This window comes from Peromyscus californicus, unplaced genomic scaffold (genome assembly GCF_007827085.1).
Source record: "Peromyscus californicus insignis strain IS unplaced genomic scaffold, ASM782708v3 Scaffold_8__1_contigs__length_139910024, whole genome shotgun sequence".
NCBI classification, from domain to species: Eukaryota; Metazoa; Chordata; class Mammalia; order Rodentia; family Cricetidae; genus Peromyscus; species Peromyscus californicus.
Window position 1 is genome coordinate 67,602,501 of NW_026294606.1, and position 127,297 is coordinate 67,729,797.

At 39.5% G+C, this 127,297-nt stretch overlaps 2 protein-coding genes, 1 non-coding gene and 1 pseudogene across 3 annotated transcripts; 3 read left to right on the top strand and 1 right to left on the bottom strand.

The window, feature by feature from the left end:
* Nucleotides 1-3,363: 3,363 nt before the first annotated feature.
* On the bottom strand, nt 3,364-26,487 carry Hacd1 (3-hydroxyacyl-CoA dehydratase 1). The gene is given in 8 exon segments (XM_052726829.1): nt 3,364-3,538; nt 6,153-6,331; nt 11,073-11,194; nt 15,348-15,436; nt 15,513-15,531; nt 15,714-15,831; nt 26,224-26,409; nt 26,411-26,487. Coding segments are annotated over 8 exon segments (858 nt in total). The 5' UTR covers nt 26,473-26,487; the 3' UTR covers nt 3,364-3,455.
* On the top strand, nt 15,838-25,761 carry LOC128102910 (small nuclear ribonucleoprotein Sm D2-like; annotated as a pseudogene).
* A 19,782-nt stretch (nt 26,488-46,269) lies between the features above and the next one.
* On the top strand, nt 46,270-111,014 carry Stam (signal transducing adaptor molecule). Its single transcript, XM_052727684.1, has 14 exons — nt 46,270-46,464; nt 63,350-63,434; nt 80,228-80,303; nt 80,389-80,484; nt 82,507-82,653; nt 87,430-87,520; nt 87,850-88,042; nt 89,429-89,523; nt 92,248-92,336; nt 96,650-96,737; nt 97,157-97,211; nt 97,980-98,133; nt 101,873-102,048; nt 107,990-111,014. The coding sequence occupies exons 1-14, from the start codon at nt 46,425-46,427 to the stop codon at nt 108,267-108,269; spliced, it is 1,665 nt and encodes a 554-aa protein (XP_052583644.1). The 5' UTR covers nt 46,270-46,424; the 3' UTR covers nt 108,270-111,014.
* On the top strand, nt 73,512-73,675 carry LOC128104867 (U1 spliceosomal RNA). Its single transcript, XR_008216159.1, has one exon. It is a non-coding gene; the product is annotated as a U1 spliceosomal RNA (small nuclear RNA).
* Nucleotides 111,015-127,297: the final 16,283 nt, after the last annotated feature.

Consider the following 127,297-nt stretch of genomic DNA (forward strand, 5'->3'; position numbering starts at 1 on the left):
ATTTGGGGGTGGCGTATGTATGCTACTGTAGATATATGGAGGTCAGGGTCAGTTCTCATTCTTCACCTGTTGAGCTAGGGTCTATCTTGTTTCTACCATGCTGTGTACTCCAGGCTCACAGCCTGAGAGCTGGCAGGTGGATGTCCTGTCCATGCTTCCCATCTAGCCACAGGGAATGCTGGGGTGACAGATGCACACTGCTCCATCAGGACTTTTTATATGGGTTCCAGGGATCCAACTCAGATGTTCAGGCTTTCGCCGTTAGCATGTGAACCCAGTGACCCTCTCTGCTGCGTCTTGTTTTGGTTTTGTTTTATCAATTGTATGTGAAATCCAGACCTGTAAGTGTGTGTCAGAAAAATATCTCAACAATCCAGGTACTAGCTTAAAAATACTTAAACTGCTGCTTTTTGCAGTTACCCTTCCCTCCCATGGTCTCCTAATGGTTTATCTTCTCAGTCTTAGAACTGCTTTTGTTTGTTCTAAAGTAGCTCAAATATAAAATGGTGGATAGACACACAGAACAAAAACCTTGGCACATCATCATATTAGCAACATACTGTATTTTGCTAAAGTATATACAATATTCCAAAAATGTGACCTAATAATGGTACCAAAGTGTTTTTGTGCAGGACAAGGAAAGACAAGAAAGGGCTAGTTGACACCCACAGTACTGAGCAAGTAACAGGCTCAAAATAATAGTTGGTTATTATTATTAACAATATATGATTAAGAATCTGGAGCCAGGCAGTAGTGGTGCACACCTTTAATCCCAGCACTTGGGAGGCAGAGGCAGACAGATCTCTGTGAGTTCAAGGTCAGCCTGCTCTACAGATGAAGTTCCAGGACAGCCAAGGACACAGAGAGAAACCCTGTCTTGAAAAACAAAACTCTGAGTTCTGTCCCTGGAACCCATATATCAGATCTACAAACCGTTTCTGGAAGGTTGCTGAAACCATGTGGTAGCAGCATGACAAACAGATGTACAGAAATCTCGACATGCAAAAACACTTGAGGAAGTGAATGGGTCTCAGGCAACAAAGGCTTTCAGTGAAGACATGTTCATATTTATTTTGCTATTTTTCTAAGTTGCAACTATCAGGGCTCTTTACTGATACTAAATCAGCATTAATACAATGGAAATCTTTCAATTTGCATATTATATAATTAATTAAGTGATCAAGCTTACATAAAGTACTGTCATAATTTTAGTGACTGTCACCAAATGTTATCAAATGTCGCTGGTATCAAAAGTTCTCGGTATATATTTTTCAAATGCTTATGGAATTCAAATTCCATTTGATTCAAGCCCTGGTTCACAGGTTAGGGTGGCTTCATGAGAAATTCAGAGATGCAGTCACAGCACAGTGAATTTCAAATAGATTTTTTTTCTCCTAAAATCAAGCCACCATTTAACACTTAATATACCAATTGTCAGTTTAAAATTGCTTGATTTTAGGGGATACTATATAAATCTAAGCTTACACATTTTAAGTGTATTATAATGTAAGTCACCGAATAGTTTAAGAATTCATTTTTATTAAAGTTGATTATCATTCCTATTTCAGGATAGTCTATAACTGGAAGTGGGGAAGCATTGCAGCTTCTTGGAGAGACTGAAGATTGAACGAATGTATGCTTTAGAAATATATGTTTGAAGGTATTATCATAAGACAGGCATTTAATGAATGTGAATGTCTCACACTATGTCACCCAAGGTGGGGAAGTTCCCAGAACATTCTTCATCATAAAAGTTCAAGATGAGCCGGGCGGTGGTGGCGCACGCCTTTAATCCCAGCACTCGGGAGGCAGAGCCAGGTGGATCTCTGTGAGTTCGAGGCCAGCCTGGACTACCAAGAGAGTTCCAGGAAAGGCGCAAAGCTACACAGAGAAACCCTGTCTCGAAAAACTGAAAAAGAAAAAAAAGAAAAAAAAAAAAAAAAGTTCAAGATGAAAACTGACCAAGCAGTGTCAGGGCAGAATGACGAGGAGCATTTGAGACTTGGTGACTTAATACACAGTGCTCACTCAAACGTTCAGCAGCTAAGGAAACATAAAATGCAATGTAACAAAAATAGCACCCTTGAAAAAAATTAAGTCATTGATAACAAATCTGCAAAACTGTTCTAAACTCCAAACCACTGTAGGAAGACTTGGTATAGGAGCCGGTTCCACACAAACAAGCCAATCTGAATAGAGTGCATTAGATGTTGACCACAAATACACACAAGACAGAACACTAAGAGCGACAATTGTATCTACGTAGCTTCGGTAGACAAAAGGTTCCTTTTCTTATCACATCTACATTAGCTCTAAAGTCAACCAGTAAATTAGTATACTTTACCATAGGAGGGAAACCTTTAAAGACCCTATTTAATGAAAGCAGAAATGAAGCATGCTCTGTACGTCTTTCTATTAAACATGGGGGTCAGGGGCTTTATCATGAGACTTTTGCTCCTCAGTGTAATTCAGAATAAAATGAATGTTTCAGATGACAGCTAGAAATCCTTAGTTATAAAGTACCACACAGGATTATCACACCATGGTTTTATATGGTAATTCTATGGGTCAGAGCAGCTTTCTCAACCAAAAATTGGAAACAATATGATCAGACATGTCCATTAAACAGTAGGCAAAGTAAATAGCTGCAGTTTTTCTAATCTCTTAAAGTCCTTATGATTGAGAAAGCTTTCCTTGAGTGACTAATGCAAATAAAAGTTAGTTTGCTCAGTAAATAATGTCAACAATCTAGAAAAGTCTTCACAGACTATTTTCTGGAGCCGAGGATGCCACTAGGTGCATAGAGCACTCACCTGGCATGCACAAGAGCCTCGGCTGTGTCTCCAGCAAGCCCAGTGCTCCCCCAAAGAAAAGAAAATGGTTCCCAACTGTGGCATTTACTGGGATATTTTTATGTTTCTACTTTACATTGAAAGCTTACCATAGAAAATTATGTGCACACTTCTAGATATTGCTATTAATCTTAAATGTTGCCCTACAATTTGAAACAATGGATCAGGGGGTTCTAATACATTATTAATCACTTGTTACAATTTTGTGTTGGCCTTCATTTACAAGTAAAACATAAATGTCACTGGTAAGTATCATGTTAAATAAAACCAATTTCTACCTATTGATTTTAAAAGCCTTGAGCATATGTTGTAAAATATATTAGTAAAGGTCACAAAAAGTTCCTTTTCTCAGGTAATATATCCAGTTGTTTTCTTTATGATTCACCCTCCCCGCTCACCCACCAGTTTCAAATATTTGCCATTGTTGTTGTCAAAAACAGATGCAGCACAATAGGAAGACAAAGACTGGAAAACATGTTTTTCCTTATATTTCAAGAAACAATACGATCCATGGTATTCATGAAGTTCTTTATTCTTGTTATTAAAAGTTGGACTCAAGTAATCCAGTTTTTCTGAAAAAAGCACCTTGTCTGTAGGGATCGTTCAATCATCCTTTTCTACAATCACCTCGCCATGAAGCACCTTTCTTCTTTGACGTAACATATGAAAATAGAGCTGAGGAAACACTTCATTGGAGAAAGAAAACAAAGACAGATGAGCTATTGCTTTAGACTATGCTGGAAACCTGTAAAATGTGAGATTTCAGCACTTTATACAGGACTACTACACACACAACCCACCCCAGGGCTTATGGAGCTCAGGCTAAGGGCAAAAGTGGAGGTCACACGCTATGTAACACCTAAACTGCTGGAGGTCTTTCTGTCCTAGCAAGTTCACATACCGTGCTAAATATATTTTCCATAAAGACCTAGATTACAATGTTTACTTTCAGTAATCAGTAACAATGGACTATATCAGAAGCAAGGACAGCGGGCCTCACACTCTGCTGTTCTCTGTTAACTGTATCTGGCTCTGTGAGTGCCTACACGCACATGCATGGGATGTCCCCAAATATATCCAACCTTCATCCATACCCACTATGAAAGGCCCCATGCTCTCAGGACAACACACATTAGTGACACGGTTAACCCTTGGTTTAGGGAAGAGAGTGGACCTGGGCTGTGGTCCCAGATGTGGTGTCCAGGAAGAGTCATAACAGGGTCCTGATCAGACACTCCCCACAGCGGGACTAAGGGCTTCGGTCATGCACACACACAAATATGTGCATGAATCATACCAGCTGGGTGCATGATTATCTGTGCAGCAAATTTGGAGAAAAGTTTGAGCCAGTTTGAATCGAGACTTTTTTTGTTTATTTGCTTTCTTCAAGACAGGGTTTCCCTGTGTAGCCTAGGCTGTCCTGGAACTTACTCTGGAGACCAAGATGGTCTCAAACTCACAGAGATCTGCCTGCCTCTGCCTCCTGAGTACTGGGATTAAAGGCGTGCGCCACCACACCCCACGGAATCAAGACTTTCAATCACAGCATAAAGGCTGGGGGCTGGACAAATATACACCAGCTATCAGCTCCAAATGTAAAATATCCCAGAATAACCAAGCCAAGGAAACTGACCACAGAAACTTTCAATATCTTCTTCAGGCAACTTTGGGCAAAAATATTTATTTATTTATTTATTTATTTATTTATTTATTTATTTATCTATTTTTTTTTTCAAAAAAAAATTAATTTAGGTCAAATACTACAAGAATATGGAATGGGTTTGATTTTTATTTATGAACTTCCCAGCTTAATAAATGCAGTCATAGTATATCTAGTGGTCTAAACACTCAGGTCATGTATATTCAAAGCAAACTGAGCAATTACGATGAATTCTCCTATAAAACCCTGAGAAGTTTAATAGAAGGCACTACATCCTGGGTACTTTTAAAACTGTTCACTGAAATTCTCCCATCTGGAATACCCTCATTGGTGAGTGAGAAACACACATCCTCAGTACTAAAATAAATACTCCAATGTTACTCTTAATTATCAAAGTAAAATCAGTTGATATCTCTAGCAATATCAGTAAGGATGGGGAAACACAGGCCTCTGACAGACTGATCTTGAGCAAGAGGGACCTCAGTGACCATAGGCACAATGAGCTAGGAAGTTACTACCACCAGAGGTCAGACTTACGTCTCCCAGGACACCTGAAAAGCAGGCGTTCAGAAGTTATAGGTTTGAAGCTTCAAATCACTTTCTCTTAAGATCTTGGTTTCTATGGCATAACTGCAGAGGTCACAAGAGAGGTGACCCCAAGCCTACGTGACTGCTGACTCTGCTTGCGGCACACTGTCCCCACCTAGACTCCTATAAAGCAAGGGGTGTGACAGTGACTGTCCCTCTTCCTGAGCTCACCAACACTGGCTAGATGGTAAATCAGGTAGATGGAAAAGACAAGGAGAAGGCATCCTCTGAACTCTTAGTCTATTTTGGTTTCAGAAAAGCTCTGAAGTTGGAGCTCTCATGGATTGGCCAAATCTCATGCATATCTCCATGAACTAAAAGGCCTTACAGCCTGTCCTTATAGCGTTCAGACTGTAAATTTCTCACTTCTCCTACTTCCCACTGGCATCCACCTCTGCTTTTATTGAGAGGATGAATGAATCTTGCATTCCTCTTTTATTTGCTGCTGGTGACTAAAAATAAAAATTGACTTAAAAATGTATCACTATTAGTACCTAAAAGAAGACAATGCAGTCTCATCCACCCATTGAAGCTGTTGAAAAATGGTGAGAAATTAGTGGAGAGGCTGAAATATTCAAAACAGTTTTTAAAATGCAACTTTATTCCTACCAAGGACATGAAACAACACAAACAAAACCAAAAAAGCACTTGTCATAAATCTCCAGGTATGCCAAATGGAGAGAAGTGATCTCAAGTTTTCTTGATAGAATGCTTACGATTCATACGCAGAAATCAAAACGCTTGTCAACAGTTCTATTGATGCATGTGTTTGGAATGATTTCATTTTTCTGTTAACTATACCAGGCATATTTAAATGCTTCTGAGAAAGCAATCATTTGAATATTAATTGACTTACCTTTTCACATAATCATTAAAAAGAAAAGAAAAGAAAATCTGACTCACTCCCCTTGAGTTATTCTAAAGACAGACATGTAAATACATTTATGAGCAATTATTCCCATTTTCCCTTGCTTTTTAAATCAGTTTAGCATGGTATTCTAAACACTTGCATATCATACGTTAAATCAAAGTACTAATGAGCCTATACTTACACGGTATATATGAGGCCATGGTTATGAGCAGAAAATAGTAGTAGTCAAAAGAGACATTGTATTTGTTAGGAAGCCTTACTGAAAACATTCCTGACTTCTTCACATAAGGCAAGGCAGCATATATTGTAAGAAGTTCCCCAGCAACTCCAACAGGATATAAGATGATAAAAAAATTATATCTGGAGAAAGAAAAGACAGATGATTGTTTTTCTAGACCAGTTCTTGTATTTTACAGCACATCTCTTCCACTACTATTGTATTTAAACTTAGAAATCTCTCTGCATGCATTTACAGTATCTCACACAGGCTGATTTAGTCATAGGCTTGTTAACTATCACCCTTTTTCTAATAGTAAATTCCCATTCCAAACGACAACATAAGAATAAAATAAGAAATCAGTTTACTCTATATCGTATTAAAATATTTTTATGGTTTATTTTAAAGTACATGTGCATATTTTGTTTGTTTGTTTTGAGACATGGGAGTGTTGTGTTGGCCAGGTTGGTCTCGAACTCCCCCTGTCCTCAAGTGACCCTCCTGCTTCAACCTCCAAGTAATTGACATTACAGATGGGGCCACCATATCTAACTACACAGCTCTTTTTGTTTCAGTTAAGTGTTTAAAAAAATGCTTCTTTGGGGTATATAGCCATAACTGCTCCTATTTTCCCTATTGATGTTCAATGTTGAGCCTGAAAGTGAATGCTAAGCCTAAAAAGGACCCGTTAGGACCTAGTTTGATAGTTTAAGTGACAAAAGCAGATATTTTAGGTTATTTGGAAAACTGTGATTACTGGTTAAACATAGTTACCACTGAAGGAAACTGACAACATGACTTTAATCACTAGGAATTAGTACAACCACCTTCACAACAAGCAAATTTTTTACAAAAAAATCATCTGTATTTTCTTTACTCTCCCAGTTGGCATGAAAATCCATCTATAAAGAAGAGTCATAGAAATCAGATGATTGAATGCTTGCCAAGCATGCATGAGGCTCTGAGTTTGATCCCCAGCATTGCATAAATCAGACATGATAAAGGACACTTTGGAAAGAGAGACAGGAGGAGCAGAAGTTCAGAGTCAGCTTCCACTACACACTGAGTTCAAGGCTAGCTTAGGCTGCACAACACCCTGGGGGGGGGGGGTGTCAGGAGGGGTGTGAGGGTGTGTTGGGAAACAGACAGAGAGACAGAGAAAGAGAAGGAGATAAAGATGATAGATAGATAGATAGATAGATAGATAGATAGATAGATAGATAGATGATAGTGGATAAATAGATGGTAGATAGATAGATAGATAGATAGATAGATAGATAGATAGATAGATAGATAGATAGATAGATAGATAGATGATAGTGGATAAATAGATGTAGATGGATAGATAGATAGATAGATAGATAGATAGATAGATGCATAGATGCATAGATAGATAATAGATGATAGGTAGATAGATAGATGCATGATAGAAGATAGATAGATAGATAGATAGATAGATAGATAGATAGAGATAGACAGAGAGATAAACATATAGATGCATGCATAGATAGATAATAGATAGATTCATGTATAAATAGTAGATAGATAGACAGATCACCTGATTCCTGTGTACTACAGACATATGAAGAGATGTGGGTAGAACTACAGACTAAAGAAGGGAAAATTGCCCTTTGCTGTTCCTAATTATTCTGCCCTTACGAGAGATGCCCCCATGCTCGTCTCAGTCCTATATAATTTTTGTTTATTATTTAAATCAATATTTTCCCACTTCATCTTTTAAAATCCAAAAACCAAACATTTGTAATCCCTTTTAAAACAAAGTATCTAATCTAATTTATTTTCTTAACCTCATGAAGCTCTCCAGTGATTTTTTTTTAATAGTATTTTTCACTCCCAGGCTGGTAAGATGGTTCAGTGGGTAAAGGTACTTGTTGCAAAGCCTGATATGATGACCTGAGTTCAATCCCCAGGAACCACATAGTGGAAGGAGAAAGCTAACTCATTGCAAGTTGTCCTGTGACCTTCACAGGAGCATCTGGAATGTTCAAGCACACACACAAGCACACACACACACACACACACACACACCAATCAACAAAATGTAATTACTTTTTTTAATAAATTATCACTCTTTTTTGTTTGGTTGGTTTTGTTTTGTTTTTTTGGTTTTTAAGACAGGGTTTCTCTGTGTGTCCCTGGCTGTCCTGAAACTCTGCTCTGTAGACCAAGCTGACCTCAAATTCAGAGATCTGCCTGCCTCTGCCTCCCAAATGCTGGGATTAAAGGTGTGCATCACTACTGCCTGGTCATCACTCATATTAAATAAATAAAATTTAAAAAATAGTTGAAACCCTTAAGGTCAATGAATATTCATGGTATGGGAATAAATTGTGGAATTTATTTTACCTTCCTTGCACTAACTATGGGAAGACTTGCTACACCAAAGATTCCCAATTGTTACCTAAAATTTCTTAGAGGAAATGTACTTCTGAAATTAAAATGGAAATCAGCATGAAATCATAACGCAACATAAAATTATCCAGGAACACTTTCAACTCATATAGAATCAAGGTAGTCAATCATGATAGTAGGTCAAACTACAAATAGGAAGCTATTTCTAAAGTGAAGTTTTATTTGAGAATAATAGCTTCCACATTTGAACTTAAATAAGAATATTATTTTAGGTTGTTTAATGAATGTGTAAAATATATTTAGATAGTTGTAATTTTCAAGAGTGTTTAGACATGAAACATAATTATTGATGATTATGACCGGGCATGGGGGCACACACTATTAATCCCAGCAATTCAGGAGACAAAGGCAGGCAAATTTCTGTAAATTCAAGGCTAGCCTGGTCTACATAGTAAATTCTAAGCCAGCCAGGGTGACACAGTGACACTGTCTTAAAAAAAATCATTGATGATTATAACTAAATTTTATATACATAAATTTATATTATATAATAATATATAATTATATATATATATATATATGGGACTATTGGTATACACTGCCATGCTCAGCTACTAAACCCTTAGTACTAATGAAATGATGGATGATTCCAACACAAGTTGAAACATGAAATAGCAGAGTTCTGTACTTTTCTAGAAATTTATAACATGCAAATGCATCCCTAACAAGAGACTCAAGACACTAAATGCTAATAGGCCTGACCTATGCAAACCTTCTTCAACCAAACTTTGTAAGTACAGTTCATGAACAGAGACAATGTGCTGAGTTAGTACATTTAGAAGAACCAGAGGTTCTGAAGACTATCATGGAAAGTGATACTGACATGCATTCTAAGATTAGGCCAACTGCATGCAAAGCTCCAAACCCCTTCAAAGGTCTAAGCCTTAAATGTGAATATATCTTCATGTAGAACAAGAATAAAATGAACCTAACACATAACAGTACAACCTTCTTAAGACAAACGATGAATAAAGATAGAATTTTAGAGCATTTTATTGTATGTAAAATGTGAAGCCACAAATGTCTCCACAAAAGGAGCCAGAAGAATATTTTAAAAGTCTAAGTGTCTCAAAAATACAATCAACAGTGACACCCCTGTGTAATGGGATTATGAATAATTTTTAAAGTCGTATTTCCTTCTTTTGTATTTACTTCTATATTCTATTAATGCATTATAGGAATTATCCCTGAAGGTATAGTCTTTATTTATATATTCTAATTTATTGTCATTAAACATGGATAACACAGGGGTTTTATTTATTTTTTATGTGCATTGGTGTTTTGCCTGCATGTTGTGTCTGTGTAAGGGTTGTCAGATCTTGGAGTTACAACAGGTGTCAGTTGCCATGTGGGTGCTGGGAATTGAACCCAGGTCCTCTGGAAGAGGAGTCAATGCTCTTAACCACTGAGCCATCTCTTCAGCCCTAATACATGAATTTTAAAAAGGAATTCTCTGAGAGAATGTTAGGCTTTTAATATATGGAGATCTAGAGCAAGGATGAGGGCAGCTAGCTATTGCGAATGTATTAACACAAACGTCAGAGCTTGTTTTGTCATTAAGACAGGTAGTGCTGGCAGGCTTGGGGCTCATTAGCTGGACCAGGATGGCTTTGAACTCACAGAAACCCACCTGCCTCCATTTCCCAAGTGCTAGGATGAAAGGCATGTGCCACCACCTGGGCTTAAATATCAGCTTTTTAAAAATAGAAATAAGAGATATGTATGATATTGTCTCCAACATCTTGTGGCATTATTTATAATATCAGAATGTTGGGAAGGATCTGAAGCCTATCAGTAGAGATGTTCCACTGTTCAGTCACCGTGGACCACTGTGTGGCAGTACCCGAGTACTAGAGATGAAATGCTAGACTGACACTCACTCATGCTGATTTGAAAATGCACAAATGAAGGGCTGCTCCAGCAGTTAAGAGTGCTTCCTGCTCTTGAAGAGGACCAAAGTTTGGTTTCCAGCACCCACATCAGGGGACTCTCAAATAACTGTAACTACAGCTCCAGGGGAATCTGGTGCCTCTGGCCTCTAAGGGCACCTACACTCACACACAGATACACATGTATGTATATAATTAAAAATAATTAAAAAAATCAATCTTCACATAATAATACCTTACAGCAATCAGAGTAAACTTTAATACAGTTCCCAAAATGGATATGACACTTTCCAAAACAATAAAATAAATGACCAACTGAGATTACCTAAGGATATGATTTGTTGGTGGGTGTTTTTACATAAAATCTATTTGGTATTATTATTTGCCTATGATCATTCAAATTCAGCTTTTAGAACACAAGTTAGAACACTGCTAGTGACTCAAACGGCCGCATTCTGGCATCATGGATCTGTGACACAAACGGTAATTCTCCAGTGTTAGCTCAGCACACGAAGTCAGCATGCACAGGGCAGTGAGGAACTGAAAGGCAAGACATTGCCACCTGGCCCATTTAATGAAGTGCGGCAAGTGGTCGAGAAGACTGAATGTGTAGAAGGAATAGCGAGTGATCTCGGTCACAGTCCAGGAGACCAGAAAAAGCACCACGCTCTCTTCATTCTGGATCTGCAGATCAGAGAAAGCCACAGCGCTGTTGAACCTTGGGCTTTCTGTTCAGTGAGATAAGCATTTTCTTTCTATTATTTGTTGCCTTTTATTATAATGGAATGCAGGAAACAATGCAGTCACTCATTCTGTAATTGGTTATAAATGTAAACCTTAACTGTGTCCTGTAGTTGGAGTGGCTGACTACTTACTGATATTTTCCCCCTTCGTTCCTCAGCACAGCCAGTAAGTGTAACATCCCAGGACATCATTGCCTTGAAAGCTGAATGGGAACAATCGACCCTTCCAACTTCCTATTAGTCATTAAATCATACAAACTCTACTGTGATACCGTGGCGGTTTGAAGGAGAATGGCCCCCATAGGCTCATATATTTAAAGACTGGACCTCGGCTGGTGGAAACGTTTAGGAAGGAGTACAAGGTATGCCCTTGTTAGAGTAGGTGTGGCCTTGTTATAAGAGGTGTGTCATAAGGTGTGTTATAAGAGGTGGGGTGTGGGCTTTGGAGTTTCAAAAGCCCATGTCAGGCCTAATGTCTCTGTCTCTGTCTCCATCTCTGTCTCCCCCTCTCTCTCTGCCTGCTGCCTACAAATCAGGATGTAAAGCTCCCAGCTACTGCTCCGGCACCATGCCTGTCTGCCTCCTGCCATGATGATAATGGACTAACCCTCTGAAACTGTGGGCAAGCCCCCGATTAAATGTTCTCTTTTATAAGAGCTGCTTTGGTCATGCTGTCTCTTGACAGCAATGACACAGTGACTACAACACACACCAGTTCTCTAATCTGGCCATTCATCTTCATCCCTAATATTCTTATTTCAATTCGGGCCTTATAATGTCTCAGCTGGACCATTACAACCATCTCCTAAGTGGCTTTTCCTTCCTTTATTCTCCTCTCAGATGAAAGTTTTCTTAAAAATAAAACAAAGCAAATAGTAATGTTGCAGAATATTGTTTTAAAATGTGTTACATTTGTTTATTCTGTGGAACATTTGTTTAATGATGCAAAGATGTGTTGCATTCTTTTGTGTTGCATTTGTTTAACTCTGTGAAGCTGTGTTACTTTGCCTGTCTTTTTGAAACACCTGATGTTCTAATAAAGAGTTGAATGGCCAGTAGCAACGCAGAAGAAAAGATAGGTGGGGCTGGCAGGCAGAGAGAATAAATAGGAGGAGAAATCTGGGAAGAGAGACTGAGAAGTAAGAAAAGGAGGCGAGGAGGACTCAAGGGGCCAGGCACCCAGCTACACAACCAGCAATGGAGTAAGAAAGAAAGAAAGGTATACAGAAATAGAGAAAGATAAAAGCCCAGAGGCAAAAATTAGACAGGATAATTTAAGAAAAGCTGGCAAGAAATAAGCCAAGCTAAGGTGGGCATTTCTAAGTAATAATAAATCTTCATGTGTATCTATTTGGGAGATGGGTGGCAGGGCCCCAGGAGAGTAAAGAGTAAAAAAACAACTACATAATAATGGTAATAATTAAATAAGTCATATGATGTGAAACTTCACATTGATCTCTCATTGCTTAACAGGCTAAAAAAGTAAATTCTAACACCAGAACACTACATAAAGGTCCTTACAACCTGATCTGCAGTTACTTAGCCCTCTCACTTTCTCACTGTGATGCTGATGCTACATATTTCATATTATTTCCACACTGTGCCTTGGAATGTCTCTGTCTTTACACAATTAGAACTATTGTTTCCTATACAGAACCCTTTCTGATCTCTTAAGACCCAGCTGGAAGATCACAGTCCCTGCAAATTTTCCTGTTAAGGTTTAAATTTGAAATGTCCCCCACAGGCTCATGTGTTGAACATACCCGGTGTTGACACTACTTGGAGAAGCAATGGAAACGTAGCCGGTGGAACCTAGCTGTAGAACACAGGTCTCTGGGGCTAGATCTCTTAAAGTGACACCTGATCCCTGGTCCCTTATTCTCTCTGCCTCCTGCCTACTATGAGCTGAGTAACTTGTACCATGATCCTGCTGCCAGGCTGCTCTCCCTCCTCATGGCCCATAATCAATGGAGCCCAGGACTACGTGCTGAAACCTCTAAAACCATGACCTAAAATGAATCTCTTCACTGTTAAGTTGCTCATGTCAAACATAACTGTCACAGTGATTCAGGCCAACACACGTCCCAAACCTCTCTCATGCCTGCTCAGCTACTGGATCACCTTCCCATTCTGACATTACTTTTTAGATTTAACACTGATCAATCTGAACTGAAATTTTCCCCACTCTTTCACATCAGTCAGTGCTCAGCTTACATATACCTTGTCTATGGAAGCCTTCAATCACTTCCTAGAAGAGACTAAACTCTAGGTATATAATGTAATGCATACTGTGCTCTGTTCTCAAAACACTTAAACCAAATGCCATGGAGTCAGCATTTGTATAACTCCTTATTTAGCTTTTATCCATCACAGGCTCCAGAGAGTAAGAACCATGTTGGCATCATTGACAGCCACATCCTCAGCACAGCGTCAGGCACAGAGTGTCTGCATAGCTGGTACCTCCTGTATGACCAATGTGTCCCAACATCCAGCACAGTGACAGCGGTAGTTGTCTTATTCATTTTTGGAAATCCTGATGTATAGAATTTGTTCAATAAATGTTGGTTCAAGTAATTAAGGAGTGGTTGATAAATGTCAATGGGAAGCTACTGTTGGATAAAAATCAAATAGTAAAATCAAGGGATAGATCCTCTGGGGTGTGAAAGGACCTGGAGAGTCTTTTCCTCTTTAGTAACTCCCCGTTTCTAACTTCTCTTTAATAAGTCCCTTCTAGGTAGTATTGGCTACCCGACTCTGTCTTTCTTTTCCCTCCTTCCTCCGTTTCTCTGAAGTTCTGGCTCAATTATTATATTCATCCACTGCCTGGAATCATCTTCCTGCTGTTCTGTCAGTGTGGGAGTCCTGTTTTTAAACTAGTAAGCAACTTTAGTGAAACCTTGGGCTGTGTGTGAGGTGTGCACTCGGCACTCTGTGCTGCAGCCCTGGTTAGGGACAGGTGGCCCAAGTCAGTTGAATGAAAGATCCCAGTCGTGAGGGCCAAAGTGCAGAGAAGTGAGAGGACACAAGGTCAGCGATCTGTCCCCACACAGACAGGAGGCCAGTGAGGCTCAGAGGAAACGGAGAGGAGGTTCGGTGTCAGTCCCAGAGCACAGAGGAGACAAGAAGGGGATCTGCAGGATGGAAAGAGGGCCAGAGATCTGTCCTCAAGTGGACAGGAGATACAGAGGCTGTTAAAAAGGTCAGAAGGGTTGAGCTGAGAAATGTTTCTGACATGGGTTTAAAAGGCCCAACATCCTCAGAGAGACTTGCATAGTGTTTGTTTTGTCTACATGGTTGAAAGCACTAATTAGATTCAGTAGTTAGGTCTGTCTCCTGTCAAGCCTCCATAAATAATGTGTCTTTTTTTTTTTCCTCCAAGTTCCTCAACTTTAACTTTCAAATTTTATTTTAATTGGCAAATTAAACTGCACATATTTATGGTACATAACATGCTGTTCTGAAATATGTATGCATTACAGAATGGCAAAATGAAGCTCATTAACTTGCACTTTACCTTGGCATATTTCTTATTTATTTGGGTAAACACTTAAAATCTACTCTCAACAATTCTCAAGTAGGCATTGTTGTCATCTGTAGTCACCACGTACAATAGCTCACTTCAACTTACTCTTCCTGTCTGAGATTTTGTATCTTTGGATTTAAAAATTACAACTTTTAATTCAGGTCTTTTGTTTGTTCAGGTGTATGGAACTACATTGACTTTTGCCTATTCCTATAACGCCTTGTGCTAAACAAGGAAAAGCAAATGAGTGATTTACAATGACAATTCCAAAGATTTAAAAAAAAAAAAAAAAGACTTGGTTAAGAAGAACCGTCATAGAAGAGAAAAAACAATCTGGTTGGATGGAGATAAGGATTCACCTGACCATCCAGAAAACACAGGAGGAAGAGACAGAGCAGAAGCTGACAAACCGCCCATCTTTCTCAGTGGAGAATGATATTTAAGGCCCTCCTCTTTTTTGCCCAATCATTCTTCCCCGCCCCACCAAAACATGGCAGTATTCATACTTTAGGTCTCTAAGAATGAAAAGCTCCCCTGCGACTCAAGGAGACAACATGTCTGCATCACTTACGGGTTTTATACTGTGAGTGATGAGCCATACCATGAAGATTCTTGAACTCACTTGGACCCCTGTCACAAGCACAGAAGTGGGTACAATTCCTGGAAGAGAAATCAAGTTAGTGACTGCCTCAAAGGCAGCTTAAAACAATAACATAAAATTAAGGCAAAAACTCACCAATCAGACAGTGGACTACCTGTAGGGAAATTGAGAAATCAGAAGTCAATAATAGGAATATCAAATACCCACCAGCAGGAGTAGTCCACAAGTCCACAGGTGTTACATAATTAGCAAATTAGGATTCACATTGTTCAACTGAAGTGTTTGCAAACAGACACCATAGCAGACTAACAACATATTTTAAAAAAAAAAACTTACCTCAAGCAAAGCAAATGTTTGGAAAAATTTAAGTGTCTTCTGAATGCTTTTATATAAACCTCTGTGTGTTCCTTTTTCCATATAAAATCGTACCATAGCAATAGCTAGAACCAACCACCTAGAGAAAATAAAAGCATTTTACAAAGTTCTATCAAAACTAATATTACTGATAATGTGTATGCTATTATAGCAGCATTATTTTCTATTAGCAATAGCTAAAAGATGAAAGCAACCAGGGTATCGATCACTGACTGAACAGATACTTTATGTGGTCTATCAATATTTTGCTTATCTTTCAAAGTCATTCTTCTATAACACTAAGTCAATCTACAATGACATCTAAATTCAAGTCCACCCTTTTTTTTCACTCATTTTGATTCCTGAAATATAACAGTATTAATATTTTAGATTCCTATCCATGAGAAGCTTTCCTTTAGGCCCAGACTATTATCTGGTCTTTAAAAAGAAGGGACTTCAATACATGCTATGCCATAGATGGACCCTGAAGATATTGTACCGAGGGAAATAGATCAATTACAAAAGGGCAAATACTGTACTTCATTTACACAAGGCACCAGTTATCAGTCATAGGCATGGAAAGAGTGGTGGTTGCCGGGAGCTGGGAGAAAAGGGTGAATGGGAGTTAGTGTTTAATGGGCACAGAGTTTTGTTTTGTGGGATGAAGTTAGGGATATGAATGGTGATGACAGCCACACAAACTGTGAATGTCCTTAATGCCACAGGACTATATACGTTACAAAGGTTAAGATGGTCCATATCATGTGTGTTTACCCCAGTTTTAAAAACTCACTAAACCTCTTGAAAAGAAATGCCAAAAACCGTACAATATTATTTGTGTTTTATCATTCTTAGTTCATTATGTTAAAAAAAAAAAAGCAGCCTCCAGGGGAAAGATAACAAATGGCATTCTATAGAATTCACAAGGTGCCAACTACTAACAAAACAATGGCGAGGATATTTTTGTTTTCAGCAACTAAACTGACAGACTAATGAAAATAGCTGCAGTACTAGAAATGACATTATCAAAGCATTTCATAAATGTAGGATGCTGTGGTCCCAGTTTCTTCCTATTTCGGTGATAAAACGTTTGGATCAAAAGCAACTTGGGGAAGAAAGGGTTTGATTCAACTTATACTCCCAGGTCACGGTACATCATGGAGGGAAATCTGGGCAGGAACTGAACCAAAAACCATGGAGGAATGGCTTACTGGCTTGCTTCCTTGGTTATGCTCAGCTATATATTTTTTTTCTTCATAGAGCCCAGACCCACTTGCCTAAGGATAGTACGACCCACAGTGGGCTAGGCCCTCCCACTTCAATCATCAAGCAAGACAATGCCCCACAGACATGCCAATCTGATCTAGGCAACTCTTCAGTAGACTTTCTCTCTGCCCAGGTGGCAAGTTGACAATAAGTAAACCAACCAACACAAGTCTCAGAATAAATACCTGTCAAAAGCTGTTTTCATATAAAAATACAGTACATAATTTACATAGGCGCACATAGAAATCTTTAATCAGAATCATTTATTAATTTCCACTGAACAAAACAATGGCTATGATATAGAAGAGATACATACAGACCAGGTATGAGCCTGCTTTCAAGGAACTACTGTTGCTGGAAACAGGATCTTACTATGTAGGTCTGGCTGGCCTAGAATGCACGGTGTAGACTAAGCTGGCCTCAAACTCACAGAGATATGCCTACCTCTGTCTTCCACATGCAAGGATTAAGGATACATGCCACCACACCCAGCCAAAAGTCGATGTTTTTAAAAGAGACAAGAACATATATTGACCCCTGTCAGCTTAAAGATGTATGTTAAATATGCACTCTCCTCTATGAACTAACACTTAAAAACTCCACTTGTGGACAACAGCTTTCTAGAACACACCATCTCACTCTTCCTGCAGTTTTTGGTGAGAACTAACTTCTTCCTGGTTTCCCTCTCCACTCCTAAAGTATGCTGAAGTTTAAGAAAGTTGCCTTACCAGTAGCTTTTAAAAGCCTGGAACACTCCATCCACGGACATGGGTAGCTATCCTAGGCTTTAAGATAGGGAGGTATCAAAGTATACAGTCAACCAGATTTCTGCACTGTATGATTATCATAGCTTAATATGGTTTTTTTTTTATTTACTTAAATGGGTTAAATGGGTTCCTGCAGAGACGAATACAGACCTGACAGAACCAAAGGACAGAACATGCTGGACCACTCTCCCCCTCCCCTTGCTCAGCATAGGACGCACTGAACAAAATGACATAAAGCCAAGCAAATGTCTAAAACCATCAGACTTTTGAGATGCAGAAATATTAACGATTACAGCAAAGAGAGTGAGTGGATCTTCAGATCTATGTTTCAGACGTGGCCACACAACCAATGTTTAGTCCTTGCAGGAAGCTTCTGGAGGATTATTCTCTTTTCCTGCTGAGGAAGCAGACACAGAGGTACTCACAGCCGAGCCAGCTGAGACCTAAAGCTCGCACTAAGCCCAGCCTGCTCCTAAGCCACTGCGATGTCACAGATCGGGTTCAGTCACTATGATCACAGAATTATCTATGTTTATCTCATTGTAAAAGTCATAGGAAGAGACTATGCTCAAGTATTTTGATAGTATTATTTCAAAAAGTTTGCAGGCCACTCTCAGAGTGAAGACATTAATTTACTAAGCCTACCGCTGAGGACATACCTCAGTGGTCGATTAGATTGCCTACCTCATATGTATGCAACCCTAAACTCGATCCTTGGCACTTAAAAAAAAAGAGAGAGAGATACTGAACTTGGAATAAGATAATGGGCAAGACTGGAATGGATCCTCCGAAGTCCCCAAACCTCTGTCCTACCACATCACGGTTTTATTTGACTCAGCTCATGATCCTGCTTTTTATAAGGGCTATTTCTGGAATCAGCACTGAGTTAAGCCTAAAGCGCTGGTTTGACTGTGTTTCCGTGTTTTAGGTACCTTCCCAGCCCAAACTGTAAATTCACCTCAGTTCTATGTCCCCATGGTTCTAATAAAACCAAAAGTTAGTGAAGACATATTCATCCACACTTCCACACACCTGTCCTTTAGAGGTAGAGACAATTTAGATACCTATAAAATTTGAGAGACAGTTACTAAGTTTAAAAAGTCATCAAAGCATTAAGTGTGCATTTTAAACAGCACTTAGGTGGTATTTCAAGTTTGATTCTGTCCCATAGGTGGCAGCATTGTACCACCTACAGGCTACACAGTACAAAACAAACGATCGCACTGGGGTTGGAAAGGACCACCGCCGGCATTAATTCCTACTCCATCTGGTTTTCAGTAAACAAGGCCAAGAACTTCTATAAATTAATCAGAGCTCATTTCCCAAGCATGCCTTCCCAAAGACTATCCAAAGTTTCTCTAAAGGCCCTACATTTAGCCAACTTTGGGTGTCAGTTTAGCAATTAAAGAAAAGAAAAAAAATCAATAAGCAACTGGAATTTCTCTCACTAGAAATTAGTTTGGGGGTGATCTGTTTCTGTTTTGTTTTTAAATGTGCCAGGGATATTGATTCCATGAACTCAAACAGATCCAATCAGTCCTTGACAAACCAGATGGAATGGTGTACACCTGTAATGCTAGCATTCCAGAGACAGAGGGAAGAGGATAGCCTCAAGTTCGAGGCCAGCCTGGGCTACATAGCAAGTTCCAGGCTAGCCAGGGCTACATAGTGAGGTTGTCTCAAACAAACAAACAAAACCATCAGATTCTCTTTGGGCAAAAACAAACAAACAAAAACTGTTTCAACGAATTTTTTGCTTGTTTGATTTCACTCATTCATTAATTCATCTCTCAACAAGTATTATTAAGACAGGTAGGTGCTAAGCTAAGTGCTGGGAACTAAAGATAAGCAGGACATGATTTCTTTTGACCTGGGCACTAAATTAGCAAGTAAAGATAAAAGACGGTGCTGTAACAAGAAACATAGGCCAGAACCTACAAAATGAAAGAGCCTTTTTATGTCAATCTGCCTACAATGTCCTTAAAAAAAGCTTATCTCTTTTTTCTAGCTATCTTCTAGCATTTCCTTTTCTTCTAGATTTCTTAGACACGACACCTGTTCTTTGAAACACTTGGTTATTTACATTCATATCTCCTTTGGAAAACTTCCCTTAAAAGTTTTCATGTGAATATGGCGGAGGCGGGAGTGATCTGTGAGCGAAACCTCCACCATGAGTCTCCTCAATAAACCCAAGAGTGAGAGGACCCCAGAGGAGCTGCAGAAGCGGGAGGAGGAGCAATTCAACACAGGTCCCCTCCCGGTTCTCACGAAGTCAGTCAAGAACAACACACAAGGGCTCATATAACTGTCGCAACAACAAGAAGCTCCTGGGTTGGGTGAAGGCCTTTGACAGGCACTGCAACGTGGTGCTGAAGAACATGAAGGAGATGTGGACAGAGGTCCCCAAGAGTGGCAAGAGTAAGAAGAAGTCCAAGCCTGTCAACAAGGACCACTACATCTCCAAGATGTTCCTGCGCGGGGATTTGGTCATTGTGGTGCTGCGGAACCCGCTCATCGCCAGCAAGTAGAGTAGAAGCCTCTTCCCTCTATGAGAGCCTGCTCCCTGCCCTGCTGAGCCCTGCCCAATGGGATGAAAGTTAAAAAAAAAAAATCATGTAAGCAACTTAAACTTACACAAAGTTACAGAGAATGATAAAATGATGTCACCAAGTGCCTACTGACTAGCCTCAAGGATGACCATGCTGTGGTCAATCTTGTTCCATCCAAGCCTCTACTCCTTATTCTACCCTGATTAATTTGAATTAGATGCACAATACTCTCTAATGTGGCCCACAATGTTTTCTTGCATGTCTCTGAAATCATTTTCTTTAAAAGCAAAACTAGAATCCCAGTACCCAACCTAAAAATAATAGCTTCTGGCTGTCACAAAACATAGAGGGGCTAGCAAGATGGCTAAAAAGGTACCCACCACTAAACCTGGTGACCTGAATTTGATCCCTGTGGTGGAAGAAGAGAACTGACTCCTGAACTTTGTCCACTGACCACATGAGCATAGCAAGCTTGCACACACACACACACACACACACACACACACACACACACACACACACAAACACAGCATTAAATGCTATTTTAATTAAAAAGAAAACACTGAGCTAAGGTATACATTTCCTTAATTGTCTCTCTCTCTTTTTTTTTTTTGGTTTTTCGAGACAGGGTTTCTCTGTGTAGCTTTGCGCCTTTCCTGGAACTCACTTGGTAGCCCAGGCTGGCCTCGAACTCACAGAGATCCGCCTGCCTCTGCCTCCCGAGTGCTGGGATTAAAGGCGTGCACCACCAATGCCCGGCTGTCTCATTTCTTTAAATCATGGTTGAAACAGAATTCATATACTCTAATTATCTGGTGTGTCTCTTGTTATTTTTGAATCTACAAGCCTCCTTCTTCCCTCCTCCTTCCCTTCAGCACTCCCTTTCAAGCTGTCTGCTGAACATTGGGTGGCTGGGCCTGCCGAGTGTCCCACTGTCTAGATCTTGCTAATTGGATACCTTACGTCATTTACTATGTTCTGCCTCCTACATTCCTGTGAATTGGCAGTTAGTTCCAGGGGCTCCATCAGACTCTGGCAAGGGTACTTAAGTTGTCTGGCATATTTCTAAAGGAGCAAACAATTTCTAGCTGTTCTTTCTTGGTGATGTTAGTAGCTATCGATCCTCACGGCCTAGATCCCCCATTTCAACCATTGTTGAAAATGACACCCTAATTTGAAACTTCTCCTTTGTACCTCCTTTAAGTTAACAGGCCTGCAGGAGGGATGGCCTCCTCTCACACAGCTGTGCTTTCATATACAATCCATTAACACCTCTTGATTGCATTTCCTAGACTAAATTAATACTTCCTTTTACAGCCAACACATGCTTTCACCAACTGCAACTAAGCACTCTTGTGGATAGAGTTAAAACTGGAAGGTTCATAGATTATGACCACCTGCTGGTTGAGAGCCACTGTTAGAAGATGAAAGACAAGCTGCAACCAGAAGAAGATATTTGCAAATCTCATACCTGGCAAAGGACTATTTAAAGAGTTCTTAAAAGTTAATATTAGGAAACCAAACAACTCATCAAAGGAAAAGAATTGGCAAAAGATGTAAACAGACATTAAACCCAAGAAGACATACAAGCTTGCCAGTGAGTAAGCCATGAAAACATATCCAGTATCACTGGTCATGAAAATGAAAATAAATTCACAACAAGGATATACAATAGACTTACAGGGTGTGGTGGCTAAATTTAGGTGACACAGGCTAGAATCATCTGAGAAATCGGAACCTCAATTGAGAAAATGCTCCCATAAGATCAGGCTGCAGGCAAGCCTATAGGGCATTTTCTTAAGTAGTAATTGATGAGAGAGGGCCCAGCCCATTGTGGGTGGTGCTATCCGTGAGCTGTGGTCCTGGATTCTAAAAGACAGCAGGCTGAGCAAGGCATGAGAAGCAAGCCAGTAAGCAGCACCCCTCAAAATGGCCTCTGCATCAGCTCCTGCCTTCAGATTCCTGCCCTGTTTGAGTCCCTGTCCTGACTTCCTTCACTGATGAACACTGATGTGGAAGTGTAAGCCAAATAAACCCTTTCCTCCCCAACTTGCTTTTGATCATGGTGTTTCATCACAGCAATAGCAACCTTGACTAAGACACTGAGTGTCAAAAAGGAAGATCATTGGCTATATCAATGGTTGGCAATGACATGCAGCAAGTCTCATTTATGACCAATGGTAAGGAAAATGGCATAACCAAATTGGGAAAAGAGCTCAATGGCTTGAGACATCAAACATGTGACTACTCTGTGATAGAGCCACTGCACTTATAGATATTTATGCAAGAAAAATGAAAGCATAAATCCACACAGAGACCTGTACATGAGTGTTCACAGCTTTATTTATAATAGCCTCAAACTGGAAATACCCACCAACAAGTAAATGGATAAACCAATTGTGATATATCCAGCCACTGAATCTACCATCCTTAGCAATCAAATGTTATCTAAAAGATATGGCTATAACTTAACATTTTGGAAAATGAAATTGGATTTACTGTTCTATCAAAGCACATTCAGTATAACAGTGAAAAAAAACTCAAATAGTTTCTCTTGAAATTTCAAATTAACCACTAGGGATTGGAATTAGTATTTTAAAGAGTCCAGTGTCCATCAAACACTTCTGCTAAGAACTTCAGATTCATACCTCTACCCCTTGTCATAATCTATCAAAGGAGCTGTGTTGTTACAGTTTTACAGATGGGAAAACTAAGGGTCAGAGGTCAAATAGCGTATCCAACTTTACTCCCCTACAGAGAAGTAAAACAGAACCTTTAATGAATCATTTAGTGTTTACAAAATGAAAACCACACATCAGCAAGGCACCTGAGGTCTTGCAATGGATAGGCCAAGCCACCTGTCTGTATTTCAGGTCCGTTGTTGTTGTTGAACCTATGTCTCCCAACCTCACATCTTTATCCTCACACATGCTGTATCCTCACCCATGTCTGGTAAGTCCTATTCACCCTTCAAAGACCCATTCAAATGCTTTCATCTCCTTCACAATGGTTTTTCTCAGTCTCCCCCACACACACACCCCGTCCTCAGACACCTGTTACGTATGTACTTATCCTAGTCTATCTTTATTGCAGTGGTCATCTATATATAAATGCTCAGGCTATGCTTCTTCAAGGATGAGCCTAGAATATTTGTCTCATATTCCCCACTTGACCTAAGACAATGCACTAGCACCTATAGGTTCAAAAGTGTTTGTTGAAAAGCAAGGCACAGATGCTCATGACTCTAGTCAAGAACCTATTATGAGTGAGCCATAATATACCATAAAAATCCTTCCATCCAAGGATTCAAGGGCATTCAAAGGTGCCCCCAACTCTGGATTTACCTAAAGCTACTAACTCCACAGAGACAGGGTAGGGGGACTTCAATGTCACTGGGGACTGACTTAATCTGTGATTGTACATTACTTCAGTACAGTCCTGTGTAACAATGAAAAGTATAACTACAAAAATCAGAATGACTGAATTAAATACTAAGTGAAAATCGGAGCTTATACAGTAGATATTCATCACCAATGCTTTACAACATACTCATTGATTCACTCAATAGATATGCATTACTTCTTGGAGACTGCAGTGAAAAATTAGTAAAAATACATGGTATTGCCAAATGGCAGTCAGTGGGATGGAGGAAAACCAAGCAGTCAAGGTGTGCTAGGACGTCCATGAAGATGCCCCAGTAAAGTACCCCTGAGGACAGAGGTCTGAGCATAAACTTCAAAGAAATCAGGCACTCAAACCAGAGTAAGGAAAAAATGGAAGATTATCTATAGGAGGCTTATAGAATTACATGGATTACTCTGCCTTGATGAAAAAAAGACTGGACCCTCTCCGTGCGAGCAGACAGACAGACACCTTTAGGATAACCCTGGCTTGCTGGAAAGAGCAGAACAGGAGCGAAGGGTGAGAATGCAAAGCACAGGTCATTTTAGCTTGTCTCCAGTGAGGCCAGGGGAACCTAGTTCAAACAAGCTGACTCAGTCACCAGAACAAGGATGACACTAACACCCTGAAAGAGTGAACAACCTATGCAAAGACGGAAGGAGCTGTAAAATGCACACTGAAAAATAGGGAGTTGGGGATTTCAAATGCAGGAAAACTGGAAAGATAAACGAGGGAGTATGTTGAGAATGGTCTTCAATGACCATAGCCCTGGGTTCCCTAACAGGATAGGATCACTGTGGCCATTTAAAACTGTTCATTCAAGATTTTAAACTGGGATTGTGAGGTGAGTTTTCACTTTTGAAATGGTAACATGGCCTTAAAAATGGAGACTGGACTGGACAGAGAAGGGACACCAATCAACTGACATAGGGTGGGTATTTCAAAAACATTTACTAACTGGATGAGACTATCTCAGAGGAGAAGTGAGTCTCTCAGCCCCTGCTGCATTTTAAGGCAACAGAGCATGGCGGGCAATGAACTGTCTCCCAGTTGTTTTGAGCCTGTTAGTTTTCTGAACTTTCAAATGTTATGAAATCGAGGCCAGCAAGAAGATGAAGTTGCACAGCTCTGGAGTCAGTCTCAGTGGAAACCCATGCCTGACACTTTCTGGTTGTGATCTCTGGACAGTGACTTAAGGTCTCCCCATGCCTCACTATAAAATATTGTTCTGTACCCCTCACAGGATTGCAGAAGACCAAAAAGGAGGTGACATACCCAAAAGAAACAGCACAGTCCCTGGCACACAGTAACCACCAATAAATACATATTTATGACCTACATTTGCTGCTCAGTATCATAAATATACATGATCAACAGGAACATTTGTTATCTACACTTGACCAAGAGGTCAATTCAATCACACTTTTTTCTATGAAGCTCAGAGACAGTTTAAAATACTAAACGTTTCCTCACATTCATGTAAGTTAAAACTTCGGAGGATATTTAAAAAGTAACTCTTTCTAAAGACAAGATAGCAAAGGGCATTTCCATAATGGTTTGAGTCACCGGTAGACACAAAACTCATTTGACATTTCTTTGAAGACTGATCTTGTAAAAACCCTAACTTCCACGTCACACTAAGCCTGAATTTTTTTAAAAATGGACAGGATTCTGGGAAGGATAAGGCCATAACGATGCTGGACACCTGTCCTGTCCCAATCAGGTTAAGTGTTCCAAGTCCCAAGTAAGCATTTCTAAGTGCCTTGCTTTAAAAGAAACGGTAGGTGAAGACACTGCCCCACGATTGCAGCACCAGGAACCACACGCCCGGGGTCCAGTGTGCACTGCCCGCGGACAACTCCCGGCTGGGGTGAACAGACGCCGGCGTTTCTTCAACAGCAGCGGGAGGCGACAGGGGCGGCCGGGGCCAAAGTCGCCTCCCTCGTGGGTCGGCCCCGCATTCCTGCCCGGGTCTATACTTAACCTCCGGCCCGCGCCCCGCGCCGCCGCGCCACGCCGTGCACCGTATTAGGCAATGCCCAGCGAGCGGCGGCCGGCCGCCCCGCCCCGCCCCGCTCCATTCAACCCTTCTGCACCCCTCCCCCACAGCTCCGCGCGCGCGCCCCCGCCGCGCCGCGACCCCCGGGGGCCCAGCACGCGCGTTCTCGCTCTACGCGCCCCGGACGCGCGCCCAGAGTGCTGGGACCGTCCGCTACCGAGCACCTGCGCTCCCGCTCCATGTGCGCCCGCTGCGCCGCGACCCCCCAACCGCCCAACACGCGCGCTCTGGCTCGCTTAAGCCCCCCGCCGCGCGCCTCCGCCTCGACCCCTTCAGTGTTCCCCCCCCCGCGCGCTCCCGTTCCACCCCCCCCATGCGCGCGTCCTCCCCGCGGCTCGACCCTCCCAGCAGCCCCGGGAGCGCGCGCTGCCCCGCGTCCCCGAGCCCGGAACGCGGAGAGATGGCACAACTGCGCGCGGCGCGTTGGCAGGACCTTCGCGCGCACGTACCCGGCGGTCATGGCGATATTGTAGAAGGTGAGCCAGGCGGTGGCCAGGAAGCCTAGACGTCTCCGCTTGCCCGGGGCTTCCTTCTCGTCGCCGGCCTCGGAGGCACCGTTGGTGCCGTCCTCCTCACTGGACGCCATGGTGACCGCGCACGCTGGCCTGGAGGAGCAGCGCACAGGAGCGGGAGGGGCCGGCTGAGCGAGCCACTGAAGCGCCGCTGTCCGCTGCCGCCGCCTCGGCCCAGCGCTCCATGTGCGACGCGCGGGGGCTCGGCGCCGCCAGCCCGGCCGCCCGCGAGGGGGAGGAGCGCGCCCCCGGCCGCGCGCCCCGCCCCGGCGCCGCCTCTCGGGAGCGCGCACTCGGGGCTCCGGGGTGGGCCAGCCGGGGTCACGGGCTTCGAGGCGGTGCTGCGCAGCGCGCTCCCGCGGAAGAGCTGTCCGCGCTGGCTGCGACCTCTTCCTAGAGAGACGCGGGCGGGCACGCGCGTCCTGGCAGTGGGTGCCCGGCTGGTACGCCTTGTCCAGGCAGAGAGCGCACCTGGGGTGGCAGGGGTTCTGTCCCGGGAGCAGGGAGGGTCTCCCCACCGGAGACTCAGTCTTCCAAGCTTCTGGAGAAGCAGCACCCGCCTCACCTTGTCCCGTATTATTGCTGGGCCGGACGGTTTGTAGGTTCTAGGGAGTCTGTTCTAAAATTGGAAAGGGAAGCTGGGGGAAAGGGCCTAGCAAAACCCCGGATAGGTGTTAGGGTTCATACAGGAAACCCAGACGCGGGGTTAACAAGTTCCCTGTCCTGTTGGAAAGAAATGTCCCACTGCTCTGCACATGTAATCTCTCGTTTTTCTCTCTCCCTTTCAAGAACCATGCTTCTGTTAGCCTCAGTTCCCTTTATAGCACGTGGATAAGAAAGCAGGCCCCGGAGTCAGCTTACCGAAATTCAAAGCCCAAATTCCTGACTACTCCTGTCTGTGAATTGGTAGTTTATGTATGCCTAAAAGTTTCCTGAAATGAAAATTAAATAACATACCTCATAGAGATGTAGGGTTAAATAAAATATCCATCAAAAGCAGGTACTGACATACTACAGTTTGTCACCTCTAATATGCATATTAATACTTTTTCTGGTGACCTTGCTTATAATCCAGAGACAGAAATTTTGCAAAAGGCAATCACAGATGTTGGGCAGTGCCTGAACGGGAGTCCAGACAACGGCAGAGGGGAGAAATGACTGTACAGGCCAGCCCATGAGCTTCTCTCGGTGTGCACATCATCCTGGTTATGGAATGGGACCTGAGGGAGCTAATCATGGCCAGGAGCACTACTCACCCAATTTGGGAAATGTGGGGGGCTGGGGGAGGGGGTAAGGAAAACCTTCCAACAGCAAAGTATAATAGGGATACGTTTACTAAAGCGCATGCAAGCCTGTGCACTGAACACTAATTCACTGCTGCAAGATAGACCTCGGAATCTCAATGTGTTGGAATCCCAGTTCTCTCCAAAGGCCAGTGGATTTTATTTGACAAGCTACAATCTAAAAGCCCGTGAAAGTGTATGTGTATGTGCATAGCCTATTCTAAACCTTGCCATGAAGCTACCATCTTCAACATCGCATAGTAAGCAAAAGGGAGGCGTGGAGTGGTGTGACGACAGTCCAAATACGCTAAAAGCTGAGGTAATTCGATGTGGGAATGTAATCTTCCAATAAGGGGAACAACTGGACAACCACATACCAATGAATCTCACACCACAGACACGTGCTGACTTCCGAGTAATCACAGAACTGAGCACAGAAACAAGCACTATACAACCCTTTGAAGAAGACAGCAGAATCTGTGAGCCTAGGGCCGGCTAAGATTTTGTAGGTGTGCCTACTAGAAAGTGAGAAAGAATGAAGGGCGGGCTGGGGGACAGGGCGGGATGATGACTACAATGATGGACACACAGGAAACCCAGCTGCGGCCCTAGCAAGTTCCTGTCCCACTGGGAAGAAGTGCCTCACTGCTCTCCACACGGAACTCTCCATTCTTCTCTCGTGCTCTCAAGAACCATGCTTCTAATAGCCCTCTTTCCCTTTCCCTTTATAGCATGCAGCTAAGAAAGCAGGAGAGAGGAGACAGAGAGACAGAGAGAAAAAGACTCTAAAAAGAAAACAATTGAACATAAAAATGTAAAAATATTTAATCCCAGCACTCGGGAGGCAGAGGCAGGTGGATCTTTGTGAGTTCGAGGCCAGCCTGGTCTCCAAAGCGAGTTCCAGGAAAGGCGCAAAGCTACACAGAGAAACCCTGTCTCGAAAAACCAAAAAAAAAAAAAAAAAAAAAAAAAAAAAAAATGTAAAAATATATTCCAAAAATAACTTTAAAGTGAAAAAAAATTCACAATACATTCATCTAGCAAGGGAGCTATATCCAAAAGATGGCTCAGTAGTTCAAAGTGTTTGCTGCTCTCTCAAAAGACCTGAGTTTGGTTCCTAGCATCCGGGTCAGGTGGTTTATAGCCCTGTAACTCCAGCTCCTTTTCTGGTCTCCTCGGATACACATACACCACACACACACACACACACACACACACACACACACACACACACACACACAAGTAAAATAAAGCATTTTGTAATTCAATAAGAGTCTGAATTTTTTAGCAAATAAAAGAATGTAGACCACAAGGGGAATGTAGAAACAGCCAGTGGTACACGCAGAGAGGCTTTGCCTCGTTAGTTATTTGGGAAATTAAACCCACAGACAGAACAACAGCACCGTTGAAGAGGCTAACGTTTCAAAGTGCTGGCTAGGGTGTGCAGCAGCTGGCAATTGGCCTTCTCCACAAGAGTGAAGGGAGCACTGCTTTGGAAAACAATTTATCAACTTATTTAAAAGATCAACACCTTTAGTTGTCCTATGGCCCAGCAATTTCCTCCTTTGTGTTTAACCGAGACAAATAAAACCATGTGTCCACACAAAGAATTAGACACAGATATTCATAACAGCTTTAGTCACAGTAGCCCCAAACTAAAAATAACCCACGTGTCTACTAACACATGAATGGATAGACAAATGGTAGTGTATTTGTTGAACAGGATATTACTCAGCCGTATAAAGAGATAAACAGCGGTCCATTCCACATAAATGAAACTTTATGCTGAGCTAAAGCAGCCAAACAAAATATGTAATGTATGATTATTTTTTAGGAAACTAGAAAGGGAAAAACTACAGTGACAGCATTGCTTGAAGCTAATGATGTCTTTGGAGAGGACAGACCAAGACTAAACAGGGACCCTGTTTATTCTGATTAGTTTTCACACTAAATGAAGAATGGGTTCATTTACGTATGAATTACTACCTGGAGTTGATCTTAAAATACCTGGCATATTATTTTAACTGTGCGTTTACATATTAGTGATGACATGAAACCCAATATTATGGCAGAGGTGGGTTTTATTTTTGTGGTTAATAGTCTCCCTTCTAAATAGCCCTTTAAAACATTGAATTTGAGTCGCTTCTTAGCCCTTTGGCTGAGATCAGTGCAAAATACAGAAGCTGACACAGGTTTGTATTTAATTTTCACAATAGTGATGTTTCTTACAAAATTCAAAATGTAAGTTTGGAAAAAATATTAAATGCTTAGGAATAAATAACAGCAGATTTATTAAATTATCCCTTTGAAAATGAATAATTTGTTATGTATAGTTGTAAATAGATTATACCGATGAGTGAAAAAAATGAGAGTATATCTTTACAAAGCAGAATTTTAGAGGGGATAAGGAAAAATAGTCGTATAAATGAACAGGGTATATTCTCTATCTTGGAGTAATAAGATGTGTTAGTTGCATAACACCTCTCCTACCAGCGAATTGATTTAATAATCTCTTTATCTCTTATGGATGATAAGAAGCCCCCTTAAGTCCTAGACAGAATCTAAAATCTCCTTCAGAATGGAATCAGTTTGAGAGATTGATATCCTGAGAGCTGGAAACCAAGACTTTCTCAGTAAAAACCTTCTGCTCTATAGATACGTTGTTATAAGAACTTTGATTTAAAAATTATTTCATGCATAACAAAATTGATCATGAAAATATTCACATGCTATGATAAACAGTCATTTATGCATGACTGAATATAACCTCAGGAGGAGTATTTTAAGTTTTCCTTTAGGTTTGGTGTTCAAATAAGCAGAGATAAAGTCCAGGGAACTTTAGAATGTATATGCTTTTCTTCTTGTAAATCTCCCTACAGCAAGCATGTGAATGTTTCAGTGTTAAACACTGAATTCCCTTCAAAACTGAACTTAATTTAAAAAAAAAATCTTAGCATGGCAAATTGCTTTGGAGAAACAGATTCCTTGGTGAGGTCTTCCTTCCAAAGATCCTTCATGATGTATCAGCTGCAGACCGAAGCAGAGGAATCGCCTAAACCCAGACTAGCTGGTCGATGCTGGTCATCCACTAAACAGCCCATGGCAGTTATTAGGTGTTAGGTGTGATCGCTGTTATGGGAAAGAGGGAAAGTCCCAAGGTGAACTGCTATAAACTGGGGATGCTTGTGTGTGTTATAAAAACTATCCTTGGTTATGAAGAGGTTATTTACAAACTTTGGCATTATAAACCGTAGTTCAACCTTCCCCATGCCCCCTGAAAAGAACATGTCAGAAGCAACAGCTATTCAAAAGTATCTCTTAGGAAAGGGAAAGCAATCTAGGGATGGGAGAATGCTGAAATTTCAAGCATTTTAACCTTGTTTTAAACTTTTTTTTTCCTCCTGTAATTATTAACATTTGTTTTGATACAGCAAGCCACACAGCAGAGTTAAAACACAATATGCTGAGTGTACAAAATGTTTCACGGGTGAATGCTGGCAAAAGGAGTAGATTATTTCAATCTTTTCCTTTCTTATCTTTTAATAATATTTTTGTTAATTCTTCAAGGATTTCATATAACGTGTCTTGATCATATCAGCCTTCCAGATCAATCCATGAACCCATCCAACTTACAGCTTTTTTCAAACTTACTTTATTCTTAATTAAAATATAATTATATCATTTCTCCATTTTCTCACCTTCCTTCTATCCCTGCCATGCCCCCACCCCCGCTTCCTCCCAAATTCGTGGCCTCTTTTATTATTGTTACATATATATCAAAATAAATATAAAAAGACAACCTACAGAGTTGGTTTTGTGTTGCTTGCATGCATACGTTTTAGTGTTGACTACTGGTATTGGATAACCAATTGGGGGATCATCTCCCTCAATAATTCTCCCTCTCTCCCCAGATGCTAATTCCCTGTAGTTCTTCATCTATGGGTGGTGTCCCATGAAATTTCACTGTGTTCATTTTGGCATTTCCACTGGTATTGTCATTGTTGAGATTCTATGGGTGTAGCTTTCCTGTCATAGTTAGAAGACACAATTGTAGGGTTTTTTTTTAACTCTTTGCTCTTTGGGGGCCCACCACCCAGCTCCCAAATGAATATACTGAGACTTATTCTTACTTAGGAATGCCCAGCCTTAGCTTGACTTATTTCTAGCCAGCTTTTCTTTTCTTTTTTTTTTTTTTTTGGTTTTTCGAGACAGGGTTTCTCTGTGTAGCTTTGCGCCTTTCCTGGATCTCGCGCCGTAGACCAGGCTGTCCTCGAACTCACAGAGATCCGCCTGCCTCTGCCTCCCGAATGCCTCTGGATTTTTACCTTTCTCTATTCTATATACCTTTCTTTCCTTCTTACTCCCTAGCTGGTTGTGTGACTGGATGGCTGGCCCCTGGAATCCTCCTCTCCTCCTTTCTTTCTCCTCCCTCTTCTTCTATTTATTTTCTCTGCCTGGCAGCCCCACATATTTCTCTCTCCTGCCTAGCTATTGGATGTTCAGCTCTTTATTAGACCAATCAGGTGTTTTAAACAGGCAGAGTAACACAGCTTCACAGAGTTAAACAAATGCAGCATAAAAGAATACAACATATCTTTACATCATTAAACAAATATTTCACAGCATAAACCAATGTAACACAGCTTAAACTAGTATTCCACAACACACAATCTTGCAGAAGATTTCCTGATTTTCTGGCTCTTATAATCTTTCTGCTCCCTCCTTCATCATGACCCCTAGGTCTTGAGTATAAGAGTTGTGTTGTAGATGTATCAATTGAGCCTGAGAAGCCCAGTCAGTTGTTCTCTGTATTTTGACCAGTTGTGGCTTTTTGTGTGGACTCCATCTGCTGCAAGGAAGAAGCTTCTTGGATGCTGGGTGAGAGTGACACTTATTTCTGGGTATAAAGATGAGTGTTAGGAATGCAGTTAGGAATTTAGGTAATTTAGGAAAGTGGTAGTAGGAGGTTCTCTAAGACCCATCACCTCACTAGCCATGGGTAGTTGGCTAGGTGTCTTAGTTAGGGTTTCTATTGCTATGACCACCACCATGACCACAGCAACTCTTAGAAAGGAAAACATTTAATTGAGTAGCTTACAGTTCAGAGGTTTAGTCCATTATCATCATGGCAGGACATGGTGGTGTGCAGGCAGGCATGGTACTGGAGAGGTAGCTGAGAGTTCTAAATCTTGACAGACAGGCAACAGGAAGTGAACTGAGACACTGGGTGGTATCTTGAGTATAAATGAGACCTCGAAGCCCATCTCCACAGTGACACACTTCCTCCAACAAAGCCATACCTTCTAATAATGCCACTTTCTATGAGCTTATGGGGACCAATTACATTCAAACTACCACATTCCTCTCCATGACCTCTATAAGCTTGTAACAATATCATAATGCAAAATGCATTTAGTCCAACTTCAAAAGTCTCCATAGTCTATCACAGTCTCAACAATATTTTAAAAGTTCAAAGTCTCTTCTGAGATTCATGAGATCTCTTAACTGTTATCCTCATTAAAATAAAAAATCAAAAAGCAGATCACATACTTCCAACATATAATGACACAAGATATACATTATTATTCCAAAATTCAGGGAGCACAATGAGGACATACTGGACCAAAGCAAGACCAAAAACCAGCTGGGCAAATTCCAAAACTCTGCATCCCCATTTCTATTTTTTTTAAAAAAAGATTTATTTATTTATTATGTATACAGTAGAGGGTGCCAGATCTCATTACAGATGGTTGTGAGCCACCATGTGGTTGCTGGGAATTGAACTCAGGACCTCTGGAAGAGCAGTCAGTACTCTTAACCACTGAGCCATCTCTCCAGCCCCGCATGTCCATTTCTAATACCAAAACACTCTTCAGATCTCCAACTACTTTCATCATTGTTGACTGAAACATATTTCTTTTCCTTGGACTGGTTCCACTTCCTAATAGCAGCTTTCCTCAGTAGGTATCCTATGGCTCTGACTTCTCAAACATCTTGTGGTCTCCAAGGCAATCCAAGCTTCCACTTCACAGCTTCATGCAATGGCCTCCCTAGGCCTTCATTCAGGGACACCCCTGACACATGCCTGGCCTCAGTGGCTTTCCTTAGTCACAGAGACATATTCCATAATTCCTTTCTTCTATCCTTGACTCTAAAGCCAGAACCACGTGGCCAAAGCTACCAAATTAAGCTGCTTAGTGGTGCCCCCTTGTTCAATTAATTCTTCACCAGCTTTCTGTTTTCCATGGTTTCCTTCACTGCCTAAGCTTGGCAGTGAAGCTTGGCTGTCCTGGAACTCGCTCTGTAGAACAGGCTGGCCTCAAGCTCAGAGATCCACCAGCCTCTGGGATTAAAGACATGCACCACCACACCCAGTTCTAAGATTTTCTTTAATTCCTTTTCACAAATTGGAAATTTAGCTGGGTGGAATTTTGCCCTGAGGTCATCACTCCATTTATTCCATTTCTTAAACTGTTTATATTTTTGAACACAGAATTTAGCTCCATTCCACTTTCTGGTGCTCCTTTTCTCCTCAAATGTTTTCCCGTGTTCAACTTGCTCCTTTTCATTATATGTCTTCATTAGAGTTAACACTTGTAACCACACAACAGAGTCTATACTAGGCTGTTTTGAGATTTCCTCTGCCAAAGGAATTAATTCGAAGCTCTTCACTTTAGCCTCAGGAAAGCTTTTTGGACAAGGGCAAAAAGCAACCCCATTCTTCACCAAATATTGTAAGAATGATTTCTAGGCAATACACTAAAATTCTTCTCCTCTGAAACCTCTTGAGTTCCCCCACAGTTCAAATCACTCTTAGCACCACTATCTTCCATGCTCCTACTTGTATGGCCCATTAAGCAGCACTTAAGGCATTCCACTGCTTTCCTAACCCAAACTCCCAAGGTGCAAATTCCTCCAAAGAAAACCATGGTCTGGCCTTTCACTGTAATACTCTAGTCCCTGGTACCAACTTCTATCTTAGGGTTTCTATTGATGTGAAGAGACACCATGACCAACTTGTAAAGGAAAGCATTTAATTATGGCGGCTTGCTTACCGTTCAGAGGTTTAGTCCATTATCATCATGGCAGGAAGCAAGGCAGCATGCAGGCAGACACGGTGCTAGAGAAGGAGCTAAGAGTTCTTACATCTTGACTCACAAGCAACAGGAAGTGGTCTGAGACACTGGGAGGTACCTTGAGCATATAGAAGACCTCAAATACTGACTCCACAGTGACACACTTCCTCCAACAGGCAATACCTACTCCAACAAAGCCACATCTCCTAATAGTGCCACTCCCTATGAGCTTATGGGGGCCAATTACATTCAAACTACCACACTAGGTTTACAATACTAAGTGTAATATTCCTCCTGTTGAGTGAGCCATGAGTCCAATTAAACAGCTGTTCATTACCACCAAGCTATGAGTGTCACTATTGCACCTTTATGGATATCTTGTAGTTCATAAGTGCCACAGTGTGGTAGAACTGTTGATTGCTTTCTTCCCTTGGCAGCTTGCATAGCACCTATGAAAGCTAGTATTCCTTTAGTCCTGTGTACAAAGTGCAATTTGAAGATCCCATTTTACTCCAGTTGTGATGGCTAAGATCAAGAAAACAACTGACAACAGGTGCTGGTGAGAATGTGGGGAAAGGGAAATGTTTATTCAGTGTTGTAGGATTGCAAAATGGTGCAGCTGCTCTGAAAACCGGTGTGGAGAATTCTCAAAAGGCTAAAAATAAATCTACCGTATGACCTGTCTAGACCACTCCTTGGCATATGCCAAAAGGACTGGACATCTGACTCCACAGATACTTACTCCAATGTGTTCTTTGCCACTCTATTTACAATATCTAGGAAATGGAAATAACATAAATGTCTTCCAACTGATTGGATAATGAAAATGTGGTATGTATACACAATGGAATACTATTCGGCTCTAAATAAAAACAAGTAATGATGAATGGATAAAGAAAATGTAGTATATTTACACAATAGAATATTACATAACCAACAAATGAAATAATGAAATTCTAAGGTAAATGGAACTAGAAAAAAAATCATCCTGAGTGAGATAACCCAGAAAGACAAATATGGTATTTATTTGCTCATATGTAGATATTAGCTGGTAAGTCTATGATAACCAAGCTACAATCTGTAGAACCACAGAAATTAGGTATAAAGTAAGGGGCTGGGGAGAGGGGAACAGATAGATCCCTAGAAAAGAGAAATAGAAAAGATTGTTATGAATGGATGGGGTTGAGGGGACTGGAATGGGAGGATCAAGTGGGGAGGGGAGGAGAAAGGGGGACAAGGGAAGGAATATAAGGAGAGACAGATAAAATTACGGGCCATTTGAGGAGTCGTATGGAATCCTAACACAGAAGAAGCTTCTCTTTGTAGCCTCAGCCCCCACATACTGGGATTGTAGGAGTATTGGGATTATACGCATGCCTACCATGTGCAGCTTGGAATTTCATTGTTAAAAATACCTATAGGCAAAAACATTTAAGTCACCTGGCTGCAAAATTGAATTTACTCAACTTTAATCAAGAAGATTATAGATTGACTTCATCCAGGAAAACAGATCAGTACCTTGTTGAACTATCATCAGAGAAGCTTGCTCCTGCAGCATATGGGAATGAATACAAAGACCCACAGCCAGATATTATGCAAAGAGTGAATGAGAGACCTTGGAATAGTCAGCCCTAAATGAGATGTCTCCATCAAATTCCTCTCTTCAGGCCCCAGGGAACCCTGCAGAAGAAAATGAACTCAACTGCATCTTTGGAGGTTCCTTGTCTCAAAATGTCGTGCCAGGACTTTATTTTATTTTATTTTATTTTATTTTATTTTTGTTCTTCTTTCATACATTACATCCTAACAACAGTCTCCCTTCCCTCTTCTCCTCCAAGTCCCTCTCCTCCCTTCCCCAAGATCCACTCTTCCTCCATTTCCCTTCTGTTAAGGGCAGGCCACAGAAGTCTCTGTGTAGATCAGGCTGGCCTTGAATTCATAGAGATCTACTCACATCAGCCACCAGAGTGCAGGGATTAAAGGCGTGTGCCACCATGGCTAGCTGGGTCCTCACCTTTAAGATGAAATGGGATGTTGTGGAACAGTCTTTTTGTACACTGTGAAGATGTGTTGCTTTCATTGGTTTAATAAAGAGCTAAATGGCCAATAGCTAGGCAGGAAGAAGCTAGGTGGGGATGAAAAAGGACAGAGTCACACCAGGAGTAAAGTCACCGAGGGACAAAGATGCACCTCATTTTAGAGGTGACCGACTGTCCAGCAAGTACAACGGATTGCTGTGTGCTGTGCATGAGGGCTTACCATCCAATTGGCCCATTTTCCTTCTGGCATGTTTTCCATCCAGGATGTGATTGCTTCATATACAGTGTGCCCAGAAAGACTGTCCAGTGTGGTGAAGTAATTGTTAAAAGGAAAATAAGCTCCCTTGACAAATGGCAAGCCATAGTACATCATGGTCATCTCGATGCTCTCTGCTGAGGCTTCAGTTCCCATGAACCCAGAAGAGTTGGCAAACTTTCTTGTCTTTGTTCATTTGGAACCTCCAATCCACCCCTACATGATCTGGAAAGCCTCATTTCTGTCTCTCCCTCTCCAAACCCCGCCCACTCAGAAAGTCTCCAAACAAAGAAAAGGCACCAAAAAGCCCAGTTCCACATTCTTGGTGGCTACAGCAGCCCCCTCCCCTGAAGTAGCCAGCCATCCGAGTCCCCACCTAAAGTGCTCAGCTTTTGACCATACTTGGGCACAAACCCAGCTTGTGACGGACACATCCTCACCCCTCACCTACCATCTATATAATCTCCCTGCTTTAGTTCAGGCAGGCAGCTTCTCCAGCCTCTATCTCTAGGACTGCAGAACTCACTCAGGAATTGCTTTGCTCAAATAAACCTGTTGTTATACTTAAAAACAAAAAGAAAAAAAGAAAAGGGCAGGCCTCCCAGGGCTATCAATCAAATGTGGCACACCATATTGCAATAAGACTAGGTATTTCCCCTTATATAAAGACTTCAAGACAACCAAGTAGGAGGAAGAGGGTACCAACAGCAGGCAAAAGTGTCAGAGACAGCCCCCGCTCCCACTGTACAAAAACCCCAAGCTACACAATGGTAACATATATGCAGAGGGCCTAGGTCAGACCCATGCAGGCTTCCTGATTGTTGGTTCAGTCTCTGTAAGCCCCTCTAAGCCCTGCTTAGTTGATTCTGTGAGTTTTCTTGTAGTGTCTTTGACCCCTCCGACTCCTACAATCCTTCCTCCCCTTCTCTATAGGATTCTCGGAGCTCTACCTGATGTTTGGCTATGGGTTTCTGTATCTGCTCCCATCAGAAGCTGGATGAGGCCTCTAATGACTACGCCAGGCTCCAGTCTAAAGTATAGCAGGGTATCATTAGGAATCATTTCATTGACCTCCCCACACCCCCCACATCCCAGACATGTTTGGTTCTATCCTGGGTCTCTGGGCTACCCAGTCTGGTTCTTGGCCCTCAAGGCAGTGTCAGATGTAGACTCCATCTAGTGGCATGGGTCTCAAGTTGGACCAGTCATTGGTTGGCCACTCCCACAAGTTCTGCACCACCTTTAATTCTCTCTTTTTTATTTTATTTATATCTCATTTCTTTCTTTCTCTATCTATCTATCATCTATCTATCTATCTATCTATCTATCTATCTATCTATCTATCTATCCACCTATCATCTATCATCATCTCTCCCTCCCTCTCTCCTACAGGCCCTTTGTGTATATATTATAGTTTCCAGTTTTGTGTTTTTATGGGATTCCTGAATGTGTGAATGAGTAGGTCTCTGCATCTACTTTCCTTGTGTCTTTTCTTGAGCTCTTTTCCTTCTGTTGTGTACTATTCCAATGTGTTAGTTTTTGTTTTACCTTATTTTACTATGAATGAAGTAGCATAGACCCTGAAACACACGCACGCACGCACGCACGCACGTGCATTCTGTTCATCTGTGGTTCCTTAGCCCTAAATCTTCAGATGTGAGTATGTAACCTAAAGTAACCATAGAAACCAGGAAAATAAAAAAGAGCCACAGTGTGGAGAAAGGAGCTTTAGAGAGGGGGACCTACACTGTGGTCAAGGGCCATGTTGTTGTCTGTGGTCTATGCTGCTGGCATGTGGGTGTCCATGGTCTGGGCTGTTGCCAGAAACCATATGGATGTCCAAGAGCCATGCTGCCACTGACTGTAGAGGGCGAAGAAGCTTCTCTTGCAGCGGGTATTGATGACTGCAGACTCACAGTTGAGATTGAGTGGCACTGAGGGCTTCTGTGACAGACCTCCCTACACACACACACACACACACACACACACACACACACACACACACACACCACAAAAAAAGAAAGAGAGAGAGAGAGGGAGGGAGGGAGGGAGGAACAATCTAGACAGGAAGCCATTGAAGAGAGCACTTAAAAATTGTGACAGGGATACTGAAGTGTATCTCTCCACAGTTGACGACTTCTGGTGGGGGGACTGATGTAGGGTTGGAGGTGGGGAAGGACTCAGTTTCCATTAAGGGGTTGCCCACTGTGAGTTTGACCACTCTCCAGTGCGTATTTGGGCAACACAGATCAGACTTGGTGTATTTTTATCTTTTCTTTATTTCTTCTTCTTTTTGGGGGGTGAGGGCACAATGGTGGAGAAGGGGACCTGGCAGGACTGGGAAGCAAGTGTTATTGAGGTGCATTGTGTGAAATCCCCAAATAATCAATACAAATATTATGTTGAAAAAAAGAGGGGATTAGCAGGATGCAGATGTATGATATAAAGGAGGAAATGGGAAAACAGTGGGGGGCTTCAATTAGGTGGGGGGGCAATTCAGAAGATGAGATAGGGAAGATAAACATTAACTGTGTTTGTAAAAGCGGATCATATTACCTTATACTTACCTAAAATTACACAAGTACATATATGAATATCTATTTGTATTTCTTGATTTTTTGAGACAGGGTTTCTCTGTGTATCCCTGGCTCTCCAGGAACTCACTCTGTAGACCAGGCTGGCCTCAAACTCAGATATCCCCATGCCTCTGCCTTCAAGTGCTGGGATTAAAGGCGTGTGCCGCCCCATACATATATATGATAAGTCCCTATTGCTGAAGACATCAATATTTTCATTTAAAAAATTTTTAGTTGGAGTACAAAAGTTAGTTTGTGACACTTTATACATATGACATTGTACTTTGTTCATATCAGCCCATGCATTAATGTGTGTGTGTGTGTGTGTGTGTGTGTGTGTGTGTGTGTGATGTGTGTGCAAGTACATGTGGAGGCCTGATATTGATGTCAGTTGTCTTCCCTGTTCTTATTCCCCCTTATTTTTTTTTTTTTTTTTTTTTTTGGTTTTTCGAGACAGGGTTTCTCTGTGTAGCTTTGCGCCTTTCCTGGAACTCACTTGGTAGTCCAGGCTGGCCTCGAACTCACAGAGATCCGCCTGGCTCTGCCTCCCGAGTGCTGGGATTAAAGGCGTGCGCCACCACCGCCCGGCATGCGCCACCACCGCCCGGCTCCCCCTTATTTTTTGATGCAGGGTCTCTTGCATCAGAGTTTTGGCTAGCCTGGCTGGCCAGTGAACCTCCAGGAACTGCCTATCTCTGCCTCCTCTGAGCTGACGTTGTAGATACGTTTTCCCATACCAGCTTTTAATGTGGATTCTGGGGACCTACAGTCAGGTTCTCTTGCTTGGAGACAGGGTCTCAACTATGTAGCTTTGATGGGCCTTAAGCAATGTAGACTAGGCTTGCCCTGGACTCACAGAGATCAGGCTCTGCCTCCTAAGTGCTTGGATTAAAGTTCTGCATCACCATGTCAAGCCCTGAAAACATCATCATGATCAAAGCAAAACTCCAGTGCTCCTCAAGTGCTCCTCATGGGATTACAAGCACACACTGCTATACTTGCTCTTCGTGTAGGTTTTGGGGAATGGATTCAGGTTCTGCACTTTACCAACCTAGCCATCTCTCCATCCCATGTCATAGTATATTCTTTTTTGTTTGTTTGTTTTTCGAGACAAGGTTTCTCTGTGTAGTTTTGGTGCCTGTCCTGGATCTTGCTCTGTAGACCAGGCTGGCCTCGAACTCACAGAGATCCGCCTGGCTCTGCCTCCTGTGTGCTGGGATTAAAGGTGTGCGCCACCACTGCCTGGCTCATAGTATATTCTTATATTTAAGGTCTGTATGAGGACACCAGATCCCCTGGAACTGGAGTTACAGACAGTTGTGAGCTGCCATGTAGGTGCTTGGAATTGAACCTGGATCCTCTGGAAGAGCAGCCATCTCTCTAGCCCCAATTTTCCCACCTTGAAACGAGGTTTCTCTGTGTAACAGCCCTGGCTGTCCTGGATCTCAGTTTGTAGACGAGGCTGGTCTCTGCTTCCTGAGTGCAGGAATTAAAGGGCATGCTCCATCATGCCCGACTTTTTTTCTTGTTTGTTTGTTTTTGTTTTTCAGTACAAGGTTTCTCTGTGTTGCCCTGGCCACTTGCTCTGTAGACCAGGCTGGCTTTAAACTCAGAGATCCACTTAACTCTGCCTCCCAAGTCTTGGGATTAAAGGTGTCTGCCATCATACCTGGCTTACTTTTAGGACTGGATCTTACTCTGTAACCCAAGATGTCCTCAAACTCAAAGTAATTCTTTGGCCTCAGCCTCCCAGTGCTGGGATTATAGATATGAGACACCATGCTTGGCTTATATATTTTTTTAATTTTCTATGGAACTTCACACATGGTATACTGTTTTTTATTTTTCTACAGATAATTAAGGTTCTGATTTTTTCAGTCTGCTTTGATTTGTGTTTTTGTATTTTTTTCTGTTAACTACATCTAATTTAAATTTCTCTTATATACTCTTTTCCATTTCTACAATTTCCATTTGCTATTTTATGATACCATTTCTATCCCTCTTTTCTCTTTATTATACTCACTTTTCTGTAAAATCTGGAATACATGGATCATAGTTATCACAGCTCTTAAGACATTACTATAGTAGCTGAAACATCCTTTCATTTCAGGGTCTGTTTCTGTAGACTGTTCTGTTCCTATTCTTTTGTGACATAGTTTATGAACCATATTTTTCTTCACATGTTCAGTAATTGTTTTCTTTATTCAAGCCTGGCCACTATAGAGGTGTCCATTTAAAAATATTGTGTTGTGTGATATTTTGTTTGTGTTTTGACAAATGAAGCTTGCTTGGATATCAGAGGGTGGAATTAGCCACTAGTTAACCATAGAGGCCAGGCAGTGGTGGCACACCGACACACACCTTTAATCCCAGCACTTGGGAGAAGGAAGCAGGAAGATCAGGAGTTCAAGGCTACACAAGATTGAACCAGTCTAAAACAGAAACAGAGGCGGGTGGTGGTGGCTCACACCTTTGATCCCAGCACTTGGGAGGCTCACACCTTTAATCTCAGCACAATTGGAAGGTGGAGACAGTATTATAAGGTGGGTGGAGACAGGATCTCAGTCCCATTCAGTCTGAGGATTCATAGAGACAGAAGCCCCCCCCCCCCCATTCGGTCTGAGATTTCGTGGAGGTAAGAAGTCTCTGGTGGCTGGCTGCTCTGCTTCTCTGATCTTTCACCTTTCACCCTAATATCTGACTCTGGGTTTTTATTAATAAGACTAACTAGGATTGAGCTCCATCATTGCATCTTTCGGGCAATACAGTTTGGGCCATGTGTCCCCCCTACCCCCAAGTGTCAATGTGTTAAAGTCTTGGTCCTCATCTTATCATTTTTGGGAGGTGGTGGAAATGTTAAGAAGTGGGCCCTACCAGGAGATCTTCAGGTCACTGCGGCCCTGGAGAGGAGATAGTGCAACTCCAGATACGGGCCGTCTTTTGCTTTCCTACCATGAAATGTGTGATTCTGTTTTGCTACCTGCTCTTGCCAAGATACGCTACCTCAAAAAGGGGGGGGGGTGAATGAATGAGCATGCACTGAAACCTCCAGACTGGGTGCTAGTCTCTTGGCCTCCCCCAATTCTCATTTTTCCACCCTCTTCTGTACATTATGACCATTTGGGGTTATTTTTGGGTTCTCTGCTACAGTTCAGAAACCAGTTCTGGGCCAAATGCTATTGGCTGTTATGTGACTCAATGCACATTTCCTGCCTCCTTTGAGATCAGTTTTGTACTGCCATTGGCTCATGCTTGAAATCAATCATACCTTTACCGTGTTACTTTTTCATCACCATGACAAAATGTCTGGCAGAAGCAACTTAGAAGGAAGAAATATTTGTTTTGGTTCATACTCTCAGAGGTCTCAGCCATGGCTAGCTGGCTCTACTCTGGTTCACACTCTCAGAGGTCTAAGCCATGGCTAGCTGGCTCTACTCTGGTTCACACTCACAGAGGTCTCAGCCATGGCTAGCTGGCTCTACTCTGGTTCACACTGACAGAGGTCTCAGCCATGGCTAGCTGGCTCTACTCTGGTTCACATTCTCAGAGGTCTCAGCCATGGCTAGCTGGCTCTACTCTGGTTCACATTCTCAGAGGTCTCAGCCATGGCTAGCTGGCTCTACTCTGGTTCACACTGACAGAGGTCTCAGCCATGGCTAGCTGGCTCTACTCTGGTTCACACTGACAGAGGTCTCAGCCATGGCTAGCTGGCTCTACTCTGGTTCACACTCTCAGAGGTCTAAGCCATGGCTAGCTGGCTCTACTCTGGTTCACACTCACAGAGGTCTCAGCCATGGCTAGCTGGCTCTACTCTGGTTCACACTGACAGAGGTCTCAGCCATGGCTAGCTGGCTCTACTCTGGTCACACTCTCAGAGGTCTCAGTCATGGCTAGCTGGCTCTAGTCTAGTTCACACTCTCAGAGGTCTCAGCCATGGCTAGCTGGCTCTACTCTGGTCACACTCTCAGAGGTCTCAGCCATGGCTAGCTGGCTCTAGTCTAGTTCACACTCTCAGAGGTCTCAGCCCATCGCTAACTGGCTATACTGTTTCTGACTGTGAGAAGCAGCACACAGAGCTGCCATTTCACTGTGCCATGAAACAGAGCTAAGGAATGGATTTTGAAGGTATATTTTCTCCAACCAGACCTCACTTCCCATTCCACTATGAGCATTATCCATTGATGAAGTTAGCATCCTCATGATCCGATCATCATCACAATATTGTGGTAGCATTTAAACATGCCCCCATCACAATTCCCTGAAAGTCATTTCACCAAAAGGTGAATTTTGTTCTCTGTCATTGAGTGTACATATTGTGACTCCAATAGAGCATAACTGAAGTGATGCTCTCCCCATTTCCTGGTCCACATCTTAAGGAATTGGTGGCTTCTTCTTCCTGTCTCCTGAAATATTCTGACTTATGTCCATCCAATATGCTGGGAGGAGCTAGGCAGATACATAGCAAGTTCTGCACAGTTGGTGTGGCTGACAGCCCCAATGACTCAGCCAACTTCCACCATCTATTGCCAGACACACATTGAGCAACTTCTTTAAATATTGAAAATGTACTGTAGTCATCCAGTCATTTCTACTTCTCCATGCTATATGGAGGAGAGGAAAGCTGTCCCTGCTGAAATCTGACCAAAGTTTTGATTTGTAAGCAAAAGAAATTGTTGTTTTTACTCTAAGAGGCTACATTTAGATGGTGTTGTGTAGTAATCAATATCTGGAACCAATATCACACCACTGAGTGCTGTGATAGAAGTGACCACTCAACCAATTAATTAACAGAAATTTATTATGTAGCATTACTGGTCAGGTACTGAGTTAGGAAAGACTTTGTCAGTGAGATCTAGACAAGCACTCCGTCATTGAGCCACATCCTCATCAGTCTTTACAATCTTTTAAAACTTTATGTACTCAGATGTCTATCTGTGCAGATACAGATCTATAGTGTTACTTTCAAAGGCTAAATCATTTTCATATCACAGGTACTCTGACTTATTTGAGAAGTATAACTATTGATTGCACTGGAGTGCTTACTACATGCCAGGCACTATTACAGGGGATTTGCTTCTTATTATTTATTCAGTCCTTGGTAGTTTATTATTTGTTTCTTATTAATGAAGAAACAGGCACTAAGAGATTAGTTTGTTCAATCTCTTCAATGTCGGACATTTTAGTGGTCATCAGTGCTTTGATATTATAAACAATGCTACCATTAGTATCTTGGTTCATGATTTTAAAGAATGTCTTTAGCTAAGTTCTAAAATAATCAGAATTCTTGGGACCAAAGGTGTATTTCCAAAAGCTTCTTCTTTTTTTTTTTTTTCAAAGACAGGGTTTCTCTGTGTAGCTTTGGAGCCTGTCCTGGAACTCACTTCGTAGACCAGGCTGGCCTCGAACTCACAGAGATCCACCTGGCTCTGCCTCCCAAGTGCTGGGATTAAAGGTGTGTGCCACCACTGCCTGGCCCAAAAGCTTCAGTCCCCATTCCTTGAATTCTTCTATCGTTGGTTTGTTTGAGACAGGGTATGTCTATGTAGCCTTCGCTGTCCTGGAACTTGCTCTGTAGATCAGGCTAACCTCAAACTCATAAGAGATGTGCTCGCCTTGGCCTCCTTAGTGGAGTACACCATCCCCGCCCAGGGGATGCTTTTATTTTTAAATGACTGAAAACATTAACCGCTACTTTAATTTGCTCATCTCTCTTCAAAATTCGACTTCATTTTAAATTGAGTTTTGTAAGCAAGCTTTTTCTGTACTGTCATACCAATTCTGTTGTTGACATGTATCTGTTTGTAAGCCACATTTATGAGTTCCTATTTGGGCATACTTTACATGACTTCACTGTATGTGCAAGACGAGCTCTCTAACTTTACGTAATATTTCCAAGAGATGATCCTTTAAGATTTCCACGATTTAGAGGGCAATTTGTGTGTGTGTGCGCGCCATACACATGTACAAACTAGATCACCAAATCAACATTTTTAAGTTGTCAAGAGTCTTCATCAAGGTCTGGTTCCATTTTCGTTTTTGTTTTGTTTTTCTGCTGTTGACTACGTGTGGTTATCTCGGGCTGCGAAGGACTAATCTTCCAGTCACTCCAGGGGCCCAGTGACTGCACATTTAGTCAGTCGGTGCCGACACCCAGCAAGCTTCCCTCTGATCTCAGGCTGGGGAAGCAGCCAGCGTTAGTTACCTCAGGCTCTCCAGAGGCTGCGCGCCTTGACACTCCCCTCCAAGGGACTCAAGCCAGTTCCACCAGCTCACATGACTCCATCCCAGCAACTTCCTTGTCCTCTCAGACTGGCGCACTGGACGTTTTACTCGGATAACCCAAGGGGACTGTCTGACCTTCTAGAGGGATGACAATACTACAAGCAACCCAGCGAATAAACTCAAGGAGTTAAAAATCAAGGGCTCGGTGGGACCCAAACGGAGCCCTCTTTCGTGCTCAGCCTCTGATTCACTCCAGCGGTGCTTAGTCGGCCTCGGCGCGCCTGAAGGACCTCGTCCTCCCGAGACGCCCGAGCAATGGAAAAGCCGAGAACATAGCCGCGAATCCCACGGACCTGCGGGAGGTCGACGGAGGAAGCGACAGGGGCGGCTCCTCGCGTGGGCCTCGGCGGAAGGGCAGGGTTCTTGACAGACCTGGAGCAGGCAGCGCTCCGGCCGCCTAGATTCCCGACACGCCCCGCGCGGGGGCCTGTGCCGCTTCTCTGCTGTTGCCGCCGCCGCCGCCGCCTCTGTTGCTGGGGGTGGGTGAGAGGAGGGGCCGAGAAGGACCCTGTCCAGGCAGTCTGTGTTGCTGTTTTTGTACCTGAGGGGCCTCCTTTCTCCGTCATCCCTGGACGGCCGCGGTGTCGAGGGGGCAGTCCCTGGGGACACCTCGGCACGCAGCGGACATGCCTCTCTTTGCCACCAATCCCTTCGACCAGGATGTTGGTAAGTGTTCTCACTGCCCTCCGTCGGTTCCCCGCCAGACTGCGAGCCCACGCCGCCCACCCTCCCGCATCCATGCTGGACTCCCAGGCCGAGCCCGCCTTCTTCTCTCCTGGGGCCCCTCGTTCAGAGGCGGGAGAGGCGTGAGGACTTGGCTCGTCCTCTTCGAAAGAAACGGGACTAAACCCCTCTTAATGGGCCTTGGTGCGGGACTCGAGGGGCTTGGAAGGGATTGCTTAAGGGATTTGGGGTAAAGGGTTGCCTCGGGAGGAGCAGCCGATGAAGCCTTCTGCCGCTGGGGCTCGGCTTTCTGGAGAAGGGCCGGGGCGTATCTTGGCTTGAGCAAGACTGATTGATTATAAGCCCTATCGCCCAAGTGTTTGCCTGGCCCAATGGAAAGCTCCAGGGAACGGGCAACATGTTTTAGGTAAGGTTACTTAGGGTTTTTATAAACCGCTCTTATAACGGTCCCTGGAGGAGAGAGGTCTGATTATGGGTAGATTGAAATATTGGGAGAGATGAAGATGGACTACTTGGCAACAACCGAAAACGCTATTGAAGACATATGAGCGTTTGGGATGCCTTCCTCAGGCTGGGCCTCTGCCTTGGGGAAGCGTGGAAAAGGATTTTGCGTCCAGGAAGAGGTCTGGAATGTTAATTTTTGTTGTTGTTTTTTTTTTCTGAATCATTGATATTAGATATCGATCATATCAGTTTAACAGGTTGACCGTCTCTTTTTGGCCTGAAGGTAATAATGGAATTTGAATTTCTTGAAAGAGAATTTGGGGGTGACTTGAATGCACATGGAACTACCCTGGCAAACAAAGTGTAGAATGAACACAAACGAGTACCCTAGCCAGATCCCATAAGACCGATTTTAACCATCACTACAGTAAAAGAATGTAAGGATAACCTGTGAGAGTGGCTTTATGAAGTTTGTTTATGAGAGATGAATTTTAAATTTTGTTCCTTGAACTCTGTATAGCATCTCACTGGAAATCCTAATACTGTCACTTCCTGCTTGGTTCATAGTGATTTAAATGAATGTCCGGAAGCTGAGCAGTGGATGGAACTTTAGAAATCATCAATAATGCTAAATAAGTAATGAATTGGAAAATTGTGTTTACTAAGTGCTTAGCACCAGTACTTACTGAACACAGTGTTCATTGACTGAAGAGAGAGAACTATGAAGACCATCACATTGCTGCTCTTTGGCAGGTTTACAACTTACTGCATCAGTCACCAGGACAAGTGCTTATAATAAAACAATACTTGCTGCTTCTGTTCCCAGCACTTTTACCTATGTCTATCTAATTGGTTATTTGTGTTTTGTATTTTGAGACAAGTATCTCCCAAGTGCTGGGATTAAAGGCGTGCACTCCCACGCCTGGCTCCTACAGTTGTAATGGTCGCAGTTGTAATGGCATCTTGCTTCCTGCTAATCAGTCCCATTTATATTCTCCTGGCTTGTTTGTTTTTGTGGTATTAGGAATGGAACCCAGAACCTAATATGTGTTCCTTCTGATTTTTTCTTTTTTGAACCCACATTTGCTCTGGATTCGGATGGATTTCTTAATGTTAAACTTATTCTTGCTACCCATACCACCCATTTCAAACGCAGGCACCTTCTTGCCTTTAAGCTTTAGTCTCTGTTATTTAGTCTGTCTTTCTACATATGTGCCCTCGTGCTTTAAGGTCAACTTAGAATCCAGTTTGTTCTACCTGCTGATTCCCGCAACCTTCTTGTAGCAACATTGACAGTTTGGAATAGATAAAATTCTTAAGGGAGTTTTGTTCTATACAGTGAAGACTGTTAGCTTTGTTTTTGCCCTTTACTCAGTAGCTGCCAGTAGTGTCTCATGGCCAGTCATGATTTTGAAAGTCTTAGGCATTATTTAATGTCTCTTGGGGTGTTTAAATACTTTGTGTTTCAGAGCTATTGTGATTTTCACCTTCCCCAAACTCTTACAAATTTCAACATTTTTGTGTTTACTAAAATTAAGCATTAGATGTCATTGTGTTCTTTATTTTGTTCCTTTTTGGTGGCTGATACATAGTTGGCTTTGAATAAATGCTTGCTGAGTTGAAAATATGTTAAACCTGTTGGACATGGATTTTTTTTAATTTAGTTTGAATTATAAAGATAGTTTATACCATCAAGTTCCCTACTGATTTATATTTACCAGTTCCAAAAGTCAGTTCCTCATCCATTTTTTTATCAAGGTCTTAAATTTTTCTTCTGTGCTTTACCCATAGGTTTCTTGGACACCAAAGTTTTTCTGCTGAGCTTTTTAGTCTTTTTGCCTTTTAATTTTTCAGTGTCTAAATGTTGAGCAACCTGGGCTCAGTAATAAAACCTCTTCTCCATTGACACTTTGTTTTCTTAGAGCCTTAGGAGGCTTAGTGTTAAGTAGAATTTGGAATGATTTATTTGAATTGAAGTTTTAGGCTTGCTGTTTATCAGCAATGTGGCTTTGAGCTAGTTGGTTAGATATTCTGTACCTTTGTTTCCTTGTTTTTACATATGGAGTATAAGAATTATAATGTTTCTTAATTCGCAGAATTGGTAGAATTGAGCCAGTGTGCAGATGTAACCAACCGTCTTATTAAATAAGAAACACAGAACCAATGTAAAGAAGAAAGCCAAGGGATCAGGGCTAAGAGCCTTACCCGCCTGCTGCAGCTAGCCTCTTTAGCCAAGAGACCTCTCCAAAAGAGACTTACTTCCTGTCTGTTTGTCTTTATATAGACTTTCTGTTCTGCCTTCTCATTGGTTGTAAAACCAACCACATGACTGCCTCGTCACTGTCTGTTGGCTGTATCCTTGAACACACAGAGATCTACCTAGCTCTGCCTACCAAGTTCTGGGATTAAAGGCGTGCACCACCAACGCCCAGCTCTGCTATGGCTTGCTATTAGCTCTGACCCCCAAGCAATTTTATTTGTTAACATAAAAATAAAATCACATTTCAGTACAAATAAAATATCACCATACCAGTGTTTAAAAAGCACATAGAATTTTTTTTTTTAATTTGTGAAGTAAGTTTTAAAACAAAAAAGCTACTCTTTTAGCGTTAAACACTTTGTGTATTCCAGTGACTCACAAATTTAAATAGTCTTGATCTGTATTGGAGATTTAGGTATCCATCTACTCGATATTTCTACTGGATTTTGATAGGAATCTAGAAACAAAGCAGAAACTTTGTTTTCCTCCAGCTTCTCACTCTGTTGTCCTAGGCCAACTCAGGGATTGAGTCACTAATATTTCCTGTTAGTCATTTCTGCTGTGGAAGAGTCATCCTTGATTCTCTCATGCTCCATTCTGACAGTAGGGTCTTTGGGCTCTACTTAACTTCTTTATAGAGTCTTGTTACCTCAGTATTATCATACTCAGCCATCTCAACCCCCTTTAGACAGAGACTGTGGCTGGGGCTTTGTGGTAGGATTTCTTGTTACTCTTTGCCCTCCAATAAAGTTTCATTTATAGACGCCATTTGTTTTTAAAAAGTACTGGATACGGTGACCTACCTGTTCAGAAATCTCTGGCAATTTTCTATATATACACATAAAGAAAGATACGATTGTGATCTTTGGATTCACCATCATGTTACGCTTCTTGGATCTGAGCATTCCAAGCGTTTCTGCCTCTGTAGCTTCATAGGACCATTTTCTTTGCTTATATTACTGTTCCCTTAGGTATTTTAAGGTTGTGATGTCTATCACATTTTGGGGCTCAATTCACAATTCACATTCTAAGAGAGGCTTTTCTAGTTGCCTTCTTTAAAACAAATAATACATTGTTTTATACTCACAACTGTTTGTTCATTTTCTTGATAAGTTCATTAATTGATGGTCTTGTGTGGTTTAAACTTTATAAAGATGAGAACTTTTCATTCCTGTCCCTAGTACCTTGGGGGCAATTCTTAGGACATAATAAACACACAATTTATCTAGTAATGAATTACTGATAATTTTCTAGATTGTTAGTTTGTTGTTCTGTTACCACTTAAAAATCAATCTATTAGAAAACTGAACTTACCTTTCCATGTTGTTCTTTTCATTATTTGATTGTTTTATAATGTTCTATTTATCTTGACTCTTAAAATATCAGAGTGCCGGTCTCCCTTCCCCCCTTCAGTGCCTGAGATCCAATGAGGGCCTTGCAAGTGCCAGGGAAGCACTTTACCTCTAACCTCCACTCTGCAGTTCCTGGCCTTGTTGTCTTGAAATGGAGTCTCACTGTGTATCCAGGTTGGCCTTGAATTTGAGATGCTCCTAATTCTGCCTCCTAAGTGCTGAGGTGGCAGGTGTGCAGCGGCAAGCCTGGTGCCAATGAGAAACGTCTTTGAGTCATTCCTTTGTCTCCGTTAAATGCTGTTTATGATTCATAAAAGGAAGTTAGCAGCCAGATATGGTGGTCCACTCCTTTAATTCCAGCTCTCAGGAGGCAGATGGATCTCTGGTTGGAGGACAGCCTGGTCTACCTTGTGAATTCCAGGCCAGCAAAAGATACATAGTAAGACTTTGTCTAAATAAAAATAAATAAGTTAATTATTTTTCAAAAAGTAAGCATTTTAGTCAAACTCTGTTTGACCAGTTCATATCCTGCCTACTGTTAATCTGCTATACATACTTTGTTTTCATTTTGCTTAGTACAGTCAGTATCATAAATCACAGTCAGATTAATTTTTGTCCTAACCCAGTGGTTCTCAATCTTCCTAACATGACCCTTTAACACAGTTCCTCATGTTTGGTGACCCCCAACCATAAAATTATTCTCATTGCTACTTCATAACTGTAATTTTGCTATTGTTATGAATCGTAATATGTTATGAATATGTTAATGAATCATAATGTAATATTTTTTGGAGAAGATTTGGCCATGGGGTCGTGACCCACATGTTGAGAACCACTGTTCTGAAGTGTAGAGATCTTGGCTTTGGCAAAAAAATTGCACATTTAATTTTGGAAATGTAAAGCCATAATTATGATAATAGGCAATTTGCTAAATTACTGTTGGTTAATGGGAGAATTTTGTATTGGACTGGATCAAACCCCTTTGAATTCATTTTCTAGTATTGTAAGGAGTTATGAAAATATCTCATTCATAAGGTTGCTATCAGGATTATTTGTCAACCATTTGATATTCTGATTCTTTACTGGTGTTGAATATGCTTTATTTACCTCAAATTCAATATGTTTAAAACTATAATGAAGCTTTTTTTTAAAAAGTTGTTAACATTTTTCCCTTTGTTTTTATGAGTGACATCAGTTGTTTACATTGTTCCACAGGTCAGTAGCCTGTGTGACATTTTGACTTCTATGGTTGTAATTCTCTACATTCCTGACAACAAATATGTACTGTTGACTGTGTAATAGTCACACCCACCATGCTCCTTCAGGATTCTGGTATAGTGTGTGTGTGTGTGTGCTTTGAATCCATCCCTCTATTTCTGAAACTGCAAAGGTATTTACCATTGTAATCTGTAAATACCTTTCAGATTAACACAGAAGCTTCTATTGTTTTCTTCTTTCTCTAGTGATGGTTGTGTTTTAATTATGTAAATTTGCTGTGTAGTGGTGGTACACACCTTTAATCCCAGCACGCTGGAGGCATAGGCAGGTAGATCTTTGTGAGTTCAAGGCCAGCCTGGTCTACAGAGCTAGTTCCAGGACAGCCAAGCCTATACAAAGAAACCCTGTAAAGAATGTAAATGTAATCCTTTTGATTAAGATTTTTTTTTTTTTTTTTTTTTTTTTTTTTTGGTTTTTCGAGACAGGGTTTCTCCATGCAGCTTTGCGCCTTTTCCTGGAACTCACTTGGTAGCCCAGGCTGGCCTCGAACTCACAGAGATCCGCCTGGCTCTGCCTCCAGAGTGCTGGGATTAAAGTGATTAAGATATTTTTAATTGAATCTACAACCTAATATGAACTCCTCATGATGGCTTATAACAACTCAAATCTTCTGGCTCCCTTGTGCCTTGCTATGAAACCTTGACAGGCCAAACTGCTTTATGTGAAGCAGGTTGTACTTTGAAGCAATCTACCTGTATCTGCATTTAAATACTGGGATTACAGATTTGGAGCTCCTGTGTCTGACATGGCTTCTTTTTAATTTTGCAGCCTCATCTTCCATTCCTTTTTTAAAGGTGTATTTCTACTCCTTATTGTTTTTATGCAATTGTGTTTGGTCAGATATATCTCTCTTATGGCCTGAAATATATTTCTTTTTACTAGCTTAATTTTTTTCCTTTGAATGTTGAGGATTGAACCCAGTGTCTGAAACATAAGGATACCATTACCACTGAGTCTCAAACCCCCACTGCCCAGTTTTAAAGAACTGTAACATCTTGAAACTAATGACAATCTTTTCCCTATAGAATGATTGTTACAGGTAATTATCCTGTCCCATTTCTTTACTTCCTCAAAAGTTCAACAAGTCATTTTAGAAAATCACAAATACCTGCTTATCAGTAAAAAGTCTAATCTGTTGAGAAGACTTAAAATTCAGTTGAGGCATTCATGTGTGATCCTTCTGAATACTGTTAGAAAATCCTTAATCTCCTCTTTTTGACTTTAGTGTTCTATTGCTGTGAAGAGACACCATGATCACAGCAACTCTTATAAAAGAAAGCATTTGATTGGAACTGGCTTACAGTTCAGAGGTTTAGTCCATTATTGTCATGCCATGAAGCATACAGGGAGACATGGTGCTTGAGAAGGAGCTGAGAGTTCTACATCTGGATCAGCAGGCAGCAGGAAGAGAGAGTGACACTGGGCCTGGCTTGAGCTTCTGAAACCTCAAAACCTACCTACCCTCAGTGACATACTTCCTCTAACAAAGCCACACTTACTCCAGCAAGACCACACTTCCTAATAGTACCACTCCCTATGAACCTATAGAGGGCCATCTTCATTCACACCACCACAACTGTAGAGATAATCTAAAGATAAAATGAGATGATAAGCTTTGAATTCTTTAGAAGCAAGTCTGGTGTGTGTGTGTGTGTGTGTGTGTGTGTGTGTATGTGTGTGTGTATGTGTGTGTGTGTGTTGTTCATGCCCCCTCCCCTGCTCTATGCTCTGGTTTTATCTTAGAAATTGATAGTTTTTACTTTATTTGCTGTTTAGAAACCATGTTGAATTGCTACTGGTAGTTTATATTCTTCTGATTTAGAAAATAATTTTTTTTAATAAGAGCTAGGAGTTGTGCCACTATTTGGTTGATCTTGAGGCAGAAACAGAAATGATGCGATCAGTTCAGAGTTGTAAAATGCATTGTTGTGGTTGTTTTGGTTTAGTTTTTTGAGACAAGATTTCTCTGTGCAGCCTTGGCTATCCTGGAACTTGCTCTGTAAACCAGGCTGGCCTCAAACTCAGATCCACCTAATTCTGCCTCCCAAGTGATGGAATTAAAGGCGTGGCACTACTATGCCTGCTGTGTGCATTGCTTGCATTTCTGATTTACATGAAAAAATTGGAGTCAGATGCTGATCTTTGTATGCATAGGAAGTGAAGAAGGGAATTCATAGGGTTCAGCATGTTTGCTAAGGAGTGTACCATATATGCTGGTTGGATTATTATTATTACTATTATTGTCAATGTAACACAAACCTGGACATACCTGGGGAAGAAGGAACCTCCACTGAGAAAATCCTCCATCTGGATTGCCTGTATGCAAGTCTGTAGGACATTATCTTGGTTACTGATGTGGTGTGGTCCCTGGGTAGCTGGTTCTGGGATGTATAAGAAAGTAAACTAACTGAGCAAGCCACGGAGAACAAAGCCAGTAAATAGTATTATTGGTGAAATTATTAAGGCCACTCCACGTAGTTAAAAGGAGATTTATTTAATGGCGTAACTTACAAATTAAGGGATGGGTAGGTCGCGGGGTCTGGGGAAGGTGTATCGCAGTCCAGCGGTGTTCTCTGGAGCTCTGCTTGGTCCACCTCTCCCGTCCAGGGTCCCGGAACCGAGCTCGAGCCCGCCAATCCAGCTCTCCAGTCTCCAGGCGCCTCCCTTGGCCCCGCCTTGTAGGGGTGACAGTTGCTGAAGTCTCAATGGGGGTTGGAACTTCCAGATCAAAGCTGGAATGGCTACCCACTACATAGTATTCCTCCATGGTCTTAACTTCAGTTCCTGCCTCCAGGTCTTGCTTTGGCTTTGCTAGATGTATTATGGGATATGTAAGCCAAATAAACCTTTTCCTCCCCAAGTTTCTTTTGGTCATGATGTTTTATCAGTCATAGAAATGAAACTAAGATGCCATTCATGCCTGGAAAGTCATTAATTTAGGAAATATAAAGTCATAATTATGATAATAGGCAATTTATAGTTGATCAGAAATGGGTTTATTAGTTGATCAGAAATGGGTTTATTACTTTCATTTAGCTAGTGACTTTAAAAATAGGTTTCATTTTGATCACTTAAATGTATTTTTAATTAGGTTTTAAGATTTAAATGTTTTAATTACATGTAGGCATCTCTTTGAAAAATAGCCTGCTTGAGCTGGGTGGTGGTGGTGGTGCACACCTTTAATCCCAGCACTGGAGGCAGATTCAGGCGGATCTCTGTGGGTTTGAGGCCAGCCTGGTCTACAGAGCGAGATCCAGGACAGGTACTAAAACTACACAGAGAAACCATGTCTCGAAAAAACTAAAACCAAAACCAAAACAAAACAAAAAAATAGCCTGCTTGGCTACCAGTCCAAGATAAATTAATTATTAAAATGTACTACCAAATCAAAGTAATAACTGACTTTTCTTCCCAAAGATGAAGTAAATGTTAGACTGAGGGATACGTGTTCAGGCTGGCTTGAGTCTTTTTGGGATTCAAAGCAGCTGAGGACCTGTCCTACAGGGCTTTAGATACTCAACTTTTATCTGTGGGGCTTTCTTAGTGTCTGTTCAATATTTAGGCTGAGAGCATGGGTTTTGATACATTTAAAATAGAATTGATTATTTTCAAGAAATCTAGTGTATTTTGGATGCCTGAACAATTGCAGGTAAATTTGGGACAGTTCTTCCCCAGTCAGAACAAAACCAAAAAAGCATTTTATAGTTGCATTCTAAGCAAGCAATTTTTTTTCATGTTTTCTTTTTTTCTCTCTTATAAGCTGCTTTTATATTGGTAGAGAATAAATCTTTTTCTAGCAGCCCAGATCTGATTATATTTTTTGCTTGTTCAAGGCTCTTGGCTCTCTAATGTTTCTTTTCTTTTTTCTTTTTTCTTTTTTTTTTTTTTTGTTTTTTTGAGACAGGGTTTCTCTGTGTAGTTTTGGTTGCTGTCCTGGATCTCGCTATGTAGACCAGACTGGCCTCGAACTCACAGAGATCCGCCTGGCTCTGCCTCTCAAGTGCTGGGATTAAAGGCATGTGCCACAACCTCCCATCTAATGTTTCTTAAATTAATACAGATACATCTTCTAATGGGTTACATTGTAATGTAGTTGTGTCTTATTATATATTTACAAAGTGGAGTTTGTACAACAGCCAGTCTGTATTCATCATTATGCTTTTCTGTTTGTATTGCTTTATGCTTTATCACTTAAGTAGAAAGAAAAGAGGTCTTTCTGTTTCTTTTTAGTTTCTAAATATATCCAACATCCTTTTTGATTTTATTTTTCTTTCTTCCGCACCACACTTTACTTTTCTTTCAAATTGCTTTGGTCTTTATAATTTCTGTGACACCTTTCCTATCTTATATTAGGTCTGTATCTGTTAATTTCATTTGTTATTGTAGTTGTAAGACACTTCAGATATGATGTGGAATGGGCTAGAAATCCATTCTATTTTCTTGAATATGTACTGACATTATTTTCTATAAAATCAACTTATCCATGTAGAGGTGGGATAGGTGATCCTATTTCTGAGATGTACCAAGCTCTATATCCTTGTATCAAGACAGACTAAGCTGAGCATGGTGGTGTTTATTTGTCTTCTTATTCAGATGACTGAGGCAGGAGGATTATGCATTCAGGGCCAGCCTGGGCTCTATAGTGAAATCAAGGGTTGCTTAGGCTATGTAGCAAGACCCTGTCTTAAAAAGGAAATCAATTAAGACAGGTTAACAAGAGATAAACATAACAAATTGATGTGATCATTGTTTGTTTGTTTGTTTTTGACATGGAAGCTGTCTTATTTAAGTTTCAGACATCTGGGGTGTTCTGTTCATTTTATGCTTAAATTTGATGTTTGCACAGCTATGTAGAAAAGTTATTGGATAAAAAGGTTATGAGATCTTAGTAATGGACTGAGTGGAGAAACCTACCAGGACCTAGATGCTTCTTCTCTCTGTTACAGCAGTTGTTTCTCCTGAGTGTGAAGCAAGACACCTCTGGAAGGAGGGTCTTAATTTTTTTTTTTTATGGCCTGCTCCTAGACAGAAAGGCAGAGGAAGATTAGAAAAATCCTAGTTTTTACTGCTGATTGTGGAAAGGTTGGCTTTTAGTTATTACAACACACCCTTGGAAAGAATACTTCTAGTTTTGTGGCTTTAGTCATGGGAGAATGAGGGATAGGCAAGAGAAAATTAAAAACTGCATATGCAGCCTTTACTTTGAGATACCATTTTCTGAGCTAACAATGAAATCAAAAATGTTTTGAAAATTGTGTATTCTTACATAGTAATGAATAACTTGCTTTCTTATCTAACGTATTAAAAGATTGTACAACAACAGTATTGTAGCTTGAATATATCCCTCAGGTTCATGAGCTGGAAGCTTGGTCCCCACTATGGCACTGTTGAGAGGTGATGGGAACTTTCAAAGGTGGAACTTAGTGGGGAGTAGTTAAGTTATTGGAAGTTTCAAACTGTTGGAAGAAATGATTGTAGTTCTTATGGAACCTGAATTAGTTCCTATAAGAACGAGCTGTTTTTGTTTTTGGGTTTGTTTTTTTTTTTTAGTTTTTAGTTTTTAAAGTGAGCCTGTCCCCTAAAATCCCATGGCTTCCTGTTTGATGAAATTATGTGACCATTGTGTTAAAATCTACTGTGAGGTCTTCATTAGAGGCTGTACTGATGAGGTTACTAGAGCAAGCAGTCTCTGGTATTTTGTTGTAACAACCCAAAATTGGTGATATAGACATTGAGGCATAAGTACTGTATGTACTAGTACCTATGGGTTAATGCCTTTCTTGCTAGGTGTTTATTCTAGGTGTCCAATGCTAGAGACTAACTTGTTAAGCTATGCTATATCCCTGAGAGCTAGGATATGGATGATTTTGTAAGCCTGCAAAGAATTTTATGCTATTAACTTTCTAACACCTATGTCTAGCTCTCAGTAGTATGTCAAATATGGAATTTTCTTGAATTAGCATGGTACTCAGGAGGAGAAGGAAGCGGGGAGGGGGGGCTTCATTGTTAACATGATTATGACCAACTACTACAAATAAAAATCTTGGTATTGGTTGATCTATCTCAGGCTAAAAAAAATGAATTTGTTATTGAAGGTTATGATGGTAACGTCACTTTATCACTGTGTCCTAGTCAAGACTAGCTAGCTACTTTGTGCTTCTGTACAGCTTTGACCTTTGTACATAGCTTCTGTTTAACCTCAATTGCTTTTTTTCTGATTTCTTTTTCCCACTTGTTTGTATTTTTCTTAATCTTTCATGTTAGAAGATTGTCTGTCTCAGCTGTTAATCCTTGGCTGAGTGCCCCTGGTTAATACTTAAATAAAAAACCAAACACACATTGGAAGTGCTGATAACATAGTTAGTTCTCTTTGACCTTGACCTTCATCAGAGTAAGTTTTTCTGGTGGTTGTACCTAGAGTCTCTTTCTCAACCCTCCATATTTTGTTTTTAGTATCTGTCTTTCATATTGAGCTGCTTCAGGAGGTAATAGTCTTTCAGAAGGTGATAGTCTTGATATTTAACCAGCCTTAAATAATCAGTACAAATCTCTCTTGGTCCAAGTGTATACATTTTCTACACATTGTTGAATTCAATTTGTTCATATTTTGCTGGGAGTTTTTCATTTATAATTATGTAAAGGATTTATTCATAGTTTTCAAGTAACACTGTTGCCTGACTTTAGTATTAGTGGTAATGCTGGAAGCATTGATTAAGTTAGGAAGCATTCTCTCTGCTTCTGTCTTTTGCAAATGATTGTGGAGAATTGATGTAAAATTTTTCCTTAAATGTTTTGCAGAATTATCTTGTAAACCCAACTGGGCCCTATGTTTTGTGTTTTGAAAGATTATTAACTTTCTTGATTTGATTTCCTTAATAGGTAGCCTGTTTGGATTATCTGTTTTATTGTCTGGGCATATACCTTTAAAGGAGTTGGCTTGCTTCATCCAAGTGATCAAATTAGTGGGCATAGAGTTTGTAATATTTATTTGTAATATTCACGAGATTCTCTCTCTGATTCCTGGTACTGGTACCTTGTATCTTCTTTTTTTTTTCCCTTTCCAGTTAGCTTCCTTAGAAGCGTACAGATTTTGCTCATCTTTAACAGTTGTACTGATTTTTTTTAAAAATTGCTTTTCTGTTTTCATTTTTGTTAGCTTGCTTTGTATTTCATTTGTTTGGAGGCTGTCTTAGTCACTGTTCTATTGCTGTCAAGAGACACTGTACCAAGGCAACTCTTTTTTTTTTTTTTTTGGTTTTTTCGAGACAGGGTTTCTCTGTGTAGCTTTGCGCCTTTCCTGGAACTCACTTTGTAGACCAGGCTGGCCTCGAACTCACAGAGATCCGCCTGTCTCTGCCTCCCAAGTGCTGGGATTAAAGGCGTGGGCCACCACCACCCAGCCGGCAACTCTTAAAAAAGAAAGCATTTAATTGGAGGCTTGCTTACAGCTTCAGAGGGTTAGTCCATTTCCGTTATAGCAGGGAGCATGGTACTGGGGAAGGAGCTGAGAGCTGTATCCTGATCCACAAGCAGAGAGGGAGACTGGGCTTTTGAAACCTCAAAGCCCACCCCCAGTGACATACTTCTCCAACAAGGCCACACCCACTCCAACAAGGCCTCACCCCCTATTTTTTCTAATCCTTTCAAATAATGCCACTTACTGATGACTAAGTGTTTAAATATATGAGTCTATGGGTACATTCTTATTCACATCATCACAGAGACTTTAAACTATTTTATTCATGTTGTTTAGAAGTGTATTGGGCTAAGAGGTAGTTAAGTTGGTAAAATGCTACTCTATCACACACAAAGCCCTGGTTTTCATTCCTAGAACTGCATGAGCCAGGTGTGGTGATGCACTGTTAACCCCAGCACTGAGAAGTAGAGAAAGGTGGATCAGAAGTTCAAAGTCATTCTCAGCTACATTTTGAGCTCAAGGCAGCTTGGGGTACATGGGATCCTATCTGAAAATAAAAACCCTAAAACAAGAACAAACAACAACAAAACAAAAAACAAACAAACAAACTAGGGCCAGTGAGATGGTAATGGTGTTTGCTGCCTAGCCTAATGACTTGAGTTTGATGTCAAGTATCTACATGGTATTAGCATAGAACTGACTCTGCAAGCTATCCCATGACTTCCCACATACATATGTGTGCACATACACACATAAAACAAATTAATAAAAAGAAGTGTATTGTCTTCATGTATTTAAGGATTTTTCAGTTATTGCTTACTACATTAATTCTGTAGTGGTCTGAAAGCAAACATTGTATGATTTGTATTTATAGTACTTGTCTTAATGTGTATTATGGTTCAAATGTAGTCTATATTGCATATGGGCTAGAGAAGAGTATGTATTCTATTACTGGGTAAAGTAGTTCGTTGACGTTAGGCTGGATGGCCAACGGGCCCCAGGGACCCATCTATCTCTGTCTCCTCAGTATTGGGATTATAATTGTGTACTACCATGCCTAGCTGCTTCTGCTTCTTTTTCTCCTCCTCCTCCTGATTATGAGTATTACAATTATTATTTTGGTTTTTTGAGGCAGTGTTTCTCTGTGTAACAGCCCTGGCTGTCCTGGAACTAGCTCTGTAGATGAGGCTGGCCTTGAACTTAGAGCAATCTACCTGCCTCTGTCTCCCAAGTGCTGGGATTAAAGGCATGTGCCACCACCGCCTGGCTATTCTTATTCTTATATCTTTTTAATGTGTGTACTGGGGATCAAATTCAAGTAAGTTCTCCTGAATGCATGTCAAGCAACTTTACTGACTGAGAAATTTTGTTAACCCTCCTGTTTATGATTTTGAGTTTTAATACTCATTTTTATTCCTAGATTTTTATCTGCTTGCATTGTCTGTTGTTCTTGTAGACTATTCTTGCATAGTAATCATATTTTCAAAATTCCAAGGTTCTTAACTCTTGCTTTCTGTCATCTATCAGTCAGAAACTTGCTTTGTTTTTCAAATTGTTTTTATCTTTTAGTATGACTTGTAAATTTTTTTCTAAAATCTCAACATTGTGTACTGGAGAATAGGATCCAATGCTAGACCTTTACTGACCTTTGTCTAGGCCTGAGCAATGTATCAGAGAGGCATGGCAGAGTGGCAAATACTTTTATGAGCCTGTGCCTCTGGACCATGAACTTCACAAACTACAGGGTGAACTGTAGTTGGGTACTCCTCTTTCTTCAGGTGGAAAGCTTGAGGAGGCTTGAGTTGGAAAGTTTCCTGCCTCAAGTGAGTTAATCTCTGGTTAAACTAATTTGGTTAGTTATTAATACAGTATAGACCTTTATTTTTCTTAAGGACAGGCTGTATTAAGAACTGAGTTCTCTGCAGTCTTTGAAAAATTGTTCCTTTTTTTTCCTCCTGGCATTTTTTTAAAATATATTCACTGTGCACCCACTGCAATTCTTACAGTCAAAGCTTACTTTATGTGTGGATCCCTTTGTTTTACTGGAGTTTAAACTTGGGTATGTGTCTTCACTGAGCTCTACCAGTCTGTCACTAATATTTGGGCCCTCCAGCTTGTCATTGGTTCCTATGGAGATGACTGTGCTAGGTTGGAATTCTTTCTTTTTGCTAGTCTGTGTAGTTTTTGGGTCAGCTGTTGGCGGTGAGTTCCCTTCCCTGAAGGATCTAAAAAGAATTAGGTTTTCAGTGTATCCATCTTTTGGTTTGTTGGATTGAAGGGACGGCATCTTTTCTCCTTACATGCTGGACCAAGAATTAATACTTTATTTTTGTGCCCATCTCTACTCTTCTCAGGTCTACTAGTTCAGAAAAGCTTTGCTTGATCTTCAGAAAGCAAACATCCATTTTTTGTTCCTTTGAAGAGAGGTAGTTGCTAGGATTCTTTAGTAAGGGAGACAATTAGTGACCAACCTCCATTTCAAATGGCTTCTATTCATTCCTCTTAATGTTTTATTTTTTTTCTCTTGAGACAGGGTCTCACCTATGTAGCTCTGGCTGGCTTGATACTTCCTGTGTAGACCAGGCTAACTTTGAATGTAGAGATCCACCTACATCTGCCTCCTAAATGTTGGGATTAAAGACTTGTGTCACTGTAGCTGGCATTTATTCCTTTTAAGTCCTCTTTCTTCACTTTCATTTCTAGAGCTTCTTGATGTTGCCAGTTTTTTAACTTTCTTTTGTAACTCTAGTATAAAACAGCCTTGTTCTTAAGGCTTTATTATTCTTATTTTGATTTTCCATTCTTATATCGTCTATATAAGGGTAACCTATATATCTATATTGCTAGAACATTTGCTGCCAAAAGCTTGTTATGTTTATCCTGCCCTTGTTTTTAAAAATCAATCTGCCTGCCTCTGTTGATGTCTTTAATATATCAAGCTTTAGACTTTGTGTGTGTGTGTGTGTGTGTGTGTGTGTGTATGCGTACATGTGTGCACAGGGCAACTTTCAAGAGTCAACGCCAGGCGGTGGTGGCGCACGCCTTTAATCCCAGCACTCGGGAGGCAGAGCCAGGCGGATCTCTGTGAGTTCGAGGCCAGCCTGGGCTACCAAGTGAGTTCCAGGAAAGGTGCAAAGCTACACAGAGAACACAGAGAAACCCTGTCTCGAAAAAACCAAAAAAAAAAAAAAAGAGTCAAGTCTCTCCTTCAAGTGTAGAATTCAGAGGTCAAATTCAGTGTGGCAAGTGCTTTTACCCACTGAGCTATCTTATTGGCCTCAATGTGTCATGTTTTATTTGAGGAAAATAGTAAGCTTCATTTGTTTTTTGGAGCCTTCTCTCTTCTCCATGCTGACAAAGCCAAATCAACAAATGTAGATAAATAACTTAATTACCTGAAATATTTTGATAGAGATGAGTGTTTAGTCCCTGTCCCTTTCACTACCAAGTAAAGCTAAAAATTTTCTGAAAATGGAAATAGTTCTTTACTTAATCTCTTTGGAGTTTCTTTGTGAAGTAAAAAGCAAATGAAGTGTGAATAGGGAAGATTGTGATAGATTGAACCTGCCTTTCTGTGGGCTAATGCTCTTCTACACTGTAAAGATTTGTCACTTGATTTGGTTTAATAAAATGCTGATTGGTCATTAGCCAGGGAGGAGGTATAGGCAGGGCGACCATCTAGGGGAATTCTGGGAAGAGGAAGGGCAGAGTCAGGAGTCACCAGCCAGATGCAGAGGAAGCAAGATGAGAATGTTTAGCTAAGAAAGGGTACCAAGCCACGTGGCCAAACATAGATAAGAATTAGGGGTTAATTTAAGTGTAAGAGCTAGTTAGTAATAAGCCTGAGTCACTGGCTGAGCATTTATAAGTAATATTAAGCTTCGGAGTCAGTTATTTAAGAAGCTGCTGCTGGGTGTTTGGGAACAGGCAGGCAGGAGAGAAACTTCTGCCTGCACTGCCCCTTTGAAAGATGGACATCAAAATCTGATTAATCATAGTGCTGGCAACTATTTGGGTTTGATGTTGAGACTTGATTGTATTACAGTTTGGTGATTTAAATGTGGTAACATAACAATTTTTACTTTAATGTTTCTGTAATTCTTTTATAATCTACAGAGAAAGCAACTAGTGAGATGAATACTGCTGAGGACTGGGGCCTCATCTTGGATATTTGTGATAAGGTGGGCCAATCTCGTACTGGGTGAGTATTCAAAGATTCAAGAATTTTTGTTTTTCCTTCTAATAATTAAGTCAAATTAGAAAAGTAAAGCATATCACAATTCTAAATTAGTTTGAAAAGAGAATGTTTTTACTAAAAAGATTTGAAGAATTGTTCTATTTAGTTTACCCCTATTGTGGTTTGAACACTTGGTCTCCAGGTGGTGTTGTTGTTTGGGACTCTTGTAGAATCTTTTAGAAGTGGAACCCTGTTGGAGGAATGGGTCACTGGGAATGTGCTTTCAGGGATTATCCCTGGCCCTACATCCTGTCCCCAGTCTGCTTTCTCAATTCAGCTGCCTCTTGTTCCTATCATTATGTCTTCCACACCAAAGTCAACAGTAGCCCTTCTTGAAGTGTAGCTGAAGTAAGCCCTTAAGTTGCTTCTGGTCCAGATCTGGTCTCAACCATGAGAAAAGCGACTAATATAACTCCTTATGGCCTGGGAGGGTGATAGGACTGCTAGAAAGTTGGAGCTTTATTACTCATTCTGGTGCATCATTTTCTTTCTGAAATCTATCTTTTCACTCACTTTAGAGTCATTAATTATTTGTCAGTTGCCAAGTTTCATGGTTATATATGAATTTTTTATATTTCTCAAATGATTAATAATGATTGAAAGAGATAAGCAAAGTAGAATCTTAAACCTTAGCATAAATTACAAACTTTCCAAAGAGTTCAGAGTGGATTAACTGTTGTACATATAAACGATTTTCAGCTTCTGGCCTAATAACATTCAGCCCATAGCAATATCATTTACCATGCATTTGTGGGCATGGTTCAGGGCACTGTCAGGTATGTGCTTCATTCTTCTAGTGGTAATCCTAATAATCCTAGCCATTACACAGTTCAGCCATGCAGCCTTCATAGACTTTTTCAAAATTTCTGTGCTATAAAATGTCCATAATCCATAAACCTGGCTAGACAGAGGCAGTTTATGGCCCGGGCCAGTCTATTCCTTTATTCCAGTGATTTCAGCTCCTGGTTTGCTGTGTTTATTTGGTTCACCAAGATTGTTTGAAATGTATCCTCTGCCTATTCACTTATAATTTTTTTTTAGTGTGTGTGTGTGTGTGTGTGTGTGTGTGTGTGTGTGTGTGTGTGTGTGCGTGCATGCCACAACTAGACAACATTGAGGAATCAGTTCTCTCCATCCATGGTTTCAGGGACTGAATTTAGCTCCTTAGGCTTGCATGGCAACACTTCTAGCCATTGAGTCATCTCCTTAGCCCTCTACCTCTTTCAGTTTTATCTTTATATTTAACAGTGAGACTGTTTTCTGCTGGGTGGTGGTGGCAGTGCACTCCTTTAATCCTAGCACTAGTGAGGCAGAGGCAGGAGGATCTCTGAATCTGAGGTTAGCCTGGTCTACAAAAGTGAGTTCCAGAACAGCCAGGTTTGTTATTTTAAAAAAAGACTGTTTTCTGGTCTGGCTCATTAATTTAACTGACATTTGAGTGACTACTATGTTACTTAGCCGTTCTCCTTCACTTTTCATTTGACCCACTTTATTTTGATCATTCCTTATTATGGTTAGCTTTAATTGTCACCTTGACACAATGTAGAATCACCTGAGAAGAGAGTCTCAGTGAGGGATTGTCTAGGTTGGATGGCATGTGGGCATTTCTGTGGGGGATTGTCTTAATTGATGTGACAAGAGTCAGGCCACTCTGGATGAGTTAGAGGTGAGGAGGGTGGGTGGGGGTCCTGAACTGTTTTAAGAAGGAGAAATTGAGCTGAGCAGTAAGCAGACAACCCACTGAGCATGCATAAATTAATTCTTCCTCTGTTTACCTTCAGTTACTGTCCTGATTTCTTCCTGATGATGATGGACTGTGACTGGGACTTGTAAACTAAATAATCCGTTCTCCTCTAAGTTCCTTTTTATTGTCAGGCAATAGCAACAGAAGTGCAAGTAGAGAACACTTGATGTTGTCTGGGGTGGCACATTAACCTGTTTTCTTCTGTGTCTAAATCTGGTACCCAATTGCAGTATAAAAACTGCTAATGTCATTCTTGCCTTCTGAAGTGACTTTTCAGTTTTCCAGATCATTTAACTCCCTTTAATTCTTTCCTACGTGATATTGACTTCAATGCAATTAATTGCCGGAGTTGCTAGTGGTAGGTGTTGTTGTTCTCATTGTTTTTTTGTTTATATTTTTTTTAAACCGCAGTTAAATGCTATTAGTTTCTTTTTTCCTTAAATGTAGAATATTTTCTTTCATTTCCCACCCTTTTGACATATGTCTTACCAGACTCAGTTTACCTATCATTTTTCTCAAAGTTTTTTTTTTTTTTAATCCTCTTCATTGACAATAATATCATGGTTCTCTTAGTCCTCAAAGTACTGTGCCAAAAATAATCTTTCTCTTTTTTCTTTCTTTTTCTTTCTTTTTTTTTTTTTAGTTTTTCGAGACAGGGTTTCTCTGTGTAGCTTTGCACCTTTCCTGGATCTCGCTCTGTAGACCAGGCTGGCCTTGAACTCACAGAGATTCGCCTGTCTCTGCCTCCTGAGTGCTGGGATTAAAGGCGTGCACCACCACCGCCTGGCTAATCTTTGTCTTTTTTTAAATGATTTTATTTTATGTGCATTGATATTTTGCTGGCATGTATATCTGTGAGTGTGTCAGATCCCCTGGAGGTGGAATTATAGGCAGTTATGAGCTGCCATTCGGGTGCTGGTAATTGAACCCAGGTCCTCTGGAAGAACAGCCAATGCTCTTAACTGCTGAGTCATCTCTCCAGCCCCCTCAAAAATAATCTATGGCCGAGGATATAGCTTAGTGATAGACTGTGGGCTTGGTCTGAAGGAGTTCCTGCATTCAGCCCCTGGCACAAAGTAAAACAAAGAGACAAAAACAGACAAATTCTTACTTGTATATTTTAGTAATTTATGTAGTAAGTTTATTTAGTGCATTTGTAGACTGAATGGTTTGCTTTTTTTTTTTTTTCTTCCTTCACCTTCGTAGAGGAAAGAAACAGATAACTCAGTGGTTGAAAGCATGGACTCTGGAAGGGCACTGGGTTCGGATTCTGGCTCTGTTGATCTCTGTCACACTGAGCAAATAACTTCCCTTCCTGGGATTTCTGTACTTTGATAGTTTCCCACAAAGGAGTAAAAACAACAACCTTATTCTCCTCCTCCTCCTCCTCCTCCTCCTCCTCCTCCTCCTCCTCCTCCTCCTCCTCCTCCTCCTCGGGACTTTGAGATTGGTTTACTTGTAATGTGTTTAACAGTGCTTGGCACTTGGTTAAGTGTGCACCCTTGATTAAAGACATGATTTGGGAATTTGTCCACTGAGGACTGGGTACCAAACAAGATTGGTCCGGTGTATTGTAAAAGTATAACTTTATCTAGTATCACAGTTATGAAGTTTGTCCTTTCTTCTTACTGTTTTTCATCTTTTCTTTAGTGTTTTTTTCTGTAGGTACCTTTTATAATAATTTGGTCAAATGTCTAAAATCACAAGTATATATTCCCTTTCATTACTAGAAATGTTTCCTATTTTTCTAGTTAAAAATCAACTTGAAATTTTGTGTGGTGTCTATGGTGGGGAAGTTATGTCATTATATTAACATTGTAACAGCTATATTCATTAGACCTTTTTTCATATATATTTGAAATTTATTCATTTTTAGCTATAAGAATGTTTTTGTCTGTATTTTATTTTATTCAGCACCAGTAGGTTTAGGTACATGCTATTAAAAAAGAATCAATCCACATGCTTTTTTCCAGGGTATCCTTACCATTTGAATTATTGTTTGGGAATTTGAATTAGTTATACTAAATCTAGGAATTTACTTAGGAGATAATTTCATCTTAGTCAGGGATGGTTCTCTTGTTCGTCTGCTCTAGTTCATTTGTGGTTTTTCCCTCATCTTTTTCCTTCTTTCCTTCTTTCTGTTTTCCTCCTTCTCTCTCCTACCCCTTCAAGAACTATTGGTCTCTAGTTCTTATGAACCAGTGGTTCTCAACCTTCCTAATGCTGCAACCTTTTAATATGGTTCCTCATGTTGTGGTGACCCCCAACCGTAAAATTATTTTTGTTGCTACTTCATAACTGTAATTTTGCTACTGTTAGGAATGATAATGTAAATATCTGATATTCAGGATATTTGATGTGACCCACAGGTCGAAAGCCACTGAAAGCCATCATTATTTTCCAAGCATTTATTTGCTTATATACACAAGACGTTTTGTTAGAGTCCTTGTTAATGATTTGGAAATCTAAATAATAATGGAGGTACTGTTTCAGTATTATTGAGGTTTAAAAATCATATGTAAGACTGGCTGTAAGACAGTTTTGGGAACCAGAATTGGTGGCCCATTCGTGTAATCCCAGTACTCAGTAGGCAGAGGCAGGAAGATTGATGGGAATTCAAAGCTAGACTGCTATATAAAGAGTTCTGGGTCTGCTGGCTTACACAATGATGAATGAATGAGTGAATGGATGTATGTATAAATGTTTTGTGTTTATGTACATACATGTGTTTCTGCTTTATTGCAGTATCTCAATATTTTTATTACAGAAAATGATAACTTAGAGTGCCATTCGGACTTCCCTGGTTCTAAAGCATTTTTGCTTTTATGGGATACTTTCTCCACTAAAAAAAATAAAGGCAGCATTTTATCATTGAATTGTTATAAAGAAAATTTACATATATGTTAAACCATTTTAATGTAAAGATTCTTCCTTTAATCTTTAAAGAAGTTTAACATTTTTGTGTGCCTCTAGAATTACTGTGGGCCAAAGATGCCATGTGTCTATATGCCTAAAAGATTAGCATTATAGGAACATTATAGGTTCCCAGATCAAGTCTGTAATAGAAAACTATTAAGCTTCTTTTTAAAATGAAAGTTTGATTTGTGTGTTGTTTATGTCTTGTGTGAGGTGTATGTCTGCTCACATGCAGAACCCAGAGGCTGTCAGGTGTCCTGCCCTATCACTGTATCTTCCTCTGTTACCTTGCATAGCAGGTGATTTTAGCTGCTGAGCTCTCTCTCTCTCTTCCATTAAGTTTCTTGTCAAGAGAGCAATAAGCTGGGATACAGGATGGCCTTGTACTCTTCATCTTCCTGCTTCATCTTCACATGCTGGAATTGTAAGCATATACCATCATACCTGTCTGCAGGAGGAAGCTTGGCAAATCTTACTCCCATTCCCGTTTCTTATACTTACCTTCTGTAGGTGAAAACATTTTTATCTACATTTTTCATTGTGTCTACCCAAATACAATTGTATGTTCTCCATTCAATTACAATAAGCATATTGTATACACTGTTTTGTAAATACTACTCTGTACTTAGTACATAATCCCTTAATTAAGTCACTCTTAGAAATGTATTTTTTCTAATGTCTATTAGTATTGGATTAAATAAAAACATTTTCTAACTTAGCATCAATTTTGGTTATAAACAGAATATTTAACAAAGTTCAATCACTAATGAATAAAAATTAATAGTCTTTAGTAGCTGTATCAACCTTGGAAAATACTCAAGTACTCCCTATTTTCTTAGATAGGTTATGTGATTTTTATTAAGATAAAACCAAACTATTTGATTATATTAAACAGAAAACTTGATGTTTTGAAAAATACTTCAGATTTCTCGAGATACTCACATGATTTTTAGTGTGTAGTTCCAGTGTATGAGTCAGTGGTTAAGAATGCCAACTAGGTCATCTGATGAACTAAACAGCCTTTGTTTAGAAATCAAGTGAAGTTTCAGAATGATACCAGTTTTCTTTAAAATGTCTTCTTAAATAGCTTCTTTTGTGTGTTTTATTAGTTATTCATGTAATAGACATGGGGGTAGGCATTTGTCTTAATTGGGGTTTCTGTTGCTCTGATAAAATACAATGACCAAAAGCAGCTCTGGGAGGAAGGGGTTTATTTTGCTTACACTTCCTCTTCATAGTCTACCACTGAAGGAAGTCAGGGCAGGAACTCAAACAGGGATGGAACCTGGAGGCAGGAACTGAGGTAGATGTCATGGAGGAGTGCTGCTTACTGGCTTGCCTATAACCTGCTCAGCCTGCTTTCTTACAGTGCCCAGGACCACCTGTCCAAGAGTGGCCTCACTGACACTAAACTGGGCCCTTCCACATTAATAACCAATTAAGAAAATGCACCACAAGTTTGCTCACAGACTAATCTGGTGGGGACATTCCCTCAGTTGAGGTTCCCTCTTCCTGAATGACACTAGCTTATGTCAAGTAGACATAAAAACTGGAGAGCACATTATTGATTATCCACATTAGTTGAAGTTGTATAATTGATTCTGGATTAATTGGTGCTGTTTTGTTTGTTAATTAATTGTTCCCCTTTAGTTATGAAGAAATTGGAAAGCATAATGTCATTCTTTAGTTGGCTAAGGATATATTTAGCTATTAAGTCAATCTTAACATTTCTGAAACAGAATTAAAAGGTAAAATGATAGTCATTTATCTGATATTTTGTGAGAAATAAAAATGTAAGTTCTTGGGAAGTTTATTAATATATTGAGCAAATGCCTAGGAACATGAATATGTTCTTGTAGGTAGGACTGTGTTTAGCTTTGTAAGAAGTCACCACGCTCTCTCTAGTCTTTGTATTGTTTCATCTTTTACATTGAGGTCTTTGGCCTGGTTTGGTATTTATTGCAGTATTTATTAAGCACTGTGAGAAATTATTCCAACTTTACTTTTTTCTATTCAGTATCCACAGTGCTGATAGTTTCCAAACTATTACATCTTTCCAAACACAGCAGTGCCATTACTGAACAATCCTCTTTTATTTCCTTCTAATTTGAAATACTACCTTTCTATAGTACATTCCAATCTGTATTTGAATTTTTGAGTTTTCTCTTTAGTCTCATTGATGCTGTGTCTGCTATGTGTGTGTTACTTATGGATTTAATTGTAAAGCTTTGTAATGTGTTTTAATACTTGGTAGGACTAGTCTTCCTCATTGCTTTCTTAAGTTTTAAATTTTTAAAATTTTAATTAGAATATAATTTCTCATTTCCCTTTCCCTTTTCTTCTTCTAAAACCCCTGTCTTGTTTCTGCCTTGTTCCGTCCCAAATCATGGTCTGTTTTTCTTTGATTGTTTTACACACACACACACACACACACACACACACACACACACACACACTGTTTACTCTGTTTAGTGTTGCTTGTACGTATATGATTTCATTGCTGACCACTTGTTTTTGGATAACCAGTTTAGGAGCTCTTCCCTGGGGAAGACTAGTTCTCCCCTTCTCCGGCATTCAGCATTCCTTAGTCACCCATAGAATGCAGTCAGGAATTATGCTGGTCTAGTAAAGTAGAGGTAGTCGATTCTCCTCCAAGAGCCATCATCTCATTACCATAGGTAGCTGGCTAGGTTTCTAGTAATAAGCATAATTTTCCTACAGAGTGGGATTTAAATCCAATTAGAGAGCTTTTGGTTTCCATTCATGAGTGCCACTATTACACCATTAGGATATCTTGCCATATTTGGTTATTATTGTGGTTCATAGAAATCACAGCTGGGTAGGACTGTTGATTGCTTCCTTTCCCTGGCAGTTTACATAGAAAATTCTGATATTATGAAAGCTGTTCCTCAAGGAGGTGGTATTTAGGTAAGATCCAGATTGAATCTTCAGGTCATGTGTCCATAGTACATGGTATCTTCAGCAATACTAGAGACTACCTTCAGCCTCAGGGAGGCAACCAAGGGCAACTACAGTATCCTGTATTGTTTTAGGAGTCTATCCTAAATACGATCAGTCCACGTGAATCTATTAAATGGGTAACAATTTATTAAGATATAAATTGAGGAAGTACACTCAGGAATACAGAACGGAGTAGACAGTAGAAGTTGTCCTCTGATCTGACTGGGAGTGAATCCACCTCGCAGGCAGGAGCAGGGAGAAGGGGCATGTGATTCTTCTTCAATTCCTTATAAGAGGTCAAATACAATGGCATGAAGCACCACCTCCTTTGGGTCGTATAGCCCAAAGTCCTGGGCGGAGCAAATTCCTACATTTTTCCTTTTTGTCTAAATAAGAAGATTCTAATCTTACTGCAAACTGTATACAATAAGAATGATTATCAAGTATTGTCCAGGAAAAACAAAGGGTAATAACATAAACAAAAATGCAGCTACAATCAACAAAAATAACTTCAAACAAGAAAGACATGCTAAATGTCTAGAACATGGGTAAACGGCAAATTACTGAGATTACTTCAATAGTTGTCCTGTCTTGAAGAGTCTATCTAACTGTGGTACTAATATGTTCTAGCTAAGATACGAGAAGGTTGTAACTGTAACTATCTAGTCGTCAACTCCATCAAAGACCTGAGAAGGAACATAGTAATACCTGAGAAAACGGAAAATGCAAGCAAGCAAGTTTTGAAATTCTTGCGGTAATAGACAGAGACAGCTGGCAGTCTGGCTAGTCACCTAAAGTTTCTCAGCGTTGTTGAGGCATCCAATTTGGCTATAGGCCTAGACTATCTGACAGACCATTTTCAGAAGCAGGAATTTTGAAAGACCATCTTAACCTGTCTTGGCAGAGTTTAGTAGTCACTTTTCCTTGTGTCCTGCTCATCCAGAAAGGACAGCATTTGTATTGTCAGCAGTTGAGGCAAGGATAGTTCTTTGCCCAGCAGGCCATTTTGTGCCAGGAAGAAGACAAACTTCCAAACGGAAATGTCTTAGAAGCCCAACATTCTCTCGGAATCAGATTGGTGCTGCCAGGAGCAATTGTGTCTCATGTCAACAGAATTCTAAGTTATTTAAATGCCATATTCTCTAGGTCTATGAAGTGTTTGAAGATTACCTATACATCTGACATATGTTTCTGTAGATCCGGAGAACCTAACATAACTATAGGAATGACAAGCATGTGTGACTATAGTTCTGTAAGTCTTATCTACCTAAATAACCTAATGACTAAGGCTTCATATTAACAAGATAAACAGTCTATAAAGCAGATGTACCGTATAAGGACAATGACTTCAAAATTGTGACAATACATAAAATAGCTTAAACAGAGGTATAGTGGAATATGACAGTAATCCTAAATATGTATCAATGTACAAAATATCCTAAGCAGGTAGAACATACATGCAGTATAACAAATATAATATCACATTTGTATCAGTATACAAAATATTTCAAACAGGAGTAAGAATATGTATACAATACAACAAATATAGTTTTGCATTTATATCAATATACAAATTATCTTAAATAGGAATATAAGAATAGTTTACATTTGTATCAATATACAAGAATCCATATCAGTGCAAATTATCTAAGGCTGATATTTTACTGAATTAGTTTACTAGTAAATACAATAATCTACCTTAATATCCTATACCTATCCATTCCCTTATTTCTTTTCTAAATGAAAATACTGAGTCCAAATTTTATTGTTCCACCCCCCCCCAACCCTACAACCATCCATCCATAACCCTGATAAAAATGAAACATTTGGGAGAGGGGCTTTGTTTTCTTAGAATTGCTTCCTACTGTTTAGGGGGCAATGGTATCTCCGTGGGGTCTTATAAGAAAGCTTAGAATAGTTAGGCCTCAGTATAGCTAGCCATAGAGGCTGCAGCCAGTCTCAGTAATGGATAAGATTGTCTGAGATTCTGGCTAGAAGTGTAGTATGATGGACCATATTATCTTAGAACTGTCTTGAAGAGTTTTAAGTTCAAAGCTGATCATTGAGTAATGTTCTTATGTACCATGGCATCTTTGTGGACCAAGTAGAGTAATTGTGGGGCCCTATCTTCCTTCTGGAGACTTCTGAGATTGATATTGGGAACACTTATTTTCACTGTGGAAAACTTGAACATTATTAATATCAAAATGGAAAGTTTGACTATAAAGATGACATGACATGTAAGGAAGGATTCCAAGAAATCAAGAATAAGCATGGAGAGAAATAGAATCTTGATAACAATGGTCCTTAGATTATTGGTTTTCTTCTGTCTCACACCAGTTGGCTCTTCCGATATGAGACAGAATTTCTTAATTTTTTTCTTTTAGCAACGTACTTGGATTTAGAAAAGGAAAGAGCCAATACTTACCTGGCAGGGGAGATACCATGATCACGAAGGTGGTTTTCCCAGGGCGAGGCTTATCCATTGCACTCCGGATGTGCTGACCCCTGCGATTTCCCCAAATGCGGGAAACTCGACTGCATAATTTGTGGTAGTGGGGGACTGCGTTCGCGCTCTCCCCTGAAAAGAAGGAAAAGAAAAGGAAAGAGCCATATTCCAACTCCAAAGCCAGCTTGATTTATAATTGAATTGGGACCGCAACTATTCTAGAGTTAAAGAGATATTGATGTTAGGCAGTGAGATATTACCCTGTAGAGTATATTGATACCAATAGGTTCTTCCTTTTTGTTGTAGGCTTTTGGGTGTCCAAGGCCTTAGGATTTCTTAAAGATGAGTATTTCTCTTATCCTGTAAAGACAGAAAACAGAACCCTCCCTAAACCCTTGTTTGTTAATTTTTTTTTTTTACAACTTGTAGAGATGTCACATCTGTGGATGAGCTTTTATTTCTCCTCATCAAGGGGTTTCTCCTGTTCGAATCGAATTTTTATTAAATTTTGTTGGTATCCATAGTTTTTCTTCTACAGAAACAAAAGCAAAACCCCTTCCCCAACTTAGGATGTATCCTGTTTTCCATTCTGAGGTCAACAAATCTTTGAAATAAACTGATTGGTTTAGTTCAGAAGTTTTTTCTGTTGTCCAATGTCTCTCCGCAGCTGTTGTTTGTTTCTCATCAGCCTTGAGAAAATTCAAAGTTAATAAGGCATTATGCAATCTATTCCTAGGAGTCATTGTTAACTGTTGCTGTTTATTTAGCATATCCTTTAAAGTTCAATTGGATCTTTCTATGACTGTTTGGCCTGTGGGGTTGTGTGGTATACCTGTAACATGCTTTATATTGTAATAAGTAAACAACTCTCATTTTATTTGAGACATATGCTGGGGCATTATTAGTCTTAATTTGTACAGATATTCCCATGATGGCCATAACTTCTAGTAGACTCTTGGACTCCTAACCAACAGCTCAAAAGGAGTTTCTCTGCTGGATGGTAGGGTTTTGTTAGGTGGTCCATGGCTCTTGGGGAGGGGAACATTGTTAGCTTAGTTTCATAACTTCTTTTAAGATATACATACATACACACACATGTACATACACTTAGATAAATATAAAATATTTCCTTAAGGTGTTCTAAGATTTATCCCCCCTTCTTCCTTCTTCTGCATTGTTCTCTCCCTTCCCAATTAAAGCCTCCCTTCCTCCTACTTCCTATCACTTGTATTTCTTGTTTTTCTTACCTGTTTTTTGCTCTTCTCTTCTGTCCCCATATACATTTTAGAATTGGCTTGATTACTTTAAAGGCAAAACTTTGCCCCAATGTTTTGTTCATTAAATTTGTTCTTTGGCAGTTTCATGCATGTCAATAATCTATTCTGATTGCTCTGACCTCCATATCACCACACCTCATTTTGTCCTTTTGTTTTACCATTTGGTTTTTGTGTGAACAGAGTTTGAATAGGGCTGTCTGCATGACCATGAGATTGGAGCTATCCATTAGAGCCTGGTGGTTCACCAGTGGGTACAAAACTGAAGACAGTGACTCTGTCTCACAGAGTCTTATCAATAGCCTACAGTTCAGCAGCAAGGAGTATAGCCCCATGATTCTCTCCTCCATTCATAACTGACTGTTGAGAAGGTTTGTCTTATATGGGTCCAGTGCAAGTAACTGTATCTTCTGGGAGTTCATGATTTCATTTGTAAATAGTGGATGAGAAATGAATTGTTAAAGTCTGAGCCCTCATCCATTACTCGATATCTGCATATCGAGTCTCTGTATTCACCACTGTTTCCTGGAGAGATAGGCTTCTCTTGTTAGGGTTGAGAGTAGCCTTTGCCTATTTACGTCTATTTAGCTTGAATTAACATCAGTAGTAATTTCCCTCATAGAACCTATGACTTCTTACGGCACGGGTTTTCTCTTCAGTGGAGCAGGCCTCAGATCCAATCGGAAGTGGTTGGTTAACTCTACAGAGCATTGGTGCCACTATTGCACATGAGGTCACATTTTGCCTGACAGATGTGTTGGAGTATGTGGAGTTCACTATGAATAGGATTTTTGTTTGTTTTGTTTGTTTATTTTCTTTCCCCAGTAGCCTGCAGTTTGAAAGCTAGCCAGCAGAGGGCTTTCCAGTTCAGTTGTAGCTTGATTTCTCTGTATCTTGCAACCAAGATGTATAATGTCTTAAACAATAAGTCTTGCAACGGTGGGCAACCAGGTGGAAAAGCAGGAGACTGTATTGTTTTGGAGCCTCTGGGCCTCACAGACAATTACTCATGTGGAGATTTCCCGTACTTAGCACTAGGATTTTGGTTCAGTGTCTTGCCATACAGGGTATCACCCTTCAAACTTTTTTAAAACAATATTTTTATTTGGATTAGAAGATTGTAGGTTTTCATATGGCCTTTTCATACCCCTGTATTTTTTTTTGTTGTTCCTGTCCCCCTGTTTTCTCCATTCCTCCCTCCTCCCTTAACCCTTTCTTCCTCCACCAATCCCCCTCTGTACTTTCATTCTTACCGGTGTTCTGCAATTTTTCTCCCTAAGGTCCTTTTCCTACTCCCACTCCTGGACCTCTTTCTACTTTCATGGCTTTCACAAGTATTCCAAGTTAAACACATATACACAGAAAAAAACAAAATTGAAGCTAGGATCCTTAATGAAAAAGAACATGTGACATCTGTCTTTCTTGGTTTGGGTTACCTCACTCAATACTCCTGCCCGCTCCGGTTTCATCCATTTACCAGAATAATGCAAAATTCAAGTTTTCTTTTCAGCTGAGTAGAATTTCATTGTGTGTATGTACATTTTCCTATCCATCAAGATGGGCATCTAGGCTGATGCCATTTCCTATCTTGTTAACAGGGTAGTGGTGAATATGGATGTGCAAGTATTTCTTTAATAGGACATAGGTTTTGTTGGGTATATGCCCAAGAGTGGTATGAATGAGTCATAATAATTTTATTTCTAGTTTTTTGAGGACCCTTCAGGTTGTTTTCCTAAGTGATTGCACTATTTCGCATTTCTACCAATAGTGTGAAAGGACTCTGTGCTGCACAAGCATTTGTTGCCATTCTTGATGATGGCTATTCTGACTGGGATGAAATGGAATTTTAATGTAGTCGGAATCTGCATTTCCTTCATTGCAAAGGATATGGAAAAAATTATGAAGTGTTTAGTAACCATATGTATTTCTTCTCTTTGTTTAGTTCTATACTCCATTTTTAATTGCCTTGTTTGGTTTTTTGATGTTTAGCTTTTTGAATTCTTGTATATTCTAGTTACTAATCCTGTGTCAGATGTATAACTAGCAAATATTTTTTTCCCATTCAGTGGTAAGCCTCATCCCATAGCCTTTGCATTGTTGCCTACATGACCTCTCTTGAATTGACTCCACTTATTGCCCCGATGCTTACCTTGACATTCATTCCACATTCCTGGCATCTCTGACTTCATAGGATCTGCATTCTATTGCATCATTCAGGCCCCACTATCACAGATTCACAAATTACAATCTTGGCTGCTGCAGGGATCTTGACCATTTTCTTGGCTTCCCGGGCATTTCTTTGAAATCTGGAGGGAAGCTTTCGTGACCATATAACTCTCAGACTTTGTGTGTCTGCAAAACCAGCCCGATGTGAACAATGCCAAGGGCTTCCCACAGCTTGAAGAGGCACTGGATTCCCTTGGTCACACCATGGAGGGCCAGGATATGTGATGGAGTTTCCTGGGCTACTCTCAGAGTAGGATGCCCTAGAGCTCTCTTTTTAAAACAGTCAAATGTGGGGTATGGTGTGACTCCTTCTTCAGAGTGTCTTTCCTACTGATGTAGAGTATTTGACTTATTTTTTAATGGTTTTTATCTCTTCAGCAAGCAATTTCCTGACCCCAACTTTATCCACAGTTATTTCTGAGCAAACTGCAAACTTTCCCAGCCTTTCTAGTGTGTTTTCTCTGCCATTCTATGTACACTTGGCTAAAAGCAGCTAGCGTAATCATGCTACAGCCTGAATGGTGGCCTGACTTGAAATATCCTCAAACAGATTAAGTACTCCACTCATTTGAAGTTCAACCTTCCACGAAGCCTCAGGACAAGAATAAATGTAGGCAAGTTCTTTGCCAGAATGTAACACAAATGACCTCTGACTCAATTCCCTGTAGAGTCCTTAGATCTTGTTTGAAGCCTCTTGTGTACAGCGTTTACTGTCAGTATTCTGAGCTTACACCTGAACTTCCCACTGAGCTCTGCTTACAGCACTGCAGAACTCTCTAACTTGTATTTCTCAGTGTTGTGGTTTGAAAGAAAATGACCCCCAAAGGGAATGGCACTATTGGGAGTTGTGGTTTTGTTGGAATAAGTGTGGTCTTGTTGGAGGAAGTGTGTCACCGTGGAGGTGGGCTTTGATGTCTCTTTTGCTCTAGCTTTGCTCAGTGCTGTAGATTTCCTGTTTCCTACAAGAAGTAGACTCTCAGCTATTACCCCAGCATCACATCTGTCTGTATGCCGCCATGCTTCTTCTGTCACAATGATAATGGACTGAACCTCTGACACTGAAAGAGAGCCACCTAAATTAAATGTTTTTCTTTATAAGAGTTGCCATGGCCATGGTGTCACTTCACAACAATAGAAACCCTAATTAAGATTCCAAGTTTTTACATATTTTTCCCCACCAACCTGTTCTGAAGACTTCTGAATCATGTCATCGGGAAAATTCATAGCAACAACCGTGCTTCTCTGGTATCGGTTTTCTGTTGCTGTTAGGAAGCCAGCTTAAGAGAGGAAGGATTTATCTTGTTTCATAATTTGATGAGTTTCAGTCCATTTTGTAGAGGCAGAGTGAAGCAACTCACATTATAATAGAGAAATCTTGTTTATTTCAGTTCTTTAAATTATATAATTCGTGTGTTTGGTATATATGTGTGCACATGTACATGAGGTGTATGTGTGTGCATGCATGTGGAGTCCAGAGGTTGATGTCAGGTGTCTTCTCTAGTCATTCTCTACCTTATTTTCTAAGACAGGGTCCTTACTGAACCCAGAGTTCACCAATTTCACTAGGCTTGGATGGTCATTAAGCTCAGGTCCTCATGAACATGTGGCAAACACTCTATGGACTAAATCTCTTGAATTCTAGGATTCTTGATGTGTAGTACCTTCTCTTCCATCCTCTGATTTCTAATTATTTTAGGCTTCCTGATTTCTAATTTATTTCTGCTTGATTCAGTGAAGTCACTGATTCTCAGAATCACCTTCCTTGTGCTGTAATCTGGAAACTGTGTTTATTTAAGTCACAAGTTTGTACTAAAACTTGGCAACTCTCTGTAGGCAGGAAAGTGAGACTAACTTGTGTCTTATCTGACTTGTTTCTTTTTTGTGGGTTATTATTCATTCCTGCCTGGCTTGATGTCCCTAAACACCTTAATATATATTAATTAATTAATTTGCAGTGATGGGAATAAAACTCAGGGCATGCTAGACACTCCAACACTGACTTCCACGCGTATCCATATATTTTTAATTTACAGTAGTTTTATTTGTTTTAAAAATAGATTGAGAGAAAAAAATGAGGCCTAGAAATATAGAATAGAAAGTAAATACAAGTGTAGACTGGGGATGTATCTCAGTGATAGAGTGCTTTCCTATATAATAAAAGTCCTACGATCAGTCCCCAGCGTCTTTGAAACAGAAAACAAAGGCCAGTTGTTTTCTTAATTGCTTTAAATAACCAGAACTACTGTACATAATAAAAGTTCAAAGAATTAAGATGTTGGTTAGGATGACTGGTGATTTCTGTCTCTGGTATGTGGTAGTTAGCCTAAAAATCCTTCCTTTTGGGTAGATCACTGAGTTTGTGACACAGTCATTTTAAGCAGTTTTGAGCAGAAGATTGGCCACTTGGCCCAGGTAGAAGTAGATGCAGGGTTGTGTTTCTTATGTCATAGCTACTGAAGTTTCTCTCCGTGACATGGTGCTTTTCTCATAGGTGGGTTGTATCTTAGCAAGCTCCCTTTTTGCACTTGTTCCTCATTAGAAGGACCATGGCTGCTGTGCACTACTGTAAATAAGACTTAGGCTGCAGTCCTTTCCTATGTCAAGATTCTCCTTGCCTGAATAGATTACTCCACCAGTTCCTGTTGCATGTCCTGGACCTGTCTGCTTTTTGATCATCACCTTTTTCTTGCCCATAGTTGTATGGAACAGGTCAAGCTGGGTCCACTTGGGCCAGGACTAGAGAGGGAGCTGCTGTCACTACCAAAGCTATCGGGCACTATCTGTCAATACATATTTCATATGTATTTTCTAGTTTTGTAATTGTTTATAGCAGGAGTGTGTGTGTGTGTGTGTGTGTGTGTGCTTTATTTATATATATATATATATATATATATATATATATATATATATATATATAAATATATAAATCTTGCTGAACTTATTGTTATGACTTGAAATGTATTAGCCTTCCAATTTACCTACAATTTTTCATGCAGAATTAGCTTTAAATGCTTCCTCTCTGTCTACTGAGCAAGAGAACTTGTGATACCTTTGGGAATTTGAAGGGAACTAGTATATAGTTTTCAGATGTCATTAATAACCTAACTCTTGTACAGTAATTTCCCTTCTATACACTTAGTGGAGAGAACTAGATTTATTATTAATTGTTAAACTTCTCATTTTTTAGACCTAAAGACTGTCTTCGTTCTATTATGAGAAGAGTGAACCATAAAGACCCCCATGTTGCTATGCAAGCTTTAACTGTAAGTAGGTTCATTTTAAGTAAACCACACTGCTTAATTATCCTTCAACATTAAGCCCTTTTAATTTCTCACTTTATCCTTACAGCTTCTAGGAGCATGTGTATCAAACTGTGGCAAAATTTTTCACTTAGAAGTATGTTCAAGAGATTTTGCTAGTGAAGTAAGCAACGTATTAAATAAGGTAAGGAACGTTATGTCCAGAAATCAAGGAAGTCTTTTTTCATGTATTTTTTATTGTTAAGTTCTTCCCATTTTAAATTCCAAAGTGTGTGTATGTGTGTGTGTGTGTTTGAACTGTATTTCCTTTTTAGACTACAAATCCACATAAATTTTAGTGTTGGTTCTTTTGCAAACCACATTAAAATAGGTTTAGGGTCCATCTATCCTTTCATCTGATAAGAAAACATACATTCCTATATATTTAATGAAATAATACCAATCTACTTTAGGCACTTTTTTTGATACCATTTTTGTACCCATACAAAGGTATTTCCCTAATGTAGAATCCTTCAGAAGAAACTGCCAGAATTAAGGTCCTGTTGAATCTTCATCTTATGTGAACTACCTGACTGTCCATCACAGGGTTTTCCTACTGTGTTACTGTTCGACTGGGCTAGACCTATAGATGAAGTTGTCCCTAAGGTTGAGGCAGAGAAGTTCTTACTAGGGGACTGCCTCTAAGCCAAGACTGGGCCAGTTGTGATTCCAAACTAAGAAGCACTCAATTCCATAGCCCATAGCACTTGTTAGTGGAACTTAGATACTGAAGACAGCAGAGTCCTTGTGATGGACATTGTAGAAGAGAGATAGTCTCTCCAGATATGTCTATAATGAAGGTGGCTGGTTAGAGAATTATAGGAGGACTACACTATAGACTTGAAGAAATCGCTCAAGGCCAGGACTGGATTCTATATTTTCACCCACATATTTGATCTTTAGTATTTCAGCCAAGAATTTAAACAAGCCCAGCTTATTTTCAAGTCTATAGAGGAAAACATGTAGCTGTTCTGGTCATTCGTGTGTTTGTGTGTTTTTATCTGGACAGGAAGAACAAGAGAACTGGGAACTGTAGTATTGCCTATTTAATTGCATGTCAGAAAAAATTCAGTGCCTAATTCAAGGAGTCTAAAAATAGAAATGTAACAGTTTTTCTAGTAAAAAATTTCATGTTTTATAAGTAATTATTTCTGGCTTAAACTATTTGGTATTGTATATCAAGAAAAGGATTTTAATGTTAATAGGGGAATTCTTTGGGCAATTTTGAAGTATATGAGTGCTTCAGATTTTTAGTAGGAAAAAAACTTGTACAGAAATGTGAAAGAAATAATACTTTTATAGGTCTTAGTCATGATTCCCTTTTCTGTTTCAGTGAATCACATTTGTTTTTTTAACCAATGAATGGACATGTCTTACAGTGTTCTGAATGTCCAGTGAAAGGGGTGATTGTTTAAGAAGATAGTTTTCTACCATATTTTCTGTAATAAGTAAGATACATAAAAAAAGTTATATCGTACTATAAACAGCTGTTTGGAAAGACAGAAACATATAGAGAGAGGACTTTAAATGCTTTTAGCTTTTTCCTCAAGGGGGAAGTGCTCTTTGGAAGAAAAAAAGCTCCTAAGATGATTAGCATGTAGTGTACTTCACACAGATCTCAGCTAAGAGTCATGAGAAAGCACCAGGTGTGAAAATTGAAAGGAAGGAATTAAGGAAAACGGAACCATACCATTTATTCTTTTCTTGCAGTTTTTAAAAAATAAAAATAGCAATGCAAAATAAGTTATTTTTCTTTGTTGTTCTGATGTATAAAGCCTCTAAAGTTGTACATTGCACTGAAAAGGCCTGTCATTCCAATCTGCAAAATAAGTTATTACACATTTAATGTTTCAGTTTTGAAGTGAGATATAGCTAATAGTATCTTTATTGTTTTTTCATAGTATGAAAGTAATGTTGATTTATAGATGCTATTTTCTTATTTTCACATGTATAATCTATTGCTATAGAAAATGAATATATACATAGACATATAAGATATTTATATATATATAATTTTATATTAGAAGGATATCTGTTATAAAGGGACAATTTGTGATTTTAAAAGAGATCTGTAACACTTGAGAATTTATATTTTACTTATACCAGAAAACTGGTACTTTTTCATTTCTCTCTCTCTGTCTGTCTCTCTCTCTCTGCTGTTCCTTAGGGTCATCCTAAAGTATGTGAAAAATTAAAGGCTCTTATGGTTGAATGGACAGATGAATTTAAGAATGATCCACAGCTTAGTCTGATCTCGGCGATGATTAAGAACCTTAAGGAACAAGGTGTTACATTCCCAGCTATTGGCTCTCAGGTATTCTGTGAAGTTGTGTGCTACAATTCATTTTTTCTTCTAAAGTAGTTACGTCTGACTTTTTCTCTGGCTTTCATTTATAGTTAGCTTTTACTGCTTTAGAGTGGTTTATAGTAGACTATTAGTGGACCCCAAGCTCTCCTTTCCCAATACCTCTCCTTCAAAAAGGAGTTGCTTTAATGTTTTGTAATAATTCTTTATTTAGTTTTACTACAACAAAATTGCATTGGATCAGGTAACAATGGATAATCTTGTTAAATGCTTTTAATGCTGTTACTTTATCTACAAAGAATGATAGCTTCCCAGGCGGTGGTGGCACATGTCTTTAATCCCAGCACTGGAGAAGCAGAGGCAGGCGGATCTCTGTGAGTTCGAGACCAGCCTGGTCTACAGAGTTCCAGGACAGTCAGAGCTACACAGAGAAACCCTGTCTTAAACCGCCCCCCCCCCAAAAAAAAGAATTATAGCTTAAAAATTAGGGTATCTTTTTATTGAGAAATTGATGAATACCTTTATATAAATTAGAAGATATTAGAGGCCAGTGGAAAAAGAAGCAAATGAGCTGACTTTTGTTTTTAAACAGGAGCTAAGTAGAGCCTGAGTTTTGATTTCCCTCTAAAAGATGGGGCTGGCACAGGGGTGGATTTCCTTTGGCACATACAGCTGTCTGTGTAATGCAGTGAATGTCTGATTTGTGTCCTATAATAAAAAAATCAAGGGACACCTTGTATATGTCTCTTGTAGGTAGCCAATCCTTAAGGGTATATGCATAGTAATATAGTATATTTTCTTTTCCTGCTGTATGGATTGGAACAAACTCTTAACAAGTTATGTGAAACCATGAAGGAAACAAGAGCTTACCTTCTGACTGTTGACCCCTTTCAAGAGTCATATTAGATTGTATACTTTTGTCTAGAGCTATCTAGATTTTCTTCCCAAGGCATTTGCATTTTATCTGAGTGCTCTTTAGATGTGAAGACCCAGAAAAATGTCCGAAAGAGAAAGGAAGCAAGTGGATTATTTTCTTTTTGCTTAAAATATTACTGTTTTAGCCGGGCGGTGGTGGCGCACGTCTTTAATCCCAGCACTCGGGAGGCAGAGCCAGGCGGATCTCTGTGAGTTCGAGGCCAGCCTGGGCTACCAAGTGAGTTCCAGGAGAGGCGCAAAGCTACACAGAGAAACCCTGTCTCGAAAAACAAAAAAAACAAAAACAAAAAAAAAAATTACTGTTTTAAATTAAGTTCATGGGGATAGGTCTAAATAGTTTTTCATAATTGATAGCTAGATTTTATTAATAATTTTGAAAATTTAAAATTAATGATTTTTATGCAGAACAATTCAAGGTACTATAAATTCCTTGACAACAGAAACAATGTCTATGAAAGAGTAGATGCACTGCAGAGACATAGAGCAGACTTAGTAGAGCTGCATTTTCTATACCTGTTCTAGAACTTCTTACTCAAAATGTGATTCATCGTCGTCGTCATGGTCGCTTGGGAGATTATCAGGACTCCAGCCTCTGAGGTGCCACTCCACACCTGTGAACTCATTGTCTCCATTTAATAAGATCCCCAGATGCTTTCCACTGTGCATAGGAAGTTGAGAAGCACTGCTTTAGAGCACAGCCTTTAGTGCAAATGCAAGCACCTTTCATTCCATAGGTGGAATTGCCCTTATAAGAGGAGGAAACAGTAGTGATGTGTTTGACATGGAACCTTCTTCATTAGTCTAGAATCTTAGTTATGGGAGCAACTTCAGGGGTCTTCTAATGTAATCCCTTCGTTATACACATGAGAGAACTGCTTCTGAGAGTGGCTGGAGGAAGGACAATTCAGTTCATTGTTTTTACACCACCTGCTCTTACCTGTTTTCCAGTAGCATTCACTGGATGCACTTCTGTTTAGATCAGGCTTCATGGGGCAAGAAGTGTAGTGGTCACTGGCAAGAGCATTTATTATTAATTGGTATAGAAATTACATTATTCTCTTGTTCAGATTATTTCAGATGTAGAAGACTGATACTGAAGACTTTTTATTTAGATACATGCAAAACCATTTTTATTTTAATTATTATCTTTCAGCTACAGAAAATTACATAAAATGAAAAGCTTGTCATTAGAAACTGTAAAGATGTGTTTAATGATAGGGGCTGGAGAGATAGCTCAGTGGTTAAGAGCACTGGCAGTTTTTCCAGAGGACCCGGGTTCAATTCCCACATGGCAGCTCACAACTGTCTGTAACTCCAGTTCCAGGGGATCTGACACCTTCACACCAATGCACATAAAATAAATTAAAAAAAGAAAAAAGAAAGAAAGAAAAGCAAATGATAAAGGTCCAACTGCAGAGTTTCTTCTAGACTTTAAAGCTACTTAGCTACTGAAATCCTTGCTATAGTTTTATGAGACTAGATTTTTATCAGCAGACTTAATAAGAGATCCTGAAGATACAAAGGTATTTTCTAAATATATTTTTTATTCAAGACAGAAGAAAATGCAAACATGTTGTAGAAATTATACTTCACAGTTCTGTTAGCACTTGTCATAGTAGTAGAAGACTAGAGCTGCTTCCATGCTGTACTGGGTCATGAGAAGCGTCTTGGTTGGCTCATACCTCTTGATAGGAACTGAGGAGCACACAGCTTAGGAACATGGTGCTTCATATGGTTTCTTTCTGTACTTCCCTCTCTGTTGGTAGAGAGTTTCTTCAAAGAGTGTAAAAATACCTACTTATGTGTGTGTTAAGTTAAGCAAATAATGAAAGAAATTCAAATAAATGGTAAAGGCTGTCTCTGACCAAGTATACTTGTAACTTGTACACGTGTATAGTAGTCACAACAGAATCTAAGATTCTAAATAAGTATGAGTCAGAATTAAGAGTTGCTCAAGTTGTGTTTAAATGAACATATGGCACTAAAGAAAAACTGCCTAGGCATCTGATCATGTACAATACAGTAATAACAAATCTACAGCTATATTTTGTTCTCATGTTGACTGTTTGCCTTTCATTGCACTCAACATACATTTTATTGTTTGCTTGTATAGACACATTCCCTCAAGGAACATACAGTCTGGTGGGAGAGACAGAAACTGAGTTACACTAGAAGTTGAGATTTACTGTTCTTTGCTGTGTGTCAGTCATTGTTCTGAGTGCTGTACATGTGATAATTTGAAAAATTCTTATAATTTCATTTTCTTAATTGGTTGCAATAATTTCTTTATTGATTTGTAATCAAGTCAGTGCTATGTCATTTGTTGTTTCATTTACTCCCTGCCTCAACATCTCTCGTAGTTGTCATATGAATCACCTCTATATACATTGTGGTAAGCCCCTGGATATAAATGTTATACTTCTGCTTTGAACCCAGATTAAACCTCCTCTCATCTGATCTTAGAAGCTACATATGCTAACCTAGGCCTCTAAAGATGTTGAAATGCACCCATGAGAAGCAGATGTTGTTATATCCTTACTTTATTGCAGAGTTGAGTCATCAAGAGTATCATATGGCTAGAGACACCTGCTAACATATGACTAGAAAGTATGGTAGATGTAAATATTATGTTATCCTGATTCTTCAACTTGTATTTCTTTTTTTTTGGTTTTTCAAGACAGGGTTTCTCTGTGTAGTTTTGCGCCTCTCCTGGAACTCACTTGGTAGTCCAGGCTGGCCTCGAACTCACAGAGATCCACCTGGCTCTGCCTCCCGAGTGCTGGGATTAAAGGCGTGCGCCACCACCGCCCGGCTTTCAACTTGTATTTCTAATCACCCCTCTCATACTACATTGTTCCAAATCCTTGTTTAAATACCAGAGGTCACAAAGAATGCTTAACTAAGGGTTTAGGAATGTTTCATTGAGAAAGTGATTTGTTAGCTACTTACTAACTGTTGAGTTAAAACTTGGTAGGGACAAAAAAAGTAATGGAGCACAGTGAACCAAGAGGAACATTATAAATAGAAGAAGCAAATATGGGCCATGGGTATAGAAGATGCAGTGTGAGTCTGCTCAGGAACCACTTTTACCTTCTGGGAACTGGCAAAATAGGCTGCATTCTGATCTGCACTGAGTAAATGCATATTCTAAGAGGCCATGAATGAAGCTTAGAAGCTTCTAATTCCAGACATGTGAATTAGCATGTATTTCTAGCTGCACATTGTCTTGTAAGCACTTGTAACATAGTTGTAAGCACTGACACACTGCCAGAGTTGCTTGCATTTTTGTTTATATAAAATGCAGTTTTAAGATTATCTTTAGCAGGGTAGTGGTGGCGCTCGCCTTTAATCCCAGCACTCGGGAGGCAGAGGCAGGCAGATCTCTGCATTCAAGACCAGCCTGGTCTACAGATCGAGTTCCAGGGCAGTCAAGGCTACACAGAGAAACCCTGACATAAGAGAAAAAAAAAAAGACAATCTTTATTTCATTAAAGTGATCCCTTGCTTTCCTCTCCTGACCCCTCTTCTAGTTCTGGAATTTTTCTAAAATTATAAAATATTATTTTTGTTTTCTTTCTGACTCGCATATTGTTTCTAGTTTATCGTCTTTAAGTTAATCTGGGGAATTGCAGATGGTCTATCAGTCTTTCCAGTTGCAATTCATTTCTCCATTTCTGATGCTCTTTCCTCTTTGAAGTGGAAGGCCTTCCAGATTGGGTGTCTGTCTGTCATCTTGAGAAGTCTGTAGTAGACTAATGAGAGGGGTCTTGCAAGGTTTTAGGGGAGGTACACTTAGGACAATTTGAGAAAGACTCTTACTCCTTGTCTTGCTTTTTCCTTGTATGTTAGGCTGCAGAACAAGCGAAAGCAAGCCCAGCTCTGGTAGCCAAAGACCCTGGCACTGTGGCTAACAAAAAGGAAGAAGAAGATTTAGCAAAAGGTGAGTTTGTAAGTCCTGACTGAATAACGTTTTTTAGTGATTTACAGATGAAGGAAATGGCTTCAGATGAAGCAGAGCTGCTTTATTTTTTAAATAAAGTTTGTCTTTTTATTACCCAAAATAACTTAAATTATAATTTTTCAATAAACTGTCAAATTTTGAAAAAGTTATTTTTATTCTTTCAGTGATGGGTGAATGTATATAACTTCTAATGATTTGTTATTATATGAGGATATACACTAGTCTCCTGTTACACTGTTGAGAAATAATACTGTCAGTGTATTGTCGGCTGTTATTAAGATCTGAGGACTTTAAAATCTGTTTTGCAGCTATTGAGTTATCTCTCAAGGAGCAAAGACAGCAGTCAACTGCCCTTTCCACTTTATACCCAAGCACGTCTAATCTCTTAACTAACCACCAACATGAAGGTAGAAAAGTTCGTGCTATATATGACTTTGAAGCTGCTGAGGATAATGAACTGACTTTTAAAGCTGGAGAAGTTATTACAGTTCTTGATGACAGGTAATGGTTAATTATACATTGAACACTTGTGGAAATGTATTCTATAAAACCCCTGTTTTAATATTATTTAATTAAATGTAATCAATTACCAAGCATAATCAAAGTATTGACTAGATGTTTTAGATGATGGTTAACTTGCTTGCCTTATACTATATAGATTCCTTTTGTAGTGTAATTTTCTCCTCCTTTATGTACTTAAATAATTTTTATTTGTTTTGGAAACCTGTTTTTTTTCTGTTCCATCTAGTAATTTGAATTGTTAAATCTTGTAAAAGGTTAAAAGTTTTAGAAAATAATGGTAGATTTGAAGGAAGTACATGATCTATTGATAGTATCCATACAGAACCATAGATCTATGTAAAACGTAGTAGTTTTATGCTTATGGTATCATGGGGGAAGAGCTGCATGGCATGAGGTTTTTAGTTTTTATTGTTTAGTCTTTTGTGTTGTCAAAGGGCCTTTTAAACAGCAGAAATGGATTTCCCTTAGTTCTGTCCAATTTGGCACATGGTTTGGGCCCTTTATGGTTCCGACACAGCTGTGTAGTCACTGTGGTATCACATGTGGCAGGAGGAGCAAAAAAAAAAAAAAATCAGGAAATCTCTTTTCTAAGGTCACAGATCCCATTCAAGAAAGCTCTGCTATCATGAATTAATCACCTTCCAGAGCCGCCGCCTCTGACTTCAGCATGTGAATTTTAGGAAGACAAACATTTATTATATTTTAATATTTTCATGAAGAAGCCAAAATGATGTAAATTTCGAGCTGGCTAGCTAGAACTGCATTGTTCATTCTTTGGGAAAAGCATTTATTGAACACTTGCTGGCTTTCAGTATAGTGGGCGCTGGAGACAGTTCTGTTTCAAGTTTTGTACTACAGGTGGTGCCATCTTCTGTATGTGTCACATTGGGAGGAGAAACACAGTCCTTGTTAGTGTATGCATGAAAGAGCAGTGGTGTGGGAATGGAGACGTGGTCCCCGAGTCTACTTCCACATCTTATTAGAAAGAGCTCTTACGTTGAAACCCAAGGGACTACCTGATACAGATGGTTTTAAGCCTAGGGCCTCTTTTTGGGGGAGAGTCCATAGCTCTTTATTGGCTTCTCAGAAGATTTACTGACCTTCTGAGGAAAAGAACTGTGGCTTCAAAGACTTCTCTTGAGGGGCTCATTTCCTGTTTGTATCAGAACCTCACACTAACTGATGGTGCCACTGTAGCTCTTCACTTCCTGTTTGTGAACATAGGCTTCAATCTCGTTTATTGCATTGTTGTAGCATTCTCGTGTGGTGAGAATGCAAGTTCAATACTGTGGACTACTGGTAAAATCTTACAGGAATACTTCTTTCTTTTGGTAAAGCATTCTTTTGTTTGTTTGTTTGTCTTAGTGATCCCAACTGGTGGAAAGGTGAAACCCATCAAGGAATAGGGCTTTTTCCTTCTAATTTTGTGACTGCAGATCTGACTGCTGAACCAGAAATGAGTAAGTACTTTTTGATCTGTTGATCGATGATCGATAATCCATAGTCTTCTTGATGAAAGTTGAGTAAACTCAACTTTATAGCCAAATGACTTAAACATTTTTGCCCCTATGTGTTTTAAACAATGAAATTCTAAGCTGCGCAGGGTGGTGACGCATGCTTATAATCCGAACTCTCCTCCAGTCCCAGTCTGTGGAAGAGTGACCACTACACAGTGAAGGCTACCCTGAGCACATATCAGTAAAATCCAAATCCTTATCAGAAACAGTCTACGAATTACATCCCTATGTCTGCCAGACTTTGTTATATATATCTATCAAAGACTACATAATGGATAAGATGTCCTAACAGTGAAGAAAAGCCTTTAACAGCAAGTCAGAAATTCTAAATCTTTAATAAAATGGTTCTCTCTCATAGCTACTGACTTATCTTTTTTACTTTTGTAGAGTCAGATCTTGATACTCATTCTTTTAATACAGTTGTTGGAGCTAAACTACTCATTGGAACTGAGAAATGTATGAACTCGGGGACTGGAGAGATGACTCAGTGGTTAAGAGCACATGCTGTTCTTCCAGAGGACCCAAGTTCATTTCCTATCACCCATGTTGAGTGGCTTACAACTATCTTTAACTTGAGCTCCAGGAGATCCAATGCTTTTGCCCTTCTTGGGTACCTGCACTTAACGTGCACATACTCTAACACACAGACAGGCATGTATATATACATAGTTTAAAATATATATATTAAAAAGCCTATATAAACCTATTTGAATGGCCTCGTATAATATGTCATCTTTTTTAAAAATCTGGTCAGCTGGAGGTGTGTGTTGTGTTTTGGGCTTTTTTTTAATGTCAGCTTTCGGCAAGTTTAGAACTTCTTTGGACTTTTGTTCAAAATGAGAGCCTAGATTTCACTCATGTCTGTTACATAGCTATGTCATCTTTATCTCCCATACAGCAGTGCAGCTGTACTGTGAGTTTTCTGATTCTTGTATGTTTCACTCTGGACAGCTTAAGAGAAACAGGAGGATAGGAACCTATGTAATACAGTAATAGTCCTCAGATTTAGAAAATATGCTAGCAGGATCCCTGTATCATCATTCTTTTATAGGAAATAGAAGCCAAATTCACTTGATCTGTCACATAGATACACATGCCTCATTTATGTTACTTTATTTTGGAGACAAAGCTAGTTATTGTGAAAATATGCCATTATATATGTAAATAAAATATTTTATGTATCATACATTTGGTGTCAGTTTCTGTGAGGAAAGGGGCCGCAAACTTGTGCATTATCAGTTCTTGTGAAGTCTGCCATGTGTTTTCTTTTGGGTAACAGCCAATGAATGCAGAGCTGTCCCAGCTCTCTTCTTGATAATAGTGTAAGATAGCAAGCAGAATGTCTGTAATAGATGTCCCTTTCCCCATGGGAAAATGAATCAGCCAATTGTTTTTTGTGGGGGTGGGGAGGTGGTATGTAGCATATTGCTTTATGGTGACTTGAATGGACTGAATAGGATCATTACATTTCCAATTAGACAATACCCAATCCCATAACACATAAGAAGAACTTCTTTTCAAAGTCAGGTAACAAGCTAGATTCCAGAAGGAAGGCTAAAAGACAAGACCAATTGACACACAAGTCCAGCCTTTCCAATTGTTAGTTTTCTGCAAGAGATTTTAATCTTTCTAAACCACTTTTTAAAAAATAAGCATACCATATAGGATTGTTTTGGAAATTCATCAGGGTGAATTAATACTCCATCGAGCACATTGAGTCGTGTAATGAATATTATTTCTGTCCATAGTTCTTCCTACTCTGACATCTCCCTTTTCATTTTCATTCCTAACATTTTCATGTCTGATTGACCTCATTGATGATCACAAGGACCAAAAATCCAGAAAAAAAAAATACTCATTCTCTAGAACTCTCTGTACTTTTTGGTGTTATTTGGAGGTGAAGATTGCTTTGGTGAGCAAGAGAAATCTCTTTAAGGCCAGTTGTTTGCCGAATCTTACCACATTTCTCCTCTGAGTACAATGAGATTAGAAAATCAGGCTCATGTGTTGGCCAGTGTAGATTCCTGCTGAGGCCACTTCCGTGGTTCTTCACTGACCATGATGTTCTCTCTGGGTGGAAAGCCCAGTGCCATGCCAGAGTTCATGCATGATTTTCCAGTTCATTATGTTGTAGTGTTCCTATCAAAGAAAATTTTTCTTTTGAATTGTCTGGTAATTTAAAAAGAATTGTTTTAAATTACAGAATTCATTTATGCTAGTATTAAGCTTTATTTTTGTAACAATTTATTGAATTCTGAAGTAGGTCATTTTTATTTCAGAAGCATAACTTATTTTTAAGTGAGATTGCTTATAGGAAACAAAAATCTTTACAAGAGAAAATTAGAAAATGTAGACAGTTTTATAAAGTAATGTTCTATCATTTTCTAAATATCTTCAGTTCAGTTATTCCTTATATTGAGTCTCTAAAGTCCATAATCTCTATTAGGAGTAAACTTTAAGATCTTTGTTTGTTTTTTCGAGACAGGGTTTCTCTGTGTAGTTTTGGTGCCTGTCCTGGATCTCGCTCTGTAGACCAGGCTGGCCTCGAACTCACAGAGATCCTCCTGGCTCTGCCTCCTGAGTGCTGGGATTAAAGGCATTGCGCCATCACTGCCTGGCTAGATCTGTTTTAAGGAAAATATAATTTTTATGGGTTTTTTTTTCCAGTTAAAACAGAGAAGAAGACAGTACAATTCAGTGATGATGTTCAGATAGAAACAATAGAGCCAGAACCAGAACCAGCCTTTATTGATGAGGTGAGTGGTTTTCTTGTTAACAGTGATAAGCATTTTGTATAGAAGCTGGATTACTTGTTTTCTTGTTCTGAAATATTAACAATATAAGTAAAGCATATATTATTGTTACAACTTCTTTGGTCCCATTTTTACCTTCCTCAGATCTTGTTATTTATCCTGCTAAAGGTTGAGGATATAGCTCAGTATCATGTGTGTGAGACTCTGAATTGATCTCCAGTGCTTTAGAGAAGGGGTCATTTAAGGATAAATGTAAATTTCTGTGTAGTATTTTATAGTTTGGATTTATATTAATGTATTTAATTATTGGGCACTTAGGCAGTTTCCAATTTTAATTGTTATCACAAACAACAGTATTATAGTGAGGGTTTTTTGTTTTGTTTTCCTTTTTAACATTTAATTTGTTTTTCTTAGCTTAAATATCCAGGAATGGAACTTCCAAACCAAAGGATCTGTGTGTTTTTCATGTTAATAGGTACTGTGAAATTGTTGAACAGAAGGGAAATTTTTACAGTTTTATTGATGCTCTGTGAGAATACCTGTCTTTACAGATATTCAACGGGCATTAAAATTGCTTGTACATTGCAGAGTATAGGACAATTACTGTGTGTTGAAAGAATAAAACAAATTTGCTGGTTTTCAAATGAAGCTGTTATTAAATTACTACTACATAAACCAGTTCAGTGAAATGAATTGTGCTTCTTCCTTGAACACATTTGAGTTTTTGGGAAAACTTATTTTATTTTTATTTTAAATCACCCACATGTCATTGTTAATCTGAAACAGTGATTATTTTCAGTGGTTATGTTTGAAAATACACTTACTTGCAACTGGAACAGTATTTTTTTGGAGTCATGTTAACTTGACTTGTTTGTTTTACAGTGCTGGGGATTAGCCTAGGGCTTTGTGCTTGCAAGGTCAGCACTCTACCACTGGGCTATGGCTCCCACCCAAACTTGGCATCTTTGGAATTAAATTAATACGTCATAGTTCCCTAGGCTGCATAGAAATCTATGCTATTTCTACATATGAAAAAAAATTAAAATTAGTTATGTATTTATCTTAAATCATCTTTGCAGCTGTATATTTTTTTAATTTATTATTTTTTTATGTGTATAGATGTATTTTGCTTGTATGTAAATCTGAGCACCAAGTGCATATTTGGTGCCTGTGAAATCCAGAAAAGGGCTTCTGTCTCCTTAGAATTGGAGTTAGAGACAGTTGTCAGCTGCCATGTGGGTGCTGGAAATTGAACCCTCGTCCTCTGGAAAAGCAGCCAGTCTCTGCCTCTGAGCCATCTCTCTAGCCTCTAAAGTTACATTTTTTTTTTTTTTTTTTTTTTTTTTGGTTTTTCGAGACAGGGTTTCTCTGTGTAGCTTTGCGCCTTTCCTGGGACTCACTTGGTAGCCCAGGCTGGCCTCGAACTCACAGAGATCCGCCTGGCTCTGCCTCCCGAGTGCTGGGATTAAAGGCGTGCGCCACCACCGCCCGGCTTTAAAGTTACATTTTTATATTCAAACCTATTAATAGTATTGTTTTGAATAGTAATATCAGTATTGTATTGAATTAACTTAGTAACTGATTTTAAATGATGGAATTAGCAAGCCATACAGGATGCTATCCCCAGCAGGCCAAATTTGAAATATAACTGTATTCTTACATAGTTGTATCACATACATACACATGTGTTTTCTGGCTGCCTTTGTGCTGAAGTTACTGAAGAGATTGTGTAGTCTTCATTCTTACTATCTGGCCCCTGGTATAGATCAGTGTAGAACACTCTTCAGAACTTCATTTTCTTGTATTTTAGAAGTTGATGTATTTGAGACCACTTCCTGCCATCATTTTCCATTTTCTTTCTCTTCTGTTATAATTTCGTTCTCCATTGTATAGATGTCAGCCTCATCCTGTGCCCATACTAAGCCTTACTGTGGTGCATTAATTTCTAGCAGCAATTCCAAATCCTGGTGGTGGTAATGACTAGCCAGCACAGTTCAGATGGTGTCATACGTTTGGCAGCAATAAAAAAAAAAAAAGAACAATGAGCACAGTGAATTGCCAGCTAATAGATTATTAACTACAGTTTTTAAATTTTATTTTACTTCATATGTGTGGGTATATATTTTGCCTGGATTTATGTCTGTGCACCGCTTGCATGCCTGGTGCCTACAGAGGCCAGAAGGGGGCATTGGGTTTCCCTGGAACTGGAGTAACAGATGGTTGGTTGCAAGCTGCCATATGGGTGCTGGGAGTTGAATGTGGGTCCTCAGAAAGAGCTGCCAATGTTCTCAACTGTTGAGTCATCTCTTCAGCCCCTAAAAATAATTTTTACTAATGAGCTACTTAAGACTCCTGTTATAACACTCAGAAGTGATGGAAATAATTCAGTGGTGCTGCTCTAATAGCTTGAAATATATAAACAAGATTTCCCATTAGTTTCACTTGTAACAACATAAAATATGAATATGAATGACCTTGAGTCCTGGCTCATTTGATTCTTTTAAATTTGAACTTTGTTACTTCAACCCATTACATACTAGTAGGAATCATTAATGCATATAGATGAATTTAACAGAGTATTGCCAATTTATATACATGCTTTTATTTCAAAAAAGTTTGACATAGTCTTCTAGAAGACTTTTTTTTTTTTTTTGGTTTTTCGAGACAGGGTTTCTCTGTGTAGCTTTGCGCCTTTCCTGGAACTCACTTGGTAGTCCAGGCTGGCCTCGAACTCACAGAGATCCGCCTGGCTCTGCCTCCCGAGTGCTGGGATTAAAGGCGTGCGCCACCACCACCCGGCAAGTCTTCTAGAAGACTTTAAAGTGCATTTAGATAAAATTTTGTAGGAGATAATGAGCAGAAATATAATGAGTTTAAGGAGAAAAATGATCAATTTGGAATTACTGATTTAAAAACAATTGTTTGTTTTTGTGGTCCTGGGGATGGAACCCAGAGCCTTGTACATGACAGGCAAGTGATCTTCTAGTGAGTCACATCTCCAGCCTGGTCTAAATGGTGGTGGTGATACTTGCTCTTTGAGAAAAACAAGAGTGTGGACAAGTGCTAAGTACTAAGGAATCCAACTGGGTCAGGGAACATTCTGCTTCGCTAGATTGTGTTACAGAAGGAAATGTCTGAGTACTCAGCTGTGGCTCATATAGGAACCATGTTGTATTAACAGGAGACGAACGTTTCTGTTGCCTTTTTAAATGTCTTAAAATGAACATGAATCTTTCACGTGAAAGAATATTCACTTTAAAATACAGCAGTCACTTGACTTGAAAGGAGCTTTCCTCTGCTACTAATCTAACAATTAATTCATCTCTGAACAGCCTGTGTTTGAGTAATAATTTTATTCAGAATCTGTAGTCTTTACATTATTAGTTGTGTGTAATAGCATCACTATATAGAAAATTTGAGTGAAAAAAGTTTGTAATAACTTTCATAGAATTTGGTAAATGAAAAAATACATTTTGTATAATGCATGGGTATATTTATGCAACTGCCTTTTTTAGATCCTTCAGTCCTAAGTATTAAAGGATTCTGAAATAGACCCAAGTAAGTGATTGAGATATTATCCATCTTTTCCCACACACACACAAAAAGGAATAAACTACAAGTTTCTTTCTTTTTTTATGACAAACCGAAATGTTGATGGAAAGAGAACAGATTAAATCCTTAGAGCTCCACTTAGAAGAACAGCTGGGAAAGGCCTGAGCTCTGCCTGTGGAACAGCTGTCATACTCACTGCCAGCGAGAAGTAATGACTGAGTTGTTAGTCATAGCAGGCCATCTTGAGAGGGATGCTCCAACTGTTTTGTGACTAAGTTACAGCTGCTCCAAAACAAAGTGAAATTCTTGAACATGGTTTAAGAGAATGGGGAAATTATACCCCGTTAAGTCTAAATGGATGGTCCTGTTCTAATTTGAACATTTTGAAAAACAACCTACGAATAGCATGCAAGGGCATGATTTTGCATGGTGCTAAAGGGAACGCATAAGATGCTAAAAACATAAAAGGAAATAAACCTTCCTAACGATGAACTGTAAGATCTATCTGAAGCCGGGTAGTAGTGGCGTACGCTTTCAGTCCCAGCACTCAAGGAGGTAGAGGCAGGTGGATCTCTTGTGAGTTTGAGGTCAGCCTGGTCTACAAAGTGAGTTCCAGGACACCCAGAGTGGTTACACAGAGAAACCCTGTCTCGGAAAACCAAACTAAAAAAAAAACCAAAACTGTCTGTGATTGAGTTGTCTTGTCAAAAAGAACATAATGTTTCATAGAGATTGCTTGCTTTTGACAATAACTATTTCTATAGGATAAAATGGACCAGTTGTTACAGATGTTGCAAAGTACAGATCCCAGTGATAATCAGCCAGACTTGCCAGAGCTACTTCATCTTGAAGGTAACCCTTTTTTTCTGTCTACCTTACAAGCAAAGAGTCACCAGAGATCTTACTACACTGCTCCAGAATGACTTTTGAGAATAGTCTTAGGAAGGACATTACACCTTCGTGCTGTGCCTCTCCCACCTTTCCTATGCTGTTTAAATCTGGGTGGAGGTTGAAATCACAAACCTTACTATTCAAATTATTTTATTCAGCATCTTAAAGTCTTGTAAAAGGAAAAAAAAAAATTTGGAAGTCAGTATTTTAAACTCTCACCATTATACTTTAAGAAAATGAATTTTAGGTTCTATTGACCAAAGATAACTAATATTTTAATTACTTCACATTTATTAAACTTCATTTTTTTAATAAATATTTTTCAGAAGTTTACTTTCTTTTCTTGTGTTTTCTTATTTCTTCAAAAATTGTCATCTTAGCGATGTGTCACCAGATGGGACCTCTCATTGATGAAAAGCTGGAAGATATTGATAGGTAAAGAACTTGTACTGTATTTAAATTGTGTATCTTTCTCTCTGAAACCATTTCAGTAAACTGCCATTTTTACAAGGTACTCTATCCTGCAGAGGTGGCTCAAATGGTAAAGTGCCTGCCACCTAACCACAAGGTTTGGATCCTTGAAGTCCATGTAAGGAGTAGGGCATGGTGGTGCAGGCCTGTAAACCCAGCCAGGGCAGTGAGGGTGAGGAGAAGAAGAAAGAGGTATGGTGCAGGTGGGCAGATCCCTGAGAATCTGTACCCAACCAGCCCAGGTGCATCAATGAGCTTCAGGTCCTGAAAGAGAGCCTGTCTCAAAACTAAAGGTGGAGAGCCATAGAGAAGAGACACCCGTGTGTCTCGGGCTTCTGTGTGTACATACAGCTGTCACAACCACAACACATAGACAGTGCTTCAAAGAGCCGTTCTTCAGTCACAGTCTCACCTTCGTGAGGATTTGGACTCGTTTGCCCTTTCTTGAAAAGCAAGGCCGCTGTGGGCTTTCACTGTCTTCCTCTTTTTATATAATTGTGATTACTAAAGTGGCATTACCAGAGCTCACAGGCTGGCATCTGTTGATGAATGAGGAAATCTAGACAGTTCCAGGTACAGTCAAGTGGTCCAGCATGGGATCTAACCTGAAAACATGTTTCTTGTTGCCTCAGAGACAAGGGAGAAGGTGTTTTTGCCCTGTCTGTTAGTATTTAGAGTTACTATTTAGAGCATTGTACCATTTAGCAATCAAATTATTGTATAATATTTCAGAAAACATTCAGAACTCTCAGAACTAAATGTGAAGGTGATGGAAGCTCTTTCACTGTATACGAAGTTAATGAATGAAGATCCAATGTATTCTATGTATGCAAAATTACAGAATCAGCAGTATTATATGCAGTCATCTGGTGTTTCTGGTTCCCAGGTATGTTTTGCAAAGCTCAGGAGTGTTGTGTAAATTCTTAAACGTACTTGAGATGGTTTGGAATGTCTGTTTTTGTAAAATACATGCATATATATGTGTGTGTCTTTGTCTTTGTGAGTATATACCACATGTGTGTACTGGGCCCCTTGTTTGCCAGAAGAGGGTATTGTATCCCCTCAAGCTGGATTTACAGTTGGTTGTGAGCTATCTGATGTGAGTGCTGGGAACTGAACTTGGCTTCCCTAGGAGCAGGAAGTGCTTTTAACCGCTGAGTCATCTCTCCACACCGCAAAGTGTAATTTCTTCAGCGTAATGTTTACAATGAAAAAAATTAATAGAATTTTTAAAATTCACAAATATGTAATATACTGAATATGTCAGTATATCCACACATATGTATATATGTTTTCTTTAAATCTTCACTTTGTACATGGATAAGTAGCAAAATTACCCACTAAGAAGTTTCCTCCCACTCTTTTTCTTTAAATAAAGATATTTTGATCCTACCCTAGACCTGTAGAACCAAAGTCTTTAAAGTTTAGGTTCATATCGTAAGATTTTAGGCTTAGTGCTTAAAGAGCACTGGCGGCTCTTCGAAAAGACCTAGGTTCAATTCCCAGCACCCAGTACCCACATGGCAGCTTAGAACTGTCTGTAACTCCAACTCAAGGTGATTCAACACCCTCATACTGACATACATCCAGACAAAACACAAATGCACATAAAAGAAGAACTAATAAATCATTAAAAAATAAACCTTCAGTTTTTCTGTCATATATTTTCTAATATTCGGAGTGTCTACAGCTTTTGTTTTACACTGAACTGCTTAGGCTAAGTGTTCATTTTATGATTTATTTTTACTTTATGTTCATCAGTGTTTTGCCTGCATATGTTTGTATGAGGGTGTCAAGTCACTTGGAGCTGGATTGTAGACAGTTGTAAGCTGTCATGTGGATGTTGGAATTGAACTCAGGTCCTCTGAAAGAACAGCGAGTACTCTTAACCACTGAGTCATCTCTAGCCAGGTTAAATGTTCTTATCGAAGAGGGTGGGAGTCAACCTTGAGTTAGGGATATGTTTATGCCATAGATTATGATTATGCTTTCAAGGGTATTATATATTTACCTCCAACTCAGTAAGTTAGATTCACTAAATATTAGCAGTCCTTTGTATGCCAATTATGTTTTAGTGGATTTTGATAAATGCCCCAAAGTAAAATGTAACATTTCCAGTGATATAAAAACTGTTTTAAACAGAAAATGAACGTGTACTTATCTGTAAGAGGAGGACCTAAGGGCAATGGGAAAAATGAGTTGAGAAGCTGTTCAACACCAACAAAATGGAATATTTATGTGTACACTCCCAGGGCAGCTTTCATGGGGATGCTCCTCCTCTTCCCATTATCACATATACATTCAACATGGAACCTTTTTCCCTCTTTCTGTCCAAGCAACTGTTTAAGAGCCCCTGTGCCATCAGTCGAGCAAGTTTTAGGTGTAATTAGACAGTCTGTTTTGTCCACTTAGAGCAGTCACACACTTAGATTTTCTTGCATGGCCCATTTCTCATGAAACAAGCTGACATCTTCAGGAGGATGAATTCTCCACCCTTGGGTAGAGAATCAGGAGCTTGAATGGTACCTGCTCAATAGTTTCGGTCACTAGTTTGAGTTAAGCAATCTTTCACATTGAATTTGCAAAGAATAATAAAATATAGCCATGAGAACTTGTTTAGCTATGCTTGTAATGAAGACCTTTGGAGTTCTGATGTGAATTTGTTACATTTAATGAAATAGAGGGTGATTGGTTTCTTGATGATTGTGTTAGTTGCCTTAGCACATGGGAACAGTCTTACGATATAGCCAGTAGAATGTCTTTTCAAATATATAAACAGACTTTCATAGTAACTAAAAAAATGTTTTAAGACTTCAGTAAGCCATGGTCACTCATGCTAGTAAGCTAATTACTAAAGAGGTTGGCAGTGCATGCCTGTAATCCCAGCATGCAGGAAGAAGCAAGCAGGGGGATTGTTTCATATCTAAGGCCAACTTGGACCATATAGTAAGGCTGTAACAAGCCAGTCAGGGTTACAACCAACCTTCTTCAGAAAAAAAAAAGGACTTCTGTTTCTTTAAATTTAAATAAAACAACAACAAAAAGAACAGCTTTTAGATAAAAGAATTGGCAAACAAACCCAGCCTGCTGCCTGTTTTTAGCTAGATGGACACAGCCCCTCCATTTGGCTCACAGCCACCCCATTTATTTCTGCTTTGTAGCTGCATCCTGAACCTATAGAATTGAGTACTTACAATAGATTGTTTGTACCGTATAAGAAAATTTGTTGACCCCTACCTTCGAAAATTAGTGTGTTCTCCATTCATTAAATTATAGTTTAGAAAATGTGAATTGTAAATACAGTCTGCGGCTATAAAATAATGAATTCAAGTATACTTCCAAAGTGTTGAGATTCATATATATAAACTTTTCATACAATATATTCTGATCATGGTTTTCTCTTTCCTAGGTCCTCCTCACCTCCATACTCTTCCAATACCCCCCCCCAAATAAACAAACAGGCAAACAAAAACCAAACAAACCAGAATTGAAATAAAAAAGACCTTTTGAAAGACCAATATGGAAAGTATATCATGAATTTAATACAGAGATTATATTAGTATAAGATGTATTTCTTTACTACTACTATGTCAAAGTAAAATCTGTTCATGTAATGCTTAAAAATAAAAATTTGGACTAGGAGGATGGCTCAGTGGGTAAAATGTTTGCCAGACTGGAGCTTAGATTCCCAACTCTCTTGTAAATGCCAGTTGGGCATGATAGTCCACCTGTAATCCCAGCACGTGGAAATACAGAAGGGATCCCCAGAGCAAGCTGGCTAGGTATAGTAGCCCAATAGATGAGCTTTGGCTTCAAGTGAGACACCCTGGCTAAACAGAAGGTGGAAAATGATTCAGGAAGACACCTGACATCAGCCTTTGGCCTCCATATGCTCCCATATACTCATGCATGCACACTCATCCCTGCAAACACACATATACTTTCAATTAAAAATCATCAGTCTATACTAAAAAGAGCTTTTCATAAAATTCCAACTGATAGTATAACTATAATTCTTGCGTGATAACTGTTTTGTTATATGTAATTTCACTATATTGATATTAAAACCTTTTAAATAGAAAGAAAGGGGAAATGATGAGTGATGTCATTCTGTATGCTGTGAATATATGTTGCTCTGATTGGTTGATAAGTAAAGCTGTTTGGCCAATGGTGAGGCAGAATAAGGTTAGGCAGGACATTCTAACTAGAGAGAGAGGAAGGAGCAACATAGAGCAGAGGAAATGCTGCCACCAGGAGAAGCAAGATGTAAAGATAATGGTAAACCACAAGCCATGTGGCAAAGTATAGATTTATAGAAATGGGTTAATTTAAGATATAAGAGCTAGGTAGCAAGAAGCCTGCCATGGCCATAGTTTAAAAATAATATAAGTCTGTGTGTGCTTATTTGGGTCCAGGCGGCTGCAGGACTGGCGGGTGAGAGAGATTTGTCTTGACCGAGGACCTGGTGGGACACAGGAAAACTTCCAGTTACATAGCAGTAACATTTAAAAGAAGTTCTAAAGGCGCAATGTTTGCTGTTTTTTGTAACTGAATGTCTCTGCTGAGTAAGTTTGGAATAGGCATTAAAGTTGTATAATGGAATGTTTCCTTATCACCTTTTGTAGGTATATCCAGGACCTGCTCAAAGTGGTACCTACCTGGTTACAGGGAGTGCACAGATGAGCCATCTCCAGAGCTACAGTCTGCCCCCAGAGCAGCTTTCTTCCATCAGCCAAGGAGCAGTTCCACCCTCTGCAAACTCTGCTCTTCCTAGTCAGCAGACCCAGGCTTCTTACCCAAAGTAATTTGATTATTGGTTATTTGAGGTTAAAGTTAAAATTCTTTACTTGGTTGCACTGGTCTATAAGCATAAACCTGGATAAGAAAAACTTGAGGTGGGCATTACTGTTCAAACTATTGTATCTGTAGTGTAGAGTGGTTTGTGTAAGAACCCAGCTTAAATTCCTTTCCTTGAAGCAAGGAAGACTAACTTTAAGAGTTCACTAGCACAGTGTTTCTAGGTAGCTCAGGCACACTTTCCAGAAAGCAGCAGTGCCTATAAATGCTCCTGTATGTACCTCACTGTTGTAGCATCCATCCATAAAGAGTGTGTGAGCTTTTAAAACACTGTTGTGTTGTTCTGTTTAGGATATTAACATGACTTTAAAGAAGGTAATGAAGCCTAAAACTCATGGGCTATGGTGTGGATCCAGTGCCATGCTTTATGTTTAACACATACTGACTGACTTACTCCTTACAATAACCTATGAGAGAGATACATTGGCACCTCCATTTTGTTCATGGGAAACTATTGCAGCCTGTGAGACCAGCTACCAGAATTGCACCCAGGGTAATAAAAAGAAATGCCTCAGAGTAGCAGGACTTAGGGATAATTCTTATTTATCTTAAGGAATAAGACTCATACATATACTGATGATCATTCTCTTTATTTTTCTCAAGCTTCTTCTCTTTTCTTTGTTCTGTATCTCCTTATATACATCCCATGGAAAGCAAAAAAAGTTATATCTGAGGGAAGTGGGTAACCATGGCAACTCATGGCTGCAAGGTGCAGGCTGTAACCTGAGACTAGGGACATAGTGCCCAGTGAGACAAGCTGTGCAGGGAATTAGGTCTTCATCAACCAGACTGCAAGCAGGGAATTGGCACCAAAGTTGCTTTGTACCTGACCTTGGTTCTACATTCAGACACCTGGGAGTTTGCGCTTGTGTATTTTCTGTGGAGGTTTACTTTATGAATTCATTTGTAAGGGCATTTAGTCTATTTTGAATCTGCTCTGAGGTTTTAAATCAGCTAATTATATGTAGCTTGTCTTGTCAGCCTGAGCTAAAGAAATAAAACAAGCTTTCTAACTGTCTTACAGTCCCCGTGGAACAATAGACCTAGTTGTGAAGCATATCCTAGTATATATCTATTCATCAAAATTACACAGCTTAAGAAGAAGTCATCTTTCTGACCATCCAGATGTATGTGTACCCAGTATGTTCGTGGAGAGAGCACAGTTCCAATCCAGACTATGAAAGGAAACCCCATAGCTATTCTTTTTAGGGAGGAATTGTGGAAGCACACAAGAAAATTGCAGACAGAAGCAATCAGTCATTCATAGGCAATGGCCTCGTAAGCCTTGCTTGACAAAGTTCCTCCATCAGAGAGTTATTCATCTGGTGGGTCGACCTTATGAATATCAGTTGTCCTCTGATAAAAAATGCATATTTTTGTGGCCTCTGATAAAGCATTGCTACCAACAGCTCTCAGCAGGAAACTGAGATGTAGACTAAGGTTCCACATAGCTAAGATCCAAAACCAGGGATTCTGGCTCCAGAGATTATCACATCACCTGCATACTGAAATTCCTTTCTCTCAGTGTAGCACATTTGGAGTGTGTGTGTGTGTGTGTGTGTGTGTATTAATATGCTCTGGGCACATGCTAAATATCCTTCAAATGCTAACTGGTTATACTTCTCATCTCATTTCAGAGTTCCACTGTCTACCTGGTAGCCAAGGCTAAACCCTGCAGTTCTCACAAACTCTGTTTTCTTCTCTCTCCTCTGCATTGTCTGTTTATCATGACAACTAATATATATTTACTAATCTCCAAAATAAATCTTTCCCATTAATACCATGGTGTTACAGTTGGATACTAATAACTTCCTACCTAATCACTGTGGCCGCACAGCTTTTTGTCCATTATGAATCATTCTGTCCAGTTATTACAATAAAGGGGAGTTTCTCATCAGTAATACTGGTTCATTCATTCTGCAGTCCTCATCATTTTCTCCAGGAGAGTCTCTGCCTGACCCTGCCATCCGCTTTAATTCTGTAGTAACTCAGTACTGACAGTATGCTCCAGCACATCCTTCCACAGGCCTTTTGCGCTGCCTCTGTGCTCCTGCCGCAGGTGCCATTCATTGCATGCTATTCTACCGTGTTTTTGTTGGTTCTGGAACATCATTCCCATTTTTACTTCTTCTTGGAAAGATACAAACTGGATATATTTTCTTGGAAAGCTTCCTCAAAGCTTAAGGCACCTTAATGCACCGGGTACATACCTATATTTCTAACTTATCGCACACTAAATAATTGCATATTTTATATATTTCCTACAACTAGACAGTATCTTGAAACTAAGAAACTAAATCATATTTGTATAGAAAATATTTAGCATATGTCCACTAAGTTTTCTTTTTAGTTTTTGATTAATTTTGCTTTTCTTCATAAGTATTTTCAGGTTTGTTGAATTTATCACTTTTCAAGGAGCTAATATTATTATTGAAGGCTTTCTATGGAATGGATGCTTTTTTTTTTTTAAATGATATACATTCATGTCTTTATTGAGCAAATATTTATCTACACTCTCAGGCCCTTCTCTATGTACATTTTTCACAGATCTTTTCTATATTATGTCATCTTTACCAACTTGGATTTAATATAGTATTTTATGGTAAACTATCCCTAGAATATATTGTCATTCTCTTTTTAAAGCTTAACCATCAGCTCATTTCCAATTTCTTTGTCATGTAATTAGCATGGCAATGACCTTCCTTGAACACACTGCAGTTATCCCCTTATCTATGGCTTTAATTTCTTTTTTTTATTAAGAAAAATTTTTCATTCATTTTACACACCACTCAAAGATCCCCCTCTTCCCTCCTCCTGCCCCCCAGCCTCCCCCTCCCCAATCCACCCCTTACTCCTCCCCACAAGAAGGCAAGGCCTCCCATGGGGAGGCACATCAGAATGGATGCTTTTAAAGTTAGTTTATCTTTATTATTTCTATCTTTCTATCATTTTTTAAAATTTATCATTTTTTCCTGACTTTGGAAGTACATTCGTATATCAAAGATTCTCTTCTTTCAGTGAGACCTTTCTTGACTACCCCATTTCAAATCGAAATAAACTCATATCAGTCTCTTGAAAGAAATGGCTTTTGTCTGTGTCCTGCTCCTTCAGTCACACACAGTCTTCACAGTGCTGGGGATCAAACCTACCTTATATATGTAGGCAAGTGTTCTACCACTGATTTATACCTCATCTTAGTAAATACTTAAACATCTGTTTAATAGATAAGATAATTGATAAATAGATCCATAAGCTATGGTGACTTTACTTACTCACTTCTATAGGTAGCTTTGGGAAACTTCATGAGTACCACCTCCTGAGTGAGCACCTTCCAAGTGGCCTAGGGGACAGATATCTGAAAAGCTCTTAATTCTAAAACTAAAACTGTGTGTGAAGGAATAAGAAATGGTCTCCTGTGTGTTCCCTTATTGGTTCTCCAGTACAAAGTTGTCAGCCCCCAAACCATAAACAAACAACAAAAATGAACTCAGCAGGTTGTTTATGTATTTGTGTATACATATACATACATATACATATACATGCACACACACATATGTATGTAACAATAATCAGAGGAAAAAGCTATCAATTTGAGAGTAGGGGGCATGGGAGGGGAGGGAGGGAGGAAAGAGAGATGTATGATAATGTATGTGTGTGTATGTTTATATACATTTTATATATACATATTGAATATGTATTTATAATTTTTTTTGTTTTTTTAAAGAAATAGCCTCCTAGATGTGTGTTCAAGAGGGCTAAGAAAACCTGCCTGTCAATCAGTAAAAATTCTCATGGCTTGGAAAGCTCACTCAGATATACAGCCTCCCTGATTCACCCTGGGCCTTGCTTTTTTCTTCCATTTTGCTCCTTTTTTTTGTTTTGTTTTGTTTTTTGTTTTTGTTGTTAAACCTCCATTTGCTGTGTTAGCAGTTGCCTTATTTCTCCTCGTAAGCACAAATTTTTTTATATTTATAAATATAAATATATTAATCAACTCTTAAATTAATTTAGACTATGATATACTTTCAAGGAATTGAAAAACAGCAACCCATTTCTATCTCAATCTGGTATTTGATATTGTCATCATTAACACTTAACATTTAAATAGTACATACTCACTGAGTTTGTGGTATAAAATTGTGTCCTGCATAAATGGCTGTAAAAGGTGAAAGAAACTCAGTTCTAGCTCTTAAAGCTGCCGTTGTTTATAGTAGACACATAAAAATGGCAGCCACCAGAGAAAGCAATGGCAGATGTACAAGTAGGTTCTGATGGTACCCAGGAGCAACAGATAGAGACAAAGAAAGGCAAAAGTGTTCTAGAGAAAATGAAGCCAAGCTAATAACTAGAGAACAGATAGGAGACAAGCCAAGAAGGGCAAACATTCAAAGGACATGCCCTACAGAAAGCACCTGTAGAATGCACAAGTGTTCCTTCAGAGGCAACATTAATGTTCCCCAGCTTGTAAGGTCAAGCCTCTAAGGATATAGATGCACATCTGAACAGGTACAGTCACAGGTAGTTGATATATGTACTGGATAGTTGCTGTGTGTAGGGGGGATGCCTTTATGCCGTACTTTTAGGGAAATAGGGAGATGATGATGCTCACATATCACTAGTCCATTGAAACTATTCTCTCAAGATGCTGCTGATGCCCATACTTCCAGATTCTGTGGTCATTTCACAAGTCTTCTACCCTGCTTCAGTTCATTCCCTTCCTTGTTTTTAATGTGTTTGAGGCCATTGTCACTTAATTTTCCTGTTTTCTTACTGCTCCTCATTTGCCCTTTCCAGATGCACCTTTACATTCCTGACATTATTAAGTCAAGGGCTCATTGTATGGACTGTTCCGATCAGTTATTTCCTAAGGGCCCTCTGAACGAGGACTCTCTTAGGGTCTGTTTTGGCTCCTGCTCTCCCCTGGGACTCCAGACTGCATGTGCATTGTTTTCTTGTGTCTTCTAGACATCTCACTTGAGGTGTCCAAAACCATTCTTTCTTCTTGCCCATACTTCTCTTGTTCCAGTCAGCTATAGTCCCATGTGTAGTTTTCTCCTTTTAGTAAGTTGTCATTGCAGTTATTTTTATCAGTTATAAAACTAGACATTCTAGACTACTTGGTCCATTATCACATTTCAATGGCACTTCCTTCAGAGTAGGGTGTGACCCTTCTCTTCTGTCTCTACTATGGCTCTGGGCACCTGCCAGCTCTCACATCTGTTCCTGTTCCCATGTGAGCCTATCAAAATACAAGTCATATCTCATTACCTTTCTCCTCAAAACCCAGCAAGAGTATATTTCCCTTCAGTCATAAGCACAGCCCTGTGTCTCCTAAGGTACTCACTAAATCTTCGGCAGCCCCTCTTCCTAACTGCCACTCTTTGCTCACTCTGTCACAATTACCTTGGCCTCCTTTCTATTTCTCGAACATACCACATTATAAAACCTCAAAGGCTTCTTTTTCTTAGCCTAATGTGTGCTTTTCTAGACTACTGATAATGGTTCCTCTGCTTTCCTAAAATCTTTCCTTGAATGAAGCCTTATCTGAAAGGCCTTCCTCTACCACCCTACATAAATGAGAATCCTTTGTCCCAGGTACTTCTGGTACTATTTGTCATGCTCTGTTTTTCTTTATTGTAATTTTAACCATTGACATACTATACATTTATTTACTGTCTTTTTTTTCTCCTACCAAAATGTAAGTTCTATAATAGTAGACACTTATTTTTCTTCCTTCATAGCATCCCAGTACTTAAATAACAGTGTTTGACACTGTATATTTAATAAATTATCAAATGAATGTAAATGGTTTTCCTGTTCATATCTGAATGGGTGCACAATTGATTATTTAGTTTAGCTAATTCAGTGTTTTCTTTCCTCCACAGTGCAATGGTTAGTTCTGTTCAAGGAAACTCATATCCCAGTCAGGCTTCAATATATAGTCCTGCTGCTGCTGCCGCTGTTGCTGCTGCCGCCGTACCTGTACCTGTACCTATACCTGCTGCTGTATCTGTGCCTGCTGATGTCACCATATACCAGAACGCAGGACCTAATATGTCCCAGGTGCCAAACTATACCTTAACATCATCAACCCTGCCTCAAGCAGGAGGCAGCCAACAACCACCTCAGCCACAGCAAGCATATTCTCAGAAGGCTCTCCTATAGGACTTGATGTTCCTTTTGGTGGCATGTTTCTGCTGAATGCCATTGACAATGTTAGGAGATTCGTTAACATCCTAAGATTTGTTTTTCCTCAGCTTATAGGAATCTGTCTTGGTCAACAAGTTCATATACTCAAGAGGGTAGAACTGTCTTCAATTTGCACTGACTTTTTAGAGGTCTACCCCTCCCCCAGAAGAATGAAACTACTTACAACATTATTTCCTTTCGTAATATGAAGAATTGTTACAAGATTATTGTCTTGTAAAATTACCTGGTCTGCAACACTCAAAAGTTCAAAAACTGCTATGGCAAATGTTATGTACATATATTGACATGTAACTTCATTAGTGACCATTTCAATTACAGTGGTGATCATGTGAATATATTTAACACTGTGTTAAATTAATTTACATTGCTGTTTTATTTTAATCATGAACAACTACCATGTTTGCTAATGTTTTGTGTAAATTTAAGATAAGTACACTATCTTTTTAAGCTGCAAGAGAACCAAGTTGTAGCACATTGACCCGAAGAAGGCATTGTCTTGTAGTGTCACATGAAATCGAACCTTTCTTTCACTAATTGTGAGCGAAGCCTATGTATGTTATGTCTTTCTGTAGCTTTTGCCCACTATTGGCTGTCATCATACCAGCTTACAGTAGCCACATTTTTGGTGCAGTTAGAGGAGAATAATGTTCCCTTTAGACTTTTGTATTTTGGCATGATGTTCCAGGTATTGTGGACCATGAGACAAAAATTAGTCTTTATATCTTATTTTTAAAGAAGCAATGTTGATTTACTTTTCCCTAGTTGAATGTGGTGATTAGGTTTAAAGCTGTATACTGTGTTTATTGGTAGCAGTGACACCAAAGATAGAGGCGATGCCTAGAAAGTTTTCAATTGGAAACAAAAATGAACTAACACTACATTTTCAGAGTCTCTTGTAATTTTTAAGATATAAACAAAATTTGATTCACTTGTCTTACCCCACTAGTTTTTAAAATGTCTTTGACACATTGTACCTTTTAATTCTCATTAAAATTGCTATAAGTAGGTGTTTCAAAGTAATTTATATTCCTGATTATGTTGAATAGTTTACATATTTATTGTTAATTTTCAAACTGGAGTTTTTAAGTTTTTCCTCTCTGTCTGTCTCATTTGTAGTTCTATTGGAATTATTTTTGCTTCTTATTCAGGAGTAATTTTAATGAATCATTTTAATCCATACAAAAAGGTATTCTACTGACATTTTAGTTATAAATATTTATAATTTCCCTGGTTGTACTATACCAGTATTTAAATAACCTAAAATTTGAGTACCATATTTAACTAATAGATCTAAATTTTCCTCCTGTGAATGCAAGTTAGATTTGCATTTCCAAGACTTGTCTGTTTCCTTTTCGACAAATGACTTCAGCTTTGGCAGATAATCTTAAGGGTGATTAATTCACAGGGACATATTTAAAGCTCTTTTCACTTGAGTTTAAAGTATGTCATTATCAAATAGTAAAGTTAAAATTTTAATTCATGTGTCACATTTTAAATATTTTTTAATAAAACCTTGTTAGCTGTTAGATTATAATCTTTTGTTCCAATTTAAATATTATGGTTTAAATGATATACTTTCCTCTGAGTCATATTGTATTTTCTTTTCATTTTAATAAGTTCATGTTTACAACTATATTCCCATTTTAATTTTTGATATCTTCATATTAAAATATCAACAAAATATTTTTTAGTATTCTTCTTACCCTTTAAGCCTATCAGTGGTGAAATTAAAAAAAAGTTACCAATTTTACAATGCATATATATTTTTTATTATGTATTAGAGTGTATAAAGAGTTAAATGAGTGATTGATACTGATTCTGTCTAAGTATCTTGACTTGGTGCAAGTACTTGGTAGAAAAGTTCCAATGAGAATGAAGGACTGGTCTTTCATCCTTGAAGTAGCATGACAAGGGTAGAAAGATGGGGCTAACAGGGATCACAAATAGTTTTGTTTTAAATCCATGCAAGTTGTGCTTCTAGAAAATCTTTGCTGTGCGTGATGATGTACACATTTAATCCCAGCACTCAGGAGGTAAAGGCAGGCAGATCTCTCTGAGTTTGAGGCCAGCATGGTCTACAATAGTGAGTTCCAGGCCAGCCAGGATACATAATGAGACGCTGTCTCAAAAAACCAAACAACAACAAAAAGAAATTTTCATTGACAGCTGTTCATATTTTGATGAAATAGACTAACTTATAAAACAAAGTATCTGAAGAGTAAACATCTATGAAGGAAATTTTTGGTTTATTCCTTTTTTTAAGTTTGAGAAATGTTTCTATCAAAGTGACAACTAAATGAGGCAAAATGCGACTCTGCTCCTATGCTGCAGTCCCCATGCATAATTGAATGTGATAATATGTGAGTGCCCTGAAATTACTAGGTGTGGCTTGTGCTTTGTGCTAATACGATTTTATAGACTTTTGATCTTCTGTCACTGTTACCTATCACCCTCTACTTGGGGAAGGACATTTTTCTAATACATGCCCAGAGATGCCCTTCTTACTAATTTCTTCTGGAACATTTTTTCTTTCCTCTTTGCTTTTAATACTTAAAGTGTTCAATAAATCAGCTTCATTCATTTCTAATATAGAGGTCTTTCATGTGTGACATCTGTCTCATTGAACTTGAAAATATCCTTTGTCCAGTGCTTAAGTTTGTGTTAGATTAATGCCCTGCATAATAAACTGTTCAACTCTAACCCAATTGTAGAAATTATTTCCTAATATGAGGTTTATAGGTAGAATTGGTCAACTTTTTACCTAATGTACATTAAAATTACTGTTTTATTTATCTTACCTATTACCTTGTTTTACTTGCCAATTACATTATAATAATAATAGCTTCCTGTTATAGCTCCTTTTTATGTTAATAACAACCTAAGTTTAACATTTTGATTCATTTGTTGTTTTCTAATGATTTTGTTAGGTTTTTAATTTTTGTTTCTCTGGTTTGTTAGGAGTTAATAACTGCTTGTATCTCTTAGTATAAGGAATATACAGAAGAAACTATCTGGGTGGTATTTTCAGTTATCTTTCATCTTGGAAGGTGAGTAGGAACTACTAAATAGGCTGATGCTGTGGTTGGTACATTGCCTATGTACATTACATTACACAGCTGTCTGCACAGAGAAGTTTCAGTTCTACAGAGAGATTCCTTCACCAGAGACAGAAAGAGTAAAGCATTGACTCCCCAAATATTCTTCTGCTAATTACTAACATTTAGCTTTATGTCCTTGTGTATATTTATATGCATGTGTATTTGTATGTAGATGTACATGTGAATAGAGATGCACCTACTTTATTGAATGCAGATCTGAATACAGATGGAAGCTGTATGTATGACTATTTCAAGTTTCCTGTAAGGATAAGAACAACCTCCCAAGTAATCTAGACCACTGTTATGTTCAGGAATACCAGCAGTGATTCTTTTTTTTTTTTTATTTTTTATTTTTTCGAGACAGGGTTTCTTTGTAGCTTTGGAACCTGTCTTGGACTAGCTCTGTAGACCAGGCTGGCCTCGAACTCACAGATATCCGCCTGCCTCTGCCTCCTGAGTGCTGGGATTAAAGGCATGCACTACCACAGCCTGGCCTGGCAGTGATTCTTAAGATATTACTATCAACACCCTGCAAACTGTCTTAAATATACATTATTCATTCTTAAATCTAGGCTCCATTCCAGGAATATATATATGCCACCTATATAATGTCCCTTTATACTGTTGTTAATCTAGATTAGCCCCCATTGTTATCTTTCTCTACTCTTCATGTTGACTTTTTAAGATCCACACCACGTCAGAGAATTGCCCACATTCTAGATTTTTGTAGTATCCTTTAACTTGATTTTTTTATGTTCAGTGGAAATTTTTATTATCTTATTTAATTTTTATATTTTATTATGAAAAAGCATTGTAAATAAAAACACACAACAAGGCTACCCATATCAAAAGACCAAACAACCAAATTAACTTCTATACAGTTAAAAAAATAAGCATTCATCAGGGAAACTGTAGAGCTTCATATTGGGTTTTATACTTTTTATCAAATACATTTTTATGTACTTATCTACCACCCAAATCTGAAAATCTATTTTCATTAAAGTTACCCTTATTCCTAAAAGATACATAATCATAACCCACATGATTTGTACATAGAAGTAATGAAACTCACCGTGCAGTGGTGGTGTGTGCCTTTAATCCCAGCACTCGGGAGGCAGAGCCAGGCAGATCTCTGTGAGTTCAAGGCCAGCCTGGGCTACATAGCAAGCTCCAGGACAGGCACCAAAACTACACAAGAAACCCTGTCTCAAAAAACGGAAAAAGGAAAAAAAAAAAAAAAGTTACGAAACTCCAGACTGGGAGATGTCTCATCAGGTAAGAACATTTTCCATACAAGCTTGAGGACCTGAGTTCAGATCCCCAGAATGCACATAAAGTTCTAGATGTAATCATGTTTCCATATCCTCTGTACTGTGAGAGGTGGCATCAGTGATGTTGCTAGGGCTTCCTGGTTGCCAGCTTATCTCCAGTTTCAGTGTGAGACCTGGTCTTAAGGGAATAAGGCAGCGAGTGGTAGAACATTATAACTGATGTCCCCTGGCTTCCCTGAGTACATAGGTACATCTACATACAAGAGCGTGCATAAACTACACATAGACCACACATAACATGCACAAGAAAGTAGTGAAACAAGTTTTTCATGCTCATTTCAGGAACTGCACATTTAAGGGAACGTGGTTAATCTGACAGTTTCTGTGTGCTGTGTATAACCGACTAAGCTGAGGTTACCGAGGCCAGAAGAGGGTGCTGCAACTTTGTTTTCATTTTCAGTAGTATTCAGAGAACTGAAGACAGTTGTGCTGAAAACAATAGCTCGTTTTCCTGTCTCACCAAAGTGAACTTTTCTCAGTGGTTCACACACCCATTAGACTCAGGCTGAATGGCTTTGAGGTAATTTCATAAGTACTGTGTTATACAAGGACTGTATTTTCAGATACATATATTTGGTTTGCTTGTAAAAGATTTCTCCTTAGCCTAGTGTCAATACCAGGGTGCTGAAAGGGCAAGAAAATCAGAATTGTTTATTTCCTCCAGTTGATTACCAAATTGGAATCAGGTTGAGCAAAGCATAGTTAAGTTATAAACACAAGATGCAGTAATGAACTCCATTAGATTGCTAGGATTCAGGATTAAGTCCTACTTCATCTGGTTAAGGGATTAAAAAATACAACTAATTATTGTTTCTTGGAAGGATGTGTGTTCATTATAGATGATTGTGTTTTTTAAAGATAAACATAATTAAGAAGGTTTTTGGTTAGATTCATAGAATAGAGTATCTGTTAGGTAAGACAGATCCTAGATGGAAAATTTATATAAAACATACATGATAGGTTACTTTTTATCCAAACCAAAATTACTGAAAAACTAATGAATGCATATTCAAAGGGGTTGCTAAAACTGACTGAGGAAGTCAATAAGGATACAGATAAATTCACTTTCAAGAGGCTTCATAATAACAAGTTCACTCATGCAGTTGGATAGATAGCACAAGGTAAAATAGTGGCATTAACTTTTGTTGTAAATGTGTCATAGTTTGCTGTCATAAAGATCTCTTGGAAGTGCTTGATGGTGGTGATAGTATTCTGCATTGGAGATAGAGAAGTTCATATATATGTTGTGTGTGTATATATATATATATATATTTATATATCATATATAGATATGTGTGTATCATACATGCACACACTTTTTTTTTTTTTTTTTTTTTTTTTTTGGTTTTTTGAGACAGGGTTTCTCTGTGTAGCTCTGGAGCCTGTCCTGGAACTCACTCTCTCTCTGTAGACCAGGCGGTCTCTGCCTCCCGAGTGCTGGGATTAAAGGTGTGCACCACCATCACCCACCTCATACACTTCTATTAAGTGGAAATTTCAATTTTTGCCCTAGAAATTCAGAGGACTACACTTTAACAGAGATAAAACTTTTTTCAAAAGAGTGTTCTTGTTTGTTAAATGATCTTGGGCAGCTTTGTGATTCCTCCAAGACCTGCCTTTTACTTACTTGGAGTTTACAGTGCTTGTATGCCTACCGAATCGGTGCCAGTCTCTGCTCCCGTCTTCTGTGTCTATCTGAAATATTAGCCATTTGGCCTGAGTAACTTACTCATGACTTAAGTACCTGTGTGTACTTAGATGAGGAGAGAGTGTGGGATGGTGCTGGGTATGATGGCCCTGGAATTGCATATCTCTAGCATAGCTATGGAAACATACTTTCTGAACATCCTTTGATGATACTGGTTCTCTCAGCAAGCTGTTGAGCCCTTTTCCATGAGATTCCCTGCCAGGACAAATGCTGTCTGGCAGAAGTGCTTTCTTTTCATAGTAGCCCTTGTTTTATTGGTTCTGGACTGGCTGTAATCATCACCATCATCATTGCAGTGCTGGGACATAGAGAATATTTGTATACTTAAACCAAAGAAGAGAGGTAGCGTAAGACTGAGATTTTATTGTTCTTGGTGTTCTAGTGTACGATGTGGTATTCTTGGTCCTCAAACAAAATGGAGATAGTGCACCTCCTCATTTCCTCCTTCAGGTCTTCTGGTTGGCAAGCAAGCTCAGATACTCTTAATACTGTGATATTGCAGTTTCTATCCTTGGTGCTAGTTAAGAATGTGTTGAAAACATTTCAGATGAGGCACAAGGTCAGCATCCTAAATAACTAGTCAAGAAAAAATGTCACTATATACTATTTAGTCCCAAGTTACCAATACAAAATTTAACGTTAGCTCTTATGTTGATTGTTTTAATGAACCTTTTTATTGTATTTTATATGTCTCACACAGTAATCCTATAAAATACTGGGTTTTTGTCATGATACTTTCATCCTTGCACATCTGTACTTTGGTCACACTCATTCTCCGTTACCTCTCCCCCTCCCTGGTACTTCCCCTTCTGTGTTCATGTCAATTTTTTTTTTTATTTTTTACAGCTACATAAAAATAATTCCAAGGATAAAGTGTACTTATATTTTATTTTTCTGCTTGACTTTAGGAGATTAGATACCCTGTTGGTATTTAAATTTTTTTCAATTATTTTCTGTTATAATGGAGTCCAATAAAGATATAATGGCTTACTTCAAGTACAGAATAAACATACATTTCCTCTTGGTAAGTAGATGATTTGGAGAAGTTCTTTTGTTTGTTTGTTTTTTTGTTTTGTTTTTGAGTTTTGTAACCCAGGCTGGCCTTGAACTCGTGCCTCCTCATCCCTGGTGTACCACCATGCCTGGCCAGCCCTTTTCCTTTTTTCTTTCTCTGCTTTTTTACTTTCCTTTTTCCTGTCTCATTACAAATTTCAGTGGGTCCCAGAGTGAATGAAATACTCATGGGGTGTATTCCTTCAATGACAAAATACTGACTTCCCATTTGCTTCTTTTTCTTTCCTTCAACAACAACTCATACTCTAATAGAACGGGGTGAGATATTTTAACATCAAGTGAATGTCAGGGCCATCTTTTATTTGTGTTGTTGCCAAATATTAGTTCAAATGGAGAGAGAAGAAGTCCTGTGGCTTCTCTTCAAGTTAACTTTATATGCTTTTGAAGTGGAGGACAGACCTTGCTAGGCAGTAGTTCCAAGTTTTACTGTTTTGCTGAGGGCAGAGAAAATGGAAGAGTACAAAGTTTTACTTTTATGCATGCCTTTCATATGTTAATTATTTTCTCAAAATTATTAGCATGATAGAAAATTTTGCTTCTGATGTTCATCTAGAGTTTATAGTGATCTATACTGATTTGTACATTTGTAACACACAAAAATGCCATCTTAAAAAACTTTGTGAGGAATATTGAAACTTGAATCTATCTTTTTTGTCTGTGGGAAATTTTAAATTGATTATTCAGTTCATGCTAGATGTTTTATGTAAATGGCTGAGAAAATTGTTTGAAAAACCAAACTCCTCAAAAGATGATGAGGAGATGGTAAGGAGTGAAAGGAGCTGTGTTAAGAAGATGTGTGTGAATAGTTTTGTCAGAAGTAAACATCCTGATGTTTGAACTGATGACAAGCGCTAATGCCCAGTCTTGACTAAGTCAAACAGTACTCAAGTAAAGCTGAACTGCATAGCTTGATCTAATTGCTATATTTGGTGTCTTCTTAAGATGCTATTTCTAAATATTCCCTCTACTTACTAATTTGTGACTTACAAATCAAATGCCATTTATAACTGCTTAGTTTCTTCCTCTTAATTCCTAGAGCTATCTTTTGAGAAATGTACAGTGCTCTCCAGAATGTTCATAACCAACCAAAGAGAACTCACGGTGGTGGTCCTTTCCAGCAACAAGATTTTGTAGATTGTCTTTTGACTCTTACTGTTGTGTTGAGCTGCGATGATACATAAGTTCTGCTATAATTTATATATTGTGTCCTAAAAATTGCTGTTCTGGGAAAAATTACGCAATAAAAAAATTCCTTCGGGTTTATGGTGAAATTAGGCTAGAAACACAGCATTCAAAAACTTCAGCAATGAATAAATATGGGAGCTTGATAAAACCAGCACAGTGTCACACATGTTAAATGGCTCACTTGGAAATATGTGAACACAACAATAAATATAGCACTTTACCTCAGGAAAGAGCAGAAGTGTGCTATGGATGTGGGCATAGCAAGGGTTACAGCTCTGGTTTACATGAAGCTGTGGGAGAAGTCAGCTGAAATAAGAGAAGTGACCCAGCTATGGATGAGTGTGACTAAGCACTCCTGGAACTGAGGTCGCTGCTGAGGGTTTAAAGTGTGTTTGCATGTGTGTTTTGTGTATTCCAATGATGACTGCAGTTTCCCACATTTCACCTTGTTTTTTCCTGGATGAAGTCATGCATAAGCAAATGCAAATTTGCATATTGTTCGTACTATCCCTCCATAGGTCTTTTTCCTGGAGCAAACTTGCATTTTTAAGCAATTACAATATCAAGACTCTAAAGGTCATGTAGGGCCAGAAGGAGTGGCTCATTACCACTTTTTTCTATTTTAAGAAAATATCTTTTATCTGTTTAAGTAATGGGTAAGAATTACAGATAACATCTAGGATCCAAAATGTTCTTTCCTCTTAGCAGGTAAGAAATGCTCCAGTTAAAACATCTGCAGCTGGGTGGTAGTGGCGCACGCCTTTATATAATCTTGAAGAGATAGTAACTTCCAGTACTAACTACTCTCTCATTCGAAAAAGGGTGGAACAGAAGAAAATTGAAAAATTAGAATTTATTTTGCTTACTTAAGGCCCTTAAGCTGTTATTTTAATTTTGCAACTGTTCTTCATTTGGTTGACTAGAATGAGCACAGGATTTTCATGATTTCACTAACTACTTTAAGAATTTTTGTTTCATAGTTGCGTATCTGCCTGTAGACCAGGCAGTTTGAATCCATGTCATTACAAGCTCATTTTGGTATTAGTAGAACTTTAGTACTGAGTGAATTCTACCCAAAATCTGTTACATAATATACTCTCAAGTCTTACAAAAGTCCCTGAATCAGGCAGGTGTTCCTCAAGCTCATTTTAAGTGCATTTAGGATGTTTAAGAATGATGCTGCTATGGTTTGAGTGTGAAACAGTTAACACACAAGCTCATACGTTTGCATAAATGGTCCTCTCTAGTGGCTGTTTTGGGAATTTGTAGTACTTTCAGAGGTCAGGTCTAGTTGGAGGAAGTGGGGTTCTGGGGATTGGCACTCAGGGCTATAGCCCTGGCCCTTAGTTCTGCTTGCTATCTCTCTTCTCTACTCCTTGATTGGTGTCACGTAACAAGCAGCTTCCCAGTGCTCCTGTGCCACCGTGCCACCTACCAGCAGTTCTTCCCCACCACGAGGGACAGTGTCCTCTCACACTGTGAAAATCTTTCCCACTTAAGTTGTTTCTTGTCAGGAATTTATTCACAGTAGGAAGGCAAATTACCAAATAGAGGTGCTGAATTTACAGAAGAGGACACCAGGCTGCAGGCTGCAGTCTGTACTGCTTAACCCAGGCTTTAAGCAGTGTTGCATTGTTTCAATGGTGTTGGGAATGTGTATGCCAAATATGTTTTATGAAAAGACACATTTCTAGTGCAAACTGGCATGCAAACAGCCCATCTCCCAGTGCTGATCAACAGCATGATGATGATGCCCCTGTCTCCACTATTGAATAGTAGTAGGTGTAATCTAGGCTAGCCTGCTGTCTCCTTTGCATCCCAGAGATCAATCTACCTGTGTTCTTTTTGCAGTTTCAGATCGCACTTTCTCGTTACTTGATCCATTTGATGATTGTGAATGATCTCTCAGCTTCTTTTCTCAGAGCAACCAGTCTTAGGTGACTTCCTGGGAGTACCAAGGTTGAACCAAAGAAACCTATATGGCTAGTATCTACGTTTGAGTCACTGCACACATGAGCTGAAATTTGATGTTTGTCTGAGTGTATCTTGTTTTGCTTTATCGTGCTCTCCAGAAGCTTGATTTCCTGTAAACAACATACTTAGATTTTTTAACGTAGCTGAAAGACCTCTCTATATAATGTTCATACATTCATGTGATGGACCTCTGGACCTGTTGACACCTGAGCTGATTCCATAGCTTACTTGGCTATTGTGAACAGTGGTTTGGTCCATTTCACCCCAGTTAGAATGACTATCAAAACAAAACAATATTAAGTGTTAATGGTGTGGTGGGGCAGAAGGAGTCTTTATACATTTCTTGTTGGAGTGTAAATTGATCTAGTCACTATGGAAATCTGTAGCATGAATCTTAAAAGTTCTTATTAATAAAATCAAACCTGAGCCAGGTATTGGGGTGAATGCTGGAAGATCATAGAGACAGAACAGGCCACAGCCACCTCACCTCGCTGGATCCTCAGCTGGTCTTGTTTCTTCAGGCTAGAGGCCTCTGAGTCCTCATCCAGAATGGGTCTCTACTGAACTGCTACTCGAAAGCCTGAAGAATGCTTAACCAGCCAAATGCTTCTAATTTCGGGTCCTCACGCCTTATATACCTTTCTGCTTTCTACCACCACTCCCTGGGATTAAAGGCGTGTGTCACCATGCCTGGCCGTTTCCAATGTGGCCTTGAACTCACAAAGATCCAGAGGGATTTCTACCTCTGGAGTGCTAGGATTAAAGGTGTGAGTGCCACCATTTTCTAGCCTTTGTATCTAGTGGCTGTTCTGTCTCTGACCCCAGATAAGTTTATTAGAGTGCACAATATTTTGGGTAACACAATACCACCACAGAAATCAGTATGGAGATTCCTCAATAAATTAAAAATCGCAATACCATTTGATCCAACTCTTCCACTACTGGGTATATGCCCAAAGGAGCCAAGTCAGCACACAATTGATATATCTGTGCATCCATGTTTATAATAGAACTGCTCAGGATAACTTTTGCAATCAGTCTGTGGCTTGGAAGCACCATGGCAAGCTTGCTCCAACCTCTGCTTTTATTTTAACTCAGAATTGGGAAAAATACAGATACACAAAACAAATGAAAAATTTGCCAGAAAAACATGCCTATTTTTTGGCATGAAGAGTTCAAAAAGAAAATAAGATGATAAAATAAATCTCCTTTTCTGCTTCCTTCTTATATTGCCTGCCTTTAAGAGAGAAAATAGAGCTGTCTTACAAAAGAATACTAGAAAAAAACCTCACAGCTCAAGACAAGTTCTTGATCTTAGAGCTTATCCCTGGGTATGGCTAGTCTATAGATTTGAAGTGATGTCACTCCTCTAAACTTTAAAGGACATAAAATTTCCCTTTGTCACCCAAACTGTATCAAGGACAGATGAACTGTAGTGAAAAGACAGGCACTTTGGGGTCCAGTGATAGAACATGTGCCTGGCATACTTGAGGCCCTGGGTTCCATCTCTAGTATTGCCACCACAGAAGACAGGCAACTTGAAACACATTGAAAGTTGAGTTAGATCCAGCCTGACATATTTGGCCTGCAGAAAATTAATTTTATGACTAGGTGATTTTTTTTTTCTGAGGTTTGGTGTTTTTTTTTTTTTTTTTTTTTTTTTTTGGTTTTTTCGAGAGAGGGTTTCTCTGTGTAGCTTTGCGCCTTTCCTGGAACTCACTTGGTAGTCCAGGCTGGCCTCGAACTCACAGAGATCCGCCTGACTCTGCCTCCCGAGTGCTGGGATTAAAGGCGTGCGCCACCACCGCCCGGCGGTTTGGTGTTTTTTAAGATTTGTTAAGTGTGTGGGTGTGTATACACACATGAGTAGAGAAACCCATGGAAGCCAGAAGCTTTGAATATCCCTGGATCTGGAGTTTAAAGCGAGTGCAAGCATCTTGACCTGGGCAGTGGGAATTAAATCAGGTCCTCTACCTGCAGAGGCATCTCTCCAGCCTCTGGTGTTTGGTTTCTTGAAAACTCACACCGAACACCATTGTCTTACATTTCCTACATGTAGCCATTGAGCCCTCTGGGAACTCCTCACCTTCTCAATGGCTAGGGACAATCAGCACCAACATTATCTGAAGTGGGAAGATAGATTTTATTTAGAAATTATTACAGTAGGGACTGGAGAGATGGCTCAGAGGTTAAGAGCACCAACTGCTTTTCCAGAGGTCCTGAGTTCAATTCCTAGCACCCACATGGTGGCTCACAACCATCTGTAATGAGATCTGGCTCCCTCTTCTGTATACATAATAAATAAATAAATCTTAAAAAAAAAATCACTACACTAGATGCAGACCTGGTCTGTGGGATATAGCAGATGGGGGGGGGGGGAAGTAGTGAGTGGATGAGAAATTACCTAGAGGAGACATTAAAGATACAGAGTGCCAGGCGGTGGTGGTGCACACCTTTAATCCCAGCACTTGGGAGGCAGAGCCAGGTGGATCTCTGTGAGTTCGAGGCCAACCTGGGCTACAGAGTGAGTTCCAGGAAAGGCGCAAAGCTACACAGAGAAACCCTGCCTCGAAAAACCAAAAACAAAAAAAAGATACAGAGAGTTCTGGGGAGTCCAGGCTGAGGTGGTCAGCTGCCAAAGGTGTGGGGAGATTGTCTCTAAACCAACTCAGCAGGAATAATTCTTTTATTTATAGATTTATTTGTAATTTTTTAAAAGTGTAGATGAGTGTTAGCCTGCATGCATGTATGTGTACCACCTTCATGCCCTGTACCCATGGATGCTACAAGAGGGTGTTGGATCCCCCGAAACTAAAGTTATAGGCAGGTATGAGTGCCCGTGTGGGTGTTGGGAACTGAACCTGAGTGTATAGCAAAAGCAGTAAGTGTTCTTAACCACTGAGCTATCTCTCTTGATCCCACAGGAATCTTTAAAACTGGCCTATGCAGGCCAGCAAGGATCTGGCCAAGGTCAAGGACTCATGGAGAGGAGGGTTCAGAATATCTGGCTGGAGTGATCAGAGAGAGCTTGTTTTCCATCTCATCCGCGTTCCCTCACTCCAAACGGCTGTGATTGCTGCTTAAGGGAGGGTGGATCCAAAGCTGTACTGCCCATCTGGACCACTGGACATTTGTGATGACTTACGTTCTTGTGTAACTGAACTTAAATCTTAATTTAAATTTAGAAAGCTTAGAAAAGTTAATATAGACTAACAGGTTTAACTTGAATTTATAATTGAAAAATTAATATAGGCCATTTGCTGTTTTGGTGGGAATTTATTTCACTGTTTTCACTGTGTCACAGAAACTAGTATTGGGGTGGTGTGTGTTCTTTATATTTTCTGACATGGCTACTAGAAAATTGAGTTATGTGACTCATGTTCTGATTTGGGGGTTATGTTTGCTTTTTTGTTTGTTATTTTCATGCTGGGGAAGGAACTCTGGGCCTTTTGTAGGGAAGGGCCTTTTATAAGGACTTTACATGGATTGGTATACTCATGGGAAAAGTTGACAAAACCTAAAAGGAAAGATAGAATTTGTTAGGAGGTGGTCCTCCATAGGAGGTGGTCCTCTATAGGTGGTTCTTTATAGGAGGTGGTCCTCCATAGGAAGTGGTCCTCCACAGGAGGTGGTCCTCCATAGGTGGTTCTCCATAGTTGGTCCTCCACAGGAGGTGGTCCTCCATAGGATGTGGTCCTCCACAGGAGGTAGTCCTCCATAGGTGGTTCTCCATAGTTCCTTTGTGTGTCCTGAACATCTTGCAGGCAGAGGCGCTGACTTTAGGAACAAAGAGCAAATTCTCTTGTAGCCTTGGTAGATGTGGTTCGTGTTTCTGCAAAGAGCCAGAGGCAGGCAGGTTTACCTACATAAAAAGACTTGGATCTCTAAGTTTGGGTCCCTCTCTTGTTCTGCAGCCCATTGCATGCACATGTGCTGCCTGGCCATCCTACTCCCCTGTGCCCAGAAGATGCCAATATTCTGTGAGTAAATGGTCTTATGTCTTCAAGCTGCATCTTCTTCGTCCATCACTGTTTGAAGAACTAAGCTTTCATTTGCAAGTCAAGTCTCAGACCTTTTGAAGGTCTTGGCAGTGTGTTGGGTAATTATAATAAAGTCAAGAAATTGTTCATTACGCAACAGAAGTTAACATGCTCATGACTAGGCTTTTTCCAGAGTAGATTTGGATGCCTGTGGACTTTGCATTACTGGGAGAAAGATTTCTGTTTTGTTGCCTAATCTTGCTTTATCTGTCTCTAACTGTGCTGTGTCAGTGAGCAGATCCTCCCAGGAGTGAGGCTTTCCTGGATGGTTGCGGCTTCCACTGTGTTTTCCTGTGTCCACCTTTGTTCTTCACAGTGCTTTCTGTACTTACGCTTTCTGAGCGCCGGCAAAATAATAGGATTTATCCCTTAATGTCCAGGTACATTACCTCCAAGTGACAGGGAAGACACACAGTGCTGATCTCCGGTCACCATATGTCTATACACAGGGGAGCACATCTGCACACATGTATACATCACACACAGAGACAAACATTTTTTATTCAACCCAGTCCCTTCTCTTTTAATTTGAGCTTTCAAGAATACTAATGGAATCTTCTTCCTCTACTATACCAAGAACAATTTTTCCTTCCTTCCTTCCTTTCTTTCTTCCTTTCTTTCTTTTATAGAATTCACCTATAGAATAGTTTTTTTTGTTTTTTTTTTTGTTTTTTTTTACAGAATTCGTCTATTAAGATGTTGAGTGAATGGCAATTACACTTCTCAATGTGCCAGCAAGGCTGAATTTCCAGAGCGCTCTCTTGCAGTCAGTGCCCTGGAAGAAACAGAAGTGTACTCAGGGTGTTCATACGAACACTCTTTCAGGAAAGAACTAATTAGGACTAAGGGAACAGGCTGGGGAGATGGCTCAGCAGACAAACTGACGGCTGTGCCAGCATGAGGCCTAGAGTTTGGATTCCTAGCACCCGTGTAAAAGGTGGGCATGGTTGCACGCACTTGTAACCCCAGTACTGGGCAGGCCGAGACAGGTGGATCTTGGGGACTTGCAGCAAGTCCAGCCTGAGCTCCACATTCAGTGAGTGACTCCTGTCTCAAAAGTAAGGTGGATAGCAATAGAGATAGACACCTGATGCCTCCCTTGGACCTCCAAAGGCAACACACCTGCATACCATGCAGACACACGCAGGCTGAAGGAGCACACAGAGGAAGGACAGGACACGCACCCTCGACTCACCACACCTAGGCCGACTGATATCGGCAGGTATATAGAACTCCAGGAGAGCTGGACTTGAAGAGAGACAGACAGACAGAATTGTACCAGGCGCCTCAGGCAGGACAGACATATAAGGAGAATAAACACCTCAATACATCTTTCTGCCCTCTGACCTCCTGTCACCCCTCTCATTGGCTGAGCCCAGCTGCCACCCACACAGAATGACAGAGCATTCCAGGAGGAAGGAAGCAACTGGTGATGAAGGAGCATGTTAGAGCCATGATTTGATGGGAGCATGCAATGCCATTGAATGCCATTTGACCTGACACCTGCAAACATTTTAAACTTTCCCTCTGGCATGTATATTATCATGCGTATATTGTGAAAAGCCAAAGCATGTTTGCAGGTATTTTCCAGTGGATTACGTAATATGTGCATTGCTAGAATTTATTAAAATGCTGACTTTAAACTATCAGTAGGTGGTGCTGCTGGGATTTAAATGGAAAGAATGTAAAATAGGCATTAAACTGAGAACTACCTAGACAGGCTGCAGGAAAGAACTTCATTCACAGGTTATTTCTGATCCACTGTTTCACGGTGTGGCATTTCAAAAGCATTGGCTTTCAAAATTTTGATTTACTTAATATGTAGAATATTCTAGGTTCATCCAACAATCAGAAGAATAGTGACTTAGATATGTCTCTGCAGAATCAGGAGGGTCATGTTATTGAACATTGGTAGTTTTCTGACATGCTGCAATGTGGGTATCTCTTGTTTTATGTCTTACTCAGAGACATCCAATCAATGAAACATAATGTATATGAAGATTTTTCTTTTAAACTTCTGCTTTGAGTCTCCTGGAGAAGAGAATTACATACGTTGAACTTAAGAGTTTGGCCTTCAGGCAGCATCACAAGGGACCCTCTGAAGTACCATTTCCTCGTCAAGTTTCAAGGCAGAAAAAATACTCCACACCATCGTGAATAAAAGTATACCCATAAAAATTACAGTTTTACAAAATATTGAACCTGGTAGAGATTTTCAGGATGCTGGAGTTCCGATTTTTAAAACTGAATCATAGAGATGTTTGATAAAATTGTCCATGTAGTTTACGTGAAGAATTTGATTTGATCAACCTGGGATGGGGCTGGAAAACTGTATTAACGGGTATACCAGTAGTACTTAGAGACTATTCTGGGAAATCCTGGACCTTTTCAGCCTCCTCTCTTTGAGCTAAGTCTCCTTATCCACTCAATCTAAGGCTTAACAATCCCCTTTGAGTAAAGAAAGCCATGGATCCCCAAAGAAATCCCTTAGATTCTGCCAATATAACTTATATATATTATAAATCAACTAAAAACTCCAGCCTAGATTTTGAGCCTTCTCCCAATCCGCCAATGGAGCCTTGGGTTTCATTATCTTCATTCTTGACAGGGGCTATGGGGATGGACAGCTTTTACAGATTATATTCCTCAACAATGAGAGTGTGTATGTTCCTCAAAATAGCTAGTTGAATCTTTTAAGTAAATATTCAAACCAGGAGTTCATGTGGTACAGCCACTAGAAATTCCCAGGAACAAGAGATGATAAAAGAGGCTGGTAGCCTGTCAAGCTCTACCTCTTTCATCCCCAAGGTATGGCCTCTAGGTTTGAGAGCAGAATTTGGAACCAGCAAGTATCATTTTTCTAACTTAGTGATGACTTACATGTACTCACCTCAAAAGTTGCTAAAACATTCTTTAGCATCAGCAGGTCTGGATCCTACAAGGAATTGGATTTGTTCAGTCACTCAATGCCAATTTGAAATCACAAGATTAGAAATTAGTAATAAAAATGCAATAAAAAGGAATTGAGACTAACCTGGCTTAGATCAGTGGTTCTCAACCGGTGAGTCTTGACCCCTTTGGCAAACCTCTATCTCCAAAAATGTGTACATCATGCTTCATAATAGTAGCAAAATTACAGTTATGAAGTAGCAACAAAAACAATTTTATGGCCAGGTGATCGTGACATATGCCTTTATTCCTAGTACTCTGTGAGTTCAAGGATCTTTGTGAGTTCAAGGCCAGCTTGGTCTACAGAGTGAATTCCAGGATGGCCAGGGCTACATAGAGAAACCTTGTCTTGAAAAACCAAAATAATAATAATAATAATAATAATAATAATAATAATAATAATAATAATTTTATGGTTGGGGGTCACCACAGTGTGAGGAACTATGTTAAATGGTTACAGCATTAGGAAGGTTGAGAACCACTGGTTTAGATAGAGGCTTTGGTCATTTCATAGCAACAAATTCAATAGCATTTTCTTCTAGGACTTTTGAAAGAATACACATAGATTAAATGAAATTTATGCATGTCATTTTGGAAGAGGCTTCCATGTTAGGCTCTAGCAGACCAGATCAAACTAGAATGGAATCCTCTGTGGTAGCATCTTATAATCTAATTGCAACCATAGTAATGGGCCAGTCTAAAGCAACAACAAAAATAGCATCAGAAGACCAAGGAAGGGCTCACAGCCAATCTGAGTCAGGATGGTGATGAGTCGGCCTTCTCTGCCTTCGCCCTCTAAGGGAAGTGAGTTAACACGATCCATCTGTCTGTAATGCCCATCTCCTCTGCTTAGCTCAGTGGTACTCTTATTCTATTCTGTTGAGTGTGATGCTGTCCTGATTCATTGATCCCTAACAAAGCTGATTAGATTGTTGGCTCTGTTGTAAATTTATTTTTGTAAGTGAAGAAAACATACCTATTTTCTTTTGTGAATTTTTAAAAAAGCTTTAAAAAATTTCTTAACATACCAAGTAATAAGAACCATTATGGCATTTTCAGACATGCGTTTGATGTACTTTGTCCATAGTCACCCCCTTCCTCCTGTTGGTTCCTTCTCCCTTCATGTAGTTACCCATGTACATTGAACACACACACACACACACACACACACACACACACACACACACACACACACACACACTTTAGACAAGTAGGTGTCTTTGAGGTGGAGTCTGTTAGGAAGGTGAGGTGGCTGACTGGATGTTTGTGGGACAGCTTTTCAAGCTGCTCAAGAGAATTGCTAGGTCTGAAGCCTTTCCCTGAAGTGTTTGAAGGATGCTAAAGGGAGCAGTGAAAGGGGAGTAGTAGAATATTGAGTCACAGAGAATGGGGTTGGGGTTGGGGAAAGACAGAGGACTTGTTTGAATAAAGTGAAGAGGAAGTGATCTTTGGGGAGTGGTTCTGACTTACCTGGTTCAATGTCCACTGATATCAGTGGACCAGATTTACATAGAGAAATGAAGCTATATTATCTCTACAAGACTCATGCCTTTAGGCTAAATTTTATTTATTATATATTTTTAGGGTTTCTTTTTTAAGATTTTTTTTCAGTCCTGAAGTGTCC

Coding starts and splice junctions, on each gene's coding strand:
- Stam (XM_052727684.1), top strand. CDS start 46,425: ATGCCTCTCTTTGCCACCAATCCCTTCGACCAGGATGTTG. Junction 63,435..80,227: donor GTGGGCCAATCTCGTACTGG/GTGAGTATTCAA, acceptor CTCATTTTTTAG/ACCTAAAGACTGTCTTCGTT. Junction 80,304..80,388: donor TTGCTATGCAAGCTTTAACT/GTAAGTAGGTTC, acceptor TTATCCTTACAG/CTTCTAGGAGCATGTGTATC.